Raw genomic sequence first — 112,304 nt, forward strand, 5'->3', positions numbered from 1 at the left:
ATCTGAACATGAAAATGAAGAACACATTATCCAACCTACGTCCCATTGTATTACTGAGCTTCCCTCTTCAAATGTTTGCTGTCTATAGAGAGCAGCACTAAGATCTTCCAGCCTGTCAGATGCTGCAGTCTAGTGGTGGCTGCAGCAAAATGCACAGAGCCAACAATGAACAGCCTGATTGGATGAGACATAAGTCCAGCAACTACATGACACTGGTGTCTTCTGACAGCTTCAATTAAGATGTCAACAAATACTTGTATTTCTACTTTGTCTAATTCTACTCATTAGGAAAGTAACTGAAAATATAATCATACAGTTAGAAAGTATAAAAGCACAACATAGTGAGTTATTTCTTAATGACTTTATTTTTAAAAATGACTTCAAATACATGATGGGAAACTTGAGAACTCTGTGTTTTAAGCTGCAGCTACATTTCTTAATCTTGTGGTTTCAACAGTTAGTTCTTAAAGCTACTCCTGTCTAGTAGGGAATACAGTTCCTGATCGAAGCCTTTCCAAATCCTCCACATCCTGAGATATAAAGTTTATTCTGTACACCTGTGCAGTTTAAACTATACAAGAGCTCTGCTGTAAATCCTCTCACTGCTAAAATGTTGCATTGACTTGAAACAGATGAAGACCGTTGATAGTGATGCTGGTACAGGGCTGCATTACATTCTAAGTGTACCTAATTAACTCTGACGGGTTTGTGTAGCACTTTAATAACAGGAAGAAGACAGTGAACTGGTCTTGTGTAAACTTTGGAAAGGCAACAGAAGACACAATCCCTCCTTTAGAACGTACAGGATCCCATCAGAAACAGGGCAAGGCCACAGTTACTGCTTTCCAGCACTGATGTTCAACAACTTAAAAAATGCTTATTTTAGGCAATTCAAGTAATCGACTAAGGGCTTTGAGAAGTGGAGTACAAAACACTTTTTGAAACACTTTTGAACTGTCAGCTATAACATAATCCAAGAGAGCAGAGTGTACACTTGCAGAAAAGAACAGTGGTGAAGCAAAAAAATGCAAAATGCTGGACTTTCTTTACAGACTGTGGTAGGGGGACGCTGAATTCTTCCAACTGTAAATTTAAAAAGGGCTCAAACCAGGGACAAACAAGGCTGGTGAAAAAGCTAAATTGTTGAGTCATATTTAGATATTTGGGGGGAAAATCTTCAGAAAAATTATACTTAAGTTTTGTGCAATATATCCACAAATACTAAACTACATTGTATAATTCCTATACATCAGTTTTTCCTCTGAATAGTGTTCTTTTCTCCATCTGTCACTGATTTGGCTTCATAGGAAGCGGGTGAGATGGAAGGAAAAGTAAAGCACCAAGAAATCCTCATGCACGCTCACTGTAATATCCGTCCAGTCATTTAGTTAAATTGTACAAAGGTAGAGATTTATGAATCAAAAGAATGAAAGAACTTCAGCAGCTTTAGAATTAACACCGTCGCCAGCAGGGAAGAGTAAAGAGGGAGTGAAGCACTTGGAAAACCTGCGAGTGTCTCCTCTTAAGAACTGTGAAGGAAAACTAGGAGGCATCCCAAATGTTGCAGTCCTCTTCATCTTGCTTTGCTCCACCCGTGTTTCCCCTGTCCTGACAACATGGTCGTGGAAAAAACTGCACCCCTCTGATTTGAAGTGAGGGAGAGTTCAGGAGCCTCCCTGATCTGACACCACTTGAATTGGTCCCCTACCCCTTCTCCTCCTCCAGATCTCCTCTCTCCTTCCCTCTGAGACTGAAGTGCATGTTGAAGCTTAAAAGTGATGGACTAACGCTTTGCTTTGGCATCTTCGTTATCTTTTTCTGAAAATAAAAATAACAGACAGAGTGAAGGAGTTATTTTCATAAACACTTTCATCATTCTGCACATAGAAAAGTGTTCATAAAAATACTGCTATGTGAATCCTATTAACAGCTGTTGAAAATGAGGCAAAAATGTATGACACCTTCTTTAAATATTGTTCCGTTATAATATAACATAAAATAACTATCACAATGTCGCCTGGGCTGTATCAGTTATCTAAAAGGGTAGGCCAAACTCCACCAGGTCCGTCACCGGTCCATCTCCGATCTGTCACGCACCAGATCTGATAGGTTTCTATTCTAGTCAATCTGTTAACCCCCACTGGATCCACTCCGTTGCATTGCGGCTGTGTCTCTGATCCGGCAGGTCAGAATGCAACGGATCAGAAACGCAAGACTTCTATTTTTGCCTGATGCCGGAGCATGACGCATCAATCAGCACAGAGCAGATGGAGCGGGACAGGAAGTCAGACACCAAAATAAAATGAAAACATCCGGTTAATTTTCAGAATAAAACACTCTGTGTTATCGTTAGATCGTTTTTAACTTAACTATGACAACAAAATGTCATTTTGCACAGAGGCAGGCCTGGAGTCATCAAGTCAGAGGTTTTCAGAGGACCATAAAGACAACATGATTGAGGAGAGGAGGAGGAGAATCCTTGATTCAATGATTGCCGTGGGAAATCCTCAGTCACATGACTCCAGCTGTCCAGCAGTCCAGCAGAGAGAGCACGGAGCCGGACCACAGCGGATCCGAGGCGGACCGGACACGGATCTGTTGAAAGTCCCGTGTAGGCCTTGGCTTCACCCTACACCATTTTCAGTCAGCTTGTGATTGACTAACTAAAATATATGTGCATGTGTAAGTATGTTTATATGTATGCATGTACATTTTGTATTGGTTGCTGACTCCCTCAGTGATTGTTTAGTTTTAGTTTTTTCTTTGTGATTTGTACATGGCGTCTATGTTGTGGAGTGAATTGCTGACTGTTGATGCAGACCGGAATAAACTTAATAAAAAACTTAAAAAAATAGCTAAAAGGCACAAGAAACTTCAGGCCTTTAATGTCTGAACACAATGCAGTACAAGTGTGGACACATCTTCTGAACCACTCCTCATGTTAAACTAGATTACTCAATCATCATGTCACAATCAACAGCTTTTACGCCTTAGAGTTTCCCCTGCTGACACATATAGTGCAATATATAGCTGCGCTAAAATAACTCTAACACCTAGCACATAAACAGAGCCTATTTCAACGTGGTGAACTAAAGACAGTCCAAAGCAGTCAGGAGGGATGGATTGATGTTAACATTCCTGTAAATTTCGATGAGTCACTTGTTTTGTCTGCTCACCTTTCCTGAGTTCGTCTCTCTTCTTGGCAGCATCCTCCCTCTGTTTCTTGATGATGGCCAGTCTTGCTAGGTCAGCCCTGGCCTGCTCAGTCTTCCCCTCCAGATGTAGCTTCATGTAACGTTCCTTTGATTTCTGCTTCTCTATCTCCTCTCTGACAAAGACAACAGCAGGGCACACACGAAAGAGAATTTCTCAATGTAAAACCCCTTAAAAAAAACTGATGAACGCAGCCAGGGTTATTTGAGAGACTGAAAAAAGTACAACAACAGAAATACAAACACTCCTCTCCTCATTGATGGGGTGACACATACCTCTCCCTGCGGGTCAGCTCTCTGGGAGCATCAACGTCTACTTCTGCCACCTTCTTGTTTTTCTGAGACACACGGTTTGGGTTCTCAATCTCTATGAGCCCCTCAACTCCACTTCTCTTCCTGGACTGTGCACAAAATGGAACACATTATAACGTCAGTGAGACAGGAAACCAACAGTCAAAGGCAGGTAACTGGCGGCAGAGGCTGGTAATCATATTTGTTGTGTAATTTATTTAACATAGTTGACTGGCAACATTGTTAAAGTTTTGAAACATTTTTACCACGCCCTCACTCACCTCATTGTCATCATCACTGCTGCTCTCATCCCCAGACTCTGCAGAGCTCCCCTTTTCTGCACAAGCATTTTCTTCCTGTTGACACACATAATAACATCAGACCTCTTCTAATGGTAACTTCACATCTGCAAGACCGGTCCGTAACTCACCAGCTCCTTCTGGGCTTTCATCTGTCGATCAATCTCCTCAGGGTGGCTGAACTGCTTCCCTCTGCCTTTGTGGCCCCTCTTTCCTGAAACACAGTAGTCCAGGTTGTCACAAGTTAATGAGCTGTAAAAAACTGCTGTTTGTCATTCAATAAGAATCATTTAAAGTTTACAAAATGATGTTGCAAACTCTCTAAAGTTATGACTGTACATTGTAATATGATTAAACGGCCCTTAGGTATGTCCATCCTTGATTGAACTTTCTTTTTAAACTTCAAGCTTGACTCAGCACTTTGAAGGAGGCGATGCAATATGGGATGAAATGATGTGATGCAGGTGTAGCAAATCTAAGGTAGGCTCAGGTGTACCTCCATGGGCACATCTGCACCTTACCTCCTGACTGAGTGACAAGATTCCTACTCAGGTCCAGTGGTGGACAGTAACAAAGTAAATTTACCTGAGTACAGTACTTAAGTACATTTTTTGAGTATCTGTACTTTACCTGAGTATTTATTTTAGGGGGAACTTATTAATTTTACTTCACTACATTTCTATCAGTGCTCTGGTTACTCACTACTTTAGCTTTGAAGTCAGCTCATGATTTTTCTTTTCTGTAATCAGATCCCAAAGACTGTAAACTGTTCCTATACTTGTGCTTGGTTTGTCTCAATAGTGTAGCCGTACCTCGGTTGAGCGTAGCTGCCAAGAAGGATGATGATTCTCTACCTGAGCACAACGGCCATTTTTTAAACCCACGTTTGAGGTTTTTAAATAAAGAATGATTCGTATCGTTGTAAATCTCTGATCTGTTTACCGCACAAACCTCATCACAGCCTACAAAACATCGCCATCTAACCTGAGAAAGCATGTGGAGGTCTTTAGCTAACACACTTGTTTTATTCCAGATTAACATTTCAAACTTGTCTGTGCTTGTAGTAACTTAGTTTATATTTCATGGTTTACTTTTTAGATATGAAATCATGTTTCTAGATAAACAGAACGTAGCAGAATGTACACCCATGCATTCTTGACTGCAATCACGCTTTGTGAACATACATTTGAGATATTTTAATAAGTACTTTGAATACTTAGGATTTTTAAAAGCAAGTACTGCAGGACTTTAACTCAAGTAATAATCTGACTGAGCAACTTTCAATTGTATTGGAGTAATGTTTGACCGGGAGGATCTATCCTTTGACTTAAGTAATGAAGACGTGTACTTTGTCCACCACTGCTCAGGTCAGGCCAGACCTGCAACACTAAGTAAAGTCCCACATTACAGCTACCATACATAGACTGTAATATAGACCATACAGCTGAAAGGCAGAGAGTGTGTGAGTGTGATGGGAGATGACACATGATGACGTTCACTGTTAACCAGCTCCCTCCGCCGGCAAATGTCAACCTGGTGAGTCGGTGACAGGAATGGAAACAACGCCAGACACAACTGACATACGTAAATAACAACTCCAACTCAACAAACTGCGCTAACTATCAAGAGTTGCATGAAATAACACTCACACAGGAGAGCTGATGTGGTTTAGTAGGCACATGCCATGATACAGGCGGTTTAACAAAGTCTGACGACACAGTTTCGATTTGATACTGAAACGATCAACAAGCTGTTAGCTGTATACAAGACAATACTTTAAATTAACTCCACTGTTGAATGTGCTGCCCACTGCTTTCCTTTAATGCTCCAATTCACAAATACAGCCTGCTAACCGGTTAGCATGCTAAGAGCTAAGCATGTGAGAGTTGATACTACTTTAGCTAACATCAAGCTAGCTGGTGTTTGCTTGCTAAAGTCTGGCTTGTAACATGAAGCTTCTGGATCATACTCACCGCCTCGAGGCATAATGATATCTTGAGTTTGAACAGGTGACGTCGGGTACTTTAAGACAGGTTTATTGCCCGCTGTACAGTTAGATGTAAAGAACTAGAAGAAAAGGCTAGAAAGTACTTCGTCTCTCCCGCTGCCGAAAGCTCAGTCGTCGAAACGCTGCATTGAGTCACGACAAACTGCGCCTGCGCAGTAAGGGCACTTCAACCAATCGCTACAGCGATGATTTGACTGATACGTACACCCACCAATTAGCCAAAGGGAGTCAAAGATAGTACAGTTGGACCTTTCATTAATGCTTTTGATGTAGGATATTATCATGATCCGCACTTCTATGATTTAGTCCACATCTGGGGAGATGCACTAAAGAAGGGTATTCAACTAAAATTGCAAGAGGTCCAGTTAGGGAAACATTTCTTGAAGCAAAGGTCTGAAAGATCATAATGTCCAACTATTTAGTGTGATATACTAAATCTGCATGTAATCAATACCTGACTGTCAACTGAAATGAATTCAGTGCAATTCAGTAATTTTGAAAACATATTTAAATATGGATTATAAATACAGTTGTGCTCATAAGTTTACATACCCTGGCAGAATATATGTTTTTTGGGGTAGTTTCTGTTGTCATTATGATGTAAAAGGAGTAAACACAGTTGTTTGATACAAATTTTGCTTCACCCAACCACAAACGATGAGTGAAAAAAAGTTTTCTCTTATCATTCATATTCTCTGAAAATTGCCAAAAAAAACTTCTACCAGGGTATGTAACTTATGAGCACAGCTGTATAAATATTATGAATATGGACCTTATCACACTTTAATCACACAGGATTGAACAGAAGAATGATCAGTGGTGTACTCTGGCTGCTTCGAGGAGCAGGGGCGAGGAAAATAAACAGCCCTTCCTTTCAAACCTGATACCCAAAATTTAGGAAACAATGTACTTACAAACATTTCACAAGGGTTAGAAATATACTGGAGGATTTATATAAAATACTTAAACACACATTATACCAGGGGTTCCCAAACTTCCCAGCCCGCAACCCCCAAAAGGTAGGTGCCAAAGACTCGCAACCTCCACTGCCCCTCAAAGTGATTTAATGTGGCTTCATTTAGCTGGTCTGCTGAAAATTAGCCTACCTATATGGCTTTGTTTACTGTGCTGTTGTGAATTAACCTACTGCTACTGATGCTTTTGATAATTAACTGTTCACTAACCCTAAACTTAGGAGTCATCTGGCAAAAAGACAGGCAGAAAACCCATGACATTTCTATTTTCAAGGTTTTATTTCAAGATTAGCTAATATATATATATATATATATATATATATATATATATATAGTTCTTTTCTATATATATTCTTGTTGAGATTCTTGTACTGTACACCTTTTGTTTGTAACTCCATGAATTTCCCCGTTGTGGGACGAATAAAGGAGTAGCTTATCTTATCTCTTATCTTGGTTTTGTTGATATTTTTTCTATTTTTATCTATCGTTTTAGTACCCAACACAACCTCTGCATTTTTATTCTTGTCACTCCAGTATTTGTGTCCATTTTTCACTTTTGTGTGTGTGTGTGTGTGTGTTTATGTGTATGCGTGTGTGTATGTGTGTATGTGTGTATATATGGGTATACTGTCGCCTGTAAATTTTGTTGTTTTTTGTTTAACTATTTTCTTTCTTTTTTACAATACTTATAATTTAAGTGTCTGTTTCTTGTATTCAATGCTGCTCATGCGTGCCTTAAATTGCTCCCGGGTACAAATAAAGTTTTTTGAATTGAATTATATTAAACATCACAGTTACAAAGATGCAACAACTTACAGAATTGCTTTAACTAATCCATATTCAGACAGTGGGTGTGGCTTGTCATACATTTTTCAAACTGCTAATGTTCAATAATGAACTACTAAAATCAAGATTTATGCATGAACAGGTAATATTGCTGCTCTCATGTCCTGTAGGTTTTTTGCTTTGTGTTGAAAAACCCGGTTCAGATTTCCATCTTCATAAGAATGAGAGTCGAGTATGAATCAGACAAATACTAGAAGAAAAACAGTGTACCTGCAATTAATAGTATTTTTATTTGAATAGAAAAATCAGAAAATATAAAAAGTCAGATAAACTAGATAAAAAGATAGACAAACAGATGTAAATTGTATGAAATATGTAGTGTTTTGCGCACAGTTGTTTAGATCTATGATAAAAGAAGAAAACATGGGACAGAACCAACACAAATACAAATACTCATAAATCTTATGCAACTGCATCTTCTTCCAACAAAGACAAGCAAGGCAGAAACCTACAACACAAGATTCCCTTTAATGACAAAAATGATGAGCATGCATTTTATCTGTTCTTGCAAACAAAACAAAAGTCACATTTTTTAATGAACTCCAAATATGGAAAAACAAGTCCTTTGACGAAGGCTTAAGATCAAGTTCGTCATTTCTTCCGTCGATGTTGAGTCTTCATACCTTCCACTTCTTTCTCCATCAGGTGGTACTCCACAGTTGTTTCAGTTAACTGCATGGGAAAGATGAAGTATTGGTTACTTAATAGCTGTACATAGCTCATCGCTAAATTACGTTTAACTATGAGTGTGAGGTGTACGACTCAAATCCAATAAGCAATCTTTATTAAGAGAGCCAATAAACGTCAGACTTGCTTTTAAAACAATGTCACAAACAGCTATGGAGCCAGAAGATGAGATCATCCATTTGTCTGTTCACTAAAACATACTGGTTCACACAAAATGACTGCATCTGACTTTAAGTGGCCTAAAATAAACTTTCCTACCACAGTGCATAAGACAAGATAAGATAAGATAAGATAAGATGAGATAATCCTTTATTCGTCCCACAACAAGGAAATTTTAAGTGTTACGGCAGCAAAGTAGATTACATTATAAAGTAAACAATAGCCTATAAAATAGCAATCATTAAAGAATATATGCATAGTCTGAGAATTTAAAGGCATAACCGAAGCTGTTTGATTCTTACCATGTCCAAGAGAAGTTCAATCTTTAGTTTTAGAAGGTTGTTCTCTTCCTCCAGCTGGACATTTCTTTTCTTAAGTCGCTGCATTTCCCGACCAGAAGCATTGCCACCTGATTCTGATGAGACAAAAACACAAAGGAAAATGAATTATTGCTATACTAGCCATGCAGAGACCAACAGCAGTTAAGCTGATATGGCACCTATCATGGGATAAGGAAATCCTGAGGCACTTTGCATCTGAACAGTGGTGCAATGGTGTTTATTCATTCATCCCAGGCAAAGTTATTACCTGTTAACCATTGTCCCTCATCAAATTTCCAGCTTTGACCTCCAATGTTCATCACAGGGGGGCCATACTCAAGACCTAGCTCTACTTCCCTTGTTGAACGATCCAGCTAGGAAAGACATGAAGAAAAAAACACAAAAAAAAATCAGTCGGTATGTGTCTATAACAACTATTATAATATCGGACAGCAGTCCCTCTTACACAATCTATATCAATATCTACATCTACACATCCTCCTGGGCAGGGGCATCGTAGTGGGGGGAAAAGTGGGACTGACTACTTAGGGCCCAAGTGGGGAGGGGGGCCTTTAATGGGCCTGAAATAAAATGTGTTATTAATTATAACTGCATTAAGATAACTAAAAATGTCTGAATAAATAAACAAACATTCAGGATTCCTTTCTGGAGAAAAGCGGAGTCTCTGTTTACGTTTGGACCTGCAGCTGTCTGTCAGCAGAAGGCAGCTCCTGGGATGCTGAGTGGACAGCGGCTGTGGAACAGACCTTGAGCCTTGATCAATCAATGTGGATGCGCAATTAATAAGTTAAAAACACATATACAATGGGCTAATAGTGTGATTTTAACAGCTGTCTACGCCTCAAAACCGCTTGTCATTGTCATATTTTCACAGCATCAAGTTTGGCTGAATCTGACTGAAAGTAAACTGTAGGTTTTTAGAGTTTTATTTTACATCATGAGGTTAGATTATAACTATTTTTTTATTTTTTTTTTATGTTACCTTTATTTTACCAGGAATAGTCCCATTGAGATACAAAGTCTCTTTTTCAAGGGAGTCCTGGCCAAGACAGCAGCATAAAAAGTTTCACAAATAGAACAGCACAAAACATACAGTGACAAGTAACTATTACATCGATTTATAAATTAGCAGTGTTACGCTCTAAAACATGTGCACGAGCTGATCAGATCATCCTTTATCCTAGTTTTGAAATCCTCCAATCGAATTAAACATAAATAAATAATGCCCCCTTGTTGTTATTCAACAAATCACTTGGCTTCAAATAATCTTGTTTAAAGAGGTGGACAGTCTGAAGCCAGTCCATATTGTGCAGTTGAATTTGGAGAAATTTTGAAAAGAAATTATTGATATGTAGCTTAGATTGGTCAGTGGGCGGAGTTTTCTCCAAACAGATCTCTGATCCTGAACATAACCTGCTCCGGAGCAGGTTAGGAGTTCAGCATGAGTAACCATGGTTATATACCCTGGTAAGACGGGAACCACCTTCGTAGTCCTGAAAATCCAGAGTTAACCCTGAAGTTACCTTGATAGTATCAAATCCGGCTTCGTAGTATACCCCTCAGGATAGTTTTAAACATATATTTTTGTTTAATGCAAATAAACCAGTATTATAGCTGCAATGTTATATTGTGTTGGGTTGGCTGTGGTGATGGGGCCCACTGAGATATCTTTTCAGGGAGCCCAGAATTCCTGGTGACGCCCCTGCTCCTGGGTGATAACTGTACATTTGACAGGAAATTGATACCAATCAATGATTTTTATTTCATGTAAAATGTGTAATCAGTACACATTATCAACAGTATTCCTAGCTTGACCGTACTGCCAATAAGAAGCTCGTTTCTCACCGTGTGGAGGCTGGACAGGGATGCAGATTTGCGAGGTGGAGTCTTCTTCGGACTGAATGTGTTTCCAAAGAGTGGCATCCTTAGAGATCTTTTCAGGTCCTGTGTAAAAATGTTAACAGAACAGGAGCATTGGTAGCATTTATAAACAGAAGCATCAGACAGCCACAGTATGTTTTACTCTATTGTTGCTAACGATACGTCGTTAAGCTAATGCTAAGTGTCTAACACTCGCTCGCTATGAGCACTACTCATACCTTACATTTAAAGAAACTGTAGACTGCCTCACGGGTTGGTTAGTAGCTGTTATGTGTCTGTAAAAAATCAAACTTGTGTATTTACCTCCATAAAAGACTACTTATTCATATTCTTTAAGGGCTGGCTGGCATTCTTTTCTCTCCAAACTAAACCATGTTATCTACTGCGCATGTGTGAATGTTCCATGTGCGTGATGAAGGTTCCTCTTTGATACTACACAGTTTTAATAAAGAGCTGTTTCATGTGTTTGTCATCCTCTGTAAATATCAGACGTTTTAGATTACAAATCCGCGCTGAAAAGCTTGTTCTTGGCTGTCGTATGCTGAATTTAATACTCGATTACGCAAATGAAATTTCGGAACACCCCCCAATCGACCACGGAGATAATGGATCAATCCATTAAAAGTAAACATATCACCATGGTGATCGCTTCACATGCTATGGTCCTTTAACGTTGACATTGCACATTTTATTTACAAAGAAATTTACATTTGAAAATGTATCAAAGAGACAAACCAGGTTTCTGAACTATAGCAATACAACTGTAATAAGTATTCATGTCAAGATAACTGAATAAAATATTTTTAGCCCCGCCTTGTTTGCATGCAGCCCCAGTGGCCTAATGGATAAGGCACTGGCCTCCTAAGCCAGGGATTGTGGGTTCGAGTCCCATCTGGGGTGATTGCCTCTTTTTCTCCTGCTTACAAACTTAATGTTGCGTGGATTGAATTGATGAGTTGGATAGATTCTTCAAGCACTAGAAATAACTGCAAACGCAAGCTGTAACACGTTAAGCCCTTGAATATATTAACGCGTCATCACCGTCGCACATAACTCAAGTAGCCGTGATAAGGACAGATGCCCGCCTTAATATGTAAAAGACGTAGAATTGCAGGGAAATATCAGCTGACATGGAGAAGCTCACTGTCAAACTCTTCGTATTGCTGACATACTTGGCTGCACCAATGCAAACTTACCGTGAGTATCGATCCTGCATCATTGGCCATGACGGAAAAACATTTTGAATCCATTTTACGTTTAAAAACTGCTGCTGAAAAGCAAGATTAACTTATCAGAATCTACTGAAGATACAATAGTGTGTACAGTTAACGATTGCACTCATAGCAATAGGATTTAAAATTTGATTGCTTTGGTTATTCTGCTGTTTTTCCATTTTCAAATATTGCACTGTCCGAGGCATGCACATCATTATTATCAACCACAGTTTTGAACGCTTTAGTGTCATTTGTTAGCTCATATTTAGTAGGAGCAAAACCCCTTAATGTTTCATTGTATGTGCAGTCAATACCCACAATATATTGCACTTGATCAATTGTATTCATTTTCAAAAGTTAGTTGCTGCTTGTCTCAATATATAATCAACTTATAATCTAAAAAAAAAAAAATACATTTTAAAGGCTGTTTTTCTTACAGTTCATTCTATTGATGACCTTGTTTTACATAATGTGTGTTATTCAACCTCAACCCTGTAACCCCATCTATCCTCCCACAATGGTAGAGCTTCAAGAGGCCACCGTTTTTTGGGAGGCTGCCCAGAAAAGTGTGATCGTGAAGGAAGGGTTGATGGAGACAGCGGGGGGAGCCTACGGTTACTTCAATGACACTCTGCTCCTCACTGGATGGGGCGTCTTGGAGATCAGTGCCGGTCATGGAGTCGCACAACAAGACGAGACCACCTTCTTCCTGGCCGGGTACCTGGAAGGCTATCTCACTGCTGGGTGTGTGTCACAGGTGCTGTGGTGGATCACACAAGTTTGTGTGAAAAAATGTATTGTAAATGTTAACAAACTAATCATTCCCTTAACCTTGTATTTTCAGTCTGAACCAGAAAAAGTGCAGAATGTATCTTGCTTTCAGGAGGTACTTAAAGCACAGAGGTATTATTCCATACACTGAGGTCTCTGTTTAAGCTGATCGGGTATAACAATTTACCTTAGAGTTGCAGAAGTCAGAGTGTGTCAGGACATCCACTAAATAGTCTTAAAATACCAGTTTTCGAAGATGTCAGTCTTTTTATTGACATCTTGTTTGTTTTTGTAGGTTTTGATTTCAAACTGTTTCACAATCAGTTAAAAATTCCATGCAGGAGTGCTACTAAATAAAGTTCTGATAGACCGAAATGAGAAATCTGCATAGCTGATATAAGTCAGAGCTTAGAAGAGTATTTACTTCAAATGAGGAGAAGTATAGAGCTGCATAATATGGAAATACACTACTACAGTATCATTAGTGAGGAATTTATCAAAAGTATTTGATTAAATGCACTTTTTTTACGCCAAATATTAATTACAATTTATAACAGTGTTAGTCTTCTGTAAATTTCCTAATTTCCAGTTTTATTATTTATCTGCAGACAAATGTTCCATCACTACCACAACATGTACCCTCAACTCATAAAGGACGAGAAGGTATTGAATCCCCTGAAAAGATTTTTAAGGTACAGTTCTACTTTGGTTCACACTTTGTGCTAAACCTAAACCTCTGTGTATTGGCTGAAACTGGCTTAATTTTATCCACTGAAACATGATTCCCTCCTGATTTAAAGAGAAATTATCTGAATATTGTAGTTAATAGGCTTTTCAAGAATGTTCTCCACATGATTTAAGATATCTCTTTGTTTAGATACCAGTATCACCAGTATGTTCTCACATCTGTCAGAGAAAAGTCTTGATTAAATGCAAAAGTTACATTTATGCCTGCAGCGATAGTTGCATCATGAAAATAGATGCTCAGCGTAAGCATGCGGTAGATCTGAAAAGCAATAAAATACATGTAGTGGGACCCTGTCTCTGACCTCTGAATGATCCACAGCAAACAGGACCAGTGGGCCAGAGAGCAGGTGAAACTGAGGAGAGCCAGTGACCCCTTGTGGAAGCATCTGGGACTGATCCTAGCCCAGCTGGACGGACTCCATGCCGGGGCCGCACAGTGGGCCAAAAGCAAACACAGAGAGGTGTGTTGGTGTAGGCGTGACTTTCTGCGTTGGTGAGAAAGTTGTCACTACATACATCATAACATTCATCCCTGACACTTGCTCTCTCCTACATCCCCAGCCTCTATCAGCATTTGCACTTCAGTTTCTGAATGGTGTCGGCGACCTCCTGGATCTTGTCCCAGCTCTGACACCTCGCTCCAACTCCTCCACAGGCGGCGGGGCTTTCAGGATTCCAGGAATGGGCCACTGCACTGCTCTCATTAAGGTTAGGCCAAGCTCATTTGGCTCAAGCTATGAGGGAGCACTTGGGAGGTCTGAAAGTAGGCCTAATTAGTTTTATTGTGGGTCTTCGTGCATGGGGCTTTCCTCTTTTTAAGGGTGTCAGTAAACAGTGTTAGAGGCCATTAGAGGAGAATAGTTTCCTGTCCACCAACACCCATTCAGAAAACTAAGACTAAGTGCAAATGGAAGAGGGGCCACAGCAAGGCAATACAATGAGGATTCCTGTCACAGTTTTAAATAATAGACCTACATTTTATTTTTTTCATATCTTAGTTGTCACAGAAGCATTAATGACTCTTTTGATTCTTCTTACAATTTACTTTTGTTTCCTTCTTGTACCCTGCTTTTTGAGAAGAGTGTGTGTCTGCTTAATGAAAATGTAGCTAAAATTTTACGTTTACCTCATCAACAATTGGTTTCATCTGCTTCAACATCAAAATGTGAATGTGTGGGATTATCTGGTTGGCCAAATATAGCAACCTAATACTAATCCAGACTTTCTGCTTGATAATTGCAAGTATGACTGAGAATCAACAACCATGCAGCCTGCTCTGGAAGTCTTAAATTGTACGTAGTGCTAAATGCTAGTGCTAGCATGGCAACAAGCTTTCATAACAATACTACGGTTGGTGTTAATGACCATCCAACTTCAGTGAATGCAGAAGAGTCAAAAAATAAGATGTTTCAGGTTATTTAAGTACACAACTGAAAACCTACAACTACTTTAGCGACTCTTTTAGGTTAAATCGACTTAGATCTTCATGCTAATGTTAGTGCAGCATCTAGTAGTGGCAAAACCACATTGACTGAGACCAAGACATGTCCGAGACCAGAGTGCACCAAGACCAAGACAAGACCAAGACATTTAGAGATCGAGACCAAGTCAAGACCAAGACCAAGGCAGGGCAAGACCGAGACAAGACCAAGACCATATATATCAATGAAAAATCATCATGAGAGTTAACAAAATAAAAGACTTCTGTTTATTTGATTTAAGTTTGCTCTGGATACAATTGACAGCAACAAACAAGGTTTGGTTTTGTCTTTGTTGCCTTTCTTTTGACTCCTTCAGTTTAGTTTTTTCTCTTATCACAGTAATGACAAGGGCACAGAGTGCATCAGTGATGGTCTCGACCGGTCTTGATATGAATTACGGAGTCCGCCAAGTCCGAGACCGAGACAAGACAGAGTAAAAATGCTTTCGATTCCGAGGCCAAGACCTTAAATAAGCGGCCTTGAGACAAGTCCTGAGACCAAGACCGGTCTCAAGTACTACAACACTAGCATCTAGCATTGACTAAAAATGCTATTCCCAATGCTGAGTTGACCTTGTTTACCATCTTAGTTAAGTTTACTCAAAAGAAGTAAAAAATGAAGATAGTTAATAAAAATGTCAATGGAACAGCTAACAGCCCTGTTAGACTAAAAGGAATGAAATGCTGTCACTAGCGTATCAACTAGCTGACAATGACTTTGCTATTGTTGATGTTTTACATTTCCAATACTTTTCATTTAAGTTAAGTCCATTTATAAAAGACCAACCTGATCTAGATTCTTTTCAATTAGCTTCATGATTGTCTGAACATACAATTATGCTAGCAACCCTGTTGGCTGAAATTATGCTTTGATTTGAGTGCTAATTATAGAATGCAGCAAGCTTAGATTACAAATGCGTTTCTGTTGTTTAATGTGTACTATGTTTAACATATTTTTTTTAGCATTTTAGCATGCCAACATTTGCTTATTGGCACTAAACACAGAGTACAGATGAGAACACAATAGATTTCTTATTCCTTTTCAATAACAGGCACAACATGTACGTAAACATCCCTCATCACAGCCCCCCTCTCTCTCCTCTTGTGCCTAAGGTGCTTCCTGGCTTTGAGAACCTGCTGTTTGGACACTCGAGCTGGTACACATATGCAGCCACCATGCGCATCTATAAACACTGGGACTTCAAGGTGTCTGACACACCCTTTGCCAATGGAAAGATGTCGTTCAGCAGCTACCCTGGTACACATTAGCACACTCACACAGCATAAGTAAAGAAACCTGAATTGTAGTGTGTCAACCCATGGAACAGCAAAGCACAGATTTCTGTTGAAAGCCCTGAGCCGAGGTGAACAGCTTGTCGTTAATCCACATGGTTTCATTTTCATCTTGGAAAATATAAACATGACATCAAGGACTTAACCCAAATCTTTAATGAACATCCTTTACGGAAAGTAATTCTTCTGTTAAGCACAAAGCTTAGTCAGTGCGAAGCAAACATCCATGGCAGCGTGTCTTCATCAAAAACAGACTCACAATGAAATGTAGTCCCTCTCTGTAAAGTCTGGGGGGCCCAGTAATTTTATGAGAAGAGATTTGCAGAGTGGTCTAGACTATAAAAATCCTCTTAAAGGGTCTATTGCTATCAGAACAAGTTTTAAGAAGCACTATTTTTAGAGTCCAGCAGGCTGAAGACATTGCTTCACCTTATTAAAATGAAGAGGGGAAGTACAGTCTTGCCACTGTAGGTGGTGTGTGACCGCTGCAGCCTTCTCAAGCTGCTTTCTCTCACACAGTGTGAAGCATGAATCAGGGCTAACACAACAGAAAAAGATGAAATATAAATACTTTATGTAAAAAAAGATGTAGGGCTGGTGGAAAAATTCCACTGCCTATGGTTCTTATATTATTGATAGCAGCAGCAGTATATTCATTTTTAATAGCAGCATCAGCAGAGTAAGTACTTATTATAGTAGCAGTAGTATTCTAGTGTAATGGTAATATGAAGGACATTGAAAGAAGCATAAGCAGTTCTTCTACTTGTACTCAGTTATATTAAACCAGCAGCTGAAACAGTAAGGGCCTGTGTCCACTAACAGCATTTTTTTGTCCTCACAGAGCCCACAACCTCAATTTTGGGAATGTTTCTCACCGGCACATACAGTTATCTGATGTCCTGTTGCACTAAAGCATCCCTTTGTAGTTACCATCTGGCCCCTTTTAAAATGCTATGTATGCTTCATACTCTCATATTTATTTTTTATTTAATGAAATTTTACAAGGAAGTATGAAATAGTTGATATCAATTCATGACATTTGCATCAGCTCTAAACCTGGAAAGGATAGTTAGTTTCTCCTCTGTACAAACCTCTGCCATTGCTGAACAAGTTGATATCAAAAGACCCTCCCTTTTTGATTTTGATTGGTTGGTGATGGTGAATTGACATTGATGATCCCATGGTACCAAAAGTTGGTACTATCTTATTTTCAACTGAGAACTGAGAGAAATGTGAATGCAACAACAAAAAACAGCAGATGTTAAGGGCAGATTTGAGTTACAGAAGATGAACTGCATCAGTTGTACAGTAAATTGGCACTGCCAGCACACAAAATGTCGTCAGTGGACACAGGCCATAAAAGTAGCGAGATGGGGGCAATGGCTGCATTGATAATAAAAATGCAGTAGTAGTAAATAGTAGTAAAAGTCTGTTTTTCTCTAGAATAAATACGTTCAAAACCTTGGGGTACTATTTTTTTAATGTTCAAGGAAATTTGCTAATTCTTTTCTTGCAAAAGTTGAATATGACGACAGGTATCACTCCCTCCTGTAAATAAACAGCTAAAGCATGCAGTCTGTCACATTACACAGCTAGCATTGCTCTGTCCAACATTTGAGCCAAGCTAGCTTTTACTTTGTACTTTTACAAACATCTTAGCATACAGTTACACAGAGCAACATTAAAAGTCATACAGAGGGACAATTGTGTGGTGAACATCAACTCTGCATTTTAGCTCCATAAAGTTCTCCAGCTGGTTGCTATCTGCATCTCTCTGCTATTTGCTGCTGAGCAGGTAGTGTATGTGTGTATATCTCAGCCTTTGGCCGAAAACAACAGCTTTCTGCATTTGACAAACGACATGAGAACAGCAAGAGTGAAATTAAACATGATTGTTTGTTATAGGGCTCCTGTTTGGTCTTGTGGTTATATCACAAGCCCCATCTGCAGAGGCTATAGTCCTTGAAGCAGGCAGCTCGGGTTGGACTCCAACCTGCGGCCCTCTACCACATGTTATTACCCATTCTCAGCCAGTTTCCTACTCAATCCACTGCCCTATCCTCCAAATAAAGGCATAACAACCCAATAAAATAAAAAAAGATGGTTTCTAATTACTTAGAAAATATACATCTGCAAATAACCAGTAATGGCAACTGACACAACATGCAGATAACTTCAGTAATGGTTTGTTCCACTGCCCATTAAAAGTAATGTAATCTCTATACTAGCTACAGATGAAGATAGGAAATGGAGTCATTGCAACTCTGTTAACTTGTCCATTTTTTAAACTTTTGTCTTTGATTCTTGTCCTGAAACACCCCTCTCTCCTGTCTATAACCACTGATTCACCCTCCTCTTCCTCCAGGATTCCTCATGTCTTTGGATGACTTCTACCTTCTTGGGAGCGGCTTGCTGATGACTCAGACGTCCATAGATGTCTTCAACGTCACTCTGCTCTCCCAGTTCAGCCCTCACAGCCTGCTGGCCTGGCAGAGAGTCCGTCTGGCCAACAGCCTGGCACACAGCGGAGAGGAGTGGGCGCAGATCTTCTCCAAATACAATTCAGGTGAAAACTTTTTGATGAATCTGAATCGTTCTTTCTGCTTTCCTCATATAATATAATGAGGACTTGCTCCCATAATATTAAAACCAAAGAAGAACAGATGGGCTGTGATCTCTGAGTGTCCAGTAAACATTAGCCTCTCTAGTAGAGACTGTATAGAAGTTGAATACTGACCATACTGTTTTTTTGTTGTAAAAGTTATGTGTTTCTACTTAACATTCTTTTTCACTGTCTAGTTTAAACTGTCCTTTTTGTCTTACCATTGAAGATTTGATTGTAGATATTAAATGGTGGCTACAAAATAGCGTTTGCATAAAACTCCTCAAAAACAAACTGTCAGTCATCGCTGAAACAGATCAAACTCCATGGTGTAAGTAGAACTAGGACTTTTCAGCATTATCACCTTTAATATGGCTGGACTCTTATGAAAACAGGAAAAAGTACTCAGGACATCTCATTGACTCATTTAAAGCTGTGAGGAGTTTTAATGTGGTTTTGGAACAGAATAAAATTTACATGGTTGTCTTCATATGACCTTCAAAAGCAAACTAGCACTTTAACACCACTTTGATGCTGCCAGAGGAAAAAGTCAAAGGGTCAACATCGTTTAAATATTTCATCCTTGGGGATGACGCTAAAGTCAGTAGGATTCATCCTCTGGGAAACATTAATGCCTTTTGGCTGGCAGACCGTGTTACACATGCATCTGGCACTTAAAAAAGTCCACTGACCAATTTATGACCATGTATCTTTAATGAGGAGCAGATTACATTCAAAACTTGTTTTAACCTCTTGTATCCCGCAGACTGGAGACCCGTTCTTTTATCATGACTAGGCTACAATGCTTTAGAGAGGTTGGGTGTGTTTCTATATTAAGTGTTAAAGTCAGGATGTCAGGCAGGGCATTTCATAAAGATCTAACTTATTTATGATGCCATGAACAATCCCTCTAAACTTTTACTATTTGCGTTTCAAAAGAAAGCTGTGACAGAAAAGCACAAAAACTCAATCTATGTAAAATTCACAAGAAAAGTTTCCATAGAGACTTAGCGAGCTCCCAAACACACCATCCTAATCATTACACAACAGTTGTGTGCATGAATTGAGCAGCTGCTTCGATCTTTCACGTCATGTTGCTATGGGAGGGCAAGGGAGAACAGGACAGAGTGTGCTTAAGACTGACAGGCTTCTCATTACCCAGCAGCCTTTGCTTCATACTCTCCATCCTGCTAAACTGTTGTGGTGGCCTGCAGGGACTTTACGCAGGAGCCATTGATTTCCCTTAGCCTGTGTTTTTATTTCATTTATTTCTTTAGAGTTAAGTACAGGATTCATTGTCTGTGCAAGTCGGTATCTAGAGCCAGAAGTAAACCTTTTGTCTTCGAGTAGTTTCACATCCTCCAGGCCCTTTCAAGACTGTGAATTATGTTTATTATGCAGCTAGAATAAATATTATATAACTTAATGTGACCTTGGTCAGATGAATTCTGTGCATGACCCGGGAGAGAAAAACAAAAACAAAAACTATATTGTTATCTCAGACCCACTTTGGGTTCCACCCTCTACTTGGGCCTTGAGTAATCAGTCCCACTTTCCCCCAACTATGACACCCATGGACTAAGGAACTGTAGGTTAAAGCTAAAATGCTCTTTATCAAAACCTTTAATGCCAATGCATTATTTTGGACAATCTTATTGGTGGTGTGAATTTAATTTCTGCCAGCCTGATGCCAACTTCCCTCTGGATAGAGAGTTTGTTGCAATTCAGTATCAGTATAATTGTTCCAATTATAATACTTATTTTCTTGTATTTGAAAAAGAGAATATCTTTTAGTCTAATATTCAAGTTGCATTTGTATTTTATTCCACATGCATTTTAAGTAGTTTAGTTTCAAGGGTGATGGTACTTTTATTTTGAAATCACACGTCAGTTAAGTGCCCACTCTTCTCAGTACAGGAGCAGATAGCAAGACAAAGCATGGAGTTCAGTTTATGCACAAGTATTCCCTCTTTTTTGTGTCATGCAGCCAATGAGTTTCACTATTAATTTGAAGAAAAAGCTGCAAATAAACCAGAAGTAAGAAAGCCCCTTTTTGTCTGTCTGGGAGGGCATATTAATCAGAGTATTGACAGGGAGGATCACAGCATGACAAATGTAGTCTTTTTTACATGTCAAACAACAATTAAATGTGATTTGCTGTGTCTGTATTTTAGGGACATATAATAGTCAGTACATGGTGGTGGACCTGAGTAGGGTTGCTCTGGGTCACAGTATCAGGAGTGGAGCTCTGACTGTGGTGGAGCAGATTCCTGGGAAGGTGTTGCACTCAGATCAGACTCAAGCTCTACGCAGAGGTAAGACAAAAACACACCTCCAGTTTTGTTTCATAGGTTTTCAAGTTTTATCCAGGTTGGTTAATTGAGATGGTAATTTTTCATATCTGTAAAATCTGGCAGGTTACTGGCCATCCTACAATATACCGTTTCATGTTGAAATCTACAACCTGAGCGGGTACGGAGTGATGTGGAAGAGATATGGCGAAGACTTCTCCTACGACCTCTGTCCGCGAGCCAAAATCCTCCGCAGGGACCAGGCCAAGGTGTTTGACCTGAACACCCTCAAACACATGATGAGATACAACAGTAGGTCTAACATTTGATCTCTCATTGCTCATGTTTTATATCTTTGAGTGAACATTATAGTTTGAAGCAGCAAGTCTAAAAGTCAAACTGGCTTTGTTTCAGACTACAAGAGAGACCGCTACTCTAAGGGCCATCCATGTAAAACCATCTGTTGCCGAAATGATCTGAGACCAAGAAGACCACGACCAGGGGGTTGTTATGACACCAAGGTAGGATGTCATCAGCATATTGAATGAATTAAGTTTACTACAAGATTTTTTTTTAAATTGTACAGTTTCTGTAAATTATATTTATTATTTTGACCCATTTTGCTTTGCCGTGTTTTTAATTATTGCTTTTTATTAGCAAGAACCTGAGTCCACAACATGCTAGCAGTTTTTTGAAGCTTCATGGTGGTGCTTTGAGCTACATGAGAACAGACGCTTGCTTTCAGTGACTATGCTAACATGCAATGTCTGTAATTATGTTCACAATTTTCACCAGTGATACTAGATGAACAACAGCTTCCTTGTTTATAAGATGACTGAACAACTGTGTGGTCAGTAATTCCAAAAAGGGCAAAATTACAACAATTTTACTAATGTAGTGATAAAAAATAAAACCATATTAGTGATATGAAGGCAACAAATCAGATGAACATTGCTGATCTCATTTGTGCTTCAACTAGACTGTGTGTTAGTTACATCAGGAACACTGTTCATGTCTGATTACCAGCAGCCAGCAGTTAAGGTGAAACAGCAAAAAATGCACATGGACTTAATGAGCTAAAATATAGTGCTGATGTCAAAGTTTGACCTTTTAGTGAGGTATGTTAACCCCTTTCAAATGGCTAAACATGCAAAGAAGTGATTCTTAAAATATGACTATATTTAAAGAAGCATTTTTTTTGAAGTGGGCTTGTTTGTCGTATTTTTCAAAAATAAGTGTATTACAGGGGGTGCCGGTAAGCTCTAGCCCTTTGTTGAGAAGCTGGCCAGATAACTAGATTGGAATTTGAGCTATCAACTACTGCAGATGTAGTCTACCATGTAATTTAGCTACTAGCTTTAAGAAACCCACTCAATAATGTCAGCGGAAGTGTAGGCCCTATTTAGAAATATTTCAGGGCTTTCTTTGCCCTCAGAAAGCCTGTTTGTTGTTGCACTTATCTCTGATGCAACGCGTCCATGTTCTTCTGCCTGCAGTGCACAGATCAGCTAATCCGGACTATGATGTTTGAGTCCACTTGACTTTTTCAAGCACACTGATATATTGGGAATTTTCAATATTTTTGCATCCCGTTTGACATAATTTTGAGCAACAAATGCTGAACATTATCAGGCTGACACAATAATTGCCGTAGAGGTAGTCCTACCCTTCAGCAGCTAACACAGTGTATTTAGGTAAGGTAAGCGTACAGACCATGGGATGTGTCATTATGAAATAAATAAACAGCAAGAGTGTCTCAACAAGCAATAGTATTGCTCACTTAAGCACTTTAGCATGCCAACGATGGCTTATCAGCACTGAGCACAAAACACAGATCAGGCTAATGGAATTGTTACGTGTTTAGTAAGGCATTGCTCCAACCAATACGTTAAAAGATTGAAATTCAAACTCAAGGACTTTATTGGATGTGACGTTAGTGATTCCAAAAGACATTTGGAATCATCATCTGGGGGCGTGACTACTTCACAAAATGTTAGTGCTATCTAAGACCAGAAATAATTTGTTTGTGGTGTATTAACAAACATCATTATATTCAATCAAAACTTGCTCAGAGCTACTGAACTGGGAATAATAGTGTTCTTGTAAAAACTTTTTTACACTCAACACAAAATACAAACTGAGGTAAAACGCCAAATCATTTTTGTTTGGCTTTAAAAGGTCAACTTAAATATGATCACCTGTTTCAAAATGTCAAGGGACTCAGATTAGGTTGCACTCACACATTACATTGATTCTCAGAATCACTCAACTTCATGCAGGGTAGCAGAAATGTATTTATTGACGTGCACAATCTCTATTGAGAGGCCAAATTAAATTACACTATTTTCTTCCTGTTGCTCACCCCCTCCTTTGTGACATCTTTAACCATTTTTGTCTCATGATGCAGGTGACTGACTACCAGATGGCTGTCCAGCTGGTTGCTGAGGCAATAAACGGCCCAACAACACAGGGGGGCCTGCGTCCGTTCTCATGGCAATCCTTCAACCTCTCAAGTCACCAGGGTCTCCCACATACCTACAACTTTCCCTTCATCACCATGAGGCCCACACTGCATCATCCATGAGAGCACAGGGACAGAGGACACCACCCACCCGTCCAGGAAGAAACAGTCATGCTTTCTTGCTCCAATCAGAAGTTTGCAGACATGGAACAGTGTGACTGAGGTAAATCTCATCCTGTAATACGTAGTCCATTAAATCTTTATGGTAATCTAATTTCCCTTTTAGCTCATTAACGTCAATCTGGTTTAAAATGTAACCCTTTTGTTTTAATAAGCTATTTACTAATTCATTGGAACACCTCCCTAAAATGCATTTTTAACCCTTTACTTTATTATAAAACCAGCATTTATTCAATGAAATACTCTTATTAGAATCAAAGCTGTTCTATTTTCTGAGAATCCACCCAATAGTTGCAGCACTATGTTTAACTTACTTAACATAATTATTGTTGACTTCTAAGCTGTGTTTTCAAACTGTGGAAAAGTTTATTCTTTAAAGTGTTTTATTTTATACATCAGATAAATGCAATAAAAGGACTGTGCAATGTTTACTCAGGTTTACAAAGAGATGGAATTACATGTTTGCTGTAATGTAAATATCAAGGACAATAAAGTGTATATGTTGTAAAATGTGATTTTTGTTTGTCTGTATTTAGTGCAATTTAAAAAACTACAAGACCCAGTTTTTATTATCTTTGTCAAGGTGAGGTAGACAACCAGACATCCTACACTGTTTCCCTTCAAAATAAAAGGTTGAAGCTCAAACTTTTTCGATAGGACAGAAATTAGTAATCCAAAGTACTGGATACAGATTAAAACCCTTAACTTCAAAATAAAACACTTAAAAAGATATTGTAGAACGTATTATTGGATTAAAAAACAGCCCCTCTACTATTTTCTATAAATCATGGCCTATGGTTTTTGAAGCACCGCACATATTCATACTCAATTGATAGTAGATAGTCTGGGTTTGTACGCATTTTCTCAAATCATGTTTTAACTTAAAGCCCTGTATATAGGCCTATTGGAGCTAGTGGGCTGTGTAATGGGAATATTTCTTGCAAAATTATTGATAAAATATTTTCTCTGTTGACAGACTTTGGACCATCAGCAAATAATGTGCCTTGCACAGATGTGAGTAACTGGTCCATTATTTCCTGGTACACCTAACTGCTGATTCAAAGATATGGCACAAAGAAATTTTTTTTGATGTGCAGAAGAAGACACAGGTGTTTGCTTGATTGTGATTTTAAACATTGGTTATAAGTATCAGCCCTGATTCTTGATGCAGCTCTAGTGCAAATGATACCTCAAGCAAGAAGCCTTGGAGGACAAATATAATATAGAGCAGGGGTGTCAAACTCATTTCAGCTCAGGGGCCACATACAGCCCAAATTGATCTGAAGTGGGCTGGACCAGTAAAATCATAACATAATAACCTATAAATAACGACAACTCTACATTTTTCCCTTTGTTTAAGTGCAAAAAAGTACAAGTACATTCTGAAAATGTTCACAATTAATGAACTATCTTTCTACAAAAACAGCTGGTTTTTTTTTTGCCATGATGAGTTTCATAGTTGGCTGAATATTTTACTCTATAAGCCCTGAAACCTTCTGCAAACACACCAAACACACAGGTTACCCATTCACCTGTCACTGAGTGTAATGTTTTCTGCAGAAGAACAGAGATTATAATAAAGAACAAGGTAAAGTTGATTATTTTGGACCCCTCAGCTCCACTATGAACAGTTTCCTTGCTAGACAGTGTTGTATGCAGGGGTGTAGTGCTAGTGTTAGTAGTTAGTGGATCATCTTATAGTGCTCTAAAAAGTCTTTATGAATCTCAACCGGATTATGCAAAAAGAAAGTCATCTATTTTCTCACTTTGAAAAAAAAAATCCCGGAGCGCAGTTAAGGGTGCTCCGTCAGCACTATGATTCTATGGGGCCCCCAGAGGAAAAACCTGAAATAGCAGTTACTTTTATTAAAAAATTGCAGTCAATATCTTCTCTGTAATTTTTTCACTTTGTAAAGTCGTTCTGTGGGCTGGATGGGAACCTCTGGCAGGCCGGTTTTGGCCCTCGGGGTGCATGTTTGACACTCCTGATATAGAGAGAGAGACACACACGGAGACATTTTATCATAAACTAATATATATATAAGAAATGTAATTCACTCATGTTTTGTCTTTTATATCTGACCAGTTACTCTTCGTTTTAAGTTTCATGTTGACATTTGATACAATCATAAACAGCTTTTACTTTGAAAGTGTATCCAGGATGTACAATAGGTAACTTCCTGTAGCTTTGGCAGCTCTCTGAGTTGGTTTGCCCGGGTTTGGGGCGGAGCGTGCCCGGTGGGTAACGGAGAGAAGGAGCCAGATATCAACAGACACGGACGGACGCCCTCGCCCGTCTCACCTCGTGTCCATCGGCTAGTTTCAAATGGCAACGACCGCGGACGAGCAGCGGGAACCGGCGGACGTCGCTGGTCTGTCGCCGCACCCCGGCTCCCGACAGCACCACAACAGCAACAACAACAACAATAATAACAACAACAACAAAGACAGTGAGGCGGGAGATACCGCGACCTCCGCTACAGCTAGTTCGGCGGAACCCGGGGGGACGGCGTCGCAGGGCATCGGGAACGGCTCGGTCATCAACCCCACCGGGGGGAACAACGGGAAGTGGGTCCGGCTGAACGTCGGCGGCACAGTGTTCCTCACGACCAGACAGACTCTCCTCAAAGAGCAAACTTCATTCCTGTACCGACTGTGCCAACAGCAGGACCTCCACTCAGACACAGTGAGTCTAAACAGGACTTTGTTTTAACCTGATGTATTCATTCTGTGGTTATAACAACCTTCTGCTGCAGTAAACATGGAGCTGAAACTACAATCCACTTAGTTCACTGGAGTCATGCGTCAGTGTTTCTACAGCTACTGAAAGTTCTCTTTTTAATTAGCCATCATTTGGTGTTCAGTGTACATCCATTAGGGATGTAACGATACACTCAACCCACGATTCGATTCGAATCCCGATTCTTGGTTCACGATACGATTCACTCACGATTCTCTAACGTCTTTTCAAGAAAACTGGACTGAACTCAAAATTTAAATATTATTTTTAGGGATTCACGATATTGTTTTTTTTGCCGATATTTTACAACTAATTTAGCCGATTACCAAAACCGATATTTTTTTCCGCACACCTAATTACAGAGTATTATGGTGGTACTCTTATCACATTTGTTATGCAATATTCATTTCTTGTGCACAATAAGAAACATACTTAATATTTAAAACTGCATATTTATTTATGACAATCGCTTTCAAACACAATTCATACAAAAAGATACATCCTACTTAAAACTTGGATGATGCTCTCCCTGAGACAATCATAACAATCCCCACAACCAGGGCAAATTTGGCCAATTTCACATTTGACATAGTAAGTAAACCTGACCTCTGTTCACAGGGAACATGTGAAAAGTGCAACTGTACAGCAATTAAACCTAAATTAAAACAAATGGTTTCTCTTTCACAGTAAATGTGCCTAAATTAGTCAGCTACATGTACCTTACAGACTGCTGCTTAAATTCAAATTTAACTTAAAACATTAGACCAACATGTGTGCTGCAAACCATTATTTTATCGGTTGATTATATCGGCGGACATCGGCATGTTGGCCGATATCCGATAGTTCATTTTTAAGCCAATACAGTTAGCGTGCCGGTAATATCGTGCATCCCTAATTATTTTATTTCAATTCTCAGATATGGCCAGTTGCAATATATATTTTTCTCTTATATTTCTCTGTAAACAAAGTAATCATTTTTCATTTTTAAGGTGTTGTAACTCAAATAAAATCACTGCACACCTTTTTTTTTAGCACCTTGCAAAAAAACTAAAAATGACTACAACAATACCTTGCTGGAAAATTTCAGAACAGTTATAAAGAAATGTAAAGTGAACGATTTCCAAATTAAAGTATTAAATATTAAAACAAATAAGGTAAAGCTCTTTGAATTAGGGATGTAAATTTCAAGTATTCTCCTTGATCGATCTTTGGAAATGTTAACGATCAATTATCTATTTATCGGAGTATTTAATGAAGATATCGCCTTCTACTGTTTAAAAATAATATCCAGTTACAAATGACGTTGAATCGATTTTAATCCACCCTTATTTGTATCAATTTTTTTACCGATTTGCAATCCATTGTTACATCCCTAACATCCATGGATGTTACAGAAGGCTGGTAGTGCAGAGTAGACTTTATTGTGCTCTAACATTTCCCTCTGTCAGCCTAATTTGTCAGATCAGCTTGTAAAAAGCCCAAAATAACCTTTATAACATTCCTGTAGTGGCCCATGTTTGCCCTTAACAGTGCGTTGCCGTTTACCCTGTGCTCTCAGCTCATGATAACATTGTTCCCCCTGAAAGGTGATTATAGCTTTATTTAAAGTTTTTGAATCCCTGTGTGGTATGAAAGTTGTTTTTTATAACCAGACTAAAAAGGATTGGTTAAAATATGTGAGCAGGTCTGAGCATGAAGGGAGCCAGTGCTTTACCTTTTAGAGACTGAATGGACAAACGATATTACTGAACAGTGCTCAATGACGTTTTTATCTTACAAGACATCACAGAAGCCTTAAAGGAAGGGACTAACTATATTATACTGAAACTAAATTATCAATGTACTCTTCCCAGAACCTTTTACTTCAACTGTGCCGTGGTCCGGAAATACACGCCTGCAACTCCACAGTAGGCGTAGAGTTGTCTAATTACCAGCTGATAAACTGTGCATGTGCAGTATGGAGCTCTCCCACTCTCTTGTCCTCCTCCTGTAAATGTGTGTGTCTCGGCATCATTTGATGGTGTGAACATAGCTTGGGTCAGATGGATGAACACGTGCCTCCTCTTCTGCAGGGAGCTGCACAGTCAGGAGCAGTGCAGCTGACATCATGTTGGAGAACAGAAAGAGAGAGAGATGTATTGTGGATGTCGCAGTCTCTGAACACACTGGAAGGGCTGCTCATGAAAGATGCAGTTTTCTATTAAGCTGCTGCCTTTGATATGCATGTGTGCGATGGATGTATTAGGGGGCATGTCTTCCTCAAAGCCTGCTGACGGCTGTGAACTGATATTCTCTCCTCTGTAAAATGTTCACTCTGTGAGAAACTGTGAGAAAATTAACCTTAGGAAACAGAATATCCATAAATCTCCACTAATGACATAAGTAATCTCATAAGGGGCGTGAAAAAACATAATTTGGTCATTATTGGACCCCATGGTTTTTTTAAGATTGCATAGAGCAATAGTCATTTAGGATTGTTGTCTTTTTTTGAGCCACAATGGCAGAGAAATAACACGTTTCAGACACCTGAAATGTCAATATTTTCTGGTTCTTACACTTTTGCAACTGTTCATCGAATATGACAACGTTTTTCAACTATGGGCTAGATGAAATCAGACGACTGAACCAAGCAGCAACCCCTGGACACGAGAACTGAAGCCAATGTGGAAGTGTTAAAAACTGCAGTTCCTAGAGTGTCAGCTTAAGGCTGGCTCCGGAAGTACTAGAAACCACATAAAAGCAAATTTTAAAAAGCTGATCTTTACAGCAGAAATAAACATGTTTACAGCCTGGTACAAAAGACGAGTGTAGTCTGGATAGCTCATTTCTCGATCGGCACACACTTGTACCAGGAGTGAATCTTTTCGTAACGCAGCAATTTCGAAGATATTAAGATTATGAGTTTTTCATTATGAGAGGCACAGCTGACTTGACTGACAGGTGGGAACACTGTAGCTGTTGGCTAGGAGGCTCAAAGCCCGCCTCTTTACATCACACTCGCTGGACAGCAGTTAGGTTAACTTCAACATAATCTAATATGCCTCCCACTGCCTCAAAATAGCGCTTCGGGAAGAGATGGGTGACATCACAGATACTACGTCTATTATTTATACAGTCTATGGACTGAACTCATCACCTGGAGCCCTGGGAGCTTATGACGGTCATTTTCACCAATAGTTTGAACCGATAATTTTCATAAATGCATGATTATTGATTGGAATAATGATAATGATAATAGTAGTCGTTGCAGGATTGAGGATTGATCATTTAAATCTACTGAGAAACAGTTTAAAATCAGAAAAAATCTCACAACACTGATATTCATGCAAAGCTTTTAAACCCGCTACAAAATGAAACCAAAATATCTGAAAGATGTGTCAATAATATACAACTGAACAGAACTCATCATCAGTATATTACTGTATCTCAGTCTCATGCTCTAGTTTGATCCGCACACATTCCCCCTGAAGGGTTTAACAGAGTGGAGTGCTTCTTGGTGTTTGCAGAAGAAAACAATCTGCCTGAGAGCAGGTATTCCTTGTGCCAGAGCCAAAAACAACCTCCAAACTTGGAGTTGGGAGGTTTTTACAAGAAACTAGACACGACTGTTCCCCCGCTGCAGCGCCAGGCTTTTTGGGAGGAAACAATATTCTCATGTGACCTTCAGTGCAACCTTACTGGAGCTCCCTCAGCACTGCTTTAAGACTCTTACTGTGTAACATGTGCACAAACACACCTACAGCTCTGTCCTTCTTCCTTCCCTCACCTTCTTTTTCTTTTTTTTTAAACCTTTCCTGGCCCACCCTTTCCTCATCCTCACTCAGCAGCTGACTCACAGTGAATACTTATCACATGTTTACTCTCCCTCTGTGTGTCTTTTCTGCTCCTAATCACAAACTAGTATTTTGAGAGACTTGATTTTAGTGTTTTAATTTTTGTCTCCATGGCACTGCTGTCATCCTAAGACTCCGAACTCTCAGTTTGATGTAACCTATGGAAATGATGTTTAAGGAGTGGTAGAGAGCTCTGCTTTTTGTCAGGCATCTAACACACCCATCCAGGGGAGTATTTATACATCAATTAAGGCTACAGCATCAAGTCCAAATAAAAGAATATTCATACCAGAAAGAGAGACATGCTTCCAGTTGTTATAAAGGGTTTGCCGATTGATCTTACAATTATACAAAGCTTTTCTGCAATGTTTTTGTTCCTTTCCTGCAAAGGCAGAAAGGGCGCAAATTAAAAAACACATGCAAAAAGTGAAAAGAAACGTAACAGCAGAATCACTTTGCAAACGGAAAAAAAAGAAAACATCTACTTGTTTTGTTTGCATCGTTTGTGCATTTGTTGCAGTTTTTATTATGCGCAGTATGTTTCCTGTATTGCGTTTTTTTTTAACTTGCATTGCATTTCTCCCTGTGAAGTTCATTTGGGGCACTGCAGATTGTCTGACCTTGTCGTCCGCCGTGGTTAACAGATGAGACGTGGGTTAAACTATAAAACTAACGTCACATAATTTGTTCCTAGCAATACTTTCTGCCTGTACAGTTAGTTCTTATCATGCTGGTTTATGTCCAAGTTTTTATCTTTGAGGAGTTTAGTAACAGTTATTTGATGCTATAAAAGGGGGTATCATACCACGACTAACAGCTCTGTTGACAAATGAGGTTCCTGCTGTGTTGTGTGCACCAGTTGGCGATTTCCATAACCGAGTGTTTGTCACAAACTGACTCAAGAAGCTGTTGCACTTCAGACCATACCAACCTAAGGGATTTTTGACTTGCTGTCGGTTTGTTAAGTGTGTGTTCAGGTTAGTGGAAGAGGCTGATTGTCAGTACCTCAGCTCCTCTGGCCGATCTCTACAGCCCAGACTTGCTGATGGAAGATTCTGCTTAGCAGGAATCTGTACCTATGTGGCTGTGGTCATCAGAGACATCGTTCTTTGGTTGAATCATTGCTCTGCTGCTGCAAGTAGGACTGGGCGATACTGCAAAAAAGGTTATTACAACAACATTTTTCACACCGTACCACAGCCATGGAGTGTTCAGTTGTACTTCGATCATGGTGGACAAAGGTATTTCAAGAAGTACAGCAGAAATTGTCCCCGTGCTCTTTCTCTACTTACATCCTGAAAGTATATTTAGTTAAGCGTGTTAAGATTCTTTTTTTCTTCTATGGTCAGGCACAGTCCTGGAAAACACTGATATAGGAGTTTGCAGCTGCAGGGCCACACGGGTCTCTGGAAGACAGGGTGCTGAACGACCATGTTATCAACAACCTGATGGCTGAACAGGACACCCTCACACAAGAGATGGCAGAGATCAACATCCTGAAGGAAGAGGCCATCAAGAAGCAGGAGGATCTCTTGGAGGAGAATGAGGAGCTGAAACATGAACTCAGCCTCAAGAAATGTCTTGACCTGGAGAATGAGGAGCTGAAACATGAACTCAGCCTCAAGAAATGTCTTGACCAGGAGAATGAGAAGCTGAAACATGAACTCAGCCTCAAGAAATGTCTTGACCAGGAGAATGAGGAGCTGAAACATGAACTCAGCCTCAAGAAATGTCTTGACCAGGAGAACGAGGAGCTGAAAGAGAAGATCAAAACCAGCCAGGAAGCGTTCATTGCTGAGCTCCAGCTAGCAAAACAGAACCACATCCTCCTCCAACAGCACTATCAGGCTCTAAGAGTTGCATACCAGAAGCTCGGTGAGACGTACCAAACACAGGTCGTCACTGTAAGAAATCAGGCTGTAAACCTTCAAAACCAGCTGAAGAAGCAAGTCCAGTCAAATGCAAACAGGAAGAGGGAAGACCAGTGGCTCATCAGGAAGTTAAAAACTGACCTGAAAGCCCTCAGAGGAAAAACAACAGTGACCATTATCTCCCAGAAAAAATACTTCTTGAAGATTATAGAGGGGCTGAGCAATCAGCTCAACTCTCTGAGAGAAATTCGAGAGAAATATGACGACCTGAAAGAGGAATACAATATCAGACAGGAGGAGTTCAACGCTGAGCTTCAGCTAGAAAAACAAAAAAATGTGCTTCTCCAAGAGGATCACGAGAGCCTCAGAGAGTCGTACATAGAGCTCAGTAAAAAATATGAAGCCGTGATCATTACTCTCCAACAGTGGGCTGAAGAGGTCAGTCAGCAGGGACTAGCCATCCAAGTCCAGGATAAGCCAGAGGACTCAGAGATCAACAGTACTGAGACCGCAACGACCCTCACGCCCCAGGAAGAGCCTGAAGCAGTGACTCCAGTCAGTGAGACAGAGACTCCAGTCAGTGAGACAGAGACTCCAGCCACTGAGACAGAGACTCCAGTCAGTGAGACAGCGACTCCAGCCACTGAGACAGAGACTCCAGACACTGAGACAGAGACTCCAGACACTGAGACAGTGACTCCAGTCAGTGAGACAGCGACTCCAGCCACTGAGACAGCGTCTCCGGCCACTGAGACAGAGACTCCAGCCACTGAGATAGAGACTCCAGTCAGTGAGACAGCGACTCCAGCCACCGAGACAGCGACCCCAGCCAAACCGTTCTGGAAAAGGGTCAGACATCTTCTGGGTTTGAGGAAGCCAAAGTCCTGGAAGAAGAAGGAGCAGAAGCCTACATCAACTCTTCACTCCCATCGCCCCCCATAACCCTTCCCTTCCTGTGTGGGTTTTCCCCGGGTAACTCTGGTTCCCACACATAAATGCAACTAGTAAAACAAAAAAAATTAAAATAAAACTAAACAAACAAATGAGGTTTTTCAAAGAGTCACTTTCATTACAGTGTTATATCATTTAAAAGAAAAATAGAACAAAATGTCGGCTGTCTGCATATTAATGTCTGCTGCTCCAGACTCAGGTTTTATCATCAGTCTTCAGAGTATTATTTGAGTGCACATTTACATGTTGTCTTGAAAAGCAGAAATATCATCTTCACCAGTTTTTACCCGACAATTCTTGATTCTGATTGGTCGAGAGACCCCGGGGTCAACCTGATTATACTCATCTAACCAATCAGCAGAGAGGAGTCCAGCACATTCTACCTCTGCCTGTTGACACTGTGGTAAAAACAGTGGCATACTCAGGTTGTTCGAGGTGCAGGGGTGAAACATAAAAAGCGCATCTCCTTTCAAACCCCTGGTGCCCACAGTTTAGGATGAATTTGTATTGAGGCAGCATTAACAAGAGGGGGGTCAGAGGTCATCCCCCAGAACATTTTGAGCTGCTAACACTTCATTCCTGCATCATGGTGAATATTTATCTGACCAATTGTTGTAGTTTGAATTATGAAAAAGGAAGAAAAATAAACAAGTTTGATATATCTACATTGTTGATTATAGTACATAATTTAAAGGTGACATATTACGCTCTTTTTCATCAATATATATATTGGTCTAAGAGGTCCCCAAAACATGTCTTTAAAGTTTATGCTCAGTAAAACACTTTGGAATCAGATTTTGGCATGCCTGAAAAACCCTCTTTTTCAGTCTTCCTCAGAACAGTCTGTTTTCTCTCTGACCACGCCCCCTCAGGAAGTAGATGTGGCCTCAGCTCTCCAGCACGTTGATCTAATGTTTACATGTTGGCTGAATATACACGGCTGCTCACAGACCCGCGTTACTTCAACCCTCTGAATTTGATCCAGAATCTGATCCTGACGGAGAGGCGCCTGTAGCAGGACCTTTCTGAACCATTGGTCACAGATTTAGTGTTTCTTGTTGTTTTATTTGTCAGTATGTCGACGTGTGTCTTGGTTCACAGCAACGAACCTGTAGCTATGTGGCTATGCTAAGTAGTGCTAGCACTTCTCCATGAAAAATAAAAATCATCCACTAGATCTTCAAATCTGCAGACGTGGGGAGTAAACCGACCTCTGCCAGAAAGGCAGCAGGACCTTTCTGAAGGATTGGTCACAGATTTAGTGTTTCTTGTTGTTTTATTTGTCAGTATGTCGACATGTGCCTTGGTACACAGCTACAGCAACGAACATCTGGCTATGTGGCTATGCTAACTAGCCCTAGCACTTTACCATGAAAAATAAAAATCATCCACTTGATCTTCAAATCTACAGACATGGGGAGTAAACCGACCTTTGTGTTTATTAAGACAGCCTACAACTAGCATGCCTCCCTCCTAAGCTCCTTGTTAGCTCACGTGTGCAGGTAATGAAAAACAGAGGAGGAGTTGAGTTGTATTTTATACAGTCTATGGGCTGAACAAGCTCCGAGCTCTGGCTTCCGTTAAAGACCGGATGTCGTTGTGACGTATGAAAAACACGGAAAACTGAAACGGCTCGTTTCAGCACACATTTACAGAAAGGTGGAGAAATCAGAACAGGGGCAGAATGGATTTTTTTCATTTTCGGGGGGTTTGTAGACATGCCAGGGACACATATTTCAGGTAGAGAACCATTAAAAAGTCGATTTTGCATGATATGTCACCTTTAAACAACATAACATAATGAACTACATGAGCATCCAGAGGGCACTTTTTCATGCATTTTCCTCTGAAAGGGCTCCAGAGAAGACCACTGTATTTAATCATGGTTTTTTTAGGGCTTCCTTACATATCAACTGAAATGTTGTATTTTCAATTGATAAGAGAAATTCTGAAATAGAGGGAGGTGTTTTATTTAACCCTATAACGCCAAGCGTATCATATATTTGATAGATCAGTTTATGAGACCTTTACAATGCAACTAGCGTTTTAGGCACATCAGCACCCACTCCATTTGAATTGTTTGTGTGGTGTAATTACAAGTTTAAATATATTGAATTTGTATTGACCATTTTTTATATTTCAATCAAGAAACATTATATCATGATAATGATGGTTGTGGTTTTATCACCCAGCCCTAGCTTCAAGTCACAACAGTAGAAATGTGAAAAGTGTTTTTTATTCAGTGGTTCACTGTCAGAAGCTTTGTGATTAAACAATCCATGTTTGTTTGGATCAGTCGTACCCACTGATCGGAGCAGCTGTGAATGCACAGGAGCGTGAATGATTTAACAGATGGATGTATAGTCAACCAGGGAGAAAAATCTGTCTGATTCACCAAATAAACAGCTTCCCAAATGCAACACAGATGAAGGTTTATCTGTCTGCTTAGAGGAAACATTTCACAACAAACACAGTGTTTCCTCCTCAGCTTGTCACACTATTAGAGGAATGTGAACACCATAAAGTCAAACTTCGGGTACACCGTACTAAAGGATGAACTGCTTGCTTGATTTGAGCCTCGCTGTAACATTGGCTCACTTCAAACCTTTAAAAGATACTGTATTGAAGTGTCTTGAGGGGTGCTGTGAGTGAACAGACATAGGACTGAAACCAGCCTCTGAAGGATTTTGAGTCCACACAGGACAGTCTGAAGTGGATCACACACAGGAACAGATCAGCCCGTATGTTTCTTCTCTCACTCGGAGAGAAGCTGATTTTATCCCCGACATAGTCCCTCTGTAATCCGCTGATGTTGGTGTGTTTCTGCTCGGGTGTTCTTAGCTGTTTTAAACCCCACATACACACAGGCTGTCTGGCTGTGTGTATGTTTTAATGAGATTACCTGAGCTTTATCTGCCCTGCCCCCGCGCTAAACCAAACCTAGTGCTAACTACTGCAGCTAATAAGACCCACAATAACCTCACAGGGTTTCAAGCTCATAGTATTATGTTCAAGTTCAGCTTCGACCCTGCTAACTGATGCTAGCTTACTGGTGTAACAGGGCTGCTAGTTGCAACCCTCACAACATAACCAGATTATCACAGATTTGGGATTAAAAGTGTTCTGACTCATACTTGAATTTCAGGCCATGCAGGGGAGTTTTGAAGGCTTATATTTGTTATAGATTGTCAGATGATTTTTCTCTAAAGCCCTTTGGCAGTCTTTGTCACATCTCAGAGAGTCGGCATAAATTCCAACACAAGCCTGAACAGGCTTTATCTTTTGATATGTGCTCTGAGAAGACCAGTATAAAACATTAGCAGGAACCTGAAATAAAAAGGGATTTTAATTAAATATAAGGCTAGGGATGTAACGATTCTTTTTTAACAAAGATTCGATTTGTATCATGATTCGTGGTTGCCGATATGACTAAAGGACGATATTGGTTCATTTAGAACGATACGATCCGAAACGGTTCAGTGACTTGAAATCGATTCAGTAACTTCAGTAACAGTCAAAATTCAACCAGTGTGACCCTGAAATAAATACTGTGATACTAGACAGTCCTAGATTCACACTGTAGGGTTGCATGTCTTTGCAGAGATAAACTTGGCAATTGTTGCCATGATGTTTTTTTGGCCTGAGCCAAGTTTTGGCCTAGTCTCTGACTAAACATGCTGGCGAGGCCTGAGGCTTCTGCGGAGCTGATGTTACCTTGCACTGCTGCTGCAGCAGAAATGCTGCAAGAGGTGCCTGGACGGTCGGCGTTATGTGAAATCCCATGGCGCCTTAGTAAGTGGTTGGACAGATTTGTTGTGTAGTGGTTCTTTACTTGACCTTTACATATCCTACAAACAGTGAGCGACTTATTTAGAACATCTCCATCTTTGCAAAAGCCAAAGTGTTTCCACACGCTGGACCGTAGTGGTTGCTTGATCATTTCTCGCTCGCCGGCTTCTTCTCGCCATCCACCATGCTATGTTTGGTTGTCTGCTGGCGCGTAGCGATGACGTCACAGACAGGCAGCCTGAATTGAGTAACGTTTAGCGTCTTTATCATTAAATGTGCAAAAAGAACACACCCATATAAAGTCTGCCATGCTAAAACCCAATGCGTTATTTCCTAGAATCGTTACAATCGATTTATTACCTTTTAAAACGATGTTAGATCGATGTATGTCGTCCGGAAGGCAAACTTGCTGAGCACAGATCGATGTAGTTGGATCATAGGAATATATAGGAATATGAATCGATACATCGATGGAGTGGATGAATTGTTACACCAAAACTGATATAGCTGTCCTTTCTACAATACATAATGGAATTTGAAAAAAGACATGATAGTTAACTGCACTGTGTTTTGATGTACTAATGAACAATTATTATTCCAATAAATTGGAACTATTATTCCAATAATACAATTATACTTTTTATTATGTGGGTTTTTAAGACTACTTTCTGCTCAAATCAGATCTACATCCTGCTTTGACCTCCCCTTGTCCGGTCTTCTGACAGCAGCTCTCCGAGGCAAGAGAGTACAGGCGCAGGGACAAGTTGCTTCACCGACTTTATTCACCAAGGCAAATGATTAACTTGGATGTCATTAATCATTTCTGGTGATGTTTAAAGTTATGTTTAATCTGCCTCAACAGCCCATCTACTGTCACAGACAAAGTAGAAGTCTATGGTGCTGTTAGTGGTCTATATGTGGGAGTAGACGGTCTTAAAATCTGTCTTGCTGAACTGAGCATTTGCTTGTGTATCTTTGACAGCAGCAGCATCATGTGCAGCTTTGCATTTTACAGTCAAGTAACGGATACAGACTGCATGCATGGCGCCCAGTTCTCTGTGTGTTGAAGTGAGGGGCTGCAATAAAGTTATATCACACATTTAAAGTAGATTAATCATGGAAACTGGTGACAGCATGAAGTTTTTCAAACAAAATCATTTTCAGCCCTGACTGAATAATGAGTTGTACAGAATAAGACACAGTTAAGACTTTGATTTGAGATCATAATAATACCCTGAGATCCAAAATCTAATTGATCAAAGTAATTGGTAGAGTCGATATTACTAATCATTGTTCCTGATTATTTCCTAAACTGCTCGGCTGTTTTCTTTTACTGATCTAAAACATATTAAATGTTTCAGTACAGATGGCACAAATATTGATGAGAACTATGGAAATATATCTACTTTACATGAATAGAAATATGCACATGCCATCGTGGAAAGTTTGCAGGAAATACCCCACTATATTTTAACACAAGATTAAACCTGTCTCAGTAAACATCAGAGAATTATACTTTAGGATATTTTATGAGAATATTTGCTCGAGCAAATATCATCATCATACATCTAAAAGCTACACTTTTTTGGAGGCATACAGAAGCTCCTTTCAATCCATGAATATGTTTTATTCCCCCGGCAACAAGTGCATGCACATAAAACCTGAAGTGTTTATTATGTTTGGAGCACCTGTGATTCCACCTACATCAAAAAAATCACAGACATCGAGAAGCCGGTGGTTCAGCCAGACCATCTGTGAAGATGAACGAGGCTGATCCCTAATTAGAAATCACAGGCAACACTTTTTTTAACAACTCCTGTTGGCACTCCCCTTATGTCGGAGTTACATAAACAGAACAGATATGTGTTTCTATGTTTTCACCACAGAGGAGCAACAGATTACTACAAGTTGTGCTTACTAGTAATGCATTTCTTAAAGCTACAATGTAAAGGCTGTTAGTGAGCTGATGTAGTACATTAGACCAACACTTGTACTGGATACTAACAGTGTTGCCAACTCCTCAGTGAGGAAAGTAGCTATTGGCTGTCCTAAAAGTCGCTAGAAGTCACTAAATGACGTCATCACTTAATTTGCATAATTGAAATTATAATGGACATTGTAGGCGAGATGTGTTACATTGAGGGAGAGACAAAAAGAAGTTAAAGAAAACACCCTAAATATGTTTATAGCTACACTTAGGAGCCTACAACAAATTATAGTACAACGTGACATTTTTCAACCATAATAATAATAATAATAATAATGCATTTTATTTATAGGCGCCTTTCTTGGCACTCAAGGTCACCTCACAACATTAAAAACAAACAGAGTTGAAATAACAAACATTATGTAAAACACAATTTAAAAAGTTTTAAGTGAAAGGACAGGGGAGTTGTGGTCAGATGGAGTAAGCCAGTTTAAACCGATGGGTTTTGAGTTTGGATTTAAAATGTGGGAGTGAGTCAGTATTACGGAGGTCAGGTGGGAGAGAGTTCCAGAGCTGGGCAGCAGAGCGGCTGAAGGCGAGCAGGGGGGACTATGAGGTGGATGGAGGAGGAGGATCTGAGAGTGCGGACGGGTGTGGCAGTATAGAGGAGGTCAGAGAGATATGGAGAGGCGAGGTTGTGTATGGATTTGAAGGTGAGGAGAAGTATTTTGAACCATAACATTTTCTACATGTTTATTGTGTACAATCTACATTAACTATCTAAAAGGACCAAAAAGAGTGTATAGCGGGATCTGCCAGCGGTGTCTTCGTACATGCGTGATACATTTGCAGTCTGGATGCTGAGGGATGAACGCCTCCTGCTCTGAATGCAGCTAGGAGGGACTCACAGCAGCATCCACTGCTTGTTGAGTAGAGTAAGAATGATACATGCTTTCACATCAGTCTCCAAAAGTCTCCATGTAACACCAGAAAAAGTCGCTAGATTTGTCGCTAGTCGCTTTTTGGAAAAAGAGTTGCTAAAGGGTTTTGAAAACTCACTAAATATAGGGAAATATATAAAGTCACTAAGTTGGCAACACTGGATACTAACTACTTTGATAAAGTATTGAATTTGGAAAAGTTCTCAATCATTGTGAGTTTTCACAACATTTTTAATTCTACTGACTTCCAGAAAGATCATGGTTAGTAACTTTAATGGGACATGGAGATTCAGAGTTAGTGACAAACAGACCGGAGAGAGAGAGGAGAGAGAGTGGGAAAGACAGAGGCCATTGTGCCAGTTCCCCCATAAGTCTAAGCCTATACCAGCATAACTAAGAGTTGGTCCAAGCTTGAGCCAGCTCTCATTAAAAGCTTTATCAAAAAGGAAAGTTTGAAGCCTAATCTTAAAAGTAGTGAGGGTGTCTGCCTCCCAGACCCTGACTGGTAGATGATTCAAAAAGAGAGGTGCCTGATACCTAAAGGCTCAACCACCCATACTACTTTTAGAGTCATTAGGTGCATTTCGACCAAGAGTTCCGGGGTCTTTTAGCCCCCAGAACTACTTTACCCTAAACTAAAAGGTCCCTGTGCCCCCATTGTTGTCTGCGTTTTTCGACCGTGGGCTGAAGTCCCGGGTAGATTGATGGTGCTGTATTTCTTCACAGATGGATTCACTGAATCAACACGTGAGAGGAGATAAGTGCGAGTAGCAAAGACGTTCAACATGGCTTTAAAATCATTTTAACTCAAAGCCGTGGCAGAGATCGGCCGGTGTTTTGGTTTAAACAGCAACCCTGTTAACTGACTACTTTCAGCCGGATGCATCCCTCATAAACGTCTTTAGACGATCATTGAATATCTGATGAGGACATTTTGAATTTTAATTAAAAAAAAAAGTTTGCATTTGAAGGAACTCCCTGTGTGTTTCAACAGCTTTGTAACCTCCACAAACACTGACACGTTCAGCTGAAGGTCTCCAGTGTACAGGGTCACTTTTAAAACCATAACACCGGGAGAGACGCATTCACAGTGGGCTGAGAGAAGACTACTGTTACAAGCTGCTAAATCAAGTGAATCACAGCTTCTTTTTTTGAAAATTACACACACATACTAAAAAGATATAGCAAATTAAAGAAAGAAAAATCAAGTGAATCACAGATGTGTGATGTTATTGTGGACGGCGGGCGGAATAAAAACACTGCAGGTAATCTACCATTCAGACACGTTCAGCATTGCAGGCCCTGCCCCCGAGAAGCCCCAGGACCTTTGAAAAGTACTACCCCCTAGAAGGGGCTTTTTAGGGGGAAGATTATCTACCCCTGGACTAAATTTAGACCCTGGGTCCACCGGTTGAAACGCACGTAGTTCCGGGTAAAGTCCCTAGTTCCGGGGTAAAGTTCCTCCGGTAGAAAAACGCCTATAAGGTATGATGAGCAGGCCTGCATGTTTGGAGCGTAGTGTTCTAGGGGGGTAATAGGGCACTATGAGCTCTTTAAGATACGAAGGTTTGAAGAGCTTTGTAGGTCAGACAAAGGATTTTGAATTCTGTTCTACATTTTATGGGGAGTTATTGAACTGTCAGAAGTGTGTACTTCCAACCAACACAAGAATCTGTTCAGACTGTACCGACCTGAGGGTCCCTCAACATTTGAGGGTGGGTGACATACATGCATGTTTTGGTGAGCAGAAAGGGTGTGCCATCTACCAGCCCGGGCTCTTCTGTGCATACCTTGGCACCACTAGTGCAATATGTCTGCTCCTGTCAGAGCAGTCTTTTGTCTTCACCGCTCACATTGGGTGGAAAAGAAGCCCATTGTCCATTCTATATACAGTAACTGGGTTGTGCAGAGAGATTTTAAGTCCTATCCATTCTCCTTGAACAAATGTTATGCAAACATTTAACTCACCCACTGGTGTCCCTCACCTCTTAACAGCAGACAATATTGTTATGTTTGCACGTCGCTGTGCAACGGCTGCAAAAAGATCTGTTGTGAGGAAAACGACAGAATCTTAATGTGTGTTTGTGCGAGAAAGAGAGAGAGAGAGAGAAATCACGCTCTGACACATTCGGGAAGCTTTTTGCCAGTGTTGTCATGCCCACACTGTCAAGTCAAGTCACGTTGACGAGGCGTCTGTTCTGCTGCAGCTCCTCTGCTCCTCTGCTTATTTTGGATGATGTGTTATTGCATCTGTGCCTGCTCTGTGCTGCAGAGCCTGCAGTCTTCCACACTGTAATCACTGTGATTTTCAGGCGAGACAAACATACTCAGTCCAAAAGGCGCTGTCACTGCCGTGTCTTTACAGCCTGCCTCCAGGTCCTCGTGTCCCATTTTACCCCAATGTCTGTCTCTACCTTTTCTTTGTGTCTCTCCATCAGAAAACATAGACACGCCCCATGTCTTCACCCTCCATCTTTGAGGCATTGTCCTTTTTATCCATTTATTTGCATGTGTTTCTACCCTTTATTTGTTATGTGAGGTATTTTGTCATGCTTTCTTTTCCAACGTGATATTGTCCTTCAACAAAATCTGAATCCACTTCTGTGTGTAGGTTTACTCTTTCACAGCATTCAGCTCACCTCACGTTTTCTGGTGGGAACAGCTCATCAGAAGCTCTTCTCATGCTGCGCCAGCAGAGCTTTGCAGCACTGGATGAGATGAATGTCCAGAACAAAGTCATACTACTCATTTAAACTGAGCTGACAGCACGCAATCTATCATACGACTTTTCCATAATGCTAGTAGCAGGAAGTCCATATTCTCCTGACTCAGTCTGACAGAGTTACTGCTGCATTACTCCAAAAAATTATATCCTTGGAAGGCAAACAGATAGGAAACTAAATTAAGATGTAATGTTTTATATCTTTGTTTATGTGATGTGCTGTTCCCCTCTGCAGTTAGATTGTTAAAAGCTCCTCAGGTTATAAGATATATTTTTTATGGACTTATCTTTTTACCAGACTGACTTTTTGTCCCTTATTGATTTTATTCTGCCTTTTATTTATTTATTTATTTATTTATTTATTTGTTTGTTTATTTGTTTATTTGTTTATCTTATTGGGCTTTTTGGCCTTTATTGATAGGTCAGCTGAAGAGAGACAGGAAATGTGGGGAGTAGAGAGTGGGGGAAGACATGCAGCAAATGGTCGACCAGGCGGGAATCGAACCAGCAACCTCTGGGACAAGGACTACAGCCTCTATATGTGGGACGCTTAGGCCGCTAGTCCATCAGTGCCCCATGTTTATTTATTTTTTTATTTTTTTATTTATTTGTTTATTTATTTGTTTATTTATTTGTTTATTTATTTTATTTTTCTATTTTCTATTTTATTCATTCATCAGTATTACTTTTACGACTGACTACTCAATTTCCAGCTCTTGTGTATAACTCATCTCTCTCTATTTTATTTATGTTGCTTTTTTACAATCTGCTCCGTACAAAGTGTTCAAGAAGTATTAATAAAGTTGGTTTGTGGAAATACATAATACAATAGTTTCCAGAGTTAGAAATATGAATGCAGTTCAAATGAGCAGGATATTATTTATATACAATAATATACCCGCATATGTCTGTTAGGTTTGCTAAGTTAGCTATGCAAGAGTTAAATACTTAGCAGCAATATTATTAATAGACAAACTACAGTAGAGGATCTATCCATGTGTTATTTTAATCACTATTTGATCTATATTTGGGTTATAAGGTTATAATTAGGTGTAGTATAGACATATTATAAACTGGTGCCACTTCCAAAGACTGATAGCAGGAGGTTACAAAGAGAAGGAATTATTTTACTTTCTTTCCTTTTGTCACCTCTAAGGATATTTTTCAAGATTGCCTTTATTAGACAGGACAGATATAGAAAGCCTAGAAATAATTAGAATGAGAGAAGGCTAGATGCACATCATGCCTTTGTGCAAAGGACGCCTGCTCTGCCATCTGAGCCATGCTCGCGCCCTGAGAGAAGAATTCTTTGATACTGAAAAAGAGCTCTGAGCCTCAGTGATGCAGCTCACATCGAGGAGGGGGGAGGGGGAGTGAAAACAATGGTGATATTTGCAGAAGGAGGTGCGTCCATTCCCAAACTGCAGCATCTCTACAGGGTTGTTTAAATCACAGGTTACCATTCAAACACGTTGGTGTAAACCTCAAAGCCTCTTCCCCCCAAATAAGAGGACAAAGAAAACCCACCTGATGCTGTTCTGACTGAGTTGTAAGCAGCTAAGTCTGCTACATCTACTTTTAAAACATGAAACTTTCAAATCAAGGAGGGAAGCTGATAACACCGCAGGTCCTAGTAAACAAAACTTGATTTGCATAAAACAACCTCAATGTCCAGGCTAGCCCCTAAAATATTTAAAGCAGTGCTAAAACCTTATCAGGGCGACTTCCAGCGGTGAAAACACATGACGCAAACACACCGGGAGCAACACAAACAATGGCAGTGCTTTTGGTTTGTCTTGACTCAGCCTTTGAGTTTAGGATTATAATGAATTATGATGTAACGTTTTAATTTGGGGTGAATGTGTTAATAAGTGAGGACCTGCTAATAAAAGTGGCAGCATGGATGTGTACATAATGCAGCTGCAGGCTAAGGTTGTCTGTTATCTGCTTCAGCAAACAGCCACTAATAGAGTCAGTCATGTGAACACTGCAGGTTCTTTATTAACATGAACACTTTCCTTCTCACTCTCTGACTCTGTCTCTCTCTCCACTGACACACCGAGGACTAAAGTGATACTCCACAAGCCACCACCATGAGTGTTGTTGGGACTGGATGAGGCCTATCTGTGGGTGTGAAATCCAAGAGATCATTATTAAAGTGATACTTTAATCAAAGACAATGAACACTACTCACTTTACTTCCCAGCTCACAACAATCATTGTTTTTATGGCTTGTCTAGTTTGTCACATAGTTAAAGCTAGGGTTGGTAGTCACAGAAAACTAGCATGAATTTGAATGTAGCATGTCCTCAGGACTCCGTCTAACCCATAGACTGTATAGAATATGGACGTAGTATCCGTGACGTCACCCATCTGTTCCTGAGAGCTGTTTTGAAGCAAATCGATGGCGGCAGCCATATTGGAAATGCGGAACTCAACCAGGCAGAGTGTGACGTAGTGTGAGCCTCCTAGCCAACAGCTGTGTGTTCCCGACCGGGAGTCACGTCAGTCATGTCCTTATTTGGGCAAAAACTGGTAATCTTAATATCTTCTGAACCGTCATGTTAGAAAAAAATTCACCCCCCCGTACAGTGTGTGCCGATAGAGAAATTAGCTTTGTAGGGCCAAGATGTTTTTTGAACCAGGCTGTGAACATGTTAATTCATGCTGCAAAGATCGTCTTTTTCCCATTCATCTCTATGAGGTTTCCGGTGTTTCTGCAGCCAGCCTCAAGCGGATTTTCGATGTATTGCAGTTTATAACACTTCTGCATGGCCTTCATCGTTTGAGACTGGAGTTTGCAGCTTGGTCTAACCCCTCCCCCCCTCCCCTCAGAGCTCCTCCAAAATGACGTCCCCGCTCACATGCATGAGCGCCTCTGATTCGCGACCATATGATCGTGACTGATTCAAAACATCACTGTGTTTTGCACTACGACAACTAATGTCTCACTCAGCGGTAAGAAAACACCAAAACATTATCATAGTGAAAGTTACAAACACAAACTAACATGGCTATTGTTAGTACTCACAACTGTCATGCTAGCATTGTCCAGCTGTACCGGTCTCAAGAAATCAATTTTCTGTAGGACTTACTAAATGGCATTCATTCTTTTGCTTGTCAGAGCCCCCCGTGGTGAGAGCTTTTTAGACTCTGACTCAGGGAAATGTATGCGCAGGAGGCGGGCAGAACGGCAGGACAGGATTTGATTGGTTTCATAAATTAGACCCGAATGACGGGGGTGTTTTCCAAGTTTTACTCCAGCTGTAGATAGCTGTTTTTTTTCACTCTTTTTTTAAGAACACATTATGTATTGATTGCCATCGGGACATAAAGATCATTTTAACCAGTATATCAAAAAGTGTATCTAAATCTGACTACCAACCCCAGCTTTAATATGAACTACACTGAGAGGGTTTTCATCTTTGACATACACATCTCTCTCTCTCTCTCTCTCTCTCTCTCTCTCTCTCTCTCTCTCTCTCTCTCTCTCTCTCTCTCTCTCTCTCTCTCTCTCTCTCTCTCTAAGACACCATTGAATGCTGCAGAGCAATGTAGATTGATTTCATCTTCATTCCCCGACCTGAGTCTGCTTAGACCTGTATGTTTTTTCCAGCCGTAAATATTTAGTGACTTTATCTCTTTAAAAGGGTCCCTGCTTTAAGCGGTTATCACGAGGGCAGAGGGAGGGTGTGCGTGTATGTTGGAGGTGCTGTAGGTATGACATAACAGCCAGGCAGGCTGCACAGGAGCAGAGCCTGGAGGTGGGAGAGCAGCGTGCTGTTTGCACGGATTTGAAAATCAAGTCACTTCTCAGGAGCAGGAGCCTTCGTGTTCAGCTGCTGAACGCTGGTGCTGTGGCAGAAAGGTCTCAAGGAAGACACAAAGAGTAGCTTTTTATTTCAACATGGATAAATGGAATATAAGGTTAATACTTAAACACTTGCTCTTGTTTCTAACTAACTGTAAGATAAAGACAATAAACTTATGCAACATTAAACAACACTCTTTGGGGGGGGCTCTTATTTTGGAGAGTTCTGCAATGTGCCTGCAGTACGTACATCCGCCCCGGGCAGCCAGACTTGCATACGTCAGATAAAATTGCATACCAGGATGTTATTTTCCTGCCAGTAAGCTTTGAGTCTAAAAATAATCAAGAGTAGTCCCTGCTCAAGGAAGTAGACCAATAAAAAACAGACTTACTTGAAAAAGGTTAAATTGCCCACGACTACGAACATATCTATCTACGATACACAACTTGTAACAACATAATCCTAAATGTCACCCTAGTTAAGGTCAATGAAAACTCTACATGGTTCACAAGTAAGACGGTATGATTTGGAGTGTTTTGTGTCTCAATGTGTCTCTCTTTCACTCTCTGTTACAGGATGAGACGGGAGCCTACGTGATCGACAGAGACCCCACATACTTTGGACCCATCCTGAACTACTTGCGGCACGGCAAACTGGTCTACAACAAGGAGCTGGCTGAAGAAGGTCTTTGATCTGCTTTGACTCCTCAGTGGGCACTGGGTGCATGACTTTGTTATCATAGAAATAAGGAAATGATCAGACATCACTGTAGGATATTTTTCTCCTTCAGTGTCATGTAGCTCTGTAGTTAAGTTCAGGAAAGATCTGGAAAGTGAGCCTGAAGGAATGAAAGGATGGTTATAGGATAGTGGAAAAAAGTTAGCAAAAGGTTAAAGTAAGATATTAACGATTAAGCAAACTAAAAGTAATCATTATGGTTCAACTTTATGAAAAGAGTAACATCCACTTGTGCAGTTTTAATATGTGAGAAAGACTCAGTTCAAAGTAATGTGTCAAATGTTAGGTGATGATGAATAGGATCAGAGCTGTCAGGTTCAGGATCCACTGAGCTTCAGTATTCTTAATGCAGCTGAGTCACGTGTGCCTTTGTTCCAAGGTGTCCTGGAGGAGGCTGAGTTTTACAACATCACCCCGCTGATCAAACTGATCAAAGAGAGGATCGTGGAGAGGGACTCCAAAGCCACGCAGGTATACAAACAACTAGTCCAAGTGTTTAATGAGCAAAGGGTTTGCTGCTCCACGCTGCTGTCATAGCTTTAAAGAGAATCAGCTATCTCTTCAGTCACTGCTCCGGTGTTTCCAGGCAGTGTTAATAATGTGATGGTGTCAGTGTGAAGCCTTTCTATCGTTCTTCTTGTTCCTGATTTCACCCTTCTGTGCCTCCTTTCAAAGAGTGCTGCTATACATCAGGCTCCTCTCTTCTCTCCTTCCTTTTCTCTGGATGGTTGCATTTACTCTTACATAACTGCAATGCTGTACCAAACATACACCCACTAGCGTTTGCCAGGGGTTACATATTGTAGAGCATTAGAAAAAGTAGTGCTCGTGTCGCTCTTCTATGACTGTATCATTTGTTGCTCTTTGATTGAACCCCTTGCAGCGCCTCTATGTCATGTGGGCAGGGTTTAGCTCAAGCAGGTCAATGTGAGAATGGACTATCAGCTTTGTCAGAGTTATAGTATATAACCTGCATCCGTCTCCTGTCTCCTAAACCCCGTCTTCTCACTCTCCCCAGCAGGTGCCCCCCAAGCATGTTTACCGGGTGTTGCAGTGCCAAGAGGAGGAACTGACCCAGATGGTCTCCACGATGTCGGACGGCTGGAAGTTTGAGCAGGTCAGCGTGCGCGCCTGCAGAAAGCCCCGCACCGGACTGCTCTGGACTGTGGGTTGGACTCACGCTGCTGCTGACCCTTAAATCTTGACCCTTGGCCTGACCCCTTGGCCCTCACCTGAGCCCTGCTATCTGCACTCCCTAAATACGTTTAGGACTCCCGGAATGCATTTGTTTTCGGTTTATATCTCCCTTTATCAAGCCTGATCAGGGAAAGTATGGTTAGCTGACTTTTGCCAACGAGCCAAATCTTAAATATCCTCCTCTCGTCATTGAAATATATAAAGACAGGATGTCACCACACGCGCAGACGACCTGATCCTTGTTTTTTTTTTTCGCCCTCAGTCTCTTAAAAAGTGTTCAGATTCCACACAGGGTTACCCACACTCGGTATCAATCAGTGTTTTCACATTATGAGCAACCAAATGAACTCTAAATTCATTGCACATTCTCATGTCTGATTCCAACACACTAAAATAACACTAAGTAAGGACTAAAACAACAGTCACTCTGATTCCATGGTCAATGGCACTGTGAGGGATCCTTATCAGCCTCCTTGAATTAACATGAAACTGAGCATTTCCACCGTCCGTGGTTCAAGTTAGGTTTCTACATTCAGCAAATTACAGATTATCACCAGCTCTGTTGCTGTTGCCTGAATTGCAGAACAGGATGTTGCTCAAATTTTAGGGCGATAAAACTGGTGACGGTAATTTAACGTTTTTGCCACAGTGTCAACAGGCAGAGATTAAATGTGCTGGACCTCTTTACACTTATCGATTTGATATGACGTGATTGTCCCTGGCGTCGCTTTTGCTCTTGAGAATAGATTACAGTTGTTATCGAGTTTTGACCAATCAGATTCAAGTATTATACACACCCGGGTAGGGCTCAACGATTTTGGAAAATAATCTAATTGCGATTATTTTCCTTAGTATTGCGATTGCAATTTAATATGCGATTATTTTTTCAAGCTCCTCTTCTTATGTATTTTTCAACAAACACAAGCAATAAATCAATCTGTATTATAATAAACAATATCAGATTTATTATACACAAACTGTTCTTTCTCATAGACTAGACTTATGTTAAGATAAAGGCAAATGAACCATGAATTAATATGAAAGACTGTTTATTTATCTACTTGAATTACAGTTGTAAACTTACTAAATACTTTGACTTGTAGTCTTGTAAGCGTTCACCACAACTACTTAACAAAATTCTGCCAAACAAGTGTTTTAAGTTTAAAGCATGTTTCGATGTGAACCAGCCGACTGAAGGTGTTGCTCACAGCAGAGACGCTCAGCTGGGGGCTGCGGCTGAGTGACAGGTCTCTTTTTTTCTCCGCTGCTGGACTGATTCTGACCCGGTTGCGCTCCTGACTGACACCTGACCACGTAAACATGCTATTTTTTCTCAATAAGAACCAGCAGACAGAAAACTGGACACTGTGAGTCTGAAATATGATTCTGTTCAGTTGTCCTGTTGTTGTAAATCCACATGGGTCTTCACTGACTCTGCGTCTGTGGAGATTATTTATAAGTCTGCTCCACATGTTGATATTCAGCGCATTGATTATTTTGTACGCCTCAATATGATCGGTTCTTCTGCTGAGGTCATTTTTAAAGATGTCAACAACAAAACAACAAATCAAAACTTAGGGTGGCTGAAGTTGTTTTCTTCATCCCCCGCTCGCACGCGTCTCGTTCTACGGAGATTTTTGGCCGTCGGCAAACCAGCTGAAAGGTGCATTACGGCCACCTACTGCATGCATGTCACGTAAGGTTGCGTCTGTACATGAAACTTTTTTTTAATCGCCGCCTTTGCGATTTTAAAATTGCATTCTATTACATCGCGATGTTGGTTTGAATTCGATTAATCGTTCAGCCCTACACCCGGGTAATGAATACAGTTGGTATTATAAATCTGAATTTCTGCTTTGATAAGTCTCTGTTGTTTCTTGTTCTTTGTTTCTACTTCCTTTGGTATGGATATCTGAACTTCATCAGAACCAAAACAAATAGTCAATCATTCATTCAGCCAATTAACTCAAAATGTACTTACTGTGCTTTTAATCCACAATAAGAAACAGTGTCTTGTTTGAACTTCTGTAATCTGAGTATTGCTGTATTTATAGGGCTTCTTAACTAGATTACTCTGTTTTATGTTTAGTGGTGGACCAAAACAAGCCAGCGTGTCACCTATGACTAAAGGAAATTGTGTTGAATTCTATTTCTATATGTTAGTTGCAGCCTGCTCATGTCTCTGAACTGTGGCCCACACATGCTGTAAGGCTGTAGCTGCAGACCTGTGTTCATTCCCACAGTATTGACAGTCACTGGTAACAGAGTGACCCCATTTCTGCTCGCTCACAGCATGAACACAGAAAAAATTGGGACAAAAATATTGATCCATAGAGTCGCAGTAATCTCGCTGAGTGTTAACACAAGCTATTCAGGAGTGGAATGGCTTAAGTTTGTTGATGCCTCTCAGCACTGACACAGACTAACATCTCTGAGAGCTTCATGGACCCTCAGTGGGTCGTCCTGTCCACATAAGAGTCTAGTTTTGCCCGTAGATCCTCCCCAGTCCCCTGTCCTGCTGCTTTGGCACTTTGCTCCACTGCATGCTGCACAGACACGAAGCTGACCCACAGTCGTTTTGTTGTTCCCACACGTAGAGGAAGCTCCTCTGCTGACCCCCCCACCCACCTTGTTACCCCCTACCAGCATGAGCACCAGAGTCTTTCCTTGCTGTAGTGCGGGATCTCTGCTCTCTCACCCCCTTCCTTTTTCCTGCTTTTAGTTTTCTCTGCTGTACCTCCATTCTCTCTGGACACTCACTCTCTCTCTCTCTGTCTCTGTTTATCTTTCTGTATCTGTGTCTTCTTCCAGATGGTCAACATCGGCTCGTCGTACAGCTATGGAACAGAAGACCAGGCTGAGTTTCTGTGTGTCGTATCCAAGGAGCTCCACACACCTGGATCTGGACTGGGCACGGAGCAGAGCCACAAAACCAAGGTGAACACTTTTCCTTTACACACACAGTTTAAAAACTTGCTGTAGGATGGAGCTGCTGGGCTGTCCACATGTGGTGCTGTCCTTGTTCTGTGTGTGTGTGTGTTTTTGTGCTTTGTGAAAGAGAAGCGGGGTAACTCCTCTGGTTGACGGGAATGCAAGTATTCTTTGATCCTGCGCTCTCCACTCAAAGCTCCAAATGTCACTCACCTCAAAATGTCATTCACAAAATCATTCACTCCATCCTTCACGAGGCTCTCCTTTCCTTCCTGCTGTTATTGACTTTTTCTCTCGTCTACCTGTCTCTGTATCAGTCTCTTTTTTCTCTCCGTCATATGGATATATGGACAAATATGTGTCCTCCACTGTATTTGCCTCTCAGCCTTTCACAGTCCGCTCACTGACACTCATCAACATGTTCATTTTTTGTTGTTTTCTGTCTTGTTTTTTTTTTCCTTTTCTGTTGTGTTTTCCCTCCGTCCATCATGCTGAATGAAGTCGGCGGAGATGCAGGAGGAGGAAGCTGCGAAGGATGAGGAGGAAGAGCAGGAGCAGGAGGAGGAGGAGGGAGGGAGAGATACCACACCGAATGAGTGGCTTAGAGAATGAGGGAGTCATGTTTCTTTGTTCCAAACAGAGGCGGGAATGGGTGAGGAACTGTGCGCTGGACATGCTAGTGGGTAGACCTGGTAGATATTAGTGTGTGTGTGTGTGTGTGTGTGTGTGTGTGTGTGTGTGTGTGTGTGTGCGTGTGCGTGTGTGCGTGTGCGTGTGTGTGTGTGTGCATACTGTATGTGTGTGATGTCTACAGTAATCTTGGTTGTTTCATGTCACTGCATTGGGAATGACCTCTAAGATGAAAACTGACCTTATTATTATTGTGTTTAAAATGAGACCAGAAATTCTGTATGGTATGTCAACAAAATAATAACAATAACAATAATAATAATAATAATAATAATATTAAAATGCATTAGCTGACTAAAGCAGGTGGCCAGATGTAAGTTTATAACTAGTAGTGCTCTTTTTTTTTAGACACCAAAACTTCAAACAATCAAAACATTTTCTTCATTTGTCCATTTTTTGGATCCCCATCAGCAGCTACCAAAGTAGCAACAGTTCCTCCTGGCTCTACACAAATAGACAGTTTATCAAAATGTTCTGTACAAATCAGAAAACTTGCAATACAACTTACATTAAACTGAACATGTCACATTCAAGTTACAAAATAGCATTAAACTGAACACTTATGTCAAATATAACATTAAACAAGGAGAAAGAGACTTCTGCAGGACATTGAATGTTGACACTAATGTCCTCTTTAAGCCCTCTTTCGTCCCAGAGCTTTGCAGTTGATTTGCCTTCAAACATAAATGTGCGAGCAGATTGATTTAATGTGACGGGTGTGAGCAGTGTGATCATGTGGGATTTTAAACACGGTCATTAAATAAGTAAGAAAAGTGATAAATAGAAACAAAAACAACAAAAGCTTTAACAGTAATTGCAGTCATTACAAATATCTACACTTAATCCATATAATCAGTGTAATATTTGATACTGACTAAACATGATATAAGTATTGGTACAGTCTTAGTTAAGTGGCATATGTTCAAATATTATGCAGCAGTACATGTCCAAGAATCCCCCTAAAAGATCTCTTCTTTAGTTTTAGAGTCCTGAAATGAAGAGCCTCTAGCATTGTCGCTTTCTCCTAATAGGTGATCACAAAGCTTAATGTCTGGACAGCACAGGAAACTTCTCCAGGTTAATTTAACAATTATTTTAAATGAATGTGTTGTGGTACTCGTTTACCTGTTTTAAGGACTCAAATCAACCCCCCTATTAAAACACTTAGCATGTGTGATGCAGTTTGCTAATTGGCTGTTGGCTGAAAATGTCACTCGATCATGCTGTTCGTCATAATGACCTGCAGCAGTGTGTGTCTGAGTGTAAACACGGACATGCTCAGTCTGGTCTCTCAGAGACCCGACACAGCCGCACAGATATTGATCGAGCGCTGTGTCTCTGCGGGCTCTCATTACCGATGCTGTGACATGAAATATCTCTGACCTTTCAGTGTACCAGTACTGTTGGATGCCCTTCCCTGTCTGTGTACATACTGTATATGCAGTCTTGATGCAGGCTCACGCACAGTTAATACACAGCACGTAATAGAAACATGAACAGAATTGGAACACGGATGTTATGAGGCACAAGCTAAAAAAAGTGTTTGTCTTTGTTGATGTTCTCGTGGCAGTACTGTCATATGCCCTCATTGTGTCACCATTCTCATCACCATGATCACCATGATCCCAGCCAAAACATAGATTAAAATGTTCATAATGAAACTCCCACTGATGTACAATCCCTAATGTTTATTATTATCTTTCTTATTTTACAGCTTTTCCAGATCCATGGGTCCCGGATGTAAAAATCAAAACAAGAAAAATATATAAGTTATTTTTTTCTTGACTTATTATGACACTTTGTACACAGTGTATATGTATGTTGCCTCAACAAGCAGTCATCAAAACCAGATCTGTAGCAATGTTATCATTCATGAACATAATGTCAGTTAGAACGAACAACAACAAAGTCAATCTCACAGCTAGACTCAGCAATATCTTTTTGTTCAGTGACATTTTATCAGAAGAAACAATCATGCGCTGGTAGATGCAAACGTTATATACCGCCAAGGGCCGTAGTGGAGCTTAGTAAATTATGACCAAAGATCCAGAGAAAAGCTGGCTGATCCAAGGTGCTGCATTCTAAAACACAGAGTCTGAAATATGCACGAAAAGATTAAACATTGTCTTCATAACTCAGAGAGGAGCTTTATGCTGCATCACTCTGATCTGATAGGATCTGATTACACCTGTGTTGTGCTGATTTGGGTTATTACAGTTCTAAATGTTAACATAGAAGTAAGCAGTAATGCGAAGTAGGCATCAATAGATAAAACAAGAATAATATCAGTTTCATAAACATCCAAAACGTTGCACATTGGAGCCACTTTTATAGATTAGATCTTAAAGATGTCGCACAAGATTTCTTATGTAAACAATCACGCTGTTATAGAAAACAACACATCCACAATAATCTTGTTACCTGTTGACTTTAAATGTTAAGGTTGAGACCAACTTCCCTTTAATCCTAAGAAAATACAGATTACTGATTATGTGTTGCCCTTGACATGAAGCTGGTAGATGCTGGTTTAATCCAGTGGTTTTTAATGTTATTGAAGCCATTAACTGGCTTGTGTGGCTTGATTTGATGCATAGAAAGAGTGTAACTACAAAACAAACAAGGGAGTTCTTTTATTTGGGATGCAGGATTTACATAATTTTCTTGTGATAATAGAAAGGTTTCATCAGGCTCCAGCAAAAAACTCTCCAAGATAATAACTATCTCTGTCTAAAAGAGCTCAGAGCAACAGCAGCCACACTCACACACTGCTCTTCACTTCTCCTCCTGCTTCAACACCCTGTGGTGCTCTGATACACACCTGCACCACCACGTGCCGGTGCATGCTCAGCAGCAGCCTCGCCTCGGTCTGTCGCCTCAGTCTGTCGCCTTGGCTGCGATCCAAAGTCGGCTTTGGCCCCAGCTGACAGAGAGATGTTGGCATGAGTTAGCAAAGAGAGTAACAGAGTCTCAGGAAGGAGAGAGCGAGAGAGGGAGGGAGCAGGAGAGGGTGAGACAGCAGTGTTAGGTGAAGTCGCTCTATGTCCTCTGACATTTTCTTTGATTAGAGAAAGGGCACCTCTCAGCTCGTACTATCAGCTCTCACAGAGATCTGCCGCAGTGCAGGTGTGTGATTGAAAAAGGGTTTGAAGAAGCAGTAAGTGAGATGTCGACACGTGACTTCTGACAACCTCTAATGGCAGCTTGTAGGAACTGCACCACAGATCAAATAAGTGTCCCCTGCATTACTGTGGAGCTTCTGACAGAGGTTTGTTTTAGGGACTGTGGAGAAAAAAAAACACACTTATCTGTGTAACCCTGCAAATACACTTTTACACATTGACTGTAAAATGACATCGAAAACTCTGGAGGTGTCATTGTTGCATGCGTTTTGAAGGTGACAGTAAACAGGGTTTACAACGTATTTAACAGCAGGTTATAAATCTCTGGGCTTCATTATATTAACAAAGTGCCATGTGATATCATAGCTAATTAGGAAAGAAGGTTAACCAGACTAAGTTATCAAGGTTAGCTAGTTAGCCTTGTTGACATTTTGAACTAAGGTAAGCCATGCTAGCGACATTTGTTGGTGTTGGTCTTCCATCAACTGTATATAAATATGGAATGTGCACCTCCATTTCCTCCCAGTGTGAAAAGTGAAGCCGAAAGCCAACTCAGAAAAATGTACACTTGTTCTTAAATCAGGATGATAAGAGCTAACTGCTATCACAGGAGGGTCACAGTGAGTCCACTCAAAACGTCACTACCCCGGGGAATGACATTGTCTGTATTATTGGAGCCCTGCAGTGAGCTGCCCCTGTCTCTTTAAATGCTCTACTTGACCCATGTTGCATCTGTTACAATAGAGGAGGCAAGCTTTGTGAGCTATACTGCAACCAGTCACCAGGGGGAGCTCTAACAGTTTTGTCCTAACTTGTGGCTTTCTGTTAGGTACCTTATTCACCTCAGAGACATGCACATCACCAAGAGGTGCAGGAGCCCACTGTTCATATCTCAGGTCTTGTTTTTTGTAGAAAGAAAGAAAAGAAGTGCTCATTAATGATAATAATAATAATAATAATAATAATAATAATAATACATTTTATTTAAAGGTGCCTTTCTGAGCACTCAAGGTCACCTTACAGGACATTAGAAAGCAGGGTAAGACAGGGCTTTATTAATACAAACAAAAACACAAACCTTCATAACGTTAAAGGCTTTCCAGCCTTCTGTCAACACGAGGCTCGTTTTTATACAAACCCTGTGCGCTGTCATCTTCAGTGAAAGGTTGCGAAGACAAGGCAAAGTGATCTATTGAAAAATGAAATATAGGGCAATTAAGGTAAGGCATTACTTATACAAAAATAACCATTTAATTAATTGCCCCTGATTACCAGCCCTTCCATGTAGTGGAAGATGCAGGATTCTGTCAGCTAATGATGCACTTGGATCAGTACCAGTGTTAGCCAAAATGAGTATCAGCATATCTGATAACGGTGAAAATACAAAATGCATCCCTAAAAAACATCATAAAATACGCCTCTTCATATATTTGTAAGATTAGCTGAAAGCTGTCCTACACTAACCTCTAGAATACTTCAGCTCTTGTTCAAGGCCACTGAGCAGAGATATTATTTCAGCCACTTAAAGTGAGTATTTGTTTTCAGCAGCTCACATCTGACCCCCTCTGCTATTGGCTGGCAACTTAGAATAGGGACGCATTACATTGAAACTGTTTCACCCCCTTTGCAATAAGCAGCCACAATCTGAGACAATCGATCACTAAGATCATGGTCACTGACTTTTTTGATAACATTTTGATAAATCAGGAGAAAAATAGCCTGCAAACACAAGACTGTCTTTACGTGCACTAAGCTGTCTCACCATTTCAAGTGTAAAATAAAAAGCAAACGTTCTGCACAATGAGGTTACCTGCAATCTGCCGTTAGCTGGATTAGCAGACTACAATAGAGGATGTAGTGAGCTCATTGTGCTTATGATAATCATGACAGAATGATTAGTAGGAGGTAGAAGACTGAGAGAGACCCCGTTATGTTTATAGTTTTACTGCATTCGCTTTTCATTGTGGCCCTTTTAACTTGGATCATCGGGTGCCTTGAGTTCAAGCAGAAAAACTGACACGTCAAAGGAACAATAGGTCAAAATAGTCACAGGAGTTATTGGGTGTTTTGAAATAGCTGATTTATTATTTTTGTCGACCAATGGGTAGTTTACAATCTCACTGAGCGTCCAGGTTTGGTATTTGTGTGAATATCTGCCTGTGCAGATTTGCTGTGAGAGTTTTATTTTTCATAAGGTGTTCCAGCTGAGACAGAGAGAGAGACAGGTTAAAGCTGTTTTGTATAAAATGTCATGCCTTTTTTAATTTTTGTATTTAATTTATTCTTTTTCACGACAGAAAATTTGGGGTTTGCCTTTTTTAGTGTGTTTGTGTGTTAGGGAGGGCATGTCTTGTGTTTTTCATTTGATGAGCTTTTATTTTGACCTCTTTGACAGTATATAGAACTGTATGGATCAGGTTTACTAAAGAAAGTTTTTGTTCACACCGATGCTGTGGAGAGGACATTTTGCCAAGAATAGAATTTCCTCTGTAATGAAAATGTTTAACTTCTATTTGCATGTTGGCTGACCTCGTTGGGTTTGCTGGATCCACACTACTTTTTTTACTTGTACACTATTTGTTGATTTGCTAAAGAGTAGAGTGTGTTTTTACTTAGTGTCTGACGTGTTAAAGTCTACATAGCAATCCTCTTTCATTATTCCGTGCAAAAAAAAATCTAAACTTTCAGGCAGCTGTGGATAGAAAAATGTTTTTATCTGATGCTGGACTTTCTTCTTCTGCCATCAATAGAGCCTCAGTGTCTGTATACATGAAACAAACTGTGTGACACATGCAATGTAACGCCTCAGATTATCATGTACAGGCTTTAACAAATGCTGTGTTTTGATTTCATGCAGCTGTTTTTCATCAGGACCAGAGAAACTTACATTTGAAACAGTTTGACAGAATTGTTAAAAGATTTTTGTTAGTTTTTTTATTTAATGTAAATGAATGTCACAATTCTAAACAAAAATAAATCTTTGTCCTTTGGTTTAAATTCAGGTTTGAAAATCGTGGTTTTTGGAGAAAAATGTTACAAACATGACTCGACCATGATGCCACTATAAACACAGAAATAACAACGCTTCAACTAGAGTTGTCCCCCTGTGAACCATCACACTGGTATCTCACTGGTTGAATTATACAGAAAATACTCCTTTAGTAATGTAAGTGGGAGATGGACTTATACTCATATAGCACTTTGGTTATCTTTCTGACCACTCAAAGCGCTTTCACATTGCTTATCACATTCACCCATTCACATCACATTCATACACTGATGCCAGAGGATGCTATCGTAAGGGATCATCAGTTTGAACTAATGTCATTGTGTCACTGGAAGCAATTTTGGTTTCAGCATCTTGCCCAAAGGCACTGTGACATGTGACTACAGACACTTGGATCAAGCCACCAGAGACAACTGGCTCAGTGATGAAGTTGTGGTCAAAAGTCCATTGCATAAAAATACTCATGCACAAGAAGGAACCAGGAGCAGATAAAATGCAGTAGATGACATTTAAGTATAAACAAAAATATGTCAATACAAAGCAATGTGTGAGCTATTTTCTGAATTTCATTTGAGAGTGTGTGACTCCACCTATCTGCAGCAGTCAGAGGTGCAAATAAGAACAAAGCTGGTGTTGGTTTGAACAATCTTAAATTCATTCATCCTCACTATTTGCAACATCACAGGCTTAGTCTTTCCTGCATCAATCTCACTTCAAAGCATGTTGGATTCTGCAAAATAACATATCACATATTAAAATACAAGGATTCATTTTAAAGTTCAACAATATGGAATCAATGATTGTTTGAGGAGTTCTTAACTTCTCGTGGAACGTAAACCGATACAGATGCTTCACTACAGCTTATAAACAGCAAACAAGACCATCAACTAACAACTGACATTTGAAACCACTGCAAGGAGTACTGCAGATGATTGGCAGCTCACTGAGGATACAGCCTCTTTACATTTACAGTTTTCAACAAGAGTTAAAAAGTTAAAAGAGCACAGGCTGAGATTTTTTTGTCCAATTATACTACCTTGGCATGTAGCAACTTGACAAGATCAGCAAAGCTTTGAGATCTTTGCCCACAGGGCAGTGCCAAATCAACACAAACCACATTTCCTCACAGCAGCTGCAAAGGGTAAAAGTGATAGTTCATGTCATGAAGGAGTACTTTGTTCTTCAACTCTTAAAAGCTGTATTTATGTCTGAGTTGAAGTAAATTACTAGTTAAATATGATATAGCTCACGTGTTATGTACAGAAAACAAAAGTTCTTGCAGTAGTGACATTGGTTTGATTCTAACCCTCCTCTTTGTATGCATGTCTTATCTTATCCTCCTCCCATCCTCATATTTCTAATCTCTCTCTTTTTAGCTTTCCTTACAAGTAAAGAAGAGAATGCCCAGAAAACAATCAAACAAGTAGATTCTTCCTCCTCATCCCCAGGGAGGAACTTATTTGCATGACTGATGAAGTTGTCTCTTTAGAGTCTGTATGGCTTATTAAACATCTGTAATAACTATAATATCTTCTTTATTCTGTCGAATCATTTAACACAGCTGTAGACATGTTAATATAATACGTATATATTACATATTATGTAGGGTTAGGGTCCATAGGTAGAAAACTTTAGGGTCGTTGTAGTCTGGACATCTTTACTTCTCGTAGTCCCATTTAGCCTCCAAAGAATGGAACTGATCAGTTTACGTCAAACATCTCTGCTCCCTGTATCCTGCTGGTCACCTCCCGTCAGTCTGAAGAGTCACTTCATACATTCATGCTGAACAGTGGCTTGGTGCTACAGGAAGGTGCTGAGGGTGTTATCCACAGTGGCCAGATGCAGGTACTCAGGATTCTCTCCCTCAGACTCCACACCTGATTCTCGATCTTTGTCGTCCTCGGTGCTCTGACTCGAGAGCGGCGTCTTTCTCCGAATTGATCCTTGAGAGCGGCGCTCCAGGCAAGCCAGGATCATCTGTGCCAGGTCCTGCTGGAGCCGCTGGAAGTTCTCTCTGAGAAATATAGACCCAGAACCATCAGGTAAAAAAGATGGTCTCAAAGTTACCATAAAGCAACTACAGCTTCCACACCATCTACATTTAGAACCATTGGTGGAAAGTGAACTTAAGTCAGCATTTTCAATATGGTGACTGCCGACAATAGGCTCAAAACTGCTAGAAAAAACAATGAGTGACGTCACTCAGACTACGTCCATGTATCATACAGTTTTATCTCCAATATGGTACCCGCTATTGATAGCTTTCCCCTCTCTCTGAATCAGAAACCAATGGATGACATCACTGAGACCAAGTCCGAGTTTTATAGTCTTTGCCACACACACACACACACACACACACACACACAAACAGGTTCATACACTCAAACCTGCACAAACAGAACTCTATTAACTTTGAGTGCCAGTGTCTTTGCTCAACAAACCAGACAGCAGCTTCATATCGTTGCTGTCGAGCAGAAACCTTGTATCTCCATGTTTATCTCCTTATATGTGTGTCAGTATGTTTAAAAAAATGTAACGGATGAGAAGGTTTTTAAAAAGCTTGTGGTTAAATCTCATGCAGTGTTTAGTTTTGTGAAAGTAAACATTTGATAACTTACTGTTTTTTGAGATACAAGGTTTCTGCCTGACAGTGACAATATTTACCTTACAGACTTGAGAATGATGTGATCAGTCCTGACTTTATTTTGGAATGATATCTATTAAGCAGCATTGTTTGAGAAGGTATGTAGTTCTAAGTTCTGTTTAAAGAAAAGGCTTCTTGCTCAGTGTAACTGTGATGCAACATTTACACTGAGCTTCAAACACCTGAAGTTGATCCAAGCAGAATACAAAGTGTATTAAGACATATATCATGAGGAGAAGAAGGATTTGCTTACGCTGTTGGAGGCGTTGGGAGGTCGTAGTCTTTGCCCGTCTCACCTGTCAACCAATAAGTCGTCTCCGTGCCTTTTCCCTTTAAAAGCAGACACACACATTTACATTCAAACACCATGTCTGTCAGTGACTCTGCTTTCAATCTGTACTTTCTCCACAACTGAACTAATCGTATCCTAAAAAGGTTCATTAACAAGAACTGTCTTACTATGAATTGTTTGGGAATAATTTCAGATTTGAATTTGTCTGATATTCTTACAAAATGAAAAAGTGTTGTGTTTTTACCTTCAGATATGTCTCTCCCCTGATCTCGTACTCATACTTGCAGTCCGTCCTCTGCAGGATATTTATAGTGGGCTCACTGACGTGGATCTTCAGGGCTGCAGCACATTAAAACAACAGGCTTGATTAGATTTTACCCACGCTTGCCGGGTCTAATTTATTCAACCAGTCTGATTGGTAGCTTTTGTAATGCGCAGTAAACAACAGGACCATACGAGGAGGAGACAGCATGAAAGTTTGCTTGAATTCACTTATCATGTTGATGCCCGTACTCACGGTGACCTGCAGACTCCATACGAGACGCTGTGTTGACCGTGTCTCCAAATAAACAATACCTGGGCATCTTTAATCCCACAACACCTGCTGCACAGGGACCTGGACTCACAAACACACGTAATGGGTCTGTTTTCAATCATAGATTTCACCACGCTTACAATTTAGTAACTTTGAAGAGAGACTGATGGAGTCGACCATCCTGGCCCTTAAAAATTGAAGCCTGGAGCTGCATAAGATGGCACATCCAGTTTCTTTCATAGTCAAAGTTAGTGAATAATAGTAACCGCATCTACCTGAGTGGACACCGATTCGTATCCATACAGGGATACCGGGCAGGTGTCGGAGCTGAAACGTCCCCATGAAGGCCAAGATGTCGAGCGCCATACGGCAGATGTCCACTGCGTGCCTGTTACCGTTTCTATTCGGAAGCCCAGACGCCACCATGTAGGCGTCGCCAATCGTCTCCACCTGAGGTCAGGTAGAAGAAATGATGATTAATTTGTCTATCTTCAGGTGTATTCATTAGTCTTTTGTACTTATATGTCATGAATACCTTGTACACGTCGTGGTGGTCGACGATGCTGTCGAAGCCCTTGTAGATGTCGTTGAGCATGTCCACCACCTCCATGGGCTTGCTGTACTGGCACAGTGTGGTGAAGCCGACGATGTCACTGAAATAAACTGTCACCTCGTCATACAGCTCGGGCTCCACCATGCCGGTCTCTTTCAGGCTTTTCACCACGGGGCTGCACATAGAACAACATATAAGAAGAGAGACAAACACTGATCCACCAGCTTCTTGTCTGATTTCTCACTGCCTGTTTTATAAAATTTGATTTACTCATAGTTTGTCTCAGATGTACGTCTGAGCACGTATGAACCCTGGTGGATGGATTAGGGGGCTAAGAATGTTACTGCTCTATTACTACTTCGGTCCACAGAGGCCACCAAAATCTGCAGCTCCTCATAAATTGACCATCACCGGCGCCCCCCAGGGGACTGTTCTGGCGCCATTCCTCTTCACCCTCTTCACCTCCGACTTCCGTTTCGACTCCGGTTCCTGCCACCTCCAGAAGTTTTCCGACGACTCCTCCATCGTTGGACGCATCAGTGAAGACGACGAGGAGGAGTACAGAGGACTGATAGAGCTTCATCGCGTGGTGTGACAGCAATCACCTGAAGCTCAACATCAGCAAGACTAAGGAGCTGGTGGTGAACTACCAGAGGAACAGGAGGCCCCCAGCCCCAGTCCTCATCCAAGGGGAGGAAGTGGAAAGGGTGGACTCATACAAGTACCTTGGGGTCCAAATAAACAATAAACTGGACTGCTCCACCAACACTGATGCCATCCACAGGAAGGGACAGAGCAAACTGTTCTTCCTGAGGAGACTCAGGTCCTTCAGTGTCTGCAGCAGGCTTCTGAAGACCTTCTATCAGTCTGTGGTGGCCAGTGATCTCTTCTTTGCTGTGGCGTGTTGGGGTGGAGGTATTAAGACGGGTGAGGCCAGCAAGCTCAACAAGCTGGTAAAGAAGGCCCCCTCTGTGGTTGGCCTAGAACTAGAATTATAATTATCTTGCCATATTATTATTATATTGTGTTATATTACATTATTATTCTAACTACATCTCATGGTCATATTACATGCCTTATTTTTTTTATTTTTTTTATTTACTGCTTAATTTGTCATTACCAACCATAATCACACCATGTCAACCTGTCACTACTGATTTTTTTTTTGTTTTTAGTACTGCCTGTAATTACTTCTATTTAATTTAAATTCCATTTGTAACATTGTATATATCTAAATTGTATTCTAGCTTTATTTATCTATTTTTATTTTCACTTATTTTAATTTATTTTATTTTATTTTATTTTTATTTTCACTTATTTTTACTTATTGAAACTTCTTTCTTGATTGTACTTATGTCTGGGTTTATGTAACAACTGAATATCCCCCCCGGGGGATCAATAAAGTAATATCTTATCTTATCTTATCTTATCTTATCTTATCTTATCTTATCAAAATGTTCATGAAGTAGTTTTTGAGTTCCTTTTTTAACTCTTAGTTTCTATTTTATCAAATAACAAGAGCGCCTCGATTATTTGAATCCACTCTGTTACTTGTCTGTAATATCTGAAGTAAATCGTCACTTTTTGAGCATGATTCTGATTTTCAGATACAGTGTTCTGGTATCAAAACATCTTCATGTGTTTCCTGAGGAGTAAACCGACCGAGGAAGCAGCATGAAGTTGAGGTGGTCTGCTCTGTCCCTCTCAGATTTGTAGAGCACTGTCCTCTCTTCCACAAGGTGCTCCAGGTTTCTTGAATAACTCTGCAGGCGTTTGATCATGTTGTCCATGTAGCTCTCGTTGTCCTGGTTGTGGATTTTACTGAAGGACAAGGGGCGAGGAGAAGAGTTACAGGAGGTTAAAAACAAACAAACTTACACTGAAGCCAACTACATATTGTCACTGTATCTCCAAAACTACTAAATTGACAGGAAGTAAAAAAATTAATAAATAAAATAATGTCTGCACAAACCAAACAAACCAAAACACTGAACAAGATTCAACCACAAGCTTTTTTTTTTTTTTTTTTTTTTTTTTTAATATTTTGGGGCATTTTTGCCTTTATTGGACAGGACAGCTGGAGAGAGACAGGGAATTTTGGGAGTAGGTAGTGGAGGAGGACATGCAGCAAATGGTCGATGCTGGAATTGATTTTTTTTTTTAAATGGAGATACAAGGTTTCTGCAGACAGTGAAATCTAAGTGTAAATATATAGGGTAAACTAGGTTGCATAAATCACACTTCTGATTTCACAACAGCAAAAAGATGGTTAGTACCTGATGATTTTTCCCAGACAGTTTTCAACCTTCTTAAAGTCAGGGCGTTTTTCTGGATCCTCATCCCAACAGCTTTTTATCAACTGGTACACCTAGATAGAGAGAGAGAGAGAGAGAGAGAGAGAGAGAGAGAGAGAGAGAGAGAGAGAGAGAGAGAGAGAGAGAGGACAGTTTTAAAGAAACATCAGACAGTGAATAAGGTTATCACATACATTAGCTGGTACTCACCTCTGACTCTTTCTCTGTAGCACTCTCCCAGTTGAGATCAGGTCTGAAGTAGGACGCCATGACCCTGGACAGCTTTTCTGTGAACACACAAACATTCATGATCCACAATGTTACACCAAAGGGTTTTAAATGATAGCAAATGACTGGCTCCTGATTGGCTGCCTCTTGAACACATTCAGGCATCACTGTGATTCTCTTAGTTTTTCTCAGACATTTCATCAACATTTGGTGAATCTTTATTGTATTTTACAACAAATCATACATTTTAAATTATTCTTACTGATGGAATGATATCATTGTAATCCACAAATTAGATCCTCTATAAAATTGATAAAACCTGTCAAAGCATTCTTAGTATTTACTGCCCCACATCCCTCCTGTTTTGTATTTGTTGTTTAAAGATAGAGGGACTGATTGAGGACTTTCTGTGTTTCATAAATAGACTGTTATTTAGAACCAATGATTATCAATTTAAATATAAATCAAGCTTTTAAACCCAAAAGATTAAGAGGAATATGCAGTTTAGTGTATTAGTTTTAAAATAGAACTGAGTTGACATAGATGGAGTTTGGTATATCAGTGTGGACTTTAACTTCCACAGTGAGTAACACCTTTTCTGTTGGAGCAGCACATGGTGAAAAACGTGTTCCTTCTGAAGACGATCTCTTGAGAGATGATGGCAAAGCTGTACACATCTCCTTTCTGTGATGTGCCCTCTTGCCTCAGGTGCTCCGGAGCCGTCCACAAGTCTGAAAGGAGGAAGAGGAGATAAAGAGACAGATTGATGAAAACCAAGTGAAGGTCAAAAACATGTTAGGTGAGGGAGCACCTAACAGACCAACATTGGCTGCATGTGGTTTCACCTTTGTCAAGGCTGAGGAAGGAGTTGCAGCCGAAGTCTGTGATCTTCACCACCATGCGGTTATCCACCACACAGTTTTTGGACTTGAGGCGACCGTGCACCTGGATGTCACTGGCATGGAGGTAAGACATGCCCTGCACACACCAGAGGAGTAGATGCAAAATAAAGAGGCAGTAAATTTGAGCTTTACTGCCCTCTACTGGCAGCAAGAAGAAACTGCAACAACAGTTCCTGCAGGTGTGTGGTTATAATGAATTTCCAATAGGTGTGTTCAGTTCAAGTCCTCACATAGACATTCCCTTTGTCATGAACCCCACACACATACTCTTAATACTATTGCTAATTTCATTGCTAATTTTTTTTTTTTTTTGTCATTTTTGATGCAGAAAATAATTAGGAGTGTAATAAATTAATGAGAAATACGTGAAATATTCTGATTAAAATACAGACAAGTTCCAAAGTGTTGGGTAACTTTTATAAATATGTCTTATCAAATAAAACCACACCTATGACTGATAAGAATATAGATATAAAAAGACTTAGGTTAAGTCTCATAGTTTGTTGTGGCTGAGTGATTACCGATACAGTTGAGTTTGTTGATATGAAACTTTATTGGATGCTTTTATTTCTTATAAAAATTCAAGTTTGGGTCGTAACCAACCCATAAATATTGGTAATATAAATAAAAAAAGAAAAACGTAATATTAGTCATCGCCAGATCTACTTGTGTTATGTCTTAGATATTGTGAATCTATGAGTTTGTAAGTTAGTGTTTCACACAAAAGCATGGAAGAAGTGACTATGTGTCAAACGAAAGACATGGCACTGACTATTCAGTACTTCATAAAGCTCCACATGAACTCACGTTCCACAAACCAAACACAACGCAGCAAGTCAGAGCCATAATGTTTGTGAATCACCTTAGCGATGTCGAACATGACTGAGATCTTGAACTCCCAGTTCATGAAGGTTTCCTCTGGGTACGAGATCTTGTCATTGAGCACGTACTGAAAGAAAAAGGAACAGATTTTATTTGTGAGTGTGTAAGGAGTGTTTCAATCAATGCATGATGAAGAGTTGTCGAAAGGAAGGCTCGAACTTATCTCTCAACTTTGATATGAAACTTGGAAAATTCTTGTACTTTGATTTGATGTTACTTGTCTGTCCTAAGCTACTGATATACTGGGTCTGTTCCTCAAACAGAAGTTTCAGATACACAAAGTGGGCACAAAGCAAAAAGAACATGAAGTCAATGTGGGCATGCCATACTCACCTTGAGCGACCCCCTTTCTCCATACTCAAACACTCCAAACACACTCTGATCAAACTTCACTGTGCCATAAAACTTTGTGAGGTTGTAATAATCGATCTGCAGGAGCTGTTGGGGAGAGAACAGAAGCAAAAAAACAGAAGCTCTGTCAGCGGAACAGAGGCTAACTGAGAGAAATATTAACATAAGGAACAGAGAACAGAGTGCATCAAGTCTCCAGATCAGCAAAAGCCTGATTTTACACACGCTACCTGCTGTGTGTGTGTGTGGGTGTGGGTGTGGGTGTGGGTGTGCGGGATTGCATGTGCGTGTGTGTGTGCATCTTACTGCATTAAGTTCTATCCTCTGGGTCTCATTGAAGTTGCCGTCCGAGTGCTTCAGCTCCTTCAGGATCACAATCTGCAGCAGCATTATCATCATCATCAGTCTCAGTAATAAAGAACAAACTCACATGTGGATAAAAAGCTACTGCAGGATGTTGTGTTCAGGTACCTTCTTATCATAGAGCGAACGGCGGATTTTAAAATCCCTTTTTTTCCTCTCCTCTTCAATCTGAAAAGAAACAAATCAAGGGAAGTTAAATGGAGCAAACATGTTTTCAACACGTGCTGAAGGATTCACATAAAATGAAGCCCCTTGCAAAAATGAGACGAGTCTTGGTAGTTGCAGAAAATAGTCTGGATTTAAGTTCTTATAACAACTTCACTGTGTGTTACAGGTCAATAAGAAAGAGTTTAAAAACCTACATATCTACATTTACTTACCTTCAGAGAGATGACATTGTGTTCGTTGTTCTCCAGCGGCATGACGAGATATGAGGGGATGTGGGACCAACGCTTCCTGACCAGACGGTCTCTCCTGTTCTGTCTGCACACAAACAAAATACCATCAGGAGGATTAAACTTATAATGCCGAAAAAGTTTCAAGTTCTGAACTCTGAAATGTTTCACTTTGATCTTAAACTAAAATCTACTGCCGAGCAGCTGACCAGAACGCAAACTCTCAGGGAGAACCTGGAAAAAAACTCAAAGACGGCCCAAGGAGCTTTAAGGGTGAACAATCAACGCTTTGGTGACAAAATAAGCCCAACAACCAACAAACATAATGTAGAACTAGAAACTAGAAACTGCATTCAAACCCACAAAAAAAGATCTCATTGCAAACATAGAGACACACTTTGATAGTTCACACACAGACACAGAGGGAACCTCTCACTATCTCTGAAGGTGAGAAAAAGGCTGTTTCCGAAACCGCCTACTATACTAGCAGTACGTACTGATTTGGCTAAAATTCAGTATGTAGTAAGCAGTATGTGAACAAGATCTAAATCTGCAGTATGCCAAAACTCCCCGGATGTCGTACTGATTCGGGAACATTTCTCAGTATGCATCAAACCAGTCTCCCTCACGTACTGTTTCCCACAATGCACAGCGACCGTTCCACTTTTTCTTTTTCCTTCTTTTTATGACGGGGGGGGACTCAGTTTTTAGGGGCTGTGGAAATTATTAAATTCCATGTAAACCACTTCTTAACTTTTTAATCATAAGTGATGCTAAAGAAGCAGTTTCTCTATCGGCTTCGACATTGTTTACTTCCGCTTTCTGAAACCGGAAATCCAGCAACGCCTGACCCAGCATACTGCAGAACAGATCGAACAGAATACTCATAATACATACTAAATTAGCAGGCAGTACCTACTGCCTACTACATTCTTAGGTAGTATGTAGCAGGCCGTTTCGAAAACAGCCAATGAGTCAGCACAGAAAACTGGAGTCCTGCAGCCTGTTGCACCAGCTGTGCGCAAGTTGTGTCCTAAATTATGGTGTGAATTCCACCCTAAACCACATGTTGAAACTAGTTAGTTTGTAGCTTAAGTTGTGTCGTTGTTTGGTTTCACCACAGAGACCTAAGGTTCATCTTAACTAGTAGACCGTAACGTCCAAACTAACCAAAACATTGTCGCAGATGTGATGTTTACACTTCCAGCAGCCAATCAGAGGAAAGCACCAATTTTGATGCAGGGGTTGTTACATTTTCTTTCGTGCCTAATCATTTCTGAACTGACCAACTGCTGAAACGAACTTCTGCTAACTGCCGCTACAGTCACAAAACAACAACAAAAGTTATGTAAATCTTGATAAAGTGTCATAGTAAGGTGATAACTATAGCTGAAATCCTTAATCCACAGTGTGTACAATAACAGTGAAATCAAGTGGTAAAATTTCAACTACAACATACGTTAATATTCTAGAGTGCAAATCTAGGTCATCATATTTTTCCAAAGGATGTAGGCTAATCTCTGGCAGATAACACTCACCAAACTCAGTAATAGGCCACACTAAGTGCCCCTCACAATTTGGGAGTGTTCTCTGTAACTGAGAGCCAAATACACATGAAAGACCAAAATATGTTGTTTCTCCTAGTAACAGTGTGACTGTGAATATCTCAAATGCTCGTTTTGACAAGGAAGAACTGGATGAAAGATATCTATAATATAATTCAAGTCTCGCTTGTCAATGTTAAAATGGCTGGCCATGGTGAGCTGGTAACCATTCAGATTTAATAAGTGCTGCAATAGCCATTCAGCTCACTCTCTCAACATGTGTTCATGTCCTCCATCAAGACACTGGTTTGAGAGACCAGGGTCTTGTTTTATTGCTCACCTGTAGAAAATGAAGGCGATGGTGGCGACCACGACCACTATAACTCCCAACACGATGACAATGATGTCATGAATAGCTGGGCCTGAAGGAAGGGAGCATAAAAGTAAACACTGTTATATCTTACATCTTTATTTTTGAATGAATCTTAGATTCATTAAATAAAACTTCACCCAGGGCCTTATACATGCAGTACATATGAAGAACAGGAAAACCCAATGCAAGGCAATTATAGTATCAAGAAAGCCCCGGTGCTGAAGTTGATGTCTAAAAAAGAGGTGACTTGTCGACAAATTTAATATGTGCTTAAAAATAAGAAAAAAATATGCTGATCTGTTAGTGATGAAAACCTCTCTAAAATTATTCTTAGATGCAAAAGTTTTCAAAGCTGGAGAGTAAACTCTTCAAATCTGCTCATCATGGCTGAAAAAAGTCATCTATATGAATATCATATTATATCATAATATTAATCACCTGAATATAAGAATAGTTTTTTTTTCATTAACTTAGAATGAGTCTTTAATATCTACATAAGGATCTTTAAAGAGAGAAACCCTCTCCACTGAAACTGAGACACTTCCTGAAATTATAAAGACTTTTCTTTATAATGCAATAAAATCTCAACTTGGTCACCTCGACAGGCGTGCTGTGTCTGTTTGCACACCTGTTTGCACATGTATGTACAAGTACGTTGATGAAGAGTTAATGATTATAGGTTGTGACAGACAGCTGACATAAACAAACTAAATAAGACTCTCTTTGTGTGCGTGTGTGCGTGCCTGCGTGCCTGCGTGTGTGTGTGTCACTGGTACTTTGTTCTGGACTGCCGTTAGGAAGTGTATTTCCCCAGATGAAGGAGAGCTCTGTCTTAGCCAGAGTGGTGTGGTTGTACTCGGTGTCGAACGTGAATAAAACCTCGTACTGAGGATGACATGAGAGGAGAAGATCACACATTTCAGCATCAATCACTGAGACAGCAAGAGATTCAGTACTGTCAGGTGTTTTTTTACGTGTGTTAAAGATCCTTGAGAGACAGTGCTGACCAAATATTAATACTTTCAGTGCTTACATGGTATAAAAGTAACACCAGAAATGAAAGTACCTTGTTTTCAGTTGTGGTGCAAATGATTGAGAGCTTCGCATCTCTGTCTCCGTGCTCGTCCAGCCTGTAGGTTCCAGCACTTCCTGTGTAGAATCACAGTAACATCTAAAACCCTTGGTTTAGGACAATGACAGAGTCAAAGACTACATTTTCCATCAGCTGTCTTAGGTGAAAACATGACAGAGAGACTGACAAACATGTGTCCCCTTATGAAGGACTAGCTTCTATTTGAGTGTCTCCATCTCACACCAAATCACACACATGCTTCTTGCAGCTGCAGCCTACAGACTGTAACACCTCGTCCCTTCAATTTGTCTGTGAAAAACACTAATAAGAGACAGCAGCTGACAGCTCTCATCTGTTAAACCTCACACACTGACAGTCACCAATATAAACTCTCAGGCCTGTCAGAACTGATGAAATCATGTCAGCTGTATTTGTTGTAGATTTGGGAGTTTAGTTTGTGAGGAGTTGTATTTTGATTAAAAAAAAAACTATCTTACATTTGAATTTATTTTGGTTGATTCTGGTACTATTATTATTACTAATCAGTTTTTACACTGACAGCTTTGAGGCCAGTCAAACAGGTCCAGAGACATCTAGTTAGCCTCTGTGGCTGCTCTTACTGTGGGGGTTTTAACTTAATGCTTACATCAGCATACCAATACCCACATGTCAATTGTAACACACTGCCAGGTAACATGTACACATATTCACCACTTTAGTAAAGCATGCTAACATACTAAACATTGCTAACCTGTACTAACAACCAGAGGCGTGTCCAGAGGGGTAGCCAGGGGTGGCACTGCCCTCCTTGAAATCTAATTGGACACCCTAAATCCTGTGGGTCGGTCCACACCTCACGTCTGTCGACACCATGGTAGGCTGAGCTTCACAGCTGTATGGGTTGCTGGCAGGGTGACATTAGATGTGGTTCTAAAAAGGACTATATCAAGGTTTTCACGCAGGAAGCCAGTTTTACATCTTGAGCAAATCTTAATTTTATTTTTAACATATTTCTAATTTTTCTTTCTTTTCTGTTTTATTATAATTGTCATTTTAATTGTGCTCTTTTATGCTTGTCTGAATGTTTCCAATTCTTTTAATGTTTTAATGTAAAGCACATTGAGTTGCCCTTGTGTATGAAATGCACTAAACAAATAAAGCTGCCCTGCCTTGTGGCTGCTCAAAAACAAACTCTATCTTACATACCAGTGTGACCTACATTCCAGGTTTCACTGTAGTTTGTGGGTGCGCAGATAAGCTACCTTTGCCCATGTCTGAGCCCCAGATGGGCCAGCCCTATAAAAAAAAAGTCTGGAACCGTCCCTGTTAACAAAAATGTATGACCAACAGAAATGTCTTCAGCTCTCCAGGTATGTGGTCTGAGAATCCAAGGAGAAATTGCAATTCTTAAGATGGACGAAGTATTAGTAAAATAATAAGTCTGGCTGTGTCAACTCTTTGTTACTCAGTGCCTCTGGACTATTTCAGTCTGATTAATCAACTTAACTGTATTTAAAGCTCCTTTGAAGAACTTTCTGTTTGTTTGATTTTGGTGCCCACTCTGGACAGAGTGGAAGGTCTTACATCTCTGGTGATTTTGACCTGTATGTTGTCAGAAACTGTCAGTCTTGGAATTGATGGTCTTACTTGCTTTTATTGGTCAAAAAGAGACATCACTGTTAATTTCAACCTGTTTCAAAAAAGGTCAAAAGCTCCTTACTGGGGCTTTAATCTTGAATTTATTTTGCCTTGATTTATGTTTTTGTCACACCATTAAAACAATTTGGATCTAAAATGAATCAACAAACAGATATACAAACACCATTGTTTTGCCACCTCACATGAAAGTAAAGTACATTTTCTTACACAGCTTCATTACTCACCATTGAATGTGATGTTTCTGAAGTTATCCGCGTTGAAATACTCCATTGTATGCATCGCTGACTGATTTTTTTTTTACTATGTCCCTTATCAACTTGCCAACTAACAGCACTGAATCATGGTATGCCGCCATGTAATCATTCATCTGCAGACAAAGACAGACACAATAATAAAGTTTCTGAAGGAACTGTTAAACTGAGTTTGTTGATGAATTTAAAGTGATAATGAGAGGTTGTGTTTTGCATATTGTTTGAAACATTGTAAAAGTAAAGGTAACTAAAATGCTGATGCATATTCAGTCACTGCTAATAAAATTAATGAAGCCTATTTATCTTCTTATTTATCTTTAAACAGCAGTGTGAGGAATAGTTGAGTAATGTGTCCTCACCGTGTTGTTGTCTTTCAGGTCTGTGTTGACTGTGTAGTTTCTGGTGTTCGGCATGGTCAGCACCAACACATTCTTCATCGCTGGCTGTGATAATGTGTTGTAGTAGATGTCACTGTGGATGGAGAGCATCATAGGGATTAGATGATGTTAGCCCTTTTGAATTAGTGCAAAAATAAAACAATAGAACACGTATGAATATAAACTCAATTGTTGTTATCAAAATAAGAAAGAAGTTCAGATGTTGTAAAAAAGAGATGAAACGAAAAAAAAAGCACTGACTTGTACAGATCAATGAGAAGAAAGAGAATATCGCTGCCGTCAGCCTCTTTGGAGCCATTTTTCACATCGATCACATCCTGTGGTGATCCACACATGATGAACACTATAAACAGAGATGTGCATGTAAGGCCACAGACCATCTGTGTGTGCTTCATGAGCATAGCTGTTTGCTCCCTGTTTGTCCGTCTAACCCTTATTTTCATGTAAATTTCAAGTTTCACCTTGAAACATAAGTTAATACTAAACCTAAAATTTCCCTTTCTACCGCTGCATTAAAGCTGTGGCATGTGCACGTGTTAACTAACCTTTGCAATGGAACATGACATGTGGACGATGTTTGACATTTTAGAGGTTTTGAAATTAATATTTCTGTTGAGCTCTCTAAATAACCATTTGTCTGCAAAGACCATTTCCTGTGCATATTTTTGGTCATAAATGAAATGTTTTCAAATGAAAAGGTCAGTAACAACCTCTGGATGTCAAACTTACAAGTTATTTTAAAAGTAAAGCATACTTGGCTGTGCCTTAGTTGATTAAGATTTGTTTTTTTGTCGGCTGACTTAGTCCCCCCAAACCCCAGTAGACACACTGCAAAAACTCAAATCTTAACTATTTTAAATCAAATTTTGTTAAACTGTGTCATAATAAGTCTTTATAAGCAGAAGAAATGTCCTTCAGTTCTTGAAAAAACCTGCCAATGCAACAAGCATGATTATCTTGACAAGTTTCACAAATTAAGTATTAGGTATAAATTTAAGACACTTGCTTGCAATTTCCAAATGTACTCATTACAAGCATTTCAGGTCTTATTTTTAGCTTGTAATTTCTTGAAGTAAGATGTTACATCTGTACTTGTCAGGTTGATGTGACTTGTAATAGGAGCAATCAGATATTTTGCCTAGAATGGGACAAAGACACTGGATGATATTTGACTTTTTGTGTAAATCAGCACTCTTATACAGCCAACTACAATTCAGACAAATAAGCAATGACAAACAACAACATACAACCAGTATAGGCTAAAACCATGTCACTTGTGTTTCTGTTAAACTTATAGGTATCATTTTCATCTCACTTACAGTTGCTTGTCCTATTGTGAGGCGATGTAACAACATCATTCAGATCTGATGGTCTGCGCAGCACCGTTCTCTTTATCTCCTTGGGAAACTGGCCTGCAGCTGAATCCAGCGCATTTATATACCTGTGAAGAAAACCATCCCGTAATTCTAAAATACAGTTTCAAAAATTTACTAAATAAACAGTCAAATCACTGTTTTATTTTATTTTACAGCAAGACCAAGACGTCTTCATAGAAACTGCAAGAAATTCACATTTATCATTGTCAAGGTCTTTGAACATAAGTGTTTTTGGGCTGTCCCTTGGTAAAAAAATATGAAATTTAATTAAATCAGTCTGTCTTTAACAAAAAAAAAAAGGTAGTATTAAAATGAAGATCTGTACTCCATTGATTTGATTCCACAGCAAATGCACGTTTTGGAAAGAGCCAAAGGAGCTTTTGCAGACAATTATGTCCAAAGGGGTCACCAGAGTCAACGCAGTATGAACATTCCTCAAAGAATCCATACGATCTGGTGATCAGATCTATAAGGTGAAATTTATTCCCAGAATTAATAGAGAATGAAAACGAAGCATACGAGTGAAGGAAATATCTGTGGTAAAGAAGCGTCACAGGACTCAGATATGTTATGTAAGTTTTTCCTGTACGGAGAAAATAACGGTCAAAATGACCAACAGAGAAAAATGGCACCCAAATATGAAGGTTTACATCTAGTAAAGTAATTAGCTCTTCTTCACACATACAGATTCTACACGTCCAAGTAAGGTTTTTCTTGACCAAAGTATGCGTGAAGATTTTAATTGATATGGTTTCTGAAATAAGGATCAATGTTTACTTCAATGTCACACACAGCCACCTTTGTAGTAATGAATAAGGAATACGCTTGAGCCATTGACTGTATAATACATGGATATCGTCTCCATGACGTCACCCATTTGTTTCTGAAGCTGAGTTTTGGAACCTATTGTCAGGGGTTACTATATTGAAAATGCTGACTCACCCTAACAACGTTCAACCTAACATGATGCAAAGAGGCTGAGTTGAGGCATGCCTTGAGCCTCTGAAATAACAGCGTGCCTGACTGTCAGTCAAGTCAGCAGTACCGGTAATTATGAAAAACTCATAACCTTAACATCTTCTAAATTATTGAGTTATAACCAAGCGGCAACCTCCGGTCTAAAAATATTGTCCAATGCGGAAGTGTTAAAAGCTGCAGTTCATCGAGGATCCGCTTGAGGGTGGCTCCGGAAGTACTGGAAGTCACATACACATTAATGGGAAAAAAACGATCTTTGCAGCAGAAATAAACATGTTTACAGCCTGGTACAAAAGACGAGTGTAGTCTGAATAGCTCATTTTTCAATGTGCTCTCACTGTGAGGGGGGTGAATTTTTTTCTAACGCGGCAATTTCAAAGATATTAAGATTACTAGTCTTCCAGTGAGAGGCACAGCTGCCTGTGGGAACACTGCAGCTGTTGGCAAGGAGGCTCAAAGCCCGCCTCTTTACGTCACACTGGCTCGACAGAAGCAATATGGCTGCTGCAGCCGATTGGCCTCAAAACAGCTCTTCAGAAACAGATGGGCGACGTCACGGATACTACGTCCATATTTTATACAGTCTATGGTTATAACCAAAATGCACCCCCCCGATTAGTGTGTGCTGATAGAGCAATTAGCTAATCAAACCATCATTTTGTTGAACCAGGCTGTAAACAAGTTTATTTTCATTGAAAAGTTGGGCTTCTGTAAATGCATACACAGATCTGCAAATGTGTTCTCTGAACAGCAAATGTTTAGACCAATTTGCAAATGTATACTTAAGTGTTTTTACTCCAAGACCTAAAAATAGTTTATGCCCTTAGTGGGTGCTATTACTGACTGGTGGTACTTCTGATGTATAGTTACTGAGCATAGACTGTATCAAATATGGACGTAGGATCTGTGACGTCACCCATCTGTTTCTAAAGAGGTGTTTTGAGGCCAATCATTGGCGGCAGCCATATTGCTGCTGTAAAGTGATTGTGACGTAAAGAGGCGGCTTTGAGCCTCCTAGCCAACAGCTACAGTGTTCCTGCAGGCAGCTGTGCCTCTCATTGGAAGACTTGTAATCTGAATATCTTCTAAATTGCAGCATTCACCCCCCGTACAGTGTGTGCCGATCGAGAAATGAGCTATCCAGACTACACTCGTCTTTTGTACCAGGCTGTAAACATGTTTGTTTCTGCTGTAAAGATCAGCTTTTTTTGAATTGGTGTGTATGTGGTTTATGGTACTTCCAGAGCCAGCCTCAAGTGGATCCTCGATGAACTGCAGTTTTTAGCACTTCTGCATTGGACTCATAATTTTAGACCGGAGGTTTCCGCTTGTTACTGAGGCACAGTGCAAGCAATGCTGGGTGTGGCCTGGCAGCCTGAGACCAGAAGAGATGGTTACACTTTGTATAAATCTCAACAGTAACTCACCAGAAGCAATCCTCAGTGTTGGTGGATTTCTTGTAAACGTAGGCCGTCTCCCAGACAGGTTTGATTTTTTCGCTGTGTTTCCAGAAGTTAATCAACAAGTCAGAAATCTTTCGTGCAGGTGGCAGAAGGCGCTGCAGGTTGAGGGCGTAGTCACAGGAGGTGCCAAAACTTCCCGCTGAGATGATGGGAGTACTGAGCCTCAGACCTTTTTCAACACTGAAAGAGATGGACCATAAAGTAATATGTGCCCAGGTTTAAGCCATGTTTTATTATTTGACAGTTGCTTTCATCAAAATTTTGAAAAGCAATTACTTACTCAACCATAGGGAAGGTAGCATAGGTGCAAGTGGGCCCAAGCACTGCACATCCCAAGTTACTTGAATTCTGCAAGACAAATCAAATGATTGTGGGTTTGTGTCTCTCCGTTCAAGTGGCTGTGAGATTCCAATTTGTGTTCACAGCTAGCGTAAATTGGTGGTGCTGTTGTTATTTAGTTGAACTATTTGTAATACCCATGTGTTTCTCTTTCCAGCATGTCAATGTTTCTTCTCAAACTTACTTAAGAAACAACAGTAGTTATCAGTATAAAAGCTAATACAGTGCTCTGTAGTTGCTTCATAAATTGTAGCTACTCACTATCAGTTGTTTTAGCTGGTCCACTCCTTCACACGCGCTACTCGTGCAGCCTCTTTGTCGATACAAGGTTGTGTTGAACCCACCAAATTTCAGCGTGATATTAAACTTCAAGTCTACATTTTGGTTTGTGGAAAGAAAAGAAGAAAGACAGGAAAAAGTTGTTATTAATTTATTTTTATTTTTTAAGGTGCTAGCTTTAAGTTGATGTTTGCCAAACCAATTTGGATTCATGGTTTATTATTTATACTTTCAAAATTCCAAAAATACTAAAGCAGACAACCATGGAAGGCATTAAACAGTAAGACTTGTTCTTCGACTAGCAAAAAGTAGCATGGTTGGCGAACTACAGTTTATCATTTGGCCTTTTCTTTTTGCCTATCATACTACATCGCTTTAGTCTTTAGTGACGCAATAATGTGACAATTTTAATATAGACTGCCTGTTTGCCATGCTTCAACAGAATTAATGGTAAGAGTAACTAAGTTTAGTTGCAGTTAGCTGTCTATAAACCTGGTTGCCTATAAACATTTATCATGATGTTTCTAACATGTCTGGCTGGAAATCTGCCCATAATAAATTAGCATTAGCAGGTCAATCTAGCCATTAACAGTTGTTACATATTTAATTTTAGCACTGTTACCAGGTCTAAAGGTTAAACTAGACTAGCAGGGGACAGTGAGTAAGCATTTCAGATAATCATTGGCTGAAAGTTAATAGTGCAATTAACCATATCTTACTATTTCCTGCACTGATTAATTAATATCTTATCTGTCATTAATCATTGCTTCACTTGGCCCCTTAAATCTGGAGATTGTTATGTTGTATGGTGACTTTGTAGGCATTAACAATAAAAACCATCAGAAAAGCAAAAAAAATAAAAGCATGAGACAAATAAAAAATATGTAAAGAGCTTTTAAAAATGGGAAGTTAACAAGTTCAAACACTTGTAACACAAAATGTAAATGAATGTGTAAAATAAACAAATGCAAGTATGCATATACACAAATGCATTGAAATGATGCATACTTGCATAGAAACGTAGTTATTTTTTTACTCTACAGGACTCATCATTTAATAAAAAAAGATGATAATGATTAGCACTTTAATTTCCACTGTGTTGAAATGTTTTCTCAAAAGTGTAAAATTATAGTTTTATATATAATCATAGGCAAAGTCATTTTAAAAACTTAATATCTTTACCTTCTGACTCATTAATCTCTGCATCCGTCTCTATAGCCTTCAGTATTTCTCCTTTCACAAACTTCAGGCTCCAGGGAGACACTTCATCATCCAACAGAATCACATTGATCGTAACTCCATCCACACATGATTTCAGACCCTGACATGGGGCAAAAATTATAACCCCCAAGATACACAAACACAAACAACAAGTCCAAGCTCCCATTTTCAGATCTGAAGGTCCTGCTGTTTAGAGCTACTTTTAGAGTCCATGATCTGCCAGAGTTGTTTAGTGTTTATTCGGCTACTCCAGTGCGTCAGTAGTGCTGTAAAGTCATCAAGAACTTCCTCTTAAATTCTGAATCAAATCCAGGAATTAAACGTTGCCTCATTCACCATGACCAAAGCATTTTTAAAACCAATTATTCAGTTCCTAAACTCTGCGTTCTCCTCTTGTCCTTTGTTCGGCAGGTTCACACTCCTTCTGCTCCCCTTAGTTGCTGCTCACCTGTCCTTTCCACATCAAGTTGTTAATATATAACCTTTAAAGACACAGAGGCGGGCAGTATAACCTTCTCACTGTTATTGGGCCAAGGTCTGAATGAATTACCAGCTCTAAACGCAGGCAAAAGCACACACATGGAGCACAAATTTGAGCTTGAAAGGACACGCATTTCAAGAATAAGATACAAGTTTATTTTGAGGGGATGTCATAAAAAACAATCCTTGTGGTTTAAGTCCAGTTGTTGTCACAGGGGTTAATATTGAGATATTTGATGTCAGAGTGGTGTACACTTAAAGTTAAGGGTAACTGTGAGGCCTTGAACATTACATGAAGTATATCCATAACTAGTTCTGTGAATACAGTGACCTTAAGTGTAAAGTGATTAGCAGCTTCTGTGCTGAATATGTATCTGGAAGGTCAGTTGACTAATTTCAGCTTATCAATATAGATAAGGATGAAAAACACTTGTTCGGACTATATTACTTCAAACTACAAATCTAGCCCTGCTCAACATTTTCGACTGAAGTAAGTAAAGTAGCACTTCTGTACACTGCTGTAATGAATAAAAACTGAATTTGGAAAAGAGATGATTTAAATATGCTTTATTTTCATGAAGGGAGTTATGGGAATGATATGCATTTTGATAATACTTTTTTCTATTGTGACGAATTACGGAAGAGTCCAGAAGCAGACTGAGGTAGGCACTGTCAGTGGCGTGTCCAGAGGGGTGGCCAAGGGTGGCACTGGCACCCCTTAAATTCCAATTGGCCACCCCGAAATCCTAAACTATGATTGACTGTTTGCCTTGTCCGAGGTGGGGTTCCTGTTAAAATCTATAATTTGGGATGAGTTAAAAGGCTGACAGTAGATTTCTTTATTAGTGCCCTCAAATGTGACTTTGAAAAAACATTTTTGTAAGACCATAATGAATTGAGCTTAGAAGATTTATGCTACCTTGTCATGTTTTTTTTTAAGTCAAAAAGAACATAACAACTGTTTAATACTTTAATGAAAGTAGGTTGTGAAGACAGAAAGGGTAAATGTTGTTTATTTGTAAATGCACTGGCAGCCCCTGCCTATATGAGAGCCTTGGTTGGGCCACCCCGGTCAAAAAGTTCTGGACAAGCCCCTGGGCATTGTGTCCAAAAAGGTGATTTTTTTTTTTTCAAAGTTCGCAGGGGATAGAGAAACAGCTCTGGTGTGCATTTAAGTGACAAAGCAGGCCGGCAGGAAGGGTGGTCCAGAGGATAGAGAAACAGGGGCATGCAGGAAAATAACAAAACATGAATTCAAGGCTGGCTGAAGCTAAAACTGAGCTGGACTTTGTGATATAACAAACCATGTTGGGCACAATGATCCAGCCAGGGCTGAGTGTTGGGGCAGGGTTCTTGTAGTGAGTCTATGATTACTTACCTGGCAGGCTGGTGGGTTGAGTGCAGATCCGGAGTGAGTAAGTGACAGAGAGCAAAGGAGAAGTGAAGAACAAAAACACCCAAGCCCCCCATTCACATAAAACTCAGAGAATAAAGAAAACACTGAACTCATATTCAGATTTGTACAGTCTTCTTTATTTTATACACATCTGCACATCAACCCCAAGTCAAGAACAAGTCTAATATGGACAGCTGAGGCCTTCATGATATCAGTAACATTAAAACTACATTTGAAGTCACTTTGTAGCAACAGTATTGAGAAAACTGGGACAAGTGCAATACACATTCAGGTCATGAGTTGTTATCATTTTATGGTAGGACAAGGGAATGGATAGAACAGGATGTATGCTTCATTATAAACTTTACATACTGTTACTTTAATTTGTTAGAAACCAAGAGTAAATCGTACAAAAATTAACATTGAAAATCATTCTCCATAGATGACGTGTCAGATACTAGTGTGTTGTTGTGTGTTGTTTGTTTGTTTGTGTGTGTGTGTGTGTGTGTGTGTGTGTGTGTGTGTGTGTGTGTGTGTGTGTGTGTGTGTGTGTGTGTGTGTGTGTGTGTGTGTTAATTGAGTCTGCTTGTGTGTGTGTGTGTGTGTGTGTGTGTGTGTGTGTGTGTGTGTGTGTGTGTGTGTGTGTGTGTGTGTGTGCGTGCGTGCGTGCGTGCGTGCGTGCGTGTGTGCATGTGTGCGTGTGTATGGGCGCTGCCAAGGAATTTTGGATCACCCAAGAAATATCTCTTCAGAAGTGCGAATGTTCTCATTTTCAAGGCTATCAGTAATGAGTCCTTACAATTCTTCTAATTCTTCTCCCCCATACAGAACCCTGGTGTGAACACGTATGTGCGTTTGAGTGTCTGTATGTGTGTCAGCGTGCTGGCAGACAGCAAACACAGACACACAGCTTGTAAATTTTTGAGACAGACCTGAGGAGAGCAAAGCATTGAGAGAAAGGAGAAGAGCAAAGGTTGGTCGGGCCATAAAACTAATCTCAGATAACATGTTGTAAAAGCAAACACACTCCTGTGATTCAGCTCAGCTCAGAGGTGTTCGGAAGTGTTTTACTGCAACACTTAAGCACACACACACCCTGCAGCAAAACGCTAAAGATGGACAGAGTAAACAAATCCTGAAGCTGCATATTCATCTGAGAGTATGCTGACTCTCATTATTAAAGGTCTGAATAATCAGGTGGACAGACTGTGTCAGCTCCGGTGGGGGAAACGTCAATGCAGGACACATATGTCAGCTTCATGACACAGATGTTAGTCATCTTCCACTGTGTCAAATTGAGGATACCAACCTGATATACATAAGCGTGTTTGCGTGTGTGTGTGTGTGTGTGTGTGTGTGTGTGTGTGTGTGTGTGTGTGTGTGTGTGTGTGTGTGTGTGTGTGTGTGTGTGTGTGTGTGTGTGTGGAAAAAATAGATAGTTTCAATGTCTTTTTAACCAGCTTGCATGCATTTCTCAGTATTTATATCCACTGGTGAAGCATCTGTTGTCAGCCTCAAAGTTTCTTATAGGATTGGAGTTTTGTCCTGATCCTTTTAGTTTTTTTTCTAAATGATTTTGAGTGTAGCTGGCTGGATGATGTTATAATGGTGTGAGACCTGTTAGTGGGAACATCTCACAGATTTCTCTGTGAACAGACCGTGCAGTAGCTGATCTGATCCGATTAGTTCCTCCTTTGTGGTTGATGATTATCTGAGATATCAGACCCTTCAGTTTCATAATATTAAATCACTTACAGCCTTCGTCTCCCACACTGCAGTTTTTAGCTTAGGGTTAATACCCCACGTCACAACTGAAAACTGAACAGTCTGAATGAATCCGTCCAAAGTCCTGTCGTTTCTGCCTCATTATCCTAATCTTAGGTTTATTTTTATAATCCTTACCCATTGTATTGATTTCCGTTGGCACCTCAAACCTGCTTTACGATGTCTCGGACTCATTCAGTTTCTTTATAGGCAGCTTTATATTTAAAGTACAATTCATAAGCTACAGAGAACAATTCAAAGTGATATATTATTCAGCAACGTTATTGAGCAAAATAAGACATTAGAATGCAAAATAAATATGTATATATTTACCTTGTTTTTTAAATTCACAGAGTACTTTTTCCTCTTGGCTCCCAGACCATGTAGTCCTAAACTTCATCTTCCTCAACACTAATAATGCTTTAATACCCAGTGGTAGTCCCAGGCTCACACAAATACAGTACAGTGTTAGACATTTAGTTAGTTAACTCCTCACTTACACTCGTTCTCTTACCAGTTCCTGTGACTTTCTCTTGATGGGTCCCAGATGCAGAATTGTTGCAGCTATTTGATGGGTTTCCTCACTATATTCTGGGTCTGATCAGAACAGAGCCTCAGTAGACGATTAAAAGCTCCGATAACAAGGAACTTTTGGTTTTTAATGATTTTGGCATCCCCTGTGGTCAAAACTATCTTTGCCTATCTTGTTCTGTACATGTGAAAATGCAGGGATGTGCATCAACTTTAAATAATTTGTTCCATGTAAAATGTAAACAAAGGCTATTTTTGGCTGTAATCATTTGATACCTACCCTGCCTCAGCGGTTTCAGATATTAAAAAATATGTATATGTATATATATATAAAATCAGTCTTGTCTCTGATGGTCTTGTTTGCTTTTGTATATCATTAAGAGGCATCATTATTTACTTCAGTCTGTTTCATTACCAGCTAAAACTCCTCACATAAGCTTTAAGGTAAGTCTCCTGTCTTTTTAATTAGAGCTTCATCAGATATATATTTTACCTCAGTTTCTAGAGATTCCAGAGATTTCATTCTTGGGGTTTTAGGGTTAGATATTCTGTCTCAGATTGGGAAAAACGGAGGAGGATCCACGTGCATTAAATTCAAGATTGAATGAAGAACAGAAGATGCAAATGAAACTTACTAAAATGTCTAAGAACTAAATCCAAAAGAATACTGGGAACACAAGGAAACACTGTGAACACAATGATGACATACAATGATCCAAGCCAGGTCAGGGAAACAGAGAAACTAAATTCACAGAGTAATTAACACAGGTGTGGACACAGGTGAAACTAATCAGGTTAATCAGAAAGGAGGGAAATACAAAAGAGCAGGAAGTAAAGTAAACCAGATACACAAGGGGACAAGTACTACAAAATAAAACAGGAAACACAGCAGACCGAATTAAGGAACACAGGAGAAAAAGAACACAATTAACACAGGAGGAACAATAAACAAAACTTAACAAAAGCCACTCATGACTCCTGCTGTTGCATTTATACAGTGAATTCATTCATTTTGCTTTCTCTTTTTGGTATATTTTGAATAGCTAACTCATTTACATGTTACTTGTTTCAGCATTTGAATAAAACTATCTTACCTCTTTGTTCAACTCAGCCTACAATATAAAATATATTCTTAAGAGATTTGATCAAACTCAGGGTTTCCTGTTTTAATAATTCAACACAGAGGGTCTAGAAGTTCTTCCACATCACCATCAAATCCAGAGACTTTTCCTATCCAGAGGGCGACGCTGTTTCTCCTTCATCAGAGATTCAAAGGCAGCTATAACACATTACTGACACCTAGTGGTCAAATTGCAAAATACAAAAATACATTCAGTCACTGTGAAGTTTTAGTTTTTAATATGCTTTGCATTGGAGAGGCAGGATATTTCTATGACATGCTTTGAAACACGCATGTCTCATACAACATGTATCCCAAACATCTCTACTCCTCATTTTTGCAGTGGTGGAGTGTAACTGAACACTTTTACATACATCTACAAACATCCAAGGCCTTCTCCACTGAATGTATCAGTGGTGGTCAAAGAACACAACTTCATAACTTGAGTCAGAGTATAGAAACCCCTGGTCAAATATTACTGCATTACAAGTAAAAGTTGCTCAGTGAAGTTATTACTTGAGTGCAAGTTCTGGAGTACTTGGTTATAAAATACTGAAGTATTCACATAAGGATTTATAAAAAATCTCAAAAGGTTTTATTTCCACAACGAATGGGTGCAGTCAAGAATACATGGGTGTACATTCTGCTAAGTTGTTCATTTATAAAACATAATTTTCCTTTTTTTTAATCAACATGCTACAGATTTGCAGATTTGCAGCTCCAAAACAAAAAGGAACAATGAAAGGAACAACTAACCATAGAATAAAAAGGAAAACTATGTTGTTATAGTGTTCATCTGGAATAAAGATAATGTTTAGCTACATACCTCAACATGCTGTCTCAGCTTGGACAGTGGATTTTTGTATGCTGTGATGAAGTTTGTGCAAGGAAAACTGAGTGGAAATGTGAAATGATACAAATCATTCTTCAATTAAAAAACCTCAAATCAGGTGAAGAATCCTCATCCTTCTGTGTTTGCTCTACAGTCTACCATGGAGGTGCGTAAAGTAACCTACAGGTATGGCAACACCACTTAGACAAACCACTTGTAGAACTAAATTATTAGTTGATTGTCTTTGGGATCAAAGTTTAGAAAAGAAAGAAAATTCATCACCTGACTTTAAAACAAAAAGTAGCAAGCAACAACAACATCCATAGAAATGTAGTGCAGTCAAAAGTATGATATACACCTTTCTAATGTAGTGGAGTAAATTAATATGTTTCCCTCAAAAAAATACTTAAGTACATTTCTCAAGTAAATTTACTTATGTTGTTGCTATTGTTGCTTTACAATGATATATGATGTAATGTAACGAGTTGACCAAGCAAAGTAGATAAACAAAATGTTGTTAATTTTGCATAAGAAACATTACTTAATCAAGGAGTTATATTTGCAAATAATTATGCTGGGTTTTTCACGCGTTTGGCAAATAATAATAATAACACTAATAATAATAATAATAATAATAATAAGAAGAAGAAGAAGAAGAAGAAGAAGAAGAAGAAGAAGAATTACTTTACACATTTAGGCATGTCTGGGTTGCCAGGTCAGTTCACTGGTTGCCTGTTTCATCTCTCTTGACTCTGAACTTATAGACTGTGTCAAAACAAACCCAAACCTTTTAAGATCCAAACCAGCTGCATGATCCACCGAGGTGCAGAAAAAACTTTGTGAAAGAGAGCTCCTAAAATAACCGGCCTAGTTATTATACTTCGTACTGAGATCACTGAACTAGACTAAGAGAAAATGAGCACAGTTCTGTCTTTGCTCTACTATATTTAAAAAATAAAATAACACCCTGTCACACAGGTGTGTGAATACAGTCTTAAGTTTTATTCAAACTTTACCTCAAAGACAGAAGACAGGGTCACAGTGAGTTGACAAAAACAAAAGTGCTTGCAAACACAGTCGAACTTGTTCCTCCTCACAGTTAAGAATCCAAACACAGCAGTGTGTTACAACGATGTTAAGACACACTCAAAGATGCATAAGAGTCTGACAACTCCTCCTTGAAGGCTTCAAATGTGTTACTGCATGATGAAACAGAATCAAAACAATCTACATAAAAAATACCACAAACAGTACAAAACATGCCACCTTCCAAAAACAATTAGACTGCTTGTTATTTTGTACAGGACATAGCTAATAAAAATTAGACTAGGATTATGTAGAAATAAGAAACTTGTGTTCAGAAAGGTTTGAAGGTTGTTTTTTTTTACCTGTCAATGATGACCTGACAGGGTGTGAACTGGGTAGTATCATTAGAGCGAGGTGTGCAGTGTATTCAAAGAGGCTTACATTTGCACAAATACTTATAAATGCAGCTTTGAATTACCAAACACCTGATGGTCTCATAGTTAAAATGACAATAAATAACTTAATAAATAAATTGCCTTTTTTAAAACTTACAACAGGAAGCATTTGCTGCTGTTTTTCACAGTCAATCGCCATTACATGTAGTAACGTCTTAACCTCCCTCTTTTTTTCAACCTTCAAATAAATCAGCAGTTCATCTTTCTAACCCTGATACTGATCTTTAAAAAAACTTCAATTCTTATTATCACTTTTCTTTTAAATATAAAAAAACAAAAGCTTGCAAGCTGCAAATACTCTGTTTAACAAGAGGGATCATTTATGGCGTCAATAGAAAAATGCTAGAAACTTGGAGCTATTAAAGCCTTTTTTTCTTCTTGCACGAGGGATTTTGGGGAGAAGTTTAAGATTTTGAAAAATACACATATTCACTTGTTTGACAAAAGCAAGATGAAAACAGCAGATCCTCTTTTAAGTCTTTATGCAAAAGACAAAACTACAGCTAGCGGGTGGTTAGCCTAGCTACGTCGAAAGTCATCTTCTTTCGTGTTGCATTACCATCACCCGGTATAGAGTAAGCCTAAAGACTGCTATATTTACACCTTTAATATGCATACAATGTAGTGCTTTTGTTAGAGGTGCTGGTGAGCAGATTTAGTCACTCTCAGGGAGAGTAAATCTAGCTGTTTCCAGTCTTTCTGCTAAGCCAAACTAAGCTGAGCTATGCTAAGAGCTTTAACAGTAGAGAGGATAATGAAGTTGTATCAATCGTTAACTCATGCCAAAAGAGAAAATAAGCATATTTCCCAAAATGTCGAACTATTTCCTTAAACCTCATCGAGTCTACCTGAATAGTGGTGAACTGCTGATTTCAATCATTTCTTGCTTCAAACACATGCTTCATGACATTTTAAATCGAGCTGTTTCTGTTCTCAGGTACATCCTTATATTCTCACTCCATCCTCTGCCCGTTCCCTGACCTTCTCCCCTCTCTGGTACTCTAACCCCAAACCCTCTGGCCTGGTTTTCTGTGGCAGTCCAACACAACATCCAGCTACTGTCTCTACCACCAAAACATAGGACCGTCATAGGAGCTGGCTACATTAATACTGGATTTCTACATTTTTCAAGTAGATGAAATACACGAGTGCTACAACACTAAGAAGGAAATTAATTCCTTACACGTGGAGCTGATCACAGCTCCTGAGGCCAAAATGCACTAAGAGCTATTTGGATCCTTGTCAGACTGAAGTGCCACAGTTTTACTTTGGCAGCCGTGCACTACCAGGGTTTTCAGTAAATCATGAAAACAACAGGATTTTCTGAAGGCAGTTCTGAGCAGCTGCTCCTGTCACATTGAGACAGAAAGGGCAGTGACAAATATGATTCACCTTTAATTCCTTTTCCATCTGTCGCTGTAAACACAGTTACAATATGGCTAAAATGTTCAATGAGATCCTTGTAACAAGAGTTTCGGCAGTGGTGGCACAACGTTTTTTTTATCAGTTTGTAGCCTAGTTTCAAAGCGAGACAAAATAAAGGACTGCAATCCAAAACTCACTTCAGCTGGTATTTTAAGACTTAAATCTGCCTGCATGTAATGTGGCCACTGAGTTTCAAAAAAGCAAGGCTGGGTCAAATTGAAAAAGATTTACCCCTTCAGCATGTCATTAAAAAATGCTTCTCTAACAGCAACTGATTTTCCAACATAGACTTAATACTAGGTCAACAAAACAAAGCTAGCACCAAGCTCTGTAACTTTAACTGAGACTTCTGAACCTTTAATTAAACATTCAAAACCAAATGAAACCCTAACTTTCAAAGAAAACATTCAAACTTATACATTCAAAGCCTCTTTTCTAATCCTAAGACACGTTAACCAAGACCCTTCATAACATGGCCACCTCAGGCTGAAGTCTGCGGTAGACCAAGCTCCGATCTCTCCTCTACCAACAAAGTCCCAAATCTCTCACCCCAAAATCATAAAACCTCAAATTAAATCCCAATCCTCTTTTGTCATTGCAGCCTGAAGCGCTGATCTAGGAGCTGATGATTTGCCCTGACCAGGTCTCGTGCTTGGTGCCTGGATTCAGGTGGGTGAGCATCACGTCGACAGCCTGGATCTTCTGGTTCTTTGGAGGGATGGGACACACCTTGTACGTGACCTCGTCCCCCTCCATAGGCACGTACTCTCCCTCAATACTAACCAAGAGAAACAAGCATATCAAACAAATGCTTGTTAGTTCATACATGAGAAATAGGTGTTTCTAACAAAGTCTGTCAAAGTCATATAAATGTTGCTTTATTTGAAGTACCACTTTAATATAACAGATTATATATAACTACATATACTTTCTATTTAGTTAAAGGTGCAAACTGTGCTTTAAATAACCACCTTTTGACACATGAAGCTGTCAAGTGTCAACCAGGAAAGGTCAGCCCTGCTCTACATGTAAAAGTTTCAACCTGACCGTTACTGCTTTTTTAAAATTAGAATATGAAGATGGAGATAATACTTTCTTAACTATAGACTATCTAACACTGTGGGGTTGTTTATCAATGACTTCATTGTAATGCAATGTTTTTCTATGTTAGGAGAAGCCCTGATGTTTATCAAGGTAGTGTCTATTTTCCCATCACTGCAAAATCTGGCAATGTGATTAACTCACTATTGGTGGGTTTAAAGTTGAACTCCTTGATTTTTTAAAGAAGATACTAAATAACAGATTAATCTGAAAACAAGAAGACTAAACTCACTCGGAGATGTGGACAAAGATATCCTCTCCTCCGTGAGAGGGGCGGATAAATCCATGACCCTGAGACCTGGAGAAGTTTTTACACATCCCTTTATAAACTGGACCTGATCTAGCTCGCACTGTCCTGCAGAGAAAAAGAGACAGAAACAGAACCAGAGGGAAAAAGAGAGGGATGGTGAAGCATAAATCACTGCAACATGTTATTTCATCTTTTATATGGAGCATTGTAATATCTATGATGTAAAAGCTATCAAACAGAAAGAGGGAAGGAAGTATGTTCCAGAAGATTTCTCAATTTTGGCCATTAGCTCAGAACCATCTCACTGATGTGCAAAGCAAAAAAAATCATTGATTCTTTATATTAAATTAAACTAGGTGGATAAAAGATACATGTGAAGAGATTCTTGTCTCTCTTACTCACGCTGAGTATGTGCGAGTGCGTTTGGTGGGCAGTGGGCTGGGCAGCTCTCCGGGCTGAGGCGGCTTCCTCTCTCTCTCCCAAATCCGACTGCCCTCCCTCAGGAAGGGGAAGGAGAGCTGCAGCGGGGTCTGAGGGGAGGTGAGTGGCAGCGGTGGATCTGCTGTTGAGGAGGGATCAGGGTCTGACATCTTGATTTAGTAACACGTTGGATTTTTTTTGTTGTAGTTTTTCTGTTTCAGGTCTCCTCCAACAATGCACAAAGAGGAAGAAGAAGAAGGAGGGTCACACCTCCTGCATGGCCAGAATGTGTTTGAGGGTGAGGATATGTTCAGAGAGTAGGCCTGTAGATGGGTGGAGGAGTGGAGCAAAAATCACCTGTAAAACAAAATAAGGAGGAGAGACGGTTTGGGGAAGATGGTAGAGAAGAGAAAGGTTTTACAGCATAGATCATTTGTTTGTCTTCCTTACAATTCCATTATGTTTTAAACTATATTCAACAAATTTGATGCACATTGAGGTTGTGTGTGCTTAGTGCAGGTACTGATTTATGCCTGTGCTAAGTTCTTATTACATAAAACCCTGTACACAAGCAGGGTACCCTCCTGTCATCCATCTGATTGTCTGCAACTCTATGCAGAGCTTGTAGGTTGTAGCTTAATTTCAAAGTACTTTGGTGATATTTTGAATTAACACTTTTGACAAAAAGTGCAGATAACTGTTGACTTTGAGGTTTTTTTTAAGTGAAATGTATCATTCAATAGCACAATGGTGTTCTTATTTTTCATAACAAGGGCATCAGGAAGAAGGAAGACACTGCAGCAGAAAATCCAGTGTGCTGAAAGGGACAAAATAGCACGTAATTAAAAAATACAGTTCATTTTGGACCTTAATCACACCACAGTTAATGTCTTGGCACTGATAGCCTTACTTTATATGTAATAAATGGGAAAACAAGCTCTTTTTATCTGACACAAACAAACTAATTTATAGAGACCACCTGCTAATATCTCCAAACATGCTGACGTGGGATTTTTTTTCGATTAAATGAAGGATTAAAGGCTCCATTAAAGGTTCAGACTAATCTCTCTTTTCTTAAGTAAAAAAAAAACATTAAATGTAATGTAAAAATGTACAGAAACAATGATGTGGTAACACACTTTTGCAATTTTACTTGTATTAAGAATATAATCCAGCTAATTTAAATGATGACACAGTTACAGCCGGGACTGAATTGGAGACTTATAACTTAAGTCTCCAAGTCTCTAGAAGTCTTAAATACAGAATGTCCCCAGCCTACTCTGCATTCTGGTCCTTTTAGGCTCTCATAAGTGTCAAAACTATCCTCTTGCATAATTTTGAGTGTAAATAAATGTATCATGAAGGTTTCACATCAGAGCTGCTTTTGAATTTGGACAATTTCTAGTAAGACTCCGCTGTAGCTGTATGGGAAAGAATAACTTATTGTTGTTACATCAGTGCTATAACAGACATACATGTTGGCTCTGAGAATGTGAATTTTTACCACTGTTTAATTGTTTTAAAATTGATTTCATACTCTGGATGGAGAAGCAGAAACAAGTGTCCAAAAAGAAAAGGAGGAGCAGCACTGTAATCTTAATCTTGGCTTTAAGAGGTCTCCAGATGATTAAAATGACAATCCTACTGCGAGTGCTTGGCTCCACTTGGCTCATTACACTTTATTGTATTGAATTCTCCACTTGGACGTGGCTTATATCTATCACACGGTTGCTCCTTAAACTTCGTGTTTGATAAACAAGCTGCTCCCTGAACCGCTTCAGATAATGATATCAGGATAAATGAGCTCAGTCACCATGCAGTGACACAAACCCAATTATCATTCTGTAACTGGGAGATGTGATGTGTGTGTTATTATGAAAGCAATCACTTTGACACTTGCTCTGAACGAAAAGGGCTGTAGGGCAATGTTCCACAGCAGTTAAACACCTAGCTGAAACCCAGTGGATGTGTTATTGCCGTTATTAACCACCTCCCAGTTAATGTTAGTACTGATATCACATCTGCAGGCAGAGTGTTTGACTGATGATTTCAGTGTGCCAGAGTGAATCCCACAGGCTAAATTCAATATCACACTCTGCTTCTCTCCCCGGTCGGTCTAAATATAGCCGTTTGTGAGCGTGTGTGTTTGTGGGTCACAGGCTGGAGGCTTTCAAACTTCCTGCGGCAGAGGTTAACAAGCATCTGCTGGGACGTAAACACGCTTCATATCATACATATAAACTAAGAGCTTGAGCAGCTGATTTGAAAGCTAAATCAACAATAGACACTTGTTTCTCAAGCTGTGGTGAAGCAAGGAAGTAACCCTTGCTCATCAAAAACAAGAGTCATCGTCAGCCATCCTAGCTGCTCTATAAGAGGCTGTGTTGATAAAACAGTGCTTTGGGCTACATGCTAATGTCACACTCCTTTTATGTTGAAATTTCAATGCTTGCAGTTGCATACCATACAGGTCTAGTTACACGTTCACAATCTTAGATAAGATCATAGACTATGTATAAAGGACAACGTGACATTCAGGGCTCCCCTTTCTGATTGGCTGCAGTATAAGTTATAAGGCCCGCCCCCTTTCTGTTAACAGATCGGACGTGAGACAAACTTTCAAATCAAGATACATGTCAAATACATTTTTCTCAAACATCTCTTCTGTCATTACAGTTAGTTCAAATCAAGCTGATTTATGTCCACATTCTCATATTTCTAAGAAGTTTAGTTTTTGTTATTTTATGATAAAATGAATGCCATGATTGACAGCTCTGTTGACAACGAGGACATGTAAAGTGCTGTCTGCTCTGGATTAGCAGGGTAGAGGAGAAAACATAAACACTACTGTAGGAATTAGGGATGTTGGGGAAAAATTGTCCAAGTGTGACTAATGTTAGCAGAGCTAGCACCACCAGCCTTCGGTCCTCCTTGCAGGTTAACGTCCACACACCTGTGCTGGTTACATATTTCTACTAGTGGAGTGGTTATATACAAATTTAACCAGACACAGCCTACATACAAATATGCTGGGAGATACTATCTCACATCTGTGCTTCTTTACATCTGGGTAGAAGAGCATTATGGTAGTTGCCATTGACCGCAGTTAAAGCCCTAGATATAGGTGGGTGTCTGCGCTAAAGCTTAGACACAGCATAAGACCCATATTTCAGACCTACAATAATAAAAAAATCAACTTGTTGAACTGAAGAAATGTTCTGGTGCCAACTAGTCAGGGTGATGACATTTCATTGTGAAGTTGACAAAATGAGCACATCCCTAAAAGGATTAGTGTATTTTGGCAGAGACACGTCATCCATCTTTATACAGTCAATGGTTTAGTCTTTGAGCATGCTCACATTCCTTCTGGACCACCTGAAGGTAGAATTTATTTTCTATGGTGAATGAGGTGATTGAACTCCAGTTTACCTGCTTCAAAAGACTCTTCTCTTCTTCTTAAATTCCTTGGGGTGATTTCAAATGTTATCATGAAGGCACTTATTGTCTTAATTTGTTGGTAAAACCCCAATCACCTGTTTCTGTATATTTGTAAATTTTACATGAAGAACTGCATTACTTCATAAACTTACATAGATAGTTCTCTTTCTGAATTACAGAAGTATCAATTTTCTCTAGTTTCAGATTTAGTTCTGTCATTTTCTTTTGTACTGCTGATAAGAAGTTTAAGTGATTTGAGATCACATTTGGAATAAAGTAAATGTGAAAAGCAAGTTAATGTTTTAAAAGCCCATATGACTTTACTGTTACTTTTAGTACAAACATATGTTCCTGTCAAAAAGAGGAATAGACAGATATAAATCTGATGTGCTCCAGGGTCACTATGCTGATGGACTGTAGATGGACTAATCATAATTTGCACTCTTCTTGTCTTTCTAATCACAACTGTTACAGTCGCTCCCAGTTATTGAATCATATGATATATAAGAAAGAGAAATATAAATGTTCTTTGTTAGTACTGACTAACAGTTTATATAAGATGTTGTTGGTGACTAATCTACCATATACATAATGTTGCATATTCATGCCCACATCGATATTCATCTGGATAAATGTGTATATCTAAATATGTAAGTTGAAGTAGTTAATTCTATCTTTATTTACATATACATATAGTGATGCAATTACACAGATGGATGATCATCATTTTACTGATTGCACATTATCTATTTTGTAAAAATAATAACTGATAGAAAACGAAAAGTACGCACAGGTTTATAAATAGTAACATATAACTGCACCTCGGTACTCTGTTTTTGTTTTTAGTTTCTAGTGTTTAGTATTTGTGTTTGTGTTGTTTCCTCTTGTTGCATTGCATTTACACTCCACTATACTCAATTTGGGTTTCAGTGTCTTTCCCACTGGGATATTCAAAGATTCAAGATTCAAAGGTTTCTATGGTCAGTTTTCACTATATATACAAAGACATACAGGAATATTGAGATGCTGTTTCTCTCTTCAAACTCTTATAACAACCAACCCTTACATATTAGATATACCATGTAACATCAGATAATTAGTGAGGTTTAGGTGGGCTTTAACACACCATTAAGTCTACTAAGTAGAATTGGTCCACAGGATCATAACTTAAGTGGCTTAAACAGCTCTGATTCATACTTAAATCAGGTCAAAAGATTCCATTATCTGTAGGGTTTTTAATCCACCTGGAAAAGAGTTGGCGAGTGTTGATGCAGTTTATGACAAAGCACACATCTGTCTTCGCTGTAGAATGAGAATGAGGAAATGCAACAATGACTGATGGATTACAAGGCAAAATGTGTGACCTAAATAATTCAACAATTGACTGGTTGAGCTCCTCTTTCATTAGCTAGCTTATTAGACCAGGAGGAGGCCAGCAAGTGGGCTCTTTTAATGAGTCTGGAGTGCTCCTGTGTCAGAAAACATTTAATCAGAAGGGTGTGAGGCTGCATAAAAACATACAACAGGCCAGATCACCAACTGGTCTGGAGAAAGAAGGGGAGGCTGTGGGAGCTTTGAAAAGAACACACAAAAGGCCAAAAGCACCTCCCTGTGAAACCAGGGCACTGTGGCTGTCTGTACTGCTCTGCATCAGCATGGGAGACACGTCAAGTACTCAGCACACACACACACACACACACACACACACACACACACACACACACACACACACACACACACACACACACACACACACACACACACACAGAGGCTTTAAACTTTATATTAACCTTTTAAGAACACACAGCCTTTTTTATGGTATAGTGCTCCTGATTGTGAGGCTGGCAGAAACTAAATAATTCATTACAAAATAAAAGCCCTTCAGGCGGGTTGTTTCCAGAACATTCTCACACTGTGGCAGCTTCAGACATCAGACATGAAGGCGACAAGATGCTGAACTGATGGCCCAAAATGTGACACCGAAATACATCTCGCCATTAAACAGTATTATGTTTTAAAAGATGACGCCTTGAATCGCAGATCTTTACTATGTGTCAGATACATTTTATCACAATACAGCCATGAACATGAAGCGACGCCGTCCGCCCCTCACTGAGAAGAAAAGGATTGATGTGTGAAGCCGCAAATCTCCCATAATAAAGCCATCGATTACTCACAGTGAGAGCGCCGATCAGCTGTCAGTCATGTGTCCCCGCGTCAAGATGTGATTTAAGGCAGTTATGTGATTAAAGCCGGCAAAGCTGCAGGGACATGCGGTGGATAAGTCAGTGGATCTTGGTATGGATGCGGCGCACATAGGCGGGATGAAAAAAAGAAGCAGCAAATGAAAAGGAGGCAGCAGAGATGGGGCGGGGGGTGCAGGGGGTTACTGTGCTAAAAACAACAGCGGGCTTCACCACACTACAGTCCACTCTTTGTTCTCTGTGTGGATGGAAACGGTGCTTAATGGTGTCTTTTTCAGACCAGAAACATTTCATTGGATGTTAAATGGACTGAGGCAGAGAAGCTATCTGATTTGATTATAGAAAAAGAGTTCTCAGGTATTGTTTTTCATGTGAGGGCTCTAAAAAAGCATTTCAAAGTCAAAGCTTAGAAGTAAATCATCATTCTGTTATTTATTTATTTTTATTAACAGTAATAAAGGTTCAACCTGTAGGGTACTTTCCTTCTTTCTTTCTTATACGTTCATGTTTTTGTTAAAATACCTTGTCATTCTATGGTGTACAGTTCACATACCTCCCTAAAACTTGCTGTATTCACTCAACTCAACTTAATTTATATAGCATCTTTCATACATAAAAACATGCAGCCCAAAGTGCTTCACAGAATAACAGACAGGAAACAACAGCAATGGTAAAATTATAAAATGCATGATTATAAATAAAATACTTAAAAATAAAATAAAATCAATACAGTAAAATTAATAAAATGAGTAACAGTAGAAAGAAAAGTTTAAAAATAAGGTAGCGTTAACAAGATCAGATGAATACAAGAAAAAAGAAATAGATAAATACAGGTTAAAACAATGATTAAAATAATGATACAATTAATAATAAATAAACATATAAATATAGTAAATAAATGTATTATATCTTAAGCAGTGTCAACCTGGTGTCAATTTTAGTGGACCACTTCCGGTCGTGACGTTTCTGATGACATCATTTGGGCTTTAAGATATGTGCCGTGTTTTACAATCTATGGCTGAACCATCTGTGGGCGGATCAGATCATCTCTGTGCTCAACTTATTACTATGCTCCTAACATTTTACCCAAACTCGGATGCATAGTGGTGCTTAGAGCCACAAATATTATTATAATTATTGACCACAATATTCAAAATCATCCATCAAATGAACTACATTTTCACATATTATTGCTCCTAGCTTTGTAACTTATGAACATTGCTTTTGTCCCATGTTTTGTCCACACAAATACTTCATGTGACCGAATTTTTTTTTATAGCCAAGTCAATATTTTTTCAAAATTGGTTTGAAACCAATATTCCTTTAGTAAGAGTTATGCAAGTAACAACTGCTTCTAGTGATTGCCTCTAAGTTCTTGTTTATTTATTGTGTTGCTGTCACCTCAAAGGAATTCTCTTTTTTAATGGATGTCATTTCCAAAGGTCTAATATTGTTGTTTAAGAGTAATATCGAACCTTCTGTTTCCCTTTCATTAACAATGAATGACACCACAGGCATCAAATGTTTCTCTTCCTGACTTTTAAGCAGGATTAAAAAGATGAGATGCCTAATTGTTAGTGTACCGTGGGTTCCCAAACTTTTAAGTCTGCTACCCTAAAAATAACAGAGCCAGAGACCCCCACTGTCCTGAGGTCCTGAGAATTGAAGAAGAAAACTGCAGATATTTTTTTTCATTTGCATGTTTTTTTCTAAAAGTGAGCCAAAGTTTTTGTATATGATTCATAACAAAGCATATGATATCTTCTTCTCCATCTATGTTGTACAGCAAAGCAGTATTTGCAAAAGATAAATTATATAGATGAGAACATGTTGAAACCTGATTTGAAGCTGTCCCTTTAGTGCAGTTTTCAGAAAGACAGTCGGTTATCTTCATCGCAGTATTCTTACTTGGTTTTACTTTCTACTGTTTTGTTTTCATGAAGTCTGCAGCTCATAACAAAAAGAATATATCAGTAATATTTCATTATACTGGCCTAAGTTGGCCCTCATAAATGCATTTTGGGGATTGTAATCTAATCTCACAATAACAGCAGAGCTCTAAGATAAACCTGCAAAATATTTAAAATGATCTTCTTTGTTTGTTTGTTAAATAAAAGCCTCTGTTTTTAATATATAAGGCCATCAATCCAGGATCTGTTGTGCTGGACTGTATTATATTGGAATACATTTCTAATCTTGTGTGATTAAAAACACAATATGTAAGACACCTGCAAACACTTTGCTGTTAATGTTCACAATGTAACCTCTGACCTCAATGGTAATATTTTGAACTGATTTATATGACTGTGTCAACATGAGCTGAACATCATGGAACTCATAAAGACGGCACGATGGCAGAACAGTTTAGTTGGATTGCTTTTTATTGTTCAGATGTCAGCAATCTTATAAAGAGAGTTAAAAGTTACTGGGCTAAATGACAGTATTCCCATGATAATGGTATACATTGCTGTATGGTATTTAAATTATACTCATCTTTAAATTAAACTGCTTAAAGTTTCTCTTTACTGATTTGAGATGTCTAACAAAGCAACATTAGTGACATCAAAACCACTTTAAAAACCAGCTTCTGTCTGTATGCAAATTAAAACAGTTTGATGTAGAAACTTGAAAATGAGACTTGTTAAATGAACAATACTTGTGTATTTCAGTTTAATTTTTAAGAACTAGTGTTAATATTAAGAAGTTGTGATGAGGCATTTTAACTTTATTTTTTAGAAAAAATCAAAGCTGACAAGAATTATTTTTCAGATTTCGAGAACCATGTTTCAAGCACAGGATAATAGTGAGCAGGTTGTTGTAGCTTATTATCACAGAGCTGTGTTAAGTGCTTGATTCTGACTGGTCATTTCAGAGCTATCGAGAAATAGCAGACAGTGGCTATGCAATGTTACTATGAACATGAAACATATTATAGTACTGTACTGAGTACTGTTGATATAAGTAGTTATTCATCCCTTTCCTCTTTCATTAACAAGTGGAATTCCTCCATCTAAATTGTTTCCGGGTCTTTAAACTGGTTTATATAACTCTGACATTTCAGAGCTGCCACTTGGTCTGAAAGAGATCACAGAGACAAGCGTCTTACTGTGGAGAGATGACAACATCCTCTAACATGATGTAAGACAGCTTTAGAAATATGCAACCATAAATCTCTTTTGACTGCTTTCCTATCCGACTGGTTATCTCCTTGGTTGCTGATTTTGATGCAATGCTTTGCTGCAGTTGATACAAATGTTGACTTTTAATGTGTTCTGGCCTGTTCTGTCAGTACTTCATCTTGAGAGAGTCCTGTTTGTATATCATGTTGTTTTTCTGCCATATTCAGAACAAAAAGCTGATTCTTGAACAGGCCAATTTCTGATGAGTACAATCAAAAATATAGTCTCTGTGACAAATGTGCATATCCCTTCAAGTGAAAAGAATATGAAAGAAAATGTAAAAACATAATATTCTCTCCTCTGGGTTGTAAAAGGAGAACAAATTTGCAACCCCTTTTCAAAAAAGTTGAGATGCTGTGTAAAATGTTAACAAAGACAGATTCTGATGTTTATAAATCATTTAAAGACTATATTGTGCAAAAATTGTGCAAAGAAAACATATTAGATGTAGAGACTTAAAAATGTAATTGTTTTATGAAAGATAAATGTTCGTATTGAATTCAATGCCAGCAATACATTTCAAAAACAGTTGGGAAAGAGATAAAAAAAAAAACACTGAAAAAGTTATGTAATGCTTAAAAAAACACCTGGAGGAACATCTCCCATTTAATGAGGCTAATTTGCATCAGGTTAGAAACATGACTGGGTATAAAAAGGGCATTCCAGAGAGGCTGAGTCTTTCAGATGTAAAGATGAGGAGAGGTTCACCACTTTGTGAGAAACAGTGTGGGCAAATAATACAATCCCAGAATAATGTTGTTGTTTAAATTTTGAAGAATTTTTGAGGTTTCGTAATCTGTAGTACATAAACTATTAGACGATTGAGAGAATCTGAAGAAATCTGTGTACTAAAGGGACTCGCTGAAATTCAATACTGGCCATTATCATTGAGCTTTAGGTGGCTCTGCATTAAAAACAGACATGACTCTGTAGTGTAAATCACTGCATGGGCTCAAAATCACATCTAAATACCATTGTCTCTGAACACAGTTTGTAACCGCATCTTTCTAGGTTAAAAATGTGCCATGTAAAGAGGAAACAATATATAAACATGTTATAGAAATGCTGGTGACTTCTCTGGAACCAAGCCTGTTTAAGATGACTGAGGCTAAGTGGAAAAAATGTCCTGTCGTTAAAGAATCAACATTTGACATTCTCTTTGGAAGTCATGGACGCTGGGACCTCCACACTAAAGAGGTGAGGGACCATCTGGCTTCTTATCAGCACATAGTTCAAAAGACAGTATTTGTGTTTGCATGGGTAGCTTACACATTTGGGAAGGCACCATTAATGTTAAACAATATATACAAGCTTTGGAGCGCCATATGCTGCCATCAGGACAATGCCCCTTTCAGAGAAGACCTTACATATTTCAGCAAGACAGCGCCCAATCCCATTCTGTATGTATTACAAGAGCATGGCTCTGTAGTAGAAGGGTCCAGATGCTAAACTGGCCTGCCTATAGTGTAGAGTTGAATGAAAACATTTGGTGTATCATGAAATTAAAGATACAAAGGAGACATTTCCCTTTGAAAAACTCCAGAAACTGGGTTTCTTGGTCGCCCCAGTGTTGTTAAAAGAAGAGGTGATGCGACACAATGGTAAACACTTGATAAGTCTTGATAAGTGTCCCTGGTATCAGATTACAAATGTGCATCTTTTCGTAAAACACGTTTTTCAGCTTCTACATTTATGTTAGCATTATGCAATTTTCAATTAAATATAGGATTTAAATGATTTGCAAACCAGTTTTTAATCACATTTACACAAATTCTTTTGGACTTGTGGTTGTATTTTTTCTATTTTTCCACCCAATCTATTTTCAACATGCAGATTCACTGAACTGCCAAGACCCTTTGACTGAAATAAAACACAAGGATTCATATCGATCTATTTTCAGAGATAAGAAACACTGTATTTTTCTTTCCAAATCATGAAACAACAGTGACTAACATGATAATCCTGTCCAGATTTTAATGCATATGCTTTGTTCATTTCCAGGTTTACATGAATTTTCATATTGTATTCATTGGGTCTGACAGATGATAGATCAGCGTACATCTGTACAAATACACCGCAGCCATATACACAGTTTAGTCACATCACTGGAGGCAGTGTAAATATATGAGATCTGTGATTTTTTATTATATTTTACAACCCATTGGAATTTCTGTAATACAGAAAAGATAATCTGGGTGAAAAAAAAAACACAAACACTTAAATGTACATAGGATCAGACACTTTACATACTGTAAGTTAGAGATAGAGAGTGGTATGACTTCACTCTGTGTGATCATTTTCTTCTTCACATCTGCGTTATGTTTTTGATGGGCTGGAGCAGTGACGTTAAAGAAGAGGATAAAATGTATCTTGTCTAATCTGCGGTTATAAAGCCTCAAAGTGAGGGTTTGGAGTGAATTCTGTTTCATCCATTGAGGACCAAAAGCAGCTGACTCAGACAACAGGGTTCCCAAGAGTTGCACCATTATCTATTGGCAGCAAAACTAAGTGCACCCTCACTTTCCTGTTCCATCGATTTTTCTTTTTGTTTGGGTGAAAGTCACTGAAAATAAGTATACCCTGTTCAACAAGAAATCTGAGTTTAACCAATCCAGGCAAGGTGTGATTTTTTTACAGAAATAATGTATAAATAAATAAACAGTAGGGGAACAACATAATGTTTTGACCTTATTGGGGGGTTAGGATTGTTTGGATGAGAAGTTTAAGGATGGTGGAAGTGAGTTTAGGAAGAAGAGGGTTAGTTACTGCATTCTCACTCAGTATTAAAACAACGTATTTTACATGCCCTGTGATGAATAAAAACATACTTTTCTAAAAGACGGATACAAAAACAGACTTCTTAATGCTCTCTCTAATAAAATATACAGTAATCTGTCTTTGATTTTCAATTCATCCCACTGATTTCACTAGTTTGGGTTAATTGTGATCATTGCTGAATCCACTTTTTCTGAAACCACCCAATGGACTTCCTACATTTCCCAGAATTCCTTTCAACACTTTATAGAAACATTTGTGTCATCGAGCTGCTGCTTTTGATGTGTACAATTAGAGAAAATTTACTCGGAACTGAGCCCTCTCTCTGCTAAAACTTCTCCTCCTGACCACTGGGGGGCAGTCTGGGTGATCACAATTCTGTGAGTGTAAAAAAGTAAGTAAGTGCTCCCACTAATTCCTTTTAGCTGCATGTGATCTTTGCAACTACAGAGACCCTTGAGAACAAATAGACCCTTAAAAGGTGCAACCAGCAGCAGGCTCGGGCCTTTAAGGGTGGAGTGTAAATTAAGCAGGAGCAGGCTGAACAACAACAGTTGACTAAAGCTGGTGATCGCCATGCAGTGAGCAACACAGGACTTCAACAATATGGTGAGTGGGATCAGTGTGAAGTTGTTTGAAAAGCTGCAAAAACACACATCAGCTAGCAGGGAACTATGTCATTGCTCGGGTTGAAACTGTGTGTAAAAGAGTACCTGTGTGTCTGTGTGAGTGTGTCTCACCTTTGTTTCTACAGTAGACTGAACACTAACCACTTATGATGTTAGGTATTGAAACATAGTAGCGTTTAGTACCTTCAGAACGCTATGCACTGACAAATGAAGGTTTATAGAAATATCTGACCACAGACCAGCCTGTATTGTCCCATCATCAACATGAGCTTCACACGATGCCTGAAGTAATCACTGACAACTCTTTGAGATTAACAGACACATCTTCAGTTCAAACTGTGAGCAAATGCAGATGATGGAGCAATCATTCACAACAAGAACATTCTTCATCCCTTTTCTTTCCCAACACAATCCTAACACCCCATTTTCCCCTGAAGACACACCCCCTCCACATCTTCTCTCCTTCAATGCTGCAGCTCCTTCATCCTGTTTAGGGCGGATCCCGCCTTGAACCATTCGATCTGTGTCTCGTTGAAGGTGTGGTTCATTTCCAGGATGTCCTCACTGCCATCGCTGTGCTTCACGAGTGCAGAAAGAGGCTGCAAGAGGAAGAGAGGAAGTTTGTGAAAAGAAGCTAAGTGAAAACAAACTTTTTGGCAAGCCATTTTCTTTTAAACCTGTCATTCCCTCTTACCTTTCCAGGAGTGAAGGTTGCTAGTCCTTTGATGGAGACCTTGTCGTCTGGGCGGATCTTGTCGTAGTCTGATGGGTTGCTGAAGGTCAGAGGCAGCAGACCCTGCTTCTTCAGGTTAGTCTCTGAAAACAGGAGAGGCCTTTTTTATGACAAGGACAAATGATGTGCCAAAAACATCCAAAATGCAAGCTTTTAAACAGTCTTCATTTCAGGATGAAACCACTTTAACTGTACAGTAAAAGTGAAGTACCATGAATTCTGGCGAAGCTCTTGACAATAATAGCTCTTCCTCCCAGATGTCTGGGCTCCAGGGCGGCGTGCTCTCTGCTGGAGCCCTCACCGTAGTTGTCATCTCCCACCACAACCCACGACACACCATTAGCCTACATGAAACAGCAAGAAGAGAGGGATAAGCCTGGTGCATAAGTGATGCAAAGGCGTAACAAGAGTAGTGCTGTATATAGCTATGGTTTGGGTTATCTTGACAACATTGGAAATGAGGAACACCTCCATGTCCTCACACTCCTTCCTTAGTCCTCACCTTGTAGTGACGGGCCACATCAGGGACTCCGCCGTAATCTCCTGTCAGGTAGTTCTTGATCTTGTTGATGGCGTCATTCTCGCTGTTAACGGCGCCAATCAGCATGTTGTTGGAGATGTTGTCCAGGTGACCACGGAACTTCAGCCAAGGTCCGGCGGCACTGATGTGGTCTGTTGTGCATTTGCCCTTCACCTGCAGACCCAGAAGGAAATGATGAACACATGTCCTCTCTGAACACAGCAGCAGTGAGAATGTTTAACGACATCTGACTGTCCCCACCTTGATGAGGACCTTCAAGTTCTCCAGATCACCACCGCTCCATTTATCGAAAGGCTCCAGCAGCTGGAGGCGATTGCTCTCGGGGCTGACGTCCACCCTCAGGTCTAGGCCGTCAGGGGGTGGGTGCTGGTAGGTGTCCTGACCAGGGTCAAAGTCCCTGGAGGGTAGTTCATCTCCGTTCGGGGGATCCAGCTTGAATTTCTCACCGTTGGCGGCAGTAAGGTAATCAGTTTCTGGGTTGAAGCTCAAGGTGCCAGCGATTGCGAGGGCAGTGACAATCTGAGGTAGAAGAAGAGATCAGAGGACATAGCTTCAAAATGTTAGCTTGTATTTAAATCTGGTAGGATGAGCTGCTTTAGTGTGAGTTTACCTCAGGAGAGGTAACAAAAGCGTGTGTTGCGGGGTTAGCATCATTCCTGGCTGTGAAGTTTCTGTTGAAGGATGTGACGATTGTGTTCTTCTCTCCCTTCTTCACGTCACGCCTGCAACCCAACACATACAAATATATAAACTTACACAGAAAACCTCAGTGGAATTAGCCTCACTGAAACAAACAATAGTTTGGATCCACTGACCTGTCCCACTGTCCAATGCAGGGTCCACAGGCATTAGCCAGGACCACACCTCCCACATCACCAAGGATCTTTGACTACAGGAAGACAAAAACAGGTTGTAGTTTTCATCACATCACCCAGACTCAAAAATCTTTGCTTAAAAAGGGAGGAGAAGCTTCCTGCCCTCTTTCTACACTCACATATCCATCTCTCTCGATAGTGGCACGGATCTGCTCTGAGCCAGGGGTGACTGTGAACTGAGCTTTGCACTTCAGGCCTTTATCCAGAGCCTGCTTGGCCACAGAGGCAGCACGGCCCATGTCCTCGTAGCTGGAGTTGGTACAGCTGCCGATCAGACCTAAAGAGGAAGAGAGCCAGATTGAATGTCAGGAAGTATCCCACTGAAAAGGAAGACTGGAGAAAGACAACAAGAAGAATGACCGAAGCAGAGTTCACCCATGGTCAGCTCTTACCAACTTTCACCTCCAGTGGCCATCCGTGCTTTTCAGCAGTGGCACCTACATCAGACACAGGGTGAGCCAGGTCAGGGGTGAAGGGTCCGTTGATGTGGGGCTTGAGCTAGAGAGAGAAACCAGGGACTCGTTCATTCTCAAATAAACCACGCTTAATAATAAAAGTTAGTAGTTATTCCCTCGGTCTTCTGGTGTTGATGTCACATTCAGAATCATCATATTTACACTGATCCAACCAAGATCTGGATCTTTTGATTTGTAATAATTCTAGAGAATACTGAAAGAATATAAAAAACATTATATAAGAAAGCCTGCAACCTCATGAGCTATTAAAATACTATCTAATAGCGAGCTGCTTTTTGAACAATTCCGGTGTTTTTAAGCAACTCATTTCAAAGTTGATCAAACAGCCGTATGTTCAAGAGTTAAGAAAACATTCAGAAACTAGTCTTGACTAAATCTACTTAACGCACAAATAAATGTCAAGATTGTAAATACTAAACCATGTATGTAAAAATCATATAATCATATTATCAGTCATCAGAAAAAGTACCAATAATAGGCATTCAAAATAATGACAATGTTAGACAATGGCGTTGGTGTCAATCAACTACAGAAACTTCATTGTGAAATAATTATGTCAACACACTCAAGTGGAAATGAAGAGCTCAGTCTCTTAATAACAAGTCCAGCAAGGGAATTGTTAGCTTAGCGGTTTAAGCGCGCCCCATGTACGTACAGAGGCTGGGGTCCTCGTCGCAGCCTTGACCCTTTGCTGAATGTCTTCCCCTCCTCTCTACTCTCCACATTACCTGTCTCTCCTCAGTCGTCCTATCAATAAAAGGCAGAAATGCCCTAACAGATAACTTGAAAAAAATTTATATAAAAAAGGTCCAGTAGCTTTTAAACTCTTCTCAGATAGCGACATGCAAGCCGGTGTTCAGGTACAACTTGTTACCCTGTTAACTGGTGACTTTCAGCTGATGTGTTTGTGGTTGTCAATGTTACAACTGTTGATAAAAAAGGTTCCTCACAGAAGCCTTTTAGTTTTGTTATTCATTTAAGACATCACTGATGATCATTTTGACATTACACTGAAGAGGGAATCTCTCACTACTCAGCAGCTGTTGTAACTGTTGACCCAATTAACAGGGTCACTTACTAACCCGGAACACCGGTGCAGTTTTACAAAGCTGTGTCTTCCTACTCCAGCTTCCCTGCTGTTGTGCTTGTACGCTTACATCAATAATTCATTTAAGCAAGTAGTTCTTCGGGTGTCGACTAGCGGGTGAACGTTTAATCATTTAGTCTACTAAACACACATCCCTGATAGACAGAGCAGTTATCTTTATCTACATCTTACGAGTTGTCAAAGCGGTGTCGAGTGATTTCTTTGTTTTGATTTCACTACGAAGGCCGAATGCCCGAAAGATGACTTTAAAATAGACGTACCTCATCTAGATTGATCTCGATGACCTGGTCGTAAGTGCAGCCTTCATCTGGTACCAACAAGTCTGAGTACTCATCAGCCAGGACAGCGATCTCTGGAGAGGGACAAGTGTTACAACATTAATAAGACAGGAAAACTTTCTTAATAACCAGAAAAGACCCATCCAATGACATAGAGAACATAGCTCCTCTTGTAATACTGAATGCAGATTTCTTAACTGTTTGAGGGAGCAGACAGACTGTCAGTCAGTAAGGGAGATGATAAGCTAAAGTGTCAAATTACCATCTAAACATAACCTTTCAGTGTTTATTGTCTCCATATCTAACATTGTTTTGAATTCCGATGTCAGTGTCTCTGCTCTAAGTAATAAAAACAATGATTGTTTTCACATTTTGAAGGACCACAGCTTTAAACAAACCTCCACGCCCGGTCTTTTCCAAGTAGGTCTTCATGCGGTGGTTGTACGGGAACACTGAGGTCGTGGCTCCGATCTCTGCTCCCATGTTGCAAATGGTGGCCATTCCTGCACAAGTCACACAAAACGTTATCACTCGTGAGCCAACAGCTGAGAATATCTGTGCACAAAAAAAAAATCAGGTTGAAAAAAGTTGATTCTACTTACCAGTGCAGGAAATGGAGTCCACTCCTGGTCCGAAGTATTCTACAATGGCTCCAGTGCCGCCCTTCACTGTCAGGATGCCGGCCACCTTCAGGATGATGTCTTTAGGGGAAGTCCAGCCTGAGAGGGAGCCTGTCAGCTTCACACCGATCACCTTTTAGGAAGAGATTGAGGAGTTAATTGTTAAAAGGAAGAGAAGAGTTGGAGAAAAAACGGAGGACACACACATCAAACAGAGCTACTATCATATTTTGCTAACCTGAGGACATTTCAGCTCCCAGGGGATTCCTGCCATGACATCTACAGCATCTGCGCCTCCAACTCCAATGCAGATGGAACCAAGCCCACCACCATTTGGAGTGTGGGAGTCTGTGCCGATCAGCATCACTCCTGGGTAGGCGTAGTTCTCCAAGATGATCTGTTTTTAGACACATGCGAGTGTTAGCGTCTTCAAATTAGCATAGCTACTTTTAGTGACTGACTAAATCAAAGTAAGAATACCTGATGGATGATTCCAGAGCCAGGCTTCCAGAAACCAACTCCATATTTAGCACCTGCACTGGACAGGAAGTTGTAGACCTCATGGTTGACTTCCTGGGATCAACAAAACATGTAAACATTAGCATGCTAAGTTGTCACAGCATTACTTTTGAGACATCAGTGTAAGGATCCCTCACCTTTGCTCTGGCCAGATCCTTGTCCCCTCCGATCTGGGCCTCGATCAGGTGATCACAGTGGATGGTGGAGGGCACGGCCACTTTTGGCAGGCCGCTGCTGATGAACTGGAGCATCGCCATCTGGGCTGTGGCGTCCTGCATGGCGACGCGGTCGGGGTGGAGTCGCAGGTAAGTGCGACCGCGGTCGATATCCTGGTTGTGGGGGTCATCGAGATGGCCGTACACGATCTTCTCTGACAAGGTGAGTGGACGGTTGAGCCTGGATGGAGGAAAAGAGAGAACAGGGTTTATTCAGATGAGGTCACATTTAGGAGGGAGGAGAAAAATATATGATCAGATAAATAGAGAAGCTAAAGACATGTGGGCAGTTTGAAGATTTTGACATAAAACATTTGAAGGAAGCCTTTAAATAAATAATTTTCTATATACACAAAAATGTTTTTTTTTAGTGTCACAGTACCGTTAAATGACGGGTAATTTTATGGAATGTTTCAGCCTCATTATGTCATAGTTAAAGTTTATTTCAGACTAATCCTTTAAAGTAATTACAGGGCTGTAATAACAGAAATGGTTGATCTGTACTCTCCCCACAGAGCCACGTCTGCCCATGCTACACCCATCCTCCAAACAACACTTTTAAAACAGCCAAACAGTACTCCAGCACAGAGTCATGCTGACCAGACTTGGTGATATCTGTAACTGTGCTGAAGGTCAAACAAACACAACAGATTTAATTCAAACAGCAGCGTTGTAATATAGCAACGAGTAAATATCAGATTTGGAGATCACTGACCTTTTCCGTACAATGTCAACATTTGAACGCAGCTTCTCGTAGTTCACGAATGATGTGGGCTCAAAGCGGCTCATAGACACTTGAGCCTTGGCTCTGTAGGCAGCTGATACATGCAGGCGGCGTACACCATGGCCCAGAGCCAGCTGGAGACAACGGCAACAAAAACAAACAAGTACAAGTTTAATCACGGGGCTGTAAACCAAATCAAACACACACTGTTTATACGCATACAGAGTGAAAACAAAAGGTTAGCAAGGCTCCAAATAAAACGGCTTTTCATTTATTTTTTAATGAAGTGTTCTTATAAAAGAGATTGATAAGACAGAGTGTCTAAATATTACAGCTATGGGAAAAATGGCACATGAGAGGCTAGCTTGTGAATGCACTGTTGTACTCAAGTCAACTCTCAAGTGTCAGATATCAGGGTTGTAGCAGGTGATGCCCCTCCTCTACTCATGAACTATGGACAGATTTGAAATGCCCTGCTGTAAGATTGTTTCGTATAGTATTACTATAAAAAGACAGAGGTCAGTAGATTCCACCAAACTTGATAAATGATTTACTTATCACAGGAGACAGAGTGTGACTCAAGACAGGGTTTCATTGACCTGACAATGTGTGCCAAAGACGAGTTGTTGTTCAGTGAAAGAACTGACAGTGAGCAGCTGAACATCCATCAGGTGGCTTTTACCATCAAATAGCTGACAGCAGAGAGTTGCTGTCAATCAATTTAAGACAGGGGTTCCCAAGCTTTTCAGTTCTTGACCCCCACTGTCCCTCCAAGTGATTCAATGTTGCTTCATACTTTATTTAGCTGGTCTGTAGAAAATTAGCCTACTTATATGGCTGCGTTTCCTGTGCTGTTATGAACTAACCTGCTGCTACTGATGCTTTTGTTAATTAACTATTAACTAACCCTGACCTCATGAGTCATCTGGAAACAAAGAAAGACAAAACTAATGAAACATAGTTATTTTCAAGGTCTTATTTCTATTTTTACAATAGTTGGTAAAATATGCCATTTTAGATCACTTAAATAAAAAAATCTTGTTGTCCCCCAAAGGGGTCCCGACCCACACTTTGGGAACTCAACTTTATTTATTAAGCACCTTTCATACATAAAGACATGCAGCCCAGAGTGCTTCACAAAATAACAGAGAGACAGAAAACAACAGCAATGGTAAAATTATAAAAGGCATGTTTATAAACAAGATACTCAAAAATATAATAAAATCAATACAGTAAAATTAATAAATTAAGTAATAGTGGAAAGAAAAGTTAAAAATAAGGTAGTGTTAACAAGATCAGATGAATACAAGAAACAATGGATCAATAAATAATTAAGTAAGATAAATAAATGTTAAAGCAATGATTCAAATAATAATGATTAAAATGGTAATACAAATAATAATGCAGTCCAGGGCTAACAATAAACCCTTGATTTAAGTGGTAATCTAAATGCAAATACAAAAATTATAAATCATCAACTGGGCTAAAGAAAAGTTTAAAAAATGAAGCTGCACAATGTATGTTTTCATCATTCACTCTTTGGTGCTGGTCTAAATTTTGCCAGCACATTGTCGTTTCATACACTTTCGAGTTTCTCCCCAACACTTTGATGTTTGACTTTATTAAGAAGACATGTTTTCCAAGCCTCCAAACACGTTTCAAAGTGTCAATATGAAGAGAAAGGTTGATATGATCTCATCATGTATTTCTTCTATGCTAGCTTATTGTTGTATAGATGAGAGTTAGCTCCTCATCAGTCAGAGGTCACATTGGGACAGGAGTTTAAACACTTCAGTCCCGTTATCTTTAGCTCTGCTGTCAAAAATCACGACATCAACATGTTGTTATGAGCTCTAAAGCATACTAAAGGTAACCACTAAAACACAGTGAAATAGTCTGTGTGTAACTAACTCAGACAGGACCGTACAGACCGTTTTCAGTGTTAAATGTTAGAATTAAAGATGTATGTTGAGAGTGTTTTACACGCGGCTCGCCTGTATGCCTGCTGGCAGCTCTAACCTTGTGGTTAACCTTGCTATCTAGCACCGGACCACATTTCTAAAGCAAAGCGAGCTGTGAGCATTTAATAGCTAAGGGCATCGTGAACTTATTCTTGTTAACGGGTTCGTTGGCGGTGTTTATTAAGCCTGAGATCAGCTAGCTGTTCCCCACTAGATGCGATCAACGCAGTCAGGACACGATGACCTGAGCAGCAAGCCGGTGGCTGATTAAGAGGGTATTAGTACTCAGAAAATCTCTCTCTAAGCTCTAACCGGGCCAGAACATCTCGACATTGGATTCATCAAACCTATGGTGGTAGGTGACATCCTTTACAGTTGAATATATTACATGAAAACACATAATTTTGTCTCTTACCTGGAGCCGGGCTGCAGTGAGACAGTAGGTTGCCATTTTGTTCACTGACAAAGATGTGACGAGCCGGGGTGACGTCACAGCTTTGTAAGCCGCGGCCTCGCAGGTCCTTCCAGGTCAAAGTATTCACGGCACTTTATAATTTATTAAAATCGAGTCAAATTCAGTTTTAATTCAAAAACGCATGTCTCATCGATATGTTATTTTAATATTCAATTAATGTGTGGATTTCTTTTTGTTAAGTCGTGTCGATAAACATCTAATTGATAATAAGTCTCACACAAAGCTTCCAGTTCCTAATTTGTCCACTTTTTTTGACATTGTCGCTATAAATTCCTCCAATAGCATATGTTTTAATAGTTAAAATCATCTCTTTTTTGTAATAATTCAAAAAGAACAACATGAAAAAACAGCCTCATATCTAGGGTTGCAAAGGGGTGGAAAATTTCCGGTTAGTTTCCTGAAAGGTTCCAAGAGTACCCTACTGCAGGCAAGATGGCGCCGCCACAACATCCACACCGGAAGTCCATACCGGAAGTCCATACCGGAAGTTACAAAGCTAAAAACGTTGCAATAACACCCACACCGGAAGTACATACCGGAAGTTACAAAAATAAAAGCCTTGAAAAACAGGAACGTGAACGCAAAATAAAAGCCTTCAAAAACACGTAGGTTTACGTGTAATTCTATGAACTTTTTTGCACTTACATTTTAATCGTATCAGTATTATTGACTAGTTGATTGACTCCAAAAGTGTATAGGCTGTTGAGAATTTACTGTTTTGAGAAGTTACTTAGAAGCCTGCACGAATCACTAAGTTATAGTGTTAACGTCTCAGCCATGCACAGCCTTTTGTTCCGAGTGTGTGTTGAAATACTTAAAGCTGATTATGATGCTGCCGTGATGACATCTGCATATGCCTCTCTTGTTTTGTCTGGGTCATATGTTATTTTATGTTGTGTTAGCCTGACTGTACCTCAGTACAGTTTGCTGTAGTGTTTGTTCCAAATTACCTTGCATGCTGTCTGCCTATGTGATCACATGTATAGATTAATGAATGAATGAAATGCAGATCCAGAGTAGATCCACAGTCACGAGAGAAGAGCAGAATGTTATCTATGGTGCAGGGGCGAGTGGAGGAGGAAAATGTAGAGGTGTGTGGTGACTGTTTCTTTTTTAACATAATTTGTAACACGTTACAATGACACAGTGACAGGGGTGTTCATTAACCACAAGAACAAACGGAGGGAATGGTTTCTCCTTCTATTTTGAGACATTAGATGGGCGTAAACACTCTGAGCTTGTCAAACAGTTTTATTCAGATTGAATGCTTGATGCATGTACACCAATGTCTTAACAAGATCACTTTATTTGGCGTCCATGAAAACATTGAAGTTGGAACCTTCAATTAGAATGACTAGAAAAACTGCAAATGTATACATAGCTACTGTTTCTTTCCATCCAACCCCTACTTGAAATGTAGAATTATACTTTATTTTATGTTCTTTTAATGTTATATGTATGATGTCTTAACCCTTTTGTATTGATAATGTTGTACTTGAAAAAGAACAATGCACTTTTGCTATTACAAACTCCAAATCAACATAGAATATTAGGACTAAAATATTTCAACTTGAGGCACCACTGTCAGCCACTGATGATAGATGTACAGTACACATTTCTGGGGAGCCTCTGTTGTTTTTGTGGTGAATATAGATCTCTGTGTACAGCTTGAGTGTATTTTCCCTCTTACTTACAGTCTTTTCCTTCTCATCCCCTCCCCCCACACACACTAACACTCTACATTATTCTGTTCTTCATACACAGCGGGATCTCTCTCACTCACTCTCTCTATCACAATTAGCTTTCTGCTAATTGATTTAGCAGCGACAGACTAATGCAATCAATACGCTACACGAAGAAGAAACTTCCAGTTCGAAGCATCCGGCATTGGGTAGAGAGGGGGTTAAAGAATCACTTCCGGTATGGACTTCCGGTATGGACTTCCGGTGTGGATGTTGTGGCGGCGCCATCTTGCCTGCAGTAGGGTGCCTCTCAAAGGTTCCGGTAAATTTCCATGGGAAGTTAAGCTGGGGCATTTAATGGAAAGGTATCATATCCAAACATAAATATTTGTTTTGTTATAAGCAGACATCCATCCAAAATAATACAATTAAAACAGATTTGTTAGTAGAACTTTATCAAGTGTTAAATATTTTATTGAAAAATCAATTATTTCATTGAAGTACAAAAACCTGAATGTTGAGTTAAATATTACTCATCCCCCGACCCAACCCACTCAAAAATTTAAAAAAAATGCAATCCCAACAAAGTCTCATTCAAAACGTTAAATGAAAAGAGCCCTTCTCCCTCCAAAGAAGTCCCATTCAACCTATGCATACAACATGCAAATAAAAAAG

At 39.7% G+C, this 112,304-nt stretch overlaps 8 protein-coding genes, 1 long non-coding RNA gene and 1 other non-coding gene across 18 annotated transcripts; 4 read left to right on the plus strand and 6 right to left on the minus strand.

Annotated features, from left to right (window-relative positions):
- Positions 1–342: 342 nt before the first annotated feature.
- Positions 343–5,964, minus strand: pdap1a (pdgfa associated protein 1a). The gene is made up of 6 exons (XM_034707358.1): positions 5,776–5,964; positions 3,934–4,016; positions 3,785–3,859; positions 3,489–3,613; positions 3,177–3,328; positions 343–1,818 (listed from the first exon to the last, which is right to left on the minus strand). The coding sequence occupies exons 1-6, from the start codon at positions 5,786–5,788 to the stop codon at positions 1,784–1,786; spliced, it is 483 nt and encodes a 160-aa protein (XP_034563249.1). The 5' UTR covers positions 5,789–5,964; the 3' UTR covers positions 343–1,783.
- Positions 5,965–8,079: 2,115 nt separating this feature from the next.
- On the minus strand, positions 8,080–11,135 carry cby1 (chibby homolog 1 (Drosophila)). Of its 3 annotated transcripts, none has more exons than XM_034708809.1 (5): positions 11,002–11,135; positions 10,663–10,761; positions 9,065–9,170; positions 8,779–8,891; positions 8,080–8,302 (listed from the first exon to the last, which is right to left on the minus strand). In XM_034708809.1, exons 1-5 carry the CDS (start codon positions 11,005–11,007, stop codon positions 8,222–8,224), a joined length of 405 nt encoding a protein of 134 aa, XP_034564700.1. In that variant the 5' UTR covers positions 11,008–11,135; the 3' UTR covers positions 8,080–8,221. The 3 variants fall into 3 exon arrangements, with proteins under 3 accessions (XP_034564700.1, XP_034564702.1, XP_034564701.1); XM_034708811.1 differs by having other exon boundaries at positions 10,917–11,101; XM_034708810.1 differs by having other exon boundaries at positions 10,922–11,100.
- A 390-nt stretch (positions 11,136–11,525) lies between these two features.
- On the plus strand, positions 11,526–11,598 carry trnar-ccu. Its single transcript has one exon. It is a non-coding gene; the product is annotated as a tRNA-Arg (tRNA).
- On the plus strand, positions 11,570–24,227 carry LOC117830259 (phospholipase B-like 1). 3 transcript variants are annotated; one of them, XM_034708298.1, is made up of 11 exons: positions 11,570–11,895; positions 12,437–12,656; positions 13,292–13,375; positions 13,750–13,891; positions 13,992–14,138; positions 16,024–16,168; positions 18,569–18,769; positions 20,980–21,120; positions 21,223–21,408; positions 21,511–21,617; positions 23,504–24,227. In XM_034708298.1, exons 1-11 carry the CDS (start codon positions 11,829–11,831, stop codon positions 23,678–23,680), a joined length of 1,617 nt encoding a protein of 538 aa, XP_034564189.1. In that variant the 5' UTR covers positions 11,570–11,828; the 3' UTR covers positions 23,681–24,227. The 3 variants fall into 3 exon arrangements, with proteins under 3 accessions (XP_034564189.1, XP_034564190.1, XP_034564191.1); XM_034708299.1 differs by lacking the exon at positions 11,570–11,895 and adding an exon at positions 12,757–12,815 and having other exon boundaries at positions 12,445–12,656; XM_034708300.1 differs by lacking the exon at positions 11,570–11,895 and having other exon boundaries at positions 12,582–12,669.
- A 1,356-nt stretch (positions 24,228–25,583) lies between these two features.
- Positions 25,584–26,415, minus strand: LOC117829746. Its single transcript, XR_004634681.1, has 2 exons — positions 25,881–26,415; positions 25,584–25,722 (listed from the first exon to the last, which is right to left on the minus strand). It is a non-coding gene; the product is annotated as an uncharacterized LOC117829746 (long non-coding RNA).
- kctd17 (potassium channel tetramerization domain containing 17) lies at positions 25,910–57,995 on the plus strand. 5 transcript variants are annotated; one of them, XM_034707402.1, is made up of 7 exons: positions 25,910–26,423; positions 46,899–47,007; positions 47,441–47,532; positions 48,083–48,226; positions 51,070–51,195; positions 51,691–51,841; positions 53,594–57,995. In XM_034707402.1, exons 1-6 carry the CDS (start codon positions 26,064–26,066, stop codon positions 51,799–51,801), a joined length of 942 nt encoding a protein of 313 aa, XP_034563293.1. In that variant the 5' UTR covers positions 25,910–26,063; the 3' UTR covers positions 51,802–51,841; positions 53,594–57,995. The 5 variants fall into 5 exon arrangements, with proteins under 5 accessions (XP_034563293.1, XP_034563291.1, XP_034563295.1 ...); XM_034707404.1 differs by having other exon boundaries at positions 25,911–26,423; positions 48,083–48,178; XM_034707399.1 differs by having other exon boundaries at positions 25,983–26,423; positions 48,080–48,226.
- Positions 31,684–33,185, plus strand: LOC117829743 (myb-like protein X). Its single transcript, XM_034707398.1, has 2 exons — positions 31,684–31,867; positions 31,970–33,185. The coding sequence occupies exons 1-2, from the start codon at positions 31,759–31,761 to the stop codon at positions 33,121–33,123; spliced, it is 1,263 nt and encodes a 420-aa protein (XP_034563289.1). The 5' UTR covers positions 31,684–31,758; the 3' UTR covers positions 33,124–33,185.
- si:ch73-139e5.4 (heat-stable enterotoxin receptor) lies at positions 57,916–78,807 on the minus strand. Its single transcript, XM_034707397.1, is given in 28 exon segments — positions 57,916–60,019; positions 60,903–60,979; positions 61,186–61,280; positions 61,459–61,557; positions 61,752–61,926; positions 62,012–62,204; positions 63,692–63,850; positions 64,306–64,397; positions 64,534–64,610; positions 65,145–65,282; positions 65,397–65,529; positions 66,316–66,402; positions 66,669–66,773; positions 66,993–67,064; positions 67,158–67,217; positions 67,430–67,532; positions 69,329–69,410; positions 70,138–70,246; positions 70,428–70,510; positions 72,317–72,389; positions 72,391–72,459; positions 72,703–72,814; positions 72,982–73,084; positions 74,061–74,182; positions 76,523–76,738; positions 76,839–76,906; positions 77,159–77,271; positions 78,359–78,807. Coding segments are annotated over 28 exon segments (3,234 nt in total). The 5' UTR covers positions 78,564–78,807; the 3' UTR covers positions 57,916–59,805.
- Positions 78,808–85,501: 6,694 nt separating this feature from the next.
- csdc2a (cold shock domain containing C2, RNA binding a) lies at positions 85,502–95,074 on the minus strand. Its single transcript, XM_034707405.1, has 4 exons — positions 94,813–95,074; positions 89,180–89,554; positions 88,760–88,882; positions 85,502–88,204 (listed from the first exon to the last, which is right to left on the minus strand). Exons 2-4 carry the CDS (start codon positions 89,365–89,367, stop codon positions 88,042–88,044), a joined length of 474 nt encoding a protein of 157 aa, XP_034563296.1. The 5' UTR covers positions 89,368–89,554; positions 94,813–95,074; the 3' UTR covers positions 85,502–88,041.
- Positions 95,075–99,909: 4,835 nt separating this feature from the next.
- aco2 (aconitase 2, mitochondrial) lies at positions 99,910–110,427 on the minus strand. Its single transcript, XM_034707121.1, has 17 exons — positions 109,888–110,427; positions 107,503–107,645; positions 106,710–106,968; positions 106,534–106,626; positions 106,292–106,450; positions 106,036–106,186; positions 105,832–105,936; positions 105,416–105,507; positions 103,964–104,069; positions 103,691–103,848; positions 103,512–103,585; positions 103,307–103,418; positions 102,937–103,215; positions 102,658–102,849; positions 102,367–102,499; positions 102,117–102,238; positions 99,910–102,021 (listed from the first exon to the last, which is right to left on the minus strand). The coding sequence occupies exons 1-17, from the start codon at positions 109,921–109,923 to the stop codon at positions 101,887–101,889; spliced, it is 2,349 nt and encodes a 782-aa protein (XP_034563012.1). The 5' UTR covers positions 109,924–110,427; the 3' UTR covers positions 99,910–101,886.
- Positions 110,428–112,304: the final 1,877 nt, after the last annotated feature.

This window comes from Notolabrus celidotus, chromosome 18 (assembly GCF_009762535.1).
Source record: "Notolabrus celidotus isolate fNotCel1 chromosome 18, fNotCel1.pri, whole genome shotgun sequence".
Classification (NCBI taxonomy): Eukaryota; Metazoa; Chordata; class Actinopteri; order Labriformes; family Labridae; genus Notolabrus; species Notolabrus celidotus.

Bases quoted from the DNA above. Each gene is read 5' to 3' on its own strand.
- LOC117830259 (XM_034708298.1), top strand. From the start codon at position 11,829: ATGGAGAAGCTCACTGTCAAACTCTTCGTATTGCTGACATACTTGGCT. The intron at 11,896-12,436 runs GTGAGTATCGAT...CCACAATGGTAG, and splicing joins TGCACCAATGCAAACTTACC to AGCTTCAAGAGGCCACCGTT. The intron at 21,409-21,510 runs GTAGGTCTAACA...GCTTTGTTTCAG, and splicing joins ACACATGATGAGATACAACA to ACTACAAGAGAGACCGCTAC.
- csdc2a (XM_034707405.1), bottom strand. From the start codon at position 89,367: ATGTCAGACCCTGATCCCTCCTCAACAGCAGATCCACCGCTGCCACTC. The intron at 88,883-89,179 runs GTGAGTAAGAGA...TTTTCTCTGCAG, and splicing joins CGCACTCGCACATACTCAGC to GACAGTGCGAGCTAGATCAG. The intron at 88,205-88,759 runs GTGAGTTTAGTC...TCTCTTGGTTAG, and splicing joins ATCTTTGTCCACATCTCCGA to TATTGAGGGAGAGTACGTGC.
- aco2 (XM_034707121.1), bottom strand. From the start codon at position 109,923: ATGGCAACCTACTGTCTCACTGCAGCCCGGCTCCAG. The intron at 106,969-107,502 runs GTCAGTGATCTC...TCCTCCATCCAG, and splicing joins GTTGACATTGTACGGAAAAG to GCTCAACCGTCCACTCACCT. The intron at 106,627-106,709 runs GTGAGGGATCCT...TGTTGATCCCAG, and splicing joins AGGATCTGGCCAGAGCAAAG to GAAGTCAACCATGAGGTCTA.
- kctd17 (XM_034707400.1), top strand. From the start codon at position 26,064: ATGGCAACGACCGCGGACGAGCAGCGGGAACCGGCGGACGTCGCTGGT. The intron at 47,533-48,079 runs GTATACAAACAA...CACTCTCCCCAG, and splicing joins GGGACTCCAAAGCCACGCAG to CAGGTGCCCCCCAAGCATGT. The intron at 51,196-51,690 runs GTGAACACTTTT...TGCTGAATGAAG, and splicing joins AGCAGAGCCACAAAACCAAG to TCGGCGGAGATGCAGGAGGA.
- pdap1a (XM_034707358.1), bottom strand. The intron at 3,614-3,784 runs GTGAGTGAGGGC...TTTTGTGCACAG, and splicing joins GCAGTGATGATGACAATGAG to TCCAGGAAGAGAAGTGGAGT. The intron at 3,329-3,488 runs GTATGTGTCACC...TGTCTTTGTCAG, and splicing joins GAGCTGACCCGCAGGGAGAG to AGAGGAGATAGAGAAGCAGA.
- LOC117829743 (XM_034707398.1), top strand. From the start codon at position 31,759: ATGGCTGAACAGGACACCCTCACACAAGAGATGGCAGAGATCAACATC. The intron at 31,868-31,969 runs ATGAACTCAGCC...AGAAGCTGAAAC, and splicing joins GGAGAATGAGGAGCTGAAAC to ATGAACTCAGCCTCAAGAAA.
- cby1 (XM_034708809.1), bottom strand. The intron at 9,171-10,662 runs GTGAGAAACGAG...TGTCTTTCCTAG, and splicing joins CCCTGTCCAGCCTCCACACG to CTGGATCGTTCAACAAGGGA. The intron at 8,303-8,778 runs GTAAGAATCAAA...TTTCCCATGCAG, and splicing joins TTGAACTTCTCTTGGACATG to TTAACTGAAACAACTGTGGA.